General features: G+C 36.3%; 3 protein-coding genes and 1 pseudogene across 9 annotated transcripts; 3 read left to right on the plus strand and 1 right to left on the minus strand.

The window, feature by feature from the left end:
* Positions 1-8,568: 8,568 nt before the first annotated feature.
* THO1 (nuclear matrix protein-like protein) lies at positions 8,569-58,035 on the plus strand. Of its 5 annotated transcripts, XM_090315957.1 has the most exons (22): positions 8,628-8,786; positions 9,483-9,566; positions 10,445-10,519; positions 10,895-11,094; positions 12,232-12,325; positions 13,164-13,309; positions 13,431-13,502; positions 18,467-18,539; positions 18,632-18,697; positions 18,876-18,922; positions 31,563-31,634; positions 31,745-31,870; positions 31,981-32,046; positions 32,149-32,190; positions 42,374-42,490; positions 42,582-42,664; positions 50,016-50,082; positions 50,750-50,821; positions 50,997-51,047; positions 56,874-56,933; positions 57,018-57,167; positions 57,441-58,035. In XM_090315957.1, exons 5-22 carry the CDS (start codon positions 12,262-12,264, stop codon positions 57,699-57,701), a joined length of 1,635 nt encoding a protein of 544 aa, XP_090172083.1. In that variant the 5' UTR covers positions 8,628-8,786; positions 9,483-9,566; positions 10,445-10,519; positions 10,895-11,094; positions 12,232-12,261; the 3' UTR covers positions 57,702-58,035. The 5 variants fall into 5 exon arrangements, with proteins under 5 accessions (XP_038892203.1, XP_090172081.1, XP_038892204.1 ...); XM_039036275.2 differs by lacking the exon at positions 10,895-11,094 and having other exon boundaries at positions 8,569-8,786; XM_090315955.1 differs by lacking the exon at positions 10,895-11,094 and having other exon boundaries at positions 8,569-8,786; positions 50,019-50,082.
* Positions 58,036-59,210: 1,175 nt separating this feature from the next.
* On the minus strand, positions 59,211-78,041 carry BUG22 (cilia/flagella-associated protein). Of its 3 annotated transcripts, none has more exons than XM_090315958.1 (6): positions 77,935-78,041; positions 77,546-77,786; positions 77,398-77,429; positions 60,431-60,672; positions 59,672-59,908; positions 59,211-59,576 (listed from the first exon to the last, which is right to left on the minus strand). In XM_090315958.1, the coding sequence occupies exons 2-6, from the start codon at positions 77,596-77,598 to the stop codon at positions 59,568-59,570; spliced, it is 573 nt and encodes a 190-aa protein (XP_090172084.1). In that variant the 5' UTR covers positions 77,599-77,786; positions 77,935-78,041; the 3' UTR covers positions 59,211-59,567. The 3 variants fall into 3 exon arrangements, with proteins under 3 accessions (XP_090172084.1, XP_038892068.1, XP_038892069.1); XM_039036140.2 differs by having other exon boundaries at positions 77,546-77,629; positions 77,836-78,036; XM_039036141.2 differs by having other exon boundaries at positions 77,546-77,629; positions 77,935-78,013.
* On the plus strand, positions 74,612-76,469 carry LOC150035204 (uncharacterized; annotated as a pseudogene).
* Positions 78,042-142,888: 64,847 nt separating the features above from the next.
* Positions 142,889-143,197, plus strand: LOC150035205 (uncharacterized). Its single transcript, XM_090315266.1, has one exon. The coding sequence runs from the start codon at positions 142,889-142,891 to the stop codon at positions 143,195-143,197; it is 309 nt and encodes a 102-aa protein (XP_090171392.1).
* Positions 143,198-144,179: the final 982 nt, after the last annotated feature.

Here is a 144,179-nt window from a genome sequence, read left to right on the forward strand (position 1 = left end):
AATTCAGCACTTAAGAAAACAACCTTTTTTCTATCCCTAAATTGGGTAGGTGTGAATTTCATCTTGCACCTTTTGTCCCCTATCTACCCAGTCTTATCCCTAAAATGAGAGGCTTATTGAGTCGGCGCTATTGAGCAAACCCTCACCTATGAAAATCTAAGGATAATCCTGAATAAATAGGAGTTCATAGTTAACTTAGGATTAAGATTGAGTTACCTAGGTAATCTAAGCTAAATAGTCAGTTTTAAACAGTAAACAAAATTATAAAGTAAGAGTAACTTATTTCTTGGTCTGATCTTATGCAAACTCATTGCATAAGACGCCCCCACTCCTCATATCAATACATGAATTAATTTGGATCACTTCATTTGTAGCACCTTACAACAAACTATAACAGCTACAGAGTGGGCCGTATCTGATAGCGTTTCCAGAATAAGGCACCCAACCTTATTCATATACTATAGACCATTTTTGTCTATTTACTCAAATTTGATCTATCTTTATGTCTCCACTTAAAGTTCAAGTATTCACGTAATAGCCATGGATCTTAGTTTATTGGATTTAGTCTTTATAAGTGCAATTTAAAAATTCAATAACAACTTTATTGAATAAATGTCGAATAACATCTTTATGGATAATAGAATATGTTTAACTTTACAAACTGTGAGTTTTAGGACATACGACCCAACAATAACTTTGTCAACTATGCTATCAACTATGCTATGACTTTTTGCCTATGCTATGACCTACTTCCTCAACTATACTATGAGTTAAACTTAGTCAAGATTCTTCTCTCCTATACTATGAATCTAACCCTTATTCTCATACATAGTTTAGAAACTTAGCCAAATTTTTTCCTTTAATCTATTATGCCTAAAGACTTAGAAATTTTACTTCCTTCAAGGCATATTTTAGGTTCGTAGTCAAACTTTTTGAAGGAACTCTTATTCAAGAGAACCAATAAGTGGAAGCACGATCTTTCCAAGTCGATTGTGCAAGAATAAATGCATTCACAAGCATACAAGAATAGCTATGTATTATAAAGGAAATTACAACATGTTTTCTTAACTAAATACAAAAGGAATTGAGAGACATACCCTTGAAGAACCCTTTTTCTGGAAATCTCTCGTTCTCGTGAGAATCATCCGGCAATATCTTGCTCTCATGAGCAATGGTCTAGCCAACCTCTCGATATCGTTACAATCATGAACAGTTTGCTTCTCGAACAACAATCCTTCGACACTACCACTCGACGACCTTGGTATTCTCGGAGTGATAATCCAGGAGGTGTGGGCTCTCTGTGAATCTGATAGAGGGAAGGAGGAAGAAAACGATCGAACTACACGATCAATTAAATGGGAAAAAGGTTTTGTCTATCGCATAGACTGAGAGTGCTTAATCGTTTAGTAATATCTCGCTATATCATTTAGACAATCGTTTGAGCTCTTACTAGATCATTTAGTAATATCTCACTAGATCGTTTAGACGATCGTGTAGCAATTCTCGCTTAATCATTTACATGATCGTCTAGAAAATCTCGCTCAATCGTTTACACAATCATCTAACAAATCTCGCTCGATCGTTTAGTCTATCGTGAAGGTTATCGTATAGTCTCTCGTGAGTAAATGATTAGTAATTCACTAAATGGAACAATCGTTCATAAAATGAAAACATTTTTCATTTTATCCTTTAGTTATTCAAAACTAAAATTAACCTCCCATTTGCACAGTTAATGAAGAAAATAACCAACTAAACAATTATCTCATAATTGTTTTTATTATAAATAAATATAATAACTAACTTATCATATTATATTTACGACCTATAGTTTTAATATTACATTATATGCAATATTTAAACCATAGTTCTTTTCTCCTTTATTTAATATAAATTATATTTTTATCAATTCCTTCAATTAATGTATTTAATACATCAAATCAATTATATCACATATAATTAAGCTAATTTAATTATATCATATATAATCAAAATCTCTTTTGTTAATTTGAACACTTCAAACTAACCTAAAAACTAATTCTCAACTTGAATTCATTGAGCTACCAAGGAGACCTTATGGACCTGTAGCTTGAAGCTCCAATGGTACGTGAATAATTGACTAAAATCTTTAGTCATAAGATCCACCATCCGTTAACTGTTGGTCATTCCACTAAAGACCAATAGTTGCACTCTTTGCACTACAGATATATTTCTATGTCCATATGACCAATCAATAGTGCGATGACCCTTCACAAATTGCTCGTAAGTACATTTGGGCCAATTTACCATTTTGCCCCTATAGTTATATCTAACTCCTTAAGTACCACTGATTCCTCTAATGAATAATAAGTCATAATCCCATTATGACTGAGTCCTCTCTTTCAAAGAGAGGGTGTGGCCATTATGTTCAAGACCCAGAATCAGCCCTTAAGGGAGCAATTTATCTACTTACCCCTGCTTTGGAAAAGAAGTTAATTTCGTCTTGTGTAGTTGAGTTCTCAGCTCCCCAATCAGACGAATCCTCAAAAAGGTAGGTTTGTTGAGTTGGCAATCTGGCTACTCTCACCTATACTAATCAAAGAACCGTCCTCATAGGCAGGAGTTCCCAACTCACTTAGGATTAAGGTCATGTCACCTATGGTCATTTTAGTGAAATGTAAGTCTCAATTATCAACGGCTTATATAAAGAGACTAATTATCTCGTGGTCCGATCTTATACAAACTCTTTGTATAGGATACCCCCGCTTACATGTCTCCATATGAATGGTCAGGATCAGACCATTTGTAGCATTTTACAACACTTGTTACATCTACAAAGCGGGCTGTATCCATAGTGTCACCAGGTTAAGGTGTCCCTCCTTTATCCTTATACTACAGACCATTTAGGTTATTACTTAAGACATGATCCACTTGTATGTCTCACATACATGCTTAAATTACATGAAATAACCAAGGATCTTAGTTTATTGGATTGAGTAAATGCTTATAAAATAATACTTATTTTATTAATAACAATATGTATACAAAAAGTTTAACTACAAGACCACCGAGAGAATTAGGACACCAATCCCAACACTTTTCCTTTCCAAGGCTTTAAGTCTGAGTTATTTTCTCAACCTAATGAATCCTGTGAGGATTCGAGTGTTACAATTAGGGTATCAAGTGATCGTGCATCGAGGATCAAGTGATGAGCCATCAAAGATCGAGTTCTTTGGTAGTGCAGAGCACGTAGGGTGCATCTCAGGGGCGAAGCGGTAAAATCACACATGGATGATGTAAGCAGAAGACCACTTTCCATTACTTTTTTAACAGGTGCCCATTTTTCATTTGGGCCTCCTAAATGAGGCCATTCGAACAAAAAAATACCATTCCCCTCTTTCGTTTTCAATCATGTCGGTCATTGACCAATAGCCTCACCACCGTTCGACGATCAGTCGTTCCAACCTGCCTCTGTCCATCGTTCAGTGCTTGAACTGTTGGAATTCAGAAACATACAACGAAAGAAAACATTATCATTAAGCATTCCAATTCCTTAATTTTGACATCAAAATAAGTATGTTCATAGGGTATTAAAACATTTAAAACATATTTTCACATAATAGAGTTTCAAAGAGACAAACCTTTGAAGAACTCTCCAAAATCTAGCTACTCTTCACGTGATTTCAACTCCAAATCTTCACCACCAAGAGAACTTCTCTACTATTCCCAACCTTGAATTTGAGTGGTGGAACTCAAGATTGAAGTGAATTGGGAAGGGAATGGTATGGGTTTTTAGAAATGAAAAAAAAACTACAGAAAAACCAAAATTTTCAGCATTTCCTCTCCCTCAATCAGAGAAATTGGATGTTTTTATTTCAACCCTTCATGCAAGCACTCGAGAACAAATGGGCTAGGTGTTTGTATAATGTGAAAACACATCCAATGTGGAAAATTTTGATTTTTCCACTATCAATATAATTTCCATATTTAATTCTTATTTTAGTTTATTCCAAATGAACAAAAACTTTATTTAATTAATTCAAAATTGATTAAATTCAGAATTTCAAAATTCAATTTCTCAAATTGAATTAAAAATGAAAATTAATATGATTTTTAATCAATTAAACATATTTAATTAATTAAAATAATAATTTAATATCAAATATTAAATTAATCACATACCTAATTTTAAACATGAATCATATTCATGTAATTAATATTTAAATCAATATTCAAGTATTATAAACTCTTCAATTTTGTTTAATTTTGATAAATTAAATGTTAATTAATTATATCGAATATAATTATATAAACCCTCATGTGAATTTGAACTATTCAAATTCAAACCCTAAATTCAATTTGAATATTTCAAATTGAAATTCAATTTGAACACTTTAAATTGATATCATTCCAAATTCATTCAATTTACTAATTCAAGGTGTTCATGTTTTACAAGCTAGTAGAGAGACCTTTTGGACCTACAAATCATGAACTCCAATGATTTGAGATTAATTGGCTAAAACTCTCTAGACCGAATTAATCAACATTCGTTAACTATCGAGTCACACCTCTATAGCTCAATAGTTGCACTCTCCTCACTGTAGATATATTTGTATCTATTTGACTTAACCATAATCAATAAGTTGGCCCTTCATAGGTTGTTCGTAATAACGGCTAGGTTAAATGTTGTTTTTCCCCTAAAATTACGTCTTGCTCCTTAAGTTCCACTGATCCTCTAATGAACAATTAGTTTGTGATTTAATCACTAAATCAGATCCCTCTCAAGCCAATGAGAGGGTGAGACCCTTGTTCAAGACCTGGATTCAGCACTTAAGAGAACAACTTTCCTCTTATCCCTTAAATCAGGTAGGCGTGAATTTCATCTTGCAGAACTATGTCCCCAGCTATCTATCCAATCTTATCCTTAAAATGGGAGGTTTATTGAGCAGAGATGTTGGATTACTCTTACCCATGCAGATCAAAGGATAATCTCGAATAAACAGAAGTTCATAGTTAGCTCAGGATTAAGATCGAGTTACCTAGGTCATCTAAACGAAATAGTCAGTATTAAATAGTAAACGGCGTTATAAAGTAAGAATGACTTATTTCTTGGTCCGATCTTGTGCAAACTCATTGTATAGGACGTCTTCACTCTTCATGTCAATACATGAACAAATCAGGGTCACTTCATTTGTAGCACCTTACAACAGATTGTAACAACTACAGATTAGGCCGCATCCGATAGTGTTACCAGAATAAGGCACCCAACCTTATTCGTATGCTATAGATCATTTTGATTATTTATTCGAACCTGATCCACTTTTATGTCTCCACATAAAGTTCAAGTATTAATATAATAGTCATGGATCTTAGTTTATTGGATTTAGTCTTTACAAGTACAATTTACAAATTCAATAACAACTTTATTGAAGAAATGTTAAATAACATCTTTATTGATAGTGGAAAATGTTTAACTCTACAAACTGCAAGTTTTAGGACATACAACCCAACATGAACGTCGGTCTTCACACGTAAAAGGAGCTTTGTCCAGCCACTTGCACTCGTCCATTTGTCAGATATTGTCGTCATGGTTGGTAGCCGTTGATAGCATAGCCACATTCTCCATCGGTATCTCATGCGTTTGTCCACCTCACTGCCTAACTGTCCTTCGCTTAAAGCTTCGTTAGTTTCATCGTAGCTATCATGCGTTGGGTTGTATGTCATAAAACTCACAGTTTGTAAAATTAAACATATTCTATTTGCATTAAAAATGTTATTGAGATTTATTCAACAAAACTGTTATTGAAGATGTAGATTGCACTTGTAAAAATTAATTCCAATAAACTAACGAACCCCTGACTATAGCATGAATACTTGAACCTTATGTAGAGACATAAAAGAGGATCAGGTTTAGGTATATAGCCAAACAGTCTATACGTATAAGGATAGGATTGGGTACCTTATCCTGGGAACACTATAGATGTGGCCTGCTTTGTATTTGATACAAACGATGTGATCTCGAAATCGTTCATATGTAGGCATGCGAGTTGGGGCATCCTATGCAAAAGATGTTTGCATAAGATTAGACCAAGAAATAGGTCATGTTGTTTACTGTATAAGATTGACTATTTCAAAGTGATGACCTAGATAACTTGATCTTGATCTTGAGCTAACTATGAACTCCTGTTAATTCGAGAATATCCTTAGATTTGCATGGGTGAGGGTTGGCGCAATAGCGCCAGCTCAATAAGTCGCCCATTTTAGAGGTAAGACCGAGTATATAGTTGGGGACACAGGGTGCAAGATAAAATTCACTCCTACCCGCTTTTAAGGATAATAGAGAGATTGTTCCTTTAAGTGCTAACTTGGGGTCTTGAACAAGGGCTCCACCATCTCATTGGCTCCAGAGGGACTCGGTTTGATGATTGGATCACAAACTCATTGTTCATTAAAGGATCAATGAGACTTAAAAAGCAAGATATAATCTCGGGGGTAAAACAACTTTTGACCCAGTTTATTATGAACAACCTGTGAAGGGTTGACTTATTGATTATGGTTATATCGAGTGGACAAAAATATATCTACAGTGAGAATAGTACAGCTACGGGCTTTAGTTGAGTGACTCGATAGTTAACGAATGTCGATTACTTTGGCTTAAAGAGTTTAGCCAATTAATCTCGAATCGTTGGAGCTATGTCTATAGGTCTATTAGGTCTCTCTACTAGCTCACAAACGGATTAAACATTAGAATAATGTGATGAGTAAATTTGAAACGTTCAAATTCAAATTAAGGGAATCAATAATTAAACTTTTAATTATTTAATTAAACGAAATTGGATAATTGGAAAAATATTTAAATATGATTTCAATATTAAATACATGAATAGAGATTCATGTTTATGGAATTGGTGTTTAATTAATATTTGATATTAAATTAGGTGTTTAATTAATATGTGATATTAAATTAACTAGTTAAATTGTTTAATTAATTTTTATTTAAAATTAATTATAAAATTAGTTTATTTAAAACTAGTGGTTTTTATCTAATATAATTATTATTATTATTATTATTATTCCAATTTTAATATTGAAATTTGATTTCAAATTTAAATTGAATTTTGCTTAAAATTTAATTAAAAATCAGAAATTCTCTTTGGTGGGTTTTTTTCTCACTCAAGACACCACCATTTTCCACTCAAATAGTTTGAGATTTGGTGTCGATTTTTCATAAAATTTAGTTGCATGTAGAGTTTGATCAAAATGAATTTCATTTTTTATGGTAGATTCAGACAATTGAGAATTGGTGAGATAATGGTTCTATCTAATCATTGAGACACCAAAATCTGATTTTTCCTCTATTTTTCCTAAATTCAACATCGTTTTAGATTTCACCCTCCAATCTAGTAGTAGAAAAGATCAAATAGTGGTCTACAAGGTGTTGGAGATTCGAGCTGGAATTGAAGTAATTGAAGAATTCTTCAAAGGTAAATTTTAGAAACTCTATTTCTTTATTATAACCATGCTTGCTAGATTGCTAAAATTAATAGAATTAGAGTGCTCAAGATCCAAATTGCTTCCGCTTGTTGATTGTCAACACCAACATCATGAGCGCAGGAAGTCTTGGATTCAGTAACTTTTGTGTTGGGCTGTTTGGTCAACTCGTTTTTGAGTACTCGTTTCCATTCAACTTTGTGACAGTCACTCGTTTCGTTTTGGACTTAGATTGACAAATTTGAAGGGGATTTAACACACTGTTTAGTGAAATTTGGAAGCAATTGGTGGGTTCTTTATAAATCTCGAATACCCATTAGTTTTTTTACTCCAATTTATTGATACCCTTTATGTTTGGGTCTTAGATTCGTGTTTTGGAGGATTCTTTTTAAGCCAAAAAAGTGTTGTCCAACAAATTTCGTGGTTTCAAAAAAATTTTGGTAAATCATAAGGCTTTATAACCCTTTTGGCTTAAGTTTAATTGCTATAAATTTAGTCGTTAATTATTATTTGTGGTTTGTGTATAGGTTGGATTACTCGGTGGCAGTTTTGGAGTAGTTTTAGATGAGTAAATGGTTTTGAGTTTTTGTAAGACAAATTTATGATTTGGAAGTTAACATAAAAGTTAAAATTAATATTTGGTTCATAACCTAGGATTGGATAAAAGTTTGTGAAGTTATATAGAGGACTTGCAAAATTATTATTTCGGCTTTATATCGAGGTAAAAGTATATATATTTTTAAGTTGAAGATAGACATAAAAGTGAAAGTGAGTAGGGTTGGCAAAAATCCTGCGAGGTCGGGTCCTCACTTCGATCAGATGTGAGAAATCCCAGCTTGATTGGAAATGGAAGTCAAACCGAAAATTCTAACCGGGTGTCCGATCGGGGACGGGGAGGGTATCCCCACCCCGTCCCTATTAATTTTTTTTTTATTATATATATATTAATTACAAATATTTATATATAAAATGGAGATGGGTCCCCGTGAGACCCGTTTCTCCAACGAAGAATCCTTGTTCCCGTCTCCGTCTTCAATTAGTGAGAATGGGGAAATACCCCATGGGACGAGATGGAGTCCCGACCCCGTTGCCAACTCTTAGGACCAAATTTAGTAATTTAACCCCCAACAAAAGAAACAGGGGTATAATTCAATAAGAACATTGCGAAAGTACCGTCTCATTGCGTTCTCTTCGCCTATAGGACTTCGAACTCGAAGCTTTGCTGAGACTAGAGTCGACAAATTTTATTGTAGCTCATGCTTCGGTATTCAGAACAATAGGAAATACCCGGCGGTGCTAATTTCTGAACCATTGACATGGTAAACTCACACTCGACGAGTCTGGTCGTGTTATTGTTTGGTTTTGTTCAAGTGTAAACTGTAGCTTGGGTTTCTTCAGAACTGCTGTCTGGATGGCAATAGCTGTTATTCAGAACGCAGCAGTCTCAAATTGTTTTAGTGATTATTGTTTGTTAATGCACGGGAGTGCTTGTTTCAACTGTGAATGGATTTTTTTCCCTCTCGGGAGAATATATGTTAATAGTTGTTAGAATTGTATCCTACGATTTTCGAATGGAGGGACTAGGGAGGAAATATGGTTTTCGCTATTTCTTCTGATTGAAGTTTTGGCTGCAATCAACAAAAATTTCACTTGAAAAAATTGTTCTAAAACAGCTGGAATTCTATATTCTTTTTTCTTTCAATTAGGGTAGAGTTTGAAGGAAATTGAACACATGGGCTGTAAATTGTAATTGATTGTATCAGCTACAAGCAGTAGATTTTGATTATTATTATTTTTTTTTGGGGGGGTAGGAGGAATTGACTCGTGCTTAGTGATCTTGGGAGTTAGACGAGTTTATTGGTTTAGGCATTTTGAACGAGAAACTACTTAAATCAGCTATTGTCATAAATAAATATATATACATATGTATATTCAGTACATTTTTCTCCAAGCATCATGCAGCCGTGTTCTTCTTCTTCTATTTTATTTTATTTTTTTTATTTTTAAAATTCCAGGAAGAATTTCGGAAAGCCATATTGCAAACGGGGTCACCAGAAAATTTTGCTTTGCAGACAGTTCAAGATGTTATCAAACCTCAGGTAACTACACCAAAACATTGGACTACCTGCAATGTCATATATGATGTAAATAAAACATCACAAGTTCGTAGAGTATCGAATGTCAATAACACATCACAAATTGGTAGAGTATCGAATTTCAATAGCACTTCACAAATTCATAGAGTGTTGAAAGTTTCAAATTCAGATGGGAAGTGCAAACTTGACCAATAAATATGGAGTTAAGTGTTTTCTTTGGATGAGGTGGGGGTTATGTTCTGATACAAAGATTTAATTATCAAAAGAGTACTCTCATGCACGCACACACACACACAAAAAGCACAGTGGCTTTCTCCGCCTTGTAGTTTTCCTGCAAGAAATCTCTCTTATTTCTCACCCGAAAGTTCTTGGGTTAGAGTTAATTTACCCCCTGGGAGCATGAAGTTCCCTTCCGCTTGAATAATTATACGAATGAACTAACGACCTTGAGCACCATTATTTTGATTGATCAGTATTCCTAAAAGTGGATACTTCAGAACTTTCAAGCTTGACATTGTATTTCTTGGATATTGAGAACAAAGTATTCGACTTGAGATAGTGTCTTTGGACGAGGTTTGTTTTTTGGTGTCCATTTCCAAGGAGTTATGTTGGTATCTTTTATGACCCATTCTTATCAATTTGGAGCTGTTTTTTGGTTACGAGTTTAAAGTCTTTCATGTAGATTCCCTGATACTGTTCTTTAATCTCTGATACAGTTCATTTATTAAAGCTTGGTTTATTTTAAATTACAAAAAAAACCAAAACTTCAATTCTCAACAATATAGAATATTTTTTTTGTCAGTTCTTAATTTTAATTTTTCTTTTGATAGGACAGTTCTTTAGTTTATTAATATTATTTTTTTTATTTTTTCACACAACAGAAGCACACGAAATTGGCACAAGATGAAAATCAGTTGCTGGAAAATATTCTACGGCGACTGCTTCAAGAATTAGTGGTAAGCTAGACAGTGGAGCTCGTATAATTGAGATTTAGATTTCATTAATCATGCATATGGTAGAGAAACTTATTTTATGATCTTTTTTTGCTGTATTTGTAACTTCTTTTACATTAAAATTTTTGTCATGGAGCTAGGTCTAGTTAGATCTCGACTCTGTTTTTATAGGTAGATGATTTTGTTGAAATTTTCTTCCTTGGATTTATAATCTTGATTTTTGACAAAGCTCAGGTTTCTATTGTGTATTTGGTTCTAAATGGAATTGATTTTACTAATTCCGACATTGATAAATTTTGTGGTCCCTATAGTCTTTGGGTCTTAGATGTCTTCAATTGCAAGTTCCTTCAGTTGCATACTTTCGCTGCAAATCCTCAGGAACCAACCATAACTTCCAGTGTATTTTGTCACCTGGAGAGGTCCAGGGGAAGAAAGGATGTGTTTTGCCTCTGTCATCATTTTTGCTTCTGAAAAATCATATCATAACCTTTTAGTGCAAGAAAACTATTTGTATAATACTTCAGTTACAATTTGGTGCCTCCACAAAGTGTGAAGCCTGTTTCTTCGAGATATTGAAGGTTAGAAGTACATTCTGTTGTCTTGATCTAGCAATTTTTAGGAGGTTGACAGCATAGAAATTGAAGAATATGAAAATTACAAATACATACACAGTCTACATCATACTAAAGACCTCTTTTTTGTTTTTTTTGTTTATGTATATAATTAGTTAATTTTTTTTTAATCCTAAACCGTGGAAGAGTCAACATAGAGAAACTACAAAGAAGATTTCCTAATATTGCTGTTAGCTTAATGTGTTGCATTGTATTATTTGCAATAAGAATGGGAAAGCCAGGACCACTTCTATTCATCCTTTGTCAATATTAAAATTTCAGCTGGATAGCCTTGTTTTGCGATTAAACATGGCTCAGTTTGATCATACTATGCTCAAGATAACTTGAATCAATTGGTTTGTGGCCACAAGTTGAGAAAGCAGGCAAAACCATTTGGACGAATGCAACAAAGCCTTTGGGAGCTGTTGTTGAAATGAAGAAATTGGATATTCTTTTAGAAATCTAGATATTGGAAGGAAACTCTATTTGTTTGTTTTGTGTGTGTGAATGTATAGTTTTATAACGGACATTATTTTGTTCAGAAAAAGAAGGGTTGATTAATCATTCTAGATTTCTCGTAAGATTTGGACATTAACATGAATAAACGACCAATTCCTTTACATGGTACTTCAAGTTCCAACTTAAAAAGGGAAGATAATTTTTGTTCACTATCCCCATGCCTTTCTTGTCTACATTTTCATACTAAATAGAATCTTTAGCTGTTTCTCTTGACATAAAAGTATATTTATTAAATGGGACAAAATGGAAATGATAGGAAGAAAAAATTGAGGAAGATTTTCCATTAGCCCGTGCCAAGCAATTTGTGATAAAAAATTAAACAGGGATTTAGTTACTCTATTTGCTTCTTCATGGTCTTCTACTTCTAAATTCTTTTGTAATTATAGCCTAACTCATATTTACACCAGTTGGGCCTCCCTTTTTTAACTGGTTGGTGTGTAGGGATATCTCATCTCCCCCTTTCTTGTATCTACCTTTTGATAATGAAAGTTAAGTTTCTTATTAAAATAAATAATTTTCAGCCTCACATTTTTTTTTTCTAGTATTTTTGTAAATAAGTTTATCTTCACTTTGATATTGGTACAGTCATCTGGAGTTCAATCAACGGAGCCAATAATGCAGTATGGGATCTCTATTGATGAAAAGGAAACTTCACAGGGTCATATTCCTCGTCTTCTTGGTATTTTATATTATTTTAGAGTTAAACGTGTTGTTGTAACCTAATGGTCATATTCTTTCATTTTTTCTAATGAAAGTTGTTGATTCTATGATGAAAATAAAAGATGAAGGAGAAGGGAAACACAAATAGTTTACGTAGAAAACCCTAGAACCAGGGAGAAAAAACCATGATAGAGACTTATTTTTTATTATTGAAGTGATACAAAATATAGGAAGACTTGCTCAAATAAATAGATGGATGAAAACCGTAGGCCCATAAGAAAATTACAAAAAAGCCCCTAGGGCAAAGCAACTCTTTTTGACCAAATATATACATATATTTTGCATAGGAAACAAAATTCATAGGTGTTCAACTGATTTTTAATTTTTTGTGATATGGTTTACTAATTATTGTGGTATTGCTGTATACTTAAAGAAGTACCAGATTTTAATTATTGATTTATTTCTATTTAAAAAGAGTTGATACCTAAGCATTGTCACGTTAGCTTGACCATTAACCCAACGTGCACCATGATTTTTTCATGCTCTGCAGTTGATAAAAATCTTACATGCTCAGCACCTGTACTCCATTTTTTTTAATTAAAATCTTGGATCCTCTTTCTTCATTTTGTTCCTTAATCTTCAAGATTCATTGCTGGATTGAGAAGAATTTTTTTTAACATCAATGGAAGCTTCTTTGTTTGGTAATTCTCAATAATGATCTAGTTTTGGCCTTGATTTTAGTTTTTGTCTGAAGATTTCGCTGCATTGAAACTGCACTAATGATGAAAATATTTGTATTTAATTCTTCAGCATTTGGGCACTTTTTAATCATTCTAATGTCGTCGTTCTTGCCTTAGACATGGTCCTATATCTTTGTGAGAAAGAGCATGTTGAAGGAGGCATGATATTCCAGCTGTTGGAGGACCTGACTGAAATGTCAACATTGAGGAACTGCAAAGATATTTTTGGTTACATTGAGAGTAAACAAGACATATTGGGAAAGGTTTCCTCTTGTTACTCAAATACACTATTTCCATTTTTCTTTAAATACTTTTTTTTTTCTCTCTCCTATAAGTTTTCTGTAACTTTATTTCCTTCAAAACAAAATGGCTATTTTGTCACAGCAAGAGCTTTTTGCACGTGGAAAACTTGTCATGTTGAGAACTTGCAATCAATTGCTCCGCCGTCTGTCAAAGGTACTATAATGTATTGCAATTGCATTCTTTTAATCTTTAATTCTCATTTTGAAAATAGGAGCCTGGCGTCCTAAACCCATCCCCCAAACAAGGACTGGGCTTAAGGGTCCCCCTCTTAATAGAAACAACTACTTTTATTGAGAAAAAAAATGAAAAAATACAAGGGCAAGGGCATACAAAAAATCAAGCCCACGGGAAAAAACCCCACTGGAGGAAGGGTTTCCAACTAAGTAAGATATTGCCTAGAGAATAATTACAAAAAAAAAAAATCTTTGAAATTGAAGCCCTAAAGAGAAACATGAAATCTCACTGAGGACCAAACACTATTGGGCTTAAGGTAATTATGTTCTCTCCTCTCTCCTCCTCATCCTCCCACTCTCTTCCACTCAGCCTCTTCTTCAATTAGCTTTCCTCGTTGCCTAGCCTTCCTTCTCGCCTAGCTTGCCACTTCTTTTTTTAAAATTATTTTTTAATTATCTTTTTTAAAAAAAGGAAACAAAATTTTTCATTGATATAATGAAAAGAGGCTAATGCTCAAAGTACAAAAAGACATAATAATCTATACAAACTAGAAGACGAGGAAATCAACAGGCGCACCCGGATATCTCAACTAGGTTGACACATCTTTAGCGCCGGCATCATATCCCAATATTGTATTTGGTTTTAGTCAAAGTATTTAGAGTTCTTCTTTTAGAAGATGGAAGTCAAGAGTTGTTGCATTAGGAATTCTTATTTTTGTATTTGGTTAGAGGAAAATGGTTTCTTCTTGGAAGATATGAATTATAAGTGGAAGATTTTCATATATTTATCCTCTTTAGTCTTTACAATGGCTTGAAGCTGATTTAGTGGAGTTCTTGCACTCTCCCATGAAGGATTTCTTTCGAAAGAAAAGGGAAAATAATTGTAAAGTTATTCGGCTTGCAGAAGTTCGGAATTAAGTTGGTTGTTTCTTTTAGATCCCAAACATCACTATGAATTAAATAAAAAGGTTTTGATGCTTTATAAGATTTTGAAAAATATGTGGACCAATGGTTTTTTTTGTTAAAATGCAACTTTCATAATCAAAAGAGGAACAATCAATTCCCTTAAACAAATTTGGAAATAAATATTTGAGATAAGGAAAACTAGGATGCCATAGTATAATTTGTTCTTGATAGAAAGAGAACTGATACTAATGAGATTTTGAGTTATTTTATTGCTAAAAGAACCTTCATCAATGTAGTAAAGGTCATCAAGCATCCTAGCACTCCCAATCATCTTCTCTGATTCTTGATCCTAATAATTATGGTGAGATTCAAAGAATATAACACAACAATTAAAATCTCTAGAGAGTTTTGTTTTTTGGAAAGGAAATTAACTCTTCGTTAAGATAATGTAATGAGACAAAAACTCAATGTACAATATGGAAATGAAGAGAAATAGAACCTAAGGATCAAGAAGTGCACCCGAACATCTCAACTAGGTTGACACCCCCTTTGCACCCTCATCATCTCCAACTATCAAAATAAAACTCGTACTATAAATATGTCTACAAGTCACAAAGACTAATACATCTCAAGTCCACACCTTCGGACAACGTAAAACACAAAACACAAACTTCCTCAATGGAATAACCAGAAACTACACAGAACAGCTAACAAAGGCCTACAAGTACATCCAAGAAATTTCTAAAAATCTGGAAATATGATAGCCCTCCAATTTAAGCTTAGGTCTTGAAGTGAAAAATCTGCAAAATGCTTGGAAAGTGTGCACCAAGCCGAAGCGTTGTGCTGGACGATATCAAAATGCTCCATCCAAGTGGTTCGCATGTCCTGGAATACTTGTTAATTTCTTTCGAACCAAATTTCAGACAATAATGCTTTCACTGCATTATTCCACAGCAACTTGGCATTCTTTTTTAGAGAGGGAGCCATCAAAATCTGCAACATATTAGTAGGAAAGTTATTCCCAAAGACCCAATTTAAATTGCTGGCATTCTGATTCAAGTGATTGAGAAGATATTCCCAAAAACATTGGTAGGCAAGAGAATCAAATTTACTTCCAAAAACAATGCTAAAATTCTGACTCAAGTGATTCAGAAGAAGAATTTCAATATACTCATTTTGCCTATGTCGATTTTCTCAAAGAACCTATCATTATCCTCATGGGAAATTTGATTCTAGTGATTTTTGGTGATTCCAATGATGTTTCTAAGGCAGTTTGGGACAGAATAAGGAGGCAACAATATCGAAAAAATGCCCGATGATCCAATCAAACCCATTTTTCAAGAAAGCAACGTAAAGATTGGGAGTTAGATGAATTAAAGAATCATCAAGAATGGATTTTTACAGCCCAAGAAGAATGTTCAAGACTCAAAATCATTCTTCTGGTTATGAAACACAATCAAGAAAATCAGTGGATGAGTCCTATACCCACTATGAGATTAAAACATATTCAAGAATCCAACAAAATGACTACTTTGATCCCGTAGCATTGGAGGAAATAAAGAAAACAACGAAAGACATCCAACGTTCATTGGGGAAAATGACTCAGCATATTGATCAACTATCAATTCATTCACAAGAGTTCAAGAACGGATTGATTTCATATACCGAAGAAAAAATAAAGAAATCATGGTTGGAAAATTTTCAAATAAAAAACCTTGAAGATAAAATTGAAGAAAAACAAGAATTTGAAGATGTTGCTTGGAAATAGTTTCAAGTGGAGAAGAAATATCCAACGAAGATGTTGGAAAAGAAGCATCGAACACCGAGCAAAAATCGAGCAAGAACAACGACACATTGATTGCGTTGGAAATGGATCACTAAATTGTCGAAGAGCTGATAAAGAAGACGTGATTCTTGAAAGATTCTCTTTGGAAGATGGTTTTTTAGTGATTGGTCATTTGAATACAGTTTTGAATGAGTTTGAAGGAAACATCTTTTTTGGGTTTATGGCTGATGGAGAAGTTCATTTTTTGGTGGCAATATTGAATTTTTTGTCTCAAATTGATCATAATATTTTTGTTCAAAATGTAGGAGGTTGGTTTGGTCATACTCCATTGAACAAGTTTATTTCATTCCTTGTTTGCTTCATAAATTTTTTTTTTTTAAAAACTCGAGGACGAGTTTTCTTTTTGGAGGGGTAGAATAATGTAAGAAGAATATGGGCTAATTGGGTAATTAGGAAATATTCTCGGTTAATTCCCTTCTTACCCCCACTTGTAATAAAACTCTATAAATAGGAACCTTCCCCACTTGTATCAAACACATTATTCATTCTAATAAAAGATTCACAATCTTGGTTCTTGGAGATTTCTCTCCTTTTATCATTTAGGCTACATCACAAACTGACCAAGATGAGGAGGAATTTTTTGTCTCATTTAGGAATTGTTTAGCTATTGATCCTTTTGGGTTGATAGCAATTCTATATAAACCAGGAAAGCGTTCATACAAAGACATTTTGTCAATCCAAGGGTCCAACCAAAAGCCAAGTCTGCATCCATTGCCTAGCTTGAAGACCGCCAAAGCTTCAATTTTCATCCAAGAACTAGAAATGCATGCTAATCCAAGGGCTCCTTATGCTTAGGCTACATTAGCCTGCTGTATGCCATTCGAACAAGCTACTGCCATGGACGCTCTTTACAACTTGAGCCCAAAGGGATTTGTCTTCATTAAAAAATCTCCAATCCCACTTAGCTAACAATGCCAAATTTATGTTTCGGAGGCCTCCAATGTCAATTCCTACATCCTCTTGGGCCCTTATGACCGTCTCCCATTTGATTAAATGATTCATTTTACCCTCATAGTGACCTTCCCAAAAGAAATTTCTCATTGTTCTTTCTATGATAGAGACTTCTTTTTCAGGCATAAGGAAGGTGGACCTATAGTAGGTTGGGAGATTAGACAAAACCGATGTACACAAGGTGGCTCTTCCTCCCCTTGATAAGTTGTACCTCCTCCATTTGTCTAATCTATCTTGAACTTTATCAATGACTGGCTGCCAAAATGAGACCCTTTTTGGATATCCCCCTGAGGGCAATCCAAGATATATAATAGGCAAGTGACTTTGCATTTTAGTAGAGAGGCAGCAGCATGCACCTGATTCTCTTCAATATTGACTCCACAAATGGCAGATTTTTCCCAATTAACTCTTTACCCCGAACACCATTCAAATAAATCAAGCGTCTTTCAAAGATTCTCTAGCATTTCATCATCATATTTACAAAAAATCAGTGTATCATCGGTAAATTGAAGAAGTGATACATGGATTTTTTATTTTCCAACAAGAAACAAGTGAGTCTTTACAGCACCTCTTCTTTGAGTGTCCCTATGTTACATCATGCTGGAATTTTTTATTGGCAACTTTCAACACAAGCTGTTTTTTTGGGAACTCATTCAGAGATAATGTGGAGCAGATTTTGATTGGTCCTACTTTAAAACTAGCACCTAAACTGCTATGGAATAACGCTATCAAAGCCCTATTAACGGATTTGTGGTTTGAGAGAAATCAAAGAGTATTCCATAACAAAGCAACCTGCTGGAAAAATCGCCTTGAGACAGCAAAGCTTAATGCATCATTTTGGTGTCCCTATCTAAGCGTTTTGAAGACTATTCGGTGCAAGATATATGTCTGAATTGGAGTTCTCCTTTCCAAAGAAAACGAGGGAGCATGTTATTTAAATACAAAATTTTCATTTACAAGCAAACATGATCGATTGTCATTAGAACTTTCGTTTTATACTTTCATTTTTTCAATGAAAGCCAATTCCTTACCCAAAAAAAGAGAAGACAAAACAATAGGTGGTCAAACTTATCCTTTTGTTATTTATATGTGAAGAGAATATCTGTTCTCTTTAATTTATGATCCCCGCTTCTTATCAGAAGATTATTTTTCCAGTCAGCAGTATGCCTGAGCCTTGGCTTTCTCTCGCTCTCTCTTATAAAAGAATTAATTCTGGTACTAATTTCTGGATCTGCATTTAGGCAAGTGATGTGGTGTTTTGTGGACGCATTCTGATGTTTCTAGCACATTTTTTCCCTTTATCTGAACGTTCTGGTATGTGTTTCAGATTTCCATCTTCATATTCTAATGCTATTTTTGAATTGTTTCATATGAATTGTTCTTTTTATCATTTGTTGCACTTGCAGCTGTGAATATAAAAGGAGTGTTTAACACCTCCAACGAAACAAAATATGAGAAAGAACCCCCTGATGGTATGCCATTGCAATGTTTAATATTTTCTTTGATGCCAATATTCTTTCCATGGTAGAAAAGTGAAGTACTGGAGTTTCTTTGGATCCTTTCATGCTTTTTTGATATATTATTGATTTAGTATTATTATTCTAAATTTAGATCAACTATCAAGCTTGTGATATTTCACTTTGTTTTCAGGCTTTTCTATTGATTTCAACTTTTACAAGACCTTTTGGAGTTTACAGGTAATGTTGGAACGTAAAATGGTGGGCTGATCAGTGGTTGTTTTTGCCTTTTGGTTTGAAAATTACCTCTCAGTTTCCAGTAGATTCTGGAAGTTCAATCTATACAGAATTTCTTTCAACCTTTTTTTTTTAAAAAGGAAAACAAGACTTTTCATTGAAAAAATGAAAAGAAACTAATGCTCAAAGTACAATAAAACAAAATAAGTAAAATAAAGTAAATACAACCTAATAAAACCCACGACTAGACAACCTTTTGATTAAATGACCTTGGCATTTTGGTTCATTTGTCCTATTAGAAGTTGGTGAAATGTAGATCTATGAAGTTTAAACAACTAACTTTTGAGACGTAGATATACATTTCACCTATCTTCAGCTTGAAATCTGCATTCTTCATGATCACTTTCCTTTGCATTTGATGCACGAAATACATATTTATGCCATTGGTAGGGCACAACCATAATTCCTGCCAAAATTGTAGCCACAAAAAAGCAAAAGGAAAAAATACAGGACTCAAATAAGTATTTTTATAATGTTTATTGATTTATTTATTTATTTTGAAAAAGATATTGAAAAAGTGTGAGGTTGACTCGTCATTCGAATTACAGATGTTAAACGGAAAGCACAAACAACAACTGTAACAATAAGATACCAACAATAAGCAAGGAGATAAAGACTCATAGAAGTTGGTAATCCAGTTTGGTGAAATCCACCTACGTCTGGGAGGCAGTGTGTCGGAGAAAGATAATCCACTAATATAGGGTTGGCAATGAGTCGGGGTGGGGTCGGGGATGCACTCCCCGTCCCCGTAGGGATTTATAATCCCCCTCCCTGCCCCATTCCCCGTTTTGGGGGGTCGGGGTCGGGGAATCTCTGCGGGAAAAAATTCCCCGTTTATATTTATATTTTTTTATTATTTATTTATATAAAATCAATTAAATTTTGGTATTTATATTCAAATTTTAAAATTTTAATATAACAAAGTAGTATTATTATTATTTTATTTATTTAAATTAATAATTAAAAATATTTTAGATTTAATAAAAAGTTTAAGATAATTATATTATGAAATAAATGAAAAAAAAGTAACAAGAAGGTTAAGAGAATAAAACAGTAGCTAAGCTACTATATATGTATGTATATATATATATTTATTTATTTATTGTTATTATTATTATTATTATTAAAAATTATTAAACAAAATATTCGGTGTGTGGGCGGGGACGGGGACCGGGGGGGGATACCATTCCCGGTTGGAGATTCATTTTTTATCCTCGGTTTGACCCTATCCCTGTCAAACCGGGGATTCCACGCCCGGATCCCGACTCTGTGGGGATTTTTGCCAACCCTACTCTAATATTAATGAATTAAGCAGTTTACAACATTGTATTTATCTGTAATACATGACTACTACAGTGACTCACACAGAGCTCTATTCACTAATCACCTAGGCTTCCCCTAGATGTGAGACTCCCTCTCAAATGCACTTAGGCTCCTCCTAAGTTCGAAAATATTAGCATTGAGCACTTCGACTTTCGATAGTGTGTGAGACTCCTCTCAGCGTTGTTATCTTTTCTTCAAGTCAACGAATTCCCTTCACTGATGAAACTTAGAATCCCCCAAAAATGGGGAACTCTTCTCCGTAGCAATGGCTTAGACTCCCCTTAAGATCGTGAGAATCCCTTCTCAATAGTGATGGCTTAGTTTCCCCCTAAGACCGTTATTATCTTCAACGTGATGCACTCACCAGATGAAAACCTTGCACAGCGAAATATAGTGAGCAAAGAGCAAAAACACAATGTTGCACAGTTTGGCCATAGAACAGAAAAAATCGTCTTGCTCAAATAACAAAAGCGGCAACCCCAAATGATCAGCATAATTCTCCTTTAATAATCGAAACCAAGAAAGGAAATAAATCCCCTTTGGAAAAGATAAGTCGCACCTCAATAAAGAAAAATATTGAACGAAATAAATCAGTTGGAATATCAAGGAAAAAATATTGTGCAAAAAAACAAATCTGTTGTCTAAACCATATTTTAAGACTTTATTTGAGACAAATGCAAAAATCAATGCCTTAGAAAAATATAAAGCCAACCAATCAAATCTTCAACAAGCTCCCTCTTCGGCTTATTTTTTTAAAGGCAGAACAAGAGACGAATAACCAATCATTCAACAAAAATAAAGTTGTTTGAAACCAAGTCTTAACAAGTACAATAATATCACCAACAGAAGCCCGAAATAAGGAAAAAAAAAACAAGTATCTTCCAGAACACTTTCCAAACTCTCCCTCTTTCTGACTAAATAAAATCAACTCCTTCTTTTAGAAGAGGTTGCTCCACCAGATCTGGAGTAAACAGACCACATCATCTGAAGTACCTCATCGACGTCAGCTTTTCTTTCTTGAAGCATTTGCACTAAGGACTGAATATCATGAGATTCATTCGATAGCAGTTGAAGAATACGACTACCAAAGGAAGACTCAATCAAATTTTAGCTTGGCCTAAAAAAAGGTCGAGTCGAGGTGGTAGTGTATGTCAGGAACATGGTGTCCTTGCAGGAGCTTGGGGTGAATGACAAACAGGCTTGGAGGAAAGCCAAAAGGTTCAACAAGGGTAATCAAATTTGGTTTCTGAGAAACAAGAACGCCACAAATTAACCCGGGATAGCAAATGGGAAACCGAAGGGCTTTGGACCTAATGTCCTTTATGTGATTTAGAACAAATGCACCATAGTTGAACTGAGATCTAGTTTCAATCTGATAGATTAATGTAGGAAAAGAAATGGAAAGTCCAGACTTATGGGAGGAAGGACTCCAGTTAGATATCCCAATTCTGTGTAAAAGGGCATATTTCACACTGAGCACAGTTGAAGACAGTTGACTCTTCCTAGGCCAAGATGAGTGAGCACCCCCTGTTAATTCAACACAAGATCCCTTAAAGATGGATGCTACTTAGTAACATTTTCTGGCACATTCCTGTGAAGAAACTGATTGATTAGTGCAGGAAATAGAACAAACTAATGTCTTCTGATGTGAACTTTCAAGTAGTCAGGACTAGTTGAATCCGCAAAATCTGATGATAGATTTACTATAAATTCCCAAACAAGTAGGGGATAATAAGACTCCAAATTCAACACATTTTTTTCTAACCTAGCACCAAGTAGCAAATCCATGAGGTCACGACATTCCTGAATTCGATCGGACAATTTCTTTTCATCCTCTTTCCACAAACTTGCACTTTCCTCCAGGGGAACGGAAGAACATTAGCACTACCAGATTACTTTTCCTTGCCTTTTGCAGAAGCACGGGGGACATGGATGTTCGCTGTGTCCTTGTTTTCAGAGCTGTTACGAACCCTTCAGTTGGAGTCATACTTAGAAGAAGACTTGACATAATCATTTTCTGATGTCTCATGCGAAACATTAACATTATTGGCAGCAGTTACACTAGCATCAACAACAATTTTCCTTGATCGAAGCTCTACAATAGGAATATTATCTTCATCGTCTTCGTCGGAAGAATGGGTAGAGCTAAGAGATTTCTCAGGATCCCTTGATTCGGGGTTAACATCAAAACGAAGCAGTATTCTTCAAATTTTCATAATTCACAATAGTCAAAGGATCATCAACCACATTTCCTTGGTCAAGCATAATAGATGTCTCAAGTAGAGTCTTAACACTCTCCTCAACAGTTTGAGCCACTTCACGAGGCTCAGTACTAACAAGAACCGAATTAATAGAAACATTTTACAAAGCAGTAGCACCAGGTATAGAAAAGGTAGACATAATATTCTCAACAACAGTATTTAAAACATTTTCTTCGTTCACATTAATGCTTTCATTTTCGTTAAACTTAGAATCAGACACAACAACATTCTCATTAGTAGCCAACCCAATTCAGACACATTAGAATCAACATCTCCTCTAATAGCAGTAAGTAAATCATCAGCAACGACATTACTAATAGAAGCCTTAATATCCTTTTGAGCAACAGAAGGCGGATCGACACTATCTTCTACTAATCCTTGGAATCTCTAGGGAGAGCAATAAACTCATGCATGTGTTTGAAAGAACCACTTAAAGTTGATTTTTAAGGATTGGGACTAATTTCAAACCCAGGACCAACCAAATTAGACATTGTTAAAGCGGAAGAACTCACCTTGTCTTTTCCTTCCGATTCCACAGAAGGGCTAGCACTGGAGGGATGACATTTTTCCGAGGGAGGAGGAACGCTGATTTCCTTCTTCGAGACAGACAACCCACAAACTCTAACACCATATTTGTTGATGGTAGAAGGAGGAACATCCTCCACGACATGTAATTTCCTCTTCGCCTTTTATTTAATTCTAGCCATCTTATTGTCAGAGGTATGAGCACCTTGACGAATAGTCTTAGCACGACAAGCAAACTAACAAACGTTAAAGAGAGACGGTTGAAGAATGAACAAACCCACGATATAGCAAGAAAACTTGTTATAGTAAAACTGCCAACACAACGAATTCAAAAAGAGATTTGAAAGATGAACACAATTAACCAGCCATGCCTTCTCAACTACCATCATTAAGACAGTTTTAATTTGAATTCAAAATGGGCTTGCACACGAAATGGGCCAAACTCCTCAGACTGACCCAAATGATTAATTGTTGTGCCTTCAAAATACACAGGCCCAAAGCAGCTCTCAGGGCCTCAAACTGGACAACATCTAATGCATTTGTGAAAATATCTACAACTTGATTTTTCATGCCAATGTGCTCTAACATGATCTATTTACTCTCAACAAGGTCAGGGATGAAGTGATGGCATATGTCGGTGTTTAGTTTGACTGTGCTGGACAGGATTTATATAAATATTGATAGCACTCATGTTGTCACAGTAAAGATTCATGACATCTTGTGGGACATCATCCTTTGGTAACATTTGCTTCATCCAAATTAACTAAGTACAACTACTCCCTGTTACAATGTACTCAGCTTCAGCTGTTGACAAAGAAACACAGTTTTCCTTCTTACTAAACCATGAGTCAAGTTGTTCCCAAGAAAGAAACACTCTTCAGAAGTGTTTTTCTGGTCTTCAGAGCTCCCGGCCCAATCAGCAGTAGCCATCAAGAGAGCTACTTGTATCAAAAGTGTATAGCAAACCATAATCACTTGTGCCATTAATGTATTTAATTATTCTTTTAGCACTTAGCAAGTGATTGTTTTTGGGACAAGACTGATATCTGACACAAATCCCAGTAACAAATGCAATGTTCGGTCATGTGGCGGTTAAATAAAGCAAACTTTCTATGATACTCCTGTATAGACTCTCATCAACTTGAGTTCCATCCGCTTTCGACATTTTCACATGAGTAGGAGCATGGATTCTTTTGACACTGGCCTTTTTAAGCCCAAACTTCTTCACAATGTTCTTGGCATGTTTGCTTAGAGAGAGAATTTTCCCTCATTCAGTTGTAATCTGAAACCACAGAAACTAGGACAATTGTCCTACCATGTTCATCTCTAATTCTTTCTGCATTTGTTTCACAAAGCTCTACCATCTCTTGTGACATTCGCCCAAACACAATATCGTCAACATAAATTTGAACAATCACGAATTTCTCTTGAGATTTTTCACAAACACGGTCTTATCAACATTTCCTCTTTTGTAATCATTATTAATTAGAAATTGAGTTAGGCGTTCATACCAGGCTCTAGGGGCCTGTTTAATTCCATAGAGCGTCTGGTTAAGTTTGTACACATAGTCAGGATGCGAAGGATCCACAAATCCTTGGGTTTCTCATTGTAAACTTCCTCATTTAACTATCCATTCAAGAAAGCACTCTTTACATCCATTTGATACAATTTGAATTTCAGAAGGCAAGAAATTTCGACCAAAAGTCTGATAGCCTCTAGTCTTGCAACTGGAGCAAAGGTTTCATCAAAATCTACATCTTCTGTCTGGGTATACCCTTGAGCCACTAATCTGGCTTTATTTCTGGTAATATTGTCGTCTCCATCAGACTTATTCTTGAATATTCACTTTTTGCTGACCATAATAACTGAATCTGGTCGGAACAAGAGTCTAGACATTATTCCTCACAAATTTTCCTAGCTTTTCTTGCATAGCGTTGACCCAATATTCATCCTCAAGAGCTTCCTTGACATTCCTTGGCTCAACGGGGGAGGTGAAACTAATATTACTGATCATCTCCAAGTAATTAACTTTGTCTTTCTTTCTGGTGGTCATCCTTTTGTCAAGATTACCAAGATGTTGCTAGGGGGATGATTCTTGCGAATTCTGTTGGAAGGATGCTTGTTACTTGTTTTAGCCTCTTCAGATGCTGACATATTGTCACCCACAGGAGTTTTAAATTTTTTGTCAGTTGACATGTCAGATGAGTTGTTAGCGACATTTGTATTAACAAGTGGAAGTGCATCGGAATCTTCCTCTTCTATAGGAGTGATGCTAGATGAGTTTGGACCATCATCAATCACAACATTAATAGATTCTATCACAGAGCGAGTTTTTTTATTGTAGACACGGTAGGCTCGACTATTTGTGGAATATCCAAGAAAAATGTCTTCATTCGATTTGGAATCCCATTTACGTCTAGCTTCTTTATCAGCAAGGATGTAATACATGCTTCCAAAAATATGGAAGTGTTTAACATTCGGTTTTCTCCCTCTCCATAGTTCATAAAGCGTGCTCGAGGTACCGGGATGTAAAATAACTCTGTTGTGAATTTGACACGCAATATTTAGAGCTTCTGACCAAAAGTGAAGAGGCATATGTTTTGCATGTAGCATCGCACATGCCATCTCCTGAAGTGTTCGATTTTTCCTTTCCATAACCCCATTTTGTTGGGGGATGATTGGAGCAGAGAATTCATGATGAATCACATTTGTATTACAAAAAAAGCAAATTGAGAGTTCTCAAACTCCTTACTATGATCACTCCTAATACGAATCACATTCAGATCTTTCTCACATTGTACTAGGAGACAGAGCTTCAAAAGCACCAAATGCATCTGACTTTTCACGAAGAAACCGAACCCAAGTGTATCTAGAGAAGTCATCAATGACAACTAAAACATACATTTTACTTCCCAAACTTTCCGATTGCATAAGATCCATAAAATCCAGGCGAAGAAGTTTTAAGATTTGTGTAGAGCCAAGATGTGATGTCTGTTTATGAGGAGTGCGAGTTTGTTTACCTGATTGACAAACTCCACGGATAATTCTAGTCGATGAAGGTAAAGAAGGAAGACTCGATATAGCACTTCTGACTACAACTTTTTGAATCGTTTTCATGCTCACATGACCTAGGCATTTATGCCATAGGCTTGCTTTATCTTGTCGAGAGATATGACAGACCTACGAAGCAACGTTAGGATTCCACAGATAATAGTTATCTGATGACCTTGTACCTATCATGACAAGAGCTTTGACATTGTCTGTGACAACACACTAGTCTTTAGTAAAACTCACGTTCAGACCCTGATCACATAACTGACTGATGCTAACAAGGTTGACAGTAAGCCCTTCAACCAACATTACATCATTTAAGGATGGAAGACCTGAGGAATTAAGTTTGTCTTTCCTAATGATCCTACCAGAAGTACCATCGCCAAATGTGACCTTTCTCGAGTTGACAGGCTTGGGTTCAGACAAATAATTCTTGTCACCAATCATGTAACGGAGATCCCACTATCAAAGTACCAATATTTTTTAGCTGATGATCTAAGGGATGTCAGTACAACATTGCATTTGTTTTGAACATTCTTCATTCTCCAAACTTGTTTCATTTTTTACTTTCTATGAGGACTATTTTGAGAGAAGTGAGTAGCCTTTTTGGAGTAGGTAAATTTGTGAAGAGTTTCCAACAATTGATAGCAAAATGGTCGTTTATGGCCCACTCTTCTACTGTAGTGGCAGATCCATCTTGGTCTGTGAACACGATTGGCTACTTGCGTTGAGTTGCTAAAGGAGGTACCTGTAAAGCCTTCTAACAAACTCAATCTTTTGCTTCCCTTTATACTGAGACTGTTTATTCGGATGATTTTCACCTTTTAAGAAGCCTAACCTAGAATTATCTCCAACTATTTTTCCCTTTGTCAAAATTTTCTCTAGGGACTCGGTATTAGTGTTTAACATTCTAACATTTTTACACAAATTCTTTCTCGGCTCTAACTTGGTTAAGTTCTCGCTTCAACTCTGCAATAGTAGTCATAAATCTGTAATCGTCTGCCAACAAAGTCTTAATTTTTTCCCTTTGCACATCAAAATCTTTCTGATCATCTTGCCATTTATTAAAAAGAACTTGATAAGAAGGATCCGCAGACCCATGGTTAGGGGTGTCGTGAACATGTTCAGCATACACATCATACTCCAAAATCTCACATGACAAGGTGTCAGATGAGATGTTACTGACAAGAGATTTGACATCTTATTCTGAATCTGTGTTGTCTTCTGACTGATCATCGGATAGGGTTAAAACATAACTTTTACCCTGCTTCTTTAAGAAATTAAGATATTCTGCTTGAAAATACAATAACTTTCACACTCTCTACATTTGAATGAACTTTCTTTTTTAAGGTTTAAGGCACCGACTTGTCGACTTTCTTCCTACTACTTTGGGTTTTGACTTGCTTGAGTGGAAGAGACTCACGAGACTTGTTATTTTTAGAATGAAATTGTCAGGCTTCTTTCCAAATCGTTTGAGAACACGATTGAATTGTTTTGGAAGCAGTGAAATAGATTTAGAAAGGGAATCTTCAGACTCTCTGTTAGCGTCAACTTGCTCATCATCAATTGAGGACTGTAAAGCAATTCCCTTATTCTTCTTCTCGAGCTTTCCATCTAGGGACATCTTAAAGGTTAGCGAGCCAAATAGTTCATCGACTTTTAGGGATGTTATGTCTTTTAGCCTCCTCAATTGCAGTGACTTTCGTATCAAATTTCTTAGGTAGAGACCTAAGCACCGTTCGGACAAGTTTTTCTTCTGAAATTTTCTCTCTTAGAGAAAATGACTCATTAGCAATGTCTAGTAACCGTACATTGAATTCAACAATTGATTCATCATCTAGCATTTTCTGATTCTCGAACTTTGAAGTCAACAACTGCAACCTTGACATTTTCACTTTTGAAGTTTCTTCATGAGCAATGGATAGAATATCCCACGCCTCTTTTGCAGAAACGCATATGTTGATCAGTCTAAATATATTGCGATCCACACCATTAAATATTGTATTTAAGGCATGAGAATTGCCTAAGGACGCCTCATCTTCTGCTTCTAATCATTGTAATTCAGGTTTCAAGATTTCCTTCCCATCGTCATTTTTAATGGTTGGATGAGACCTTTTAGTAACCAAAGCCTTCTATGTTTTGCTATCAATCGACTTCAGATAGGCAGTCATTCGAGCTTTCCAGTATGAATAGTTTGTCCCATCTAAGATAGGAGGATGAGTGGTGGAGCCACCTTCCTTGATTTTGTTCATGATCGAAACACCTGCGATAAAGGTGACCCGTTCTGATACCAATTGAAAAAGCGTTAGGTTGACTCGTCACTCGAATTACGGATGTTAAATGGAAAGCAAAGACAACAATTGTAACAACAAGATACCAATAAGAAGTAAGGAGATAATGACATATAGGAGTTGGTAACCAGTTCGGGTGAAATCCACCTACGTTCGGGAGGTAGTGTGCCTGGGAAAGATAATCCACTAATATTAATAAGTTAAATAGTTTACAACATAGTACTTGTTTATAATACACGACTACTACAGTGACTCACGCAGAGCTCAACTCACTAATCACCTAAACTCCCCCTAGATGTGAGACTCCCTTTCAAATGCGCTTAGGCTCCCCTAAGTTTGATAATATTATTGTTGAACACTTCGGCTTTCAACCGTGTGTGAGGCTCCTCTCAACGTTGTTATCTTTCCTTCAAGTCAGCAAACTCCCTTCACTGATGAAACTTAGTATCCCCCTAAGATGGAGAACTCCTTCTCCATAACAATGGCTTAGGCTCCCCCTAAGACTGTGAGAATCCCTTCTCGACAGTTATGGCTCAGGCTCCCTCTAAGACCGTGATTATCTTCAACATGCACTCATCAGATGAAAACCTTTCACAATGGAATATAGTGAGCAAAGAACAAAAATGTAATGTTGCATAGTTCGGCCACATAACAGAAAAAATCGTGTTGCTCAAATAACAAAAGCGACAACCCTAAATGATTAGCATAATTCTCTATTAATAATTGAAACCAAGAAAGGAAACAAATCCGCATTTGGAAAAAATAAGCCGTGCCTCAATAAAGGAAAATATAGAATGGAATAAATCAACCGGAATTTTCCCGATAAGGAAGAAATTTCTACAAGAAAATAATTTGTTGTCTAAACCAGATGTTAAAGACTTTATTTGAGACAATGCAAAAATCAATGCCTTAGAAAAATATAAAGCCAACCAATCAAATCTCCGGCAGATACCACACTTAAGAAAATGAAAGGAGACAATGTCTTAGTTATTTAAGAAGATAGTATTTTAACCACTTTTTAAATTCATTCCAGCATTGCAAATAGATTTATTATGTTAGTAATAGTGTCCTTGGCAAGGTTAAACAGGAATTGTTGCTTTTTTTAACCTAGAAACAAGAGAACCTTCCTATGGTCAACTTTAAGTTGGGACCGCGTCCAAACAATACTTGCCAATTACAAAAGAACTTTTAATAGAAATTACGATCAAAAGTTGCAACCAACTGTGATCACTATGGACAATATACCGTCCTAAGAAGAGCAATGATGGGTTCACATTTCTACAATATTTCAGTGGTTACTTATGAGGATCGAGAATGGGGAAATCCTAAATCTAGACTTAAAAACCAAAGAAAAGAGCAGCCCCCTCCCATCCACACACAAATCTTCCACTGAATGTTTAGTCAAATACCAAAACCAAAGTCATTTCCCGGTTTTTGGAACATAACTCACCTATTGCGGTTTCGTTTCCTCACATGATTCCTTGTATTCTGGCTTCAGCTCATACGTTCCTTGGTGTACCTTTGATGTTGGAGACACAAAGGTCTTTAAGTATTTCCTTTCAAATATGGTTCTGGTTGGTCAGTCTCTTGTATCAACTATTTTGACGTCCAATATGGCTGTCTTTCAGAAAGCCTAAAAATAATCTTCTCCGATTCACCAAATTTCAAATAGAAAAGTGACTGAAAACTTTGATAAAAAGATCTGGGTCACTAGAAGGGAGTGGGATTTTCTCCGTGAAATCTCTCTCAGCACATCTATCTCCATCTTCCCCTTTGGACAAATCGATCTATCAGGCATTGTGGAAGTCAAATTGTCCAAGATGTGTCAACATTCTTGTGTGGATAATGGTCTTTTGTCTACTAAACGTCTTTTCCATTATGCAATACAAGCTGTCTTCAATTTGCTTGTCTCCTTCCATGTGCTTTCTTTGTAAACAAAATGGAGAGGATCCACAACACCTCTTTTTCACTTGCCCATATTTAGCTAAATGTTGGTGGAAACTATTCAATACTTTCAATACCTCATGGGTGCTTAGCAATGGTTTTAGAGAATGTACAACAGATTTTAATCGGTCCTCATTTAAAGAGAGAGCCTCGTTTGATTTGGTTTGATGAAGTCAAGGCTTTATTGGCTGAATTGTGGTTTGAGAGAAACCAAAGAGTGTTTCATGATAAAACCCTTGTCTGGTCAGATCCCCTTTAAAGTCGCCCGTCAGAATGCTTCTTTGTGGTGCATTCAATCCAAGCAATTGAGGCCTATTCCATTCAAGAATTTTGTTTAAGCGGGCAAGCATTTATCTTTATAGCATAGTTTGCTCTTGCTTTTAGGCCGTTTGCTTTTTTATTTGGTGCTTTGTTGTAGTATTTTTGGTTGGAAGTGTTGGAAAATAGAATATTTGCCCTAGGGGCATTTTTGTCTTCTCATGTGTACCCTAGGGTTTCATCTTTTTCTATTTAAAATGTAGCCTCTGGGCATTACTCTGTATCACTTTATTATAATAAAAGTTCTTTGTACCGTGGTTTTTTCTCCCTGTACTAGGATTTTCCACATAACAAGTGTGTGCCCTTTTTCTCTTCTCTTTACTTTTCATTAGGAAGATGTCTTTCTTGTATCTTTATTCGTTTCATTGTAAGGGTTGTGTTTTAGCCTTGAATCCTTTTACATTGAGATTAGTTTGTAGGATATGATGAGGGCGCTAAGAAGACGTCAACCTAGTTGAGATGTTTGGGTGCGCCTCCAGATCCCTAGGTCTTATGCTTTATGCTCTTTGTATAACTCTCTTGTACTTTGAGTGTTATTCTCATTCAATTATATTAATGAAGAGACTTGTTTCCTTTTAAAAAGAAAAATCTTATCCAATTCACCATGCTTCTTTCTCAACCTCTTTGTTTCTGATCCCTTGCTCACTACTTTCTTCTTCTCTGCAGCTCCAAATGACAACACGTCTATGGGCAAATCAACATCCTTTTCTAAAACAAATTAAATAATTATGAATTTTATAATGGTTAATAAAACTCTCTCACGGTCTCATCTTATTATAACATTTCAAGTGCTAATGTAATTAATTTTGTGAATTTAACACGTTTCACTTGGGTAATGACACCAAAAGTTTGATGTGTATTATTGTCCAGGAATACTTTTGTAATCCTGCCTCCCTTGCACTTGCTCCAACGAAGTGGCAAAAGTTCACATCCAGTTTAATGGTATACCTTTTTGTTCTTGTCTATTTATTTTTAGCTCATGTATCTTTTCTTTTAATGGTATATATATACATCTGATAAAGTGCATTTTGTTTGGATTTTGAAATTTAAAGGTCGTATTGAATACCTTTGATGCACAACCTTTGTCTGATGAAGAGGGAGATGCTAACATCTTGGAGGAAGAGTCAGCAACCTTTAGCATTAAATATCTTACTAGTAGTAAACTGATGGGTTTAGAAGTAAGTTTGATCTAGTTTATATGAATACTACTTCTAAAGTTGTAAAATTTCAAGTTCAAACTAGCTCGGTTGTGTCTCGTTTTCTTATTCCCTTCTTCTTTTGGTGGCAGTTGAAGGATCCAAGTTTTCGGCGTCACGTTCTTATGCAGTGCCTTATATTGTTTGATTATCTAAAAGTACAATGTTTGTTTGTTTTAAAATTCTTAGGCAGATTTGGTTTTCTATAAGTTTGAAGTAGTCCTAATTAGTTTTTTTTTTTTTTTTTTTTTTTGTTATAGGCCCCAGGAAAGAATGAGAAAGATATTCCATCTGAAACCATGGTGAGTACCGTATCACATTTTTAAGCTGTTGTAGTGTCCCACTATATTGCAACCCTTACTTGAATCCTAATTCATATTTCCCTTCTGGATTTTAGCCTCGAAACTATTTATGAGGATTTTTTTTTCCCTAAAAAGAGTTAAATTGAAAACAGTTCCAAGTTAAATGCTATTTTGCTTTATTTTCCCACTATTTTGCAGCCAACAAAGCCTCCTACGTTGAAGTGTGTATTTTGCTACAATAACTATTTAATCCTGAAAAGGTAACTTTTCATTGATAAAATGAAAAGAGTCTCAAACCAATGCCCAAAATACAAAGATAATAATGAGAAGATTGAAAGACCAAGAGTCTGTACCGAGTCAATATTACGATTTGGATTATGATTTTTGGATCATTAAATTGTTCGGAGATACTTCAAAGAAAACTCCCCTCCCACGACTTGTCTCCTTCAATCTGCCCCCTTTGTATGGCAGCCAATGAAACCCAGCAGCATTTGTTCTTCGAATGCTCTTACGCTGTTAAATGTTGGCAGAATTTATTTAATATTTTTGGCATAAGGTGGGTATTCGGCAGGTCCTTCCATAAGAATACATGCAGATTCTGATTGGACCTAAGCTGAAAGCGGGCTCAAGGTTGCTATGGATTAATGCAATCAAAGAAATATTATCTGATATGTGGTTCGAGAGAAATCAAAGAGTATTCTATGATAAAGCAACTCATTGGCATGATCATTTCAAAGCTGCAAAGCTTAATGCCTCCTCGTGGTGTTTCCTCTCCAAATACTTTGAAGATTTGCTCATTGTATAATATTCTTGTACTTTGAGCATTAGTCTCATTTCATTACATCAATGAAGAGGCTTGTTTCCATTTAAAAAAAAAAAAGCAATTCAACTCCCAAAATACAAAAGACTATGCAAGAAAAACAGAAGTATCCCAAATTAGACTAATTCCAATTGAACTTGAACCAGACAAATCAAGGAGAAGACTTGTCACGAAGAAAAAAACAATTTTTTTTTTTCTAAAAAGGAAACAACACTTTTCATTGATGTAATGAAAAGAGACTAATGCTCAAGATTACAATGAGACTGAAAAGGAAAAATCAACTTAAAGCAAATACAGCCAAAAGGATCAAAACTGGACAAGTCCGAAAAAACAAATACAAACAAATACAGCCTCAATCTTCGATCGCCGCTGGCCAACTCCGACTGCCACCTCTGGCAACTACTGTCAGCCAACCTCCGATCACCAACTCTGGCGGACTGGCCAACCTCCAGCTGCCACTTCCAGCAACCCCACTGGCGAACAGTTTTTTTCCAAGTCATTTCAAAGAGGCCCTTAGTTTAATTACGATAATTTTTTCATATACCCTTTTTCTTTTGGAATTTTTTAATTATTATTATTATTATTAGATTATCTTTTTTAATTCCCTCTTTTCCCTTCTTTGATTAAAATTAATATTTCCTTCATTTTAAGAGATTTCATTTATTTTCTATTTTTCTTAGCTGAAAATCAATCACCTATCTATTGAGATCTCAAGTATGTGTCAAATATACAAGTAATATAGTAGAAAATGTAAATATACACTGCATGTACCATGGTTTATTTTTTGGCGTGTTTACAAATATACTGAAAAATGTAAATACATCAAATATATTGTTTGGATTTTTGGAGATGTTTTTCTTATTTGTACAGTTCTGAAAAAAAAAATTGGAAAGTTCATAACTACAAGAAACTTCCCCTACATGTTAAGAACTAAAAAAGTTAATCGGGACATATTTTTGTGTAAACTAATGGCTCATTTGACTGCAATTGTATAATTAGGTATATTTATTTAGGCTACATATATAAATAGGCCTAATATAATTTAACATTTTCATTTTTTTTACTGTTGGTCAATTTAACTAGCTCAAAGATTTAGAATCATTTTTCTAAATGTAAAGAGTTAAACTGTTAGAAACACCTTAGTGTCAAATAAAAATTAAAACTCAAATTTTATGATTTTTTTGTTTCCTCAAATTTAATTTGATTAAAAAATATTATAGCTTTTCAATAATTGAATTTAAGTCTAAAAGTACGTACTTTATTTCAATTTGAAATTAGCATATGGTAAAAAATAGATCCTTTTCAAATGAGTTAAAGTGATCCAATTTTTCAATTTTTTTGATTTCTTGAAGTACTCAAAACATAGTAAAATAAAAACAGTAAATTAAATAAAATTATAATTCTAGTCGAACCCCCAGGCTTAATATTCTTAGACTTAAGATTCCACACCTGCATGCCAAACACCCCCCAAGGGAGAGGAAGCCTGATTCAACTTTCACGAGTCTAAAAAAAAAAAATCAAACCAAACCATAGACCAAATCCACGAGACTGAATTCAATGCAAGACCATCGAAGCTTTTTTTTTTTTAAAAGGAAACAAGTCTCTTTATTCATTAAGAAAATGAAGTGAGACTAATGCTCAATTTACAAGGTAGTCATAAGGATCAGCAGGTGCACCCGGACATCTCAACTAGGTTGACACTCCCTTAGCACCCCTCATCACATCCTAACACTAGAAAATGATGAAGAACTCCACCACCTTCAACAAAGACAACTTGGAATCAGTGCCAATCTGATGTGCCATAGTATTCAACAGACTCCCACCCTATTTCATTTGATCTCCAAAAGCTTTGATGTAAACAACAACTAAGTCGTCTCTCTATGAAATTTGAGATAGAACTTTGTCCGGATTACCATTCTTAAGAACTTTTCTCTCTATCAAGAAAAAAACAATGAATCTTACAAACCAAAACTTCACAAGAAAAGCTTTAACATCCTTTGTCCATAGCAACTAAGAGAAATCCCAATGCTTGAAAATAACTCGGCATTAGAATCATCCACTTTTTGGCTGTTAAAAAACTATGAAAGAAGCTGGTGCTCACGGCCCCAACTTGAGTCAAATGTTTGCAATTCTGGATCAAAATTTGCACCACCGATAGATAAAACTCCATGAATTCCCCTTCAAAAGCTGAGGAAATCAAATTTGGGGGGAGAAATAATATTATCTTCAAACCTAGCAACAAGGAATTCAAGTTCAGCTAGGAGACTTTCTTCATAAACTGCAAACAAAGACTTGACTGCCACCTTTATCTTTTTAAGCTTGGAAGCATAAAACCAGCCCAGTCCTGAATTCTAACTTCTGCAACAAAATTGACCAACTAATACAAAATCGAAATAGATAAGGATCCCACCGAACTATTTCAGCTGCTAATAGCAATGGAAAATAATCCGAGAAATCATGATTTTGTCTCAGACTCTTGTATTGATAAACATCTCATCCCACTCCTTGTATATGAAGAATCTGAATACTAAAGGATTTCATGCAAGTCCAACCAATTACCTTAAACCTCCACGTAGATTAATAAGCATTAGCTTCAAGGTCCCATTTAATCCATGGAGTAATCTTCATACTCCTTTTCGGCTGAACATTGAAACAAGTCAACAAGATCTTTTCCAAAGTTCTTCTCTGGAGGGGGTTCCTCGAAGGCTGGTTCCACAGAGTTTAGCTCTGGCTCTTCACTACCAACACTTGTATCTGAATCATCATGTTTATCATTTCCAATTGAGTGACAATGATAGCTAACTTGTTGAGGAACACCCCAAATAAATCGGTTCTTTGAATTCGGAATAGAGAGAGAGGAGAGCATGAAGTCTTGTGAAAGTAGAATAATCTTTGAAGACTTTTGATTGGACTTAGACAAGGGCAAATCAAGGGCTGGCGCTCGAAGACAAGCAAGTTCAATAAGATCATCATTAGCATCAGATAACTTGGGAGCAAGGGAGGGAGCACCTATAATGCAGAGGGAAAGCTTGAATAAGCTTCTTTGGAGTCTTACCAAAAGTGTCATAAACCTGGGGGTTTGTTTGGAAAATTGGAACCGACATTTCCCCTTCCAAGAAATTTGAAGCACCATTTGACTTTCCCCTTCAGTGTGATATAAATCCTTAGTTAAAAGATTTTACTTTCATACTTGTGAAGAAGAACGATCGACTGTGAATGTTTATTTTCCCCATTTCCAGCCCATTCAATTAAAGGAGAGGGGGATTGAAATTCCATTTTAATGCTGGAGAGAGAACCAAAATGATTGGCAACCACAATGTTATCGCCACCAACATAATTAATATTCTCTTCATGCATCTAAGGGACTCTTGGGCTGTCCGAGTGAAACTCGAGGTCTTTAATACCACAGGACCTTAATGATTCTGGCGCCATAACGGTTTCCTCATCCAAGAGACCAGATTTACTACCTTTTCTCATTTAATATTGCAACAGTTGGAGCATTGATCATAATTTCTTGAGAGTAAATCGATCGACTCTGCACTTACATCTTTTTCAAAGATCGCTTCATCTTTCGACACTTGTAAAGCCCGTTCTTGATCAATAGAATTTGAAAAGTCATAATCGAGCAAAAGATCTTCACTCAAATCACAAATGCTTCACGTTTTGAGAATTCCAAGGGTCTATTGCTTCAAAATAGACGGTAAAATCACCAAGATCGAAGTCCTTGATATCCAATGAAGCTAGGATGAAACCACAAACATTTATTTCCACTTCAACAATGGCTGAATAACGATCCAAATAATTGTCTGAGAAGAAATACTTGATGAATCACCTAATTGCTGCCCATGTATTTGTATTTTTCTATGAATATTTGTACTTGTAGTTGTCTTTGTGTAGTGGCTCCATGTTGTATTTGTAGGGATGATTGTTCTTTTGTTTTTGAATAGTTTGTTTCATTTTGTTTGGATATAATGAGAGTGCTAAGGGGTGTCGACCTATTCGAGATGTCCAGGTGCACTCACTGATCCATTTGAATTAATGTTTATTGTTTCTATATCATGTACTTTGATCTATTGTCTCATTTCATTATCTTAATGAAGAGGTACATTTCTTTTTTCACCAAAGAAAAAAACCCACCTAATTTCTGCCCAATTGCATAAAGAACCGAGCTTTGCCAATAAGCTAATGGTGGGTTTTTAACAAAGATCCATCCTCCATAGCACCTAGTAGGAGATTTTGGTTAAGAATGAGCACGATTTGACCAAAAATCCAATTTTACATGCATTCTCGCAAAGTGCTTCCATTTACCAAAATTAAGAAAAGTTGAACCCTTTTCTATTTTCATAATGGCTTTATGTTGGAATTTCTATATTTGTATATGAATATTTTTTCCTAATTATCTTTATTCTATCCATTTCCTTTATTGTCTTTATTCTTTCCATATTTGTAAAAAGTCTTTCTCCTATATAAGAAAACCTAATCTGCAAATATTGAATAAGAAAAATAGGAGATCAATATTTCTATTCCTCTAATTTCTACATGGTATCAGAGCATTAAAGATTTTGAAATCCTAAAACCCAAAAAACACTACCTTTTGTAACCACTACTGCCGCCGATCAGCCTCCGTTTGTTCGCCACCACCATTAGTCACCAGGAGCATCACCGCCGCACGTCGATCTCCACCGGACGGCTACTGAAAGTTGCATCTCCGGTGAATGTGTTTTTGGTCGCGCTTCTTTCAAACATCCAGCTCTTCGTGTTCCAACCTTGTCTGCGTCGCTGACCGTCCTTTTTTCGCTACTCAGTGTCACCGTGAGTTCTTGCCGTCAATCGAGGTAGCATCACCATATCAGTTTTCTGCCAACTACAGTCACACCTTTGTTGCGATCTTTTGATTGCCGCTTACAGTTGCGCCACCATCAACCGTTGTTCGTCCGGTCAGTCATCAACGACGCATCATCCATCCAGCCGCCAGAGTTTGCGAACCACTCAGGTTTTGCTGCACGCACTAGTCGAAATTGCCGTGAAACCTCTGTTTCAGCCCTTTGTGTTCGGCGAATTTCCGTCAGATCTTGTCAAAATTTTGGTTGGATTCAAGTTTTGGTTTGATTTGGTTCAGCATTTAGTCTGGCTTGGTCTACCGAGTTTATTTAAAATCTGGTTCACTCTGGTTTGGTTTGCTTTTATTGGATTTGGTTTAAAAATTGTTTCTTTTTGGTGGATTTCTACTATTTGTTAAATCTTCTACCATGTTACAAGAGCAAATTCATCAAATCCTACAACTGTCAACCACCAATTTTTCATCTAATAATTCATGTGTTTCTAAACTCACACAGGTCCCAAGACATTCTCGTGTAGTAATTCATCTACGTGGATTATTGATTCTGGAGCTTCAAATCACATGACTAGTTTTTCTTCTTCTTTTAATTCGTACTCTCCATTATATCGCAATGAGAAAATTAGAATTTCCGATGGTAGTTTTTCTTCTGTTGCAGGAAAAGGAACTATTAAATTGACTGAAAAAATTTCTCTCCAGTCTGTCTTACATGTTCCAAAATTAGCTTGTAATCTTTTATCCGTTTCTAAGCTTTCCAAAGATTCTAATTGTCGTGTTACATTCTTTGAATCTCATTGTATTCAGGATCAGGATTTGGGGAGGATGATTGGGAGTGCTAGGATGCTTGATGGTCTATACTACTTTGATGAAGGTTCTTTTAGTAATAAAATAACTCAAGGTCTTAGTAGTATCAGTTCTCTTTCTGTTAAAGAAAAAATTATACTATGGCATCATAGCATCCCAGTTTTTCTTATCTCAAATATTTGTTTATGAATTTATTTAAGAGAATTGATTGTTAATCTCTTGTTTGTGAAAGTTGCATTTTCGCAAAGAATCATCGGTCCACATATTTTCCAAAACCTTACAAGGCTTTAAAACCTTTTTATTTAATTCATATTGATATTTGGGGTCCTTCTAAAATTACGACTCATAGTGGAAAGAGATGGTTTGTTACTTTTATTGATGATCATACTCGTTTATCTTTGGTTTATTTAATGCAAAAAAATTTGAGGTGAAAGACATTTTTAAACATTTTTACAATATGATTGAAACTCAATTTCAAACACAATCTGCATTTTACACTCTGATAATGGAACTGAGTGCTTTAATCAGTTTTTTGGTGAATTTTTGAAAAACAAAGGTATCATTTATCAGTCTACATGTCGGGATACTCCCCAACAAAATGGGATTGCTGAAAGAAAAAGTAGGCATTTACATGAAGTGGCACGTGCTATAATGTTTTCTATGCAAGTTCCAAAATATCTATGGGGGAAGCAATTCTTACAGCTATCTACCTAATAAATAGAATGCTTAGTAAGATCTTGAGTTTTAAGACTCCCATCGACCGCCTTAAAAAAGAATTTCTAATATCCCACATATATTCTGAATTACCCTAAGTTTTTGGGTGTATTATGTATGTTCACATACCCAATCAATTTCGGTCCAAACTTGATCATAGGGCTGTTAAATGCATTTTTGTGGGTTATAAATGGTTATAAATGTTTTGATCCTTTGACAAAAAAAAAAAAAAAAAAAAAAACTGTTTGTGAGTATGGATGTCTTTTTTAGAAAATCAATCCTATTTTTCCCAAAATTCTCTTTAGGGGGAGAAGCCAAATTTGGAAAATTTTTTTTGGGATGTTTGTATTCCTTTTTCCAGTCTTAATCGTACAGATGTTACCAGATCTATGATGCCAAGTGTAGAAACTTCTCAATCAGAGGAGAAATACTACAATGATCATATTGATCAGGTGCCTGAGTTTAAATTTTATACTAGAAGAAAATTCAATCAAGGGAACCAAGACAAGATAGTTGGTCCTTCACACGACCAATCTGAGACCCCGACGACTGAAACTGGTAATTTTTCTTCTATTCCTACTCCTTTAACTACTCAAAGTACTTTTCCAGTAGAGTTTGATCTTGATATTCCCTTAGAAAAGGTATTCGCAATTGTACCAAACATCCTATTGCAAACTTTGTCATATAAAAAATTGTCAAATGGTCATAGATCTTTCACATCCAGGATTGATGACTTGTTTGTCCCAAAGAATATACAGAGGCTTTAGATGATCCAAATTGGAAATTAGCAGTTATGGAGGAGATGAATGCTCTAAAACAAAATGGAACTTGGGAAATAGTAGAATTACCTAAAAATAAGAAACCAGTGGGGTGTAAATGGGTGTTTACCATAAAATGTCATGCTGATGGTAGGGTTGAAAGTTACAAGGCCAGACTGGTAGCTAAAGGATTCACTCAGATATATGAAATTGATTATTAGAAACATTTGCCCCTGTTGTAAAAATTAACTCTATTAGAGTTATTTTGTCTCTTGCAGTTCATTTAGATTGGCCACTTTACCAACTTGATGTGAAAAATGCTTTTCTGAATGGTGATCTGAGGTCTTTATGAGCTTACCACCAGGTTTAAGGAGGTTGGCTATAAAATTTGCAAATTAAAAAAAAATCTCTATGGTCTTAAACTGTCCCCAAGAGCTTGGTCTGAGCATTTTGAAAAAGTTGTGTCCAGTTATAGATTTCTTCAAAGTCAAGCAGATCATACATTATTTTATAAACATTTAGAGAATAATAAAATCTCAATTTTGATTGTTTATGTAAATGATATTATTCTCACTGGTGATGATGAAGTAGGCTTAGTTGATCTCAAGAAAAAACTGGCTCCTGAATTTCAAATTAAGGACTTGAGAACGTTGAAATATTTCTTAGGAATGAAATTTGCAAGATCAGAAAAGGGGATCTTTGTTAACCAAAGAAAGTATGTCCATGACTTAAAGAATTAGGCTTGCTTGGTTGCAAGGTTGTAGAAACTCCTATTGAACCTAATATAAAGCTTCTAGCAGCAAAAGCAGAAGAAATAAAGGACAAGGAACGATGTCAGAGGCTTGTTGGTAGATTAATTTACCTGTCTCATACACGTCCTGATATTGCATTTGTTGTGAGCATGGTTAGTTAGTTTATGCATGCTCCTGGACCGACTCATTTTGAAGCGGCCCACAGAATTTTGAGATATTTGAAAGGGTCTCCTAGAAAAGGTATTTTATTCCGAAGGAATAATCACTTCCAAATAGAAATCTATACTGTTACAGATTGGGCTAGAAGTACTATAGATAGAAGATCTACCTTTGGTTATTGTTCCTTCGTTGGAGGAAATTTGGTTACTTGGAGGAGTAAAAAACAAAATGTGGCCAGAAGTAGTGTTGAAGCAGAGTTTAGAGCCTTGGCTCATGGAATTTGTGAGGCTTGAAGAGTTGAAGATTTCTTTGACTACGCCTATACGGATTTATTATGACAATAAAGCTGCAATTTCTATTGCCCATAATCCAATTCTACACGATAGAACAAAACATATTGAGGTTGATAAGCATGTTATTAAAGAAAATACATCAAAATAAATTGCTGATGTGCTAACTAAAGGCCTTCCTAAGAACAATTTGATAGATTGGTTGACAAGTTGGCTATGGAAGACATCTTCAAACCTGCTTGAGGGGGAGTGTTGGAATTTCTATATTTGTATATGGATATTTTTTCCGTTTTCCTTTATTGTCTTTATTCTTTCTATATTTGTAAAAGGTTTCTCTCCTATATAAGAAGACCTAATCTGCATAGATTGAATAAGAAAAAGAGGAGATTCATATTTCTATTCCTCTAATTTCTACACTTTATCATCCATAAAAGGATTGAATGAAAGTTGTGACTGGAAGAAATCTTCCAGAGCCTTCTTGTCCACCCAAGTATATTGATCAAACAGTCTTGAAACCACGACCAAGGAATTCAAGTTTAAGTTCAACACTTCAGATTCCTTCTTGACCCAAAAGGAGTTAAAATTTGAGGAGAGACTTGTCTTTGGTGCGCTGAAGATAGAATATTTGATAGGGCTCAGACTGTCGTCGCGGGAAAGGAGAAGAAAGGCTGGAGGGTTGCCGGAGAGATGAGGGAAGGGAGGAGAGAGGGGAGAGGAGAGCACTTTTTTTCATATTTCTCAACTCCTCAACATCATTGTTTGAGGCATTGAAGAATATCAATTCTATTGATTTATTATTATTATTAACGGGAATGGGATGGTTTAGCTAGTTAGATATGGAATTGGTTAAAGGAAAATACATTTTTTAAAAAATAATTTATGCCTTCTGTTTTATTTTAACTAACATAAAATGGATGGATACTGTTCTTTACCATTGTCGTGAGATGCCCCAGAGTCTATTTTCCGGCAACCTTTTCTTTTTTTAATTCTATGCATTATTATATGCCCTTTCCTTTTTAAAAAAAATATATTTGAAAACCGAAATTCAGAGAGAAGAAATTAAATCTTGTGAAGAGCGTGTGAAGATGTTGCTTGAGGTGACACCGCCCAGAGGGAAAGATTTCCTTCAGAAGATTGAGCATATATTAGAACGAGAAAATAATTGGGTAAGAAATTGTTTTCACTATCTTGCTGATCATATTCTTGTTTTTTGCCATAACCATTTTTTAGCATAAATATCTCCGAATGTGCTTGTAGGTATGGTGGAAACGTGATGGTTGCCCTCCTTTTGAAAAGCAGCCAATTGAAAAGAAAACCACCAATGATGTAACTAAAAAACGGTATGGCTTCTAATCGATGGACTTGAATACACTCGTTAGTTTTGGGAAGTGGATGGATTTCTTCGATAAATGTGCAAAATAGAAAGGAGAAAATGAAGTTCCTTGATAAATGTGCAAACTTCAATAGTAAACTCTATTGAAGTTGAGTTGTTTAAAACCAACTTATGAAGTTGGTGAGTTAAACACCCCCAAGGTTTCAAAACTAGATCAAACATAATTTAGCAATATTTTATGTTGAAATTGTGGAACACTTGAGGAAGCAAAATATGGAAAGCTATTTGTCCAAAATGAGTTATTTATTCTCTGACTGGTCTTTTAAAATAAAATTATTTCTTGAAACTGGGATGCTTTTATTCCGTCTGGAGTCTGGATAAGAAACTTATAAGTAAAGGATAAAAGAAACAATTTGTTGCGTAGATGTAGATGACATGAACGGTGGAAATTTAGTTAATGAAAAAGTAAAGCTTGTTTTTTCTTTATTGAAAATAGATAAAGAACATTTTTTTTTCTTTAAATAAAGTAAGATATTGTAATTTGCAAATAGTTGGGTTTTTATTATTATCATTACTATTTTTGGATGAGAGAGAATCATAGGGATTGCATTTTTGTCAACAAAATTTGTGGGAGTTTAGGTTACTTATTTGTCAGAGTATTGATATAATATTAAATTTACCATAACTCAACGACTTAAATTTTGGGTTGAATGGTGATTTAACATGGTATTAGAGCAGGATGTCATGAGTTTGAACCTAGTAAAGTAATTCTCTCCCCAGTTTATATTGAATTTCACTTGTCGAACCTTCAAATTTTCAAGCCATAAGCGAGGGGAAATGCTAGAGTATTGATATGATATTAAATTTATTATAACCGTTAAGTATTTGGGTTGAGTGGTGATTCAACATTTATAGCTCAAGCAAATTTTGTAAGACAATTTTTATTTATTTTATTATTATTTTGGATTAAAAAAACAATGCAATTGATGAGTGAACTTACAAAAGAAGACAGAAGGATCCCAAGCCATTCGAGTTACAAAAGACCTCTACAATTGGACAAAAGAGAATCAAAGCTATAATGTTGAAAGTGTTCAGATAACCATATAACTTTTGATGTGAGAAACTTGTAAGATATTATTATTGGAAAATACCATTTTGGTCTCTGTACTTTCAGATGTCCAGTTTTACTCTCTGTACTTATTTTAAATCTTAAATTTAGTCTCTATTGCTAGTTTATTGTTGATTTTTCAATTCTTTTTAATATCTATCAGCTTTAACATATAAATTTTGAAAACATGTTCACATAGTATATTTTCTTGCATGATGTATTAGCACTAAGGGCATTTTAGTCTTTTTACTTTGCCCTACTTTTCCCATTTTTGTTTTAGGGTTTTATATAGCCTATTTATATCTTGTTTTTTGTTTCAAAAAAAATATATAGCCTATTTATATCTTGGGTCTGGCATGTATGGTGTAAGTTGAACAATAATAAAAAGAGCTCTTCTGCCGTGGTTTTTCCTCCCTGTTCTAGGGTTTTCCACATAAACTTCGTGTCATCTTCTTCTTTCTTTTGATATATTATCAAAGCATGGTGATGAAACCCTAGCCGTCGTTGACGAAAACACGACCGAAACAGTTGACGCCACCACTGCCATTCCGTCTGTCGTCGTTCAAACCGCTGTCGACAGGTACCTCCAGTGGCTCCATCTTAGCCTGATGTTCAAGCTGCCATCGCATGATGACCAGGGCGTTCGCGCGTCACCATCCGAGCAACTGCTAATGCAGACGATTTCTTTCAAGCAGAGACTGGCGCAGACAAAACCCTTGATGTAGCCGATTCCTTCTGAGCTGCAGCTGGCGCAGACAAGCCAACTCCTTCCATCGACCCAACTTACACTGGCCCAACTCCTTCCGTCAAACCAGCTCCAGCGACTGATGGAGGCAAACCTGATCCCAGTGCCATCTGATGCACCATACTTCGTCGCCGATCTCCCCAGCATCGGTCACCCAAGCGGCACGAGCATTGACAGTTGGAAATTCATGTTTGAAACGGGTGAATCCTTGTCGTTTTCCGGGTGGATAGCAACCGAACACATCAACCACCTATCTTACTCAACATGCGTCGGCTAGTCATGGTACTTCAGGTTCGACAGGTTTGTCTCCGATGGTGGTCCAACAACAGTTAATTAGCCTTCAACAATAGATTGCTGCCCTTAGGGCAACCTCCAGTCAAACCCTATAAATTTAGTTCTATCTTTCGATCTACCGATGTATTCATAAAATCCGGTAACTGCTTTCCCTACTTTACCTATAGCAAATTTTTTATCTAGATTTGTGAGAAATTCTACAGGGTTTATTACAAAGGAGAAGTTGAATGGCCAAAATTATTTCTCTGGATCCCAGTCCATCAAAATGGGTCTCAAGGGGGGTCACAAGTTTGGGTATCTAACTAGTGAGATACTGAGACCTCGACTCAGAGATCCGCATGAATGTGTTTGGAAGGGAGAAGACTCCTTGCTCCGTTCTTTGTTAGCTAAAAGCATGGATCCCCAACAACATGGAACCACAGATAGGGAAATCCTTACTATAGGTTGCAACTGCTTGGGATATTTGGGATGCAGTAAAGAAATTGTACTCTAAGAGGCAAAATGCATCATGATCGTACACCTTGCGCAAATAGGTTCATGAATGTTACTTTTTATTTCAACAAACTGTCTTTAATCTGGCAGGAGATGGATCTATGTCAGGAAATTGTTTGGGATTGTCTGTGTGGTGGAGTTCAACATTTAAAACTTGAGGAAGTTGATCGTGTTTATGACTTTCTTGCCGGTCTAAACTCCAAATTTGATACAGGGAGCAGTCGGATACTGGCACAAAAACCAATACCCTCTCTCATGGAAGTTTGTTTTGAAGTCTGGTTAGAGGAAGATAGATCGAGTGCAATGAACAATCCTATTGTCTATCCTATTGACTTTGCTGCGTTTGGTGCAAAATCGCTCGGGTCTGATGGTGACAAGTAGAATGGTAAGCCTCATCCAGTGTGTGAACATTGCAAGAAACTGTGGCATAATAAGGATTAGTACTGGAAGTTACATGGTCGACCTCCGAATGGTAGACGTCGCCTTCCAAATGATAAGTCAAATCCTAGCAGGGCACTTGTGAGTGATTCAACCAATGGTGTTTCACAGTCTCAATTTTAGGTGACCACACAGAATGACCCTGGTAATGTTGGGGTTGGTGCAGTTGTCCAGTCAGGTACTCCTCAGTTCTTTAGTCTTCTTAGTATTAAGGGTAAGAAACCATGGATACTAGATTCAGGAGCAACAAATCATTTAACTGGCTCGTCTGATCAATTTCTCTCATATTTCCTGAGCGCTGGTAATGAGAGAATTCATATTGCAGATGGGTCCTTTGCTCCTGTTGCAAGAAATGATCATCTTTCTCCGTTCCAGGGTTTGACCTTATAGAATCTGTTACATGTCCCGAAAATATCTTACAATTTATTGTCTATCAGTAAGATAACTATAGATCTGGATTATCAAGTTATTTTTTCATCTGATACTATTTTATTTTAGGACTTGAGCTCGGGGACGATGATTGGCACTATCCGACACGATAAGAGACCCTATTTCCTTTCTGATGATGCTGCCAGTAGAAGTTTTTATAGGACTAGTCCGTTGTCTTCTTGCTTCTCAACTTCTAAAAAATATTATATGTTATGGCATTTTTGTCTTGGTCATCCGAACTTTCAATATTTGAAGTATTTATTTCCCCATTTATTGCATAATGTTGATGTTTCTTCTTTGTCTTGTGAGCACTAGGTCACCTTCCCATCTCAACCTTACAAACCTTCCCAACCATTTCATCTTGTCTATAGTGATGTCTGGGGTCCCTTAAACATCACTACTTCGTTCGGAAAACGTTGGTTTGTAACTTTTATTGATGATCACACCCGTCTTACATGGGTGTTTCTTCTCACTGATAAGTCAGAAGTAACGTCTGTATTCCAACAATTTTATACTACAGTAGAGACTCAGTTTAACACAAAAATTGTCATTCTTCGTAGTGACAATGGTCGTGAATTCGTTAATAACAGCTTTCATGATTTCTTAGTTTTGAAAGATTCTTGTGCTTATACTCCTCAATAAATGGGGTGGCTGAACAAAAAAATCGTCACTGAGGTTGCTCGGTCCCTCAAGCTTTCTACTTCTCTTCCTCTTATTTGTGGGGAGATGTCGTTCTAACTGCAGCCCATCTAATTAATCGGATGCCCTCCCGTGTTCTCAAATTTCGAACACCTCTCAACACGTCTTATTCCTGATGTGCTTCTTCGGGTGTTTGGATGCACTGCTTTTTCCTAGTCATGGCCCTCACCGAACTAAATTTGCCTCTCATGCTCAGAAGTGTGTTTTTGTTGGGTATCCTCTTCACCAACGAGGTTATAAGTGTTTCCATCCATCTTCACGGAAGTACTTTGTCTCAATGGATGTAATGTTCCTTGAAGATAAACCTTTCTTCCTTGTTAGTCCTCTTCAAAGGGAGAATACTAGTGAAGAGACTAACTGGTCCACATATTCAGTTCCTATGGACTTTCTTCCTGAGCCTATCCTAGGTACAAATGACACTGCCCTTCCTAGTAAACAGGTGCCATGGATAACATACTACAAGAAGAATCTTATAAAGGAAATAGTGCCTCCTGTTGCTCCATTGGCTACGGTCCATGAATCGGAATTGGCACCAGCTCAAACTCAAGGTACTTCTCTTCCTAATAATACTGATGTATGTGTTGAGGGTGATGTTTATGATGTGATTGACAATGATGAAACTAATGTGATAGTTCCAGAAAATGACAAAGTTGTAGGTAGTTATGAGTCATCCGGAGAAATACATGAGGGTGAGGGTGCGCCACAGGTTATTAAGTGTGACCACCGTCCTCTTACCAATGAGGGGTTAGGAAAAATAGGAGGTTATGATGCCTATCTTGATATACCTATTGCTTTGCGAAAAGGGACTAGGTCATGTACTAAGTATTCAATGCATAGTTTCCTATCTTACAGTAATTTGTTTTATGAGTTCAGGGCATGCACTACTAACCTGGATACAATAACAATACCAACCAATGTGCATATGGCCATGGAAGGTTACGATCATAGAAGAGATGAAAGCTCTTGAAAAAAATAATGCGTGGGATTGTGTAGCTCTCCCTAAAGGGCATAAAGCATTTGGGTGCAAATGGTTGTTCACTGTAAAGTATAAGTTTGATGGAACTCTTGATAGATACAAGGCCAGGTTGGTTGCTAAAGGGTTTACTCAAACTTATGGAATTGACTACTCAGAAACTTTCGCACCTGTAGCGAAGCTAAACACAGTACGAGTCTTTTCATTAGCAATTAACAAAGACTAGCCTCTCCACCAACTTGATGTGAAAAATGCATTCCTGAATGATGAGTTAGAGGAAGAGGTCTATATGAGTCCTCCTAGTTTTGAAGCTCAATTTGACCATTAGGTTTGTAGACTCAGAAAGTCCCTATATGGTTTGAAACAGTCTCCAAGAGCTTGGTTTGATAGGTTCACCACTTTTGTTAAGTTCCAAGGTTTTACTCAAGGGCACTCTGATCACACCTTGTTCACAAAGAAGTCAATATCGGGGAAAATAGTTGTTCTAATTGTGTACATAGATGATATCGTTTTGTTAGGTGATGATGCTGCTGAGATTACCAGGCTGAAAAAGAAAATGGCTGATGAATTTGAGATTAAGAATCTTGGGAGTTTAAGATATTTCCTTGGAATGGAGGTGGCAAGATGGAGAGAGGGGATTTCTGTTTCTCAACAGAAATACACACTCGATTTGTTGAGGGAGACAGAGATGAATGGATGTAAACCCTTTAATACCCCTGTTGAATTTAATGCTAAGCTGGGAGATTCCATTGACAGAGCTTCTGTTAATAAAGAAAGATACCAACGTCTAGTGAGAAAATTGATCTACTTATCTTATACTAGACTGGATATATCCTATGCTGTCAGTGAGTTAGTCAGTTTATGCAGGTACCTTACGAGAAATATATGGAGGCTGTAAATCGAATTCTGAAATACTTTAAAACTACTCCAAGTAAAGGCCTAATGTTCAGGAAATTCGACAGGAGATACATTGAGGCTTACACTGACTCTAATTAGGCAGGATCTGTTACAGATAGAAAATCGACTTCAGGGTACCCTACTTTTGTGTAGGGTAATCTTGTTATTTGGAGAAGTAAGAAGCAAGGTGTGGTTGCTAGAAGCAGTGTTGAAGCTGAATACAGAGCTATGAGTCTGGGAATATATGAAGAGATATGGTTGAAGAAAGTTTTGTCTGATATTCATCAAGACAGTGATACTCCTATGAAGCTCTGTTGTGATAACAAGGCAGCTATAAGTATACCAACAACCCTGTGCAACATGATAAAACAAAACATGTGGAGATCGATAGACACTTCATCAAAGAAAAACTGGACAGTGGCAGTATTTGTATTTCTTACATCCCTTCTAGTCAACAAGTTGCTGACATTCTCACTAAAGGATTACTCAAACAAAGGTTTGATACTTTTTTAGCAAATTGGGTCTTATTGACATCTATGCCCCAACTAAGGGGGAGGGTTGAAAATAAGGGAATGTTATGTATTAGTTCTAAGGGCATTCTAGTCTTTTTACTTTGGCCTGACACCTACGCCCCAACTTGAAAATAAGGGATTGTTATGTATTGGCCCTAAGGGTATTTTAGTCTTTTTATTTTGGCCTACTTTTCCTGTTTCTGTATTAGAGTTTTATATAGTCTATTTATATCTTGGGTCTGACATGTATGGTGTAAGTTGAATAATAATAATAAAAAAGAGCTCTTCTACCGTGGTTTTTCCTCCCTCTTCCAAGATTTTCTGCGTAAACTTCGTGTCATCTTCTTTCTTTCAATATTATTGTTATTATTTAATCAATTTTGATTAAAATTAACTTCAAATAAAAAATTTAAGATTTAATGAAAGTACAGGAGTTGGACATTTGAAAGTACGTTGGTGGGACAAAAAATGCTATTCTAACCATTATGTACATAAAGTTGGATTTTTTTTTTTTTATGCATTTAAATCTGCAACTCACTGATTTAATCAATAGCTTATATTGTTCGAAATTTACTTGGTTTGATGAAATGCTTTTTTATCGCTCCATATTTCTTGAGTTACAAGATTGAATGGGTTGGACTGAGTATGTTTTTCCCACTTTTGCTTGGCTTTTTTATTTTGTGTGTGTGGGTGGGTTCTTTTAGTATGAAAAAAAATGATTTTCATGCTTGCCACTGTTATTCATTGTTTTGCCTTGAAACTTTTTTCCAGTAGGCCAAGGTGGAGATTGGGGAATAAAGAACTCTCTCAATTGTGGAAATGGGCAGACCAGAATCCGGTGTGCAGTTATCCCTTACCATTGATTATTTTTAATCGGAATTAATCTTTATTAAAATTCTCTTGTCCAAGTCCAAGCTTTTGTTTTTTACTTGTAAATATTTCAAGTTTCTATACGGTTTTTTTTGTTTTTTTTTCTTTGTATTCTCCATAATTTAACAGTTGTAGCTACTTCTTGGGAGTACAGACCTTGAAATTACTGCGTTGTCTGTTTGTCTAAAAATTATCTGGCCATCTGAGCATTTTGCTTTTGCCTTGGATCAACTAAATTGTCGTCTGTAAAATCTCGAGGCAAATGATGTTGATGTTGAACATTTATCAAGTATCTCAACTACTAGACATTGTAGTTTGTATGGTCAGATAATAATCCAATGGTTGAGGGACTTTGAACTATTAAAGGAAAAGGTTCTACTGTCCAAATGTTAAGCCTTAATTTTGAAATCTAAGTCGCACATGGGGAATTACGGAAATTAATCTATAAATGAGCACAAAATTAATTTTCTAAGTTAGTTATAAAGGAACATAAATTAGTCATCATTGCCTGGTGTTGTCCATGATGTGGCACTTAAAAATGAAGGTTAGGTCAAGAGGTTTATACTCTGTTGGTAAATCATTCGCTTCAGGTGTCTATAGACTATAAATACTGACATAATTTTGTATTTCATCAGAATGCCTTGACTGATCCTCAACGTGTTCGTACTCCTGCAATTTCTGAGTATTGGAAACCCTTGGCAGAAGATGTAAGCATATTAAACACATTGTTTTACCCCTAGAGTTGAATAATCGTAATGTTAACCCTTTTTTCATCTGATTTTCAAATAAAATTGTTTCATATTAGCCTATTTATCTTTCCTGTTGTAGAAAACTATACATATTGCACCTATTAGGATGAACTTTGTTCTTTCTGTGTTACAGATGGACGAGTCTGCTGGGATTGAAGCTGAATATCATCATAGAAATAACCGAGTAATTTTTTTTTCATAGTATTGAATTCATTATCATTCCTTGCAGCTGATTAAATTGCTTAGAATTGCTTAGGATAGATGGGTGTTAAGGGGGATAAAAAGACATCAGATTGTATTAATTATTTGAGAAAAGAATATAAAGAATCCTAGGACTGAGGATATTCAAATTTATTTTGAAAGATAGAGAGAAGGATTAAATGAAGAAGAAAGTGAGCTTTGGATGGAGACCATGAAGATGCTAAAACTTTGTAAAGAGATTTGATATTTTTCAAGAGATATTGTATGTTCTATTATTATTCAAAATGGTCCCAATATCGGGTAAATATAATACAATAGAAGTTCTAACCAAGGAAATGACATCTAAAAACAACGAAAAAGATGTGAATGGCTAATTCAAAAGCAACTATATTATATACAAATCTACACTCCCCCTCCTCAAGCTAGGTTGTATATAGGATACAACCCAAGCTTGGAATTGAATTCATCAAAACTTCTCCTTGGTAAAGCTTTGGTGAGAATGTCAGCAATTTGATGGCGATACAGGGCATAATTTAGTTCCACAATGTTCTTGTCGACCTTAACAGATATGAAATGTCGATTTATCTCTGTGTTTCGTTCTATCATGATGTATAGGATTCTTTTCTATGTTGATTGTCGCTTGACTGTCACAAAGTATTGAATGAAATTTGAGTTTCTATCCTTAGTTCTTTCAAAAGCTGCAACTGACTATTTTTTGCTTCTCCAAGTGACTAAGTTGCCCCATACATAAGAGCAATATCCAGATGGATATCTTTGATCGGTTAACTCTCCAGCTCAACTAGCATCAGTATAAAGTTCTTCCATTCTGTTTGTTCATTTTCTAAACAATAACCCATGAATTGGAGTACTTTCAAGTATCATCAAATCCCATTAATTGCCTTAAGATGATGTTCATTTGGAATATTCATGTGCTGACTAACAATGTTTACAGAATATGATATGTTTGGTGTAGTATGTGACAAGTAAATCAACTTTCCCACAAACCTTTGATACATGCCCTTGTCAACTGGATTAATCCCTTTGCTTGGGTCTTGGCCAAGATTTGGATCCATAGGTGTTTCAGTAGGGCTACACCCAAGATTTTTAGTATCCTTTAACAAGTCTAGAATGTATTTTCGTTGAGAGATGACAATGCCATCTATAGATCTCGCTACCTCCATTCCTAAAAAATATCTCTCAAACTTCCCAAGACCTTGATTTCAAACTCTGTTGCAAGCATCTTTTTCAAATTAAGGATCTTCCATAGATCATTTCCTATAGTGATGGTATCGTCTATATATAATCAGCATTGCAGTTTTGTTCATAGATTTCATGAATAGAGTATGATCAGCTTGGTATTGATGATAACCACTTTTAATCATAACTTTGGCAAATCTGTCAAACCAAGCACAAGGAGACTGTTATCATCAGCCTTTTTCCACTTGGGGTTCTTTACAGCATTTTGAATATTATGTGGAATTTGAATATTGTCCAGTTGAGTTACAAAGGCTTTATAAGACGGATGTAATTTTCCATATTCCACATATTTTTCAATTGGATGATGCAGCTTTTAACACCTTTTTGCTAAGCAATTGATAGTGATGTATCATCAATTAAGGGCACCATAGAAGTGATGTTCTCATGACTGGAAGTCAAAGAAGATGTGTCTGGTTCAGGTGGTTGACATTTAGAGCCTTGCAAGGTAACCCACCCCTATCCTTCTCGTGTAACAGTAAGAGTTCGACTTTGTGAGACTAAGGTTCAGGAAATTGCGAGACTTCAGGTTTAGAAACAATAAGTGGATCCGACACGGGAATAAGTGGCTCATTTAGAGGATGAGCTAAGACATCAGGTAGGATGTGTGGGGCAAGTAGACTCAACTTCCCATGGCTCAAATTCTCTTACATTCTCCCCCTGAATTTGGGACATGGTGAAAAAAGGTGGGTTTTCAAAGAAGGTAACATCCATAGTGTACATTTTTCTAGTCATCGAGGAATGACATTTATCCTCCTTTTGATGTGGTGAATAATCTAGAAAAAAGCACTTGATGGATTTTGGATCAAGTTTAAATCGATGAGGAGAATGATTGTGAACAAAGGAGGAATATCCAAAAACTCAAAGAGGTAAATTTGAGGAAAATTTTTGTAGTTAGGAATGAATTTGGAGGACGACATTACGGGGAGACTTGAATCTGAAGACTCGACTAGGCATTCTGTTTATGAGAAAGGTTGCAATAAGAATGACTTCTCCATACATGAACTAGTGTGAACAATACCATGAGATGAAAGAAATGACCCAAGAGTGGAATTGAAATAGTCTCGAGCATTATCTGTTTTGAGAACTTGAATATTACTTTGCAATTGAGTGGAGATCAGAGTGAAAGGATTGAAAAATACTTAGATGTTTCAGATTTGTCCTTTATGATGTATGTCCATGTCAATCTCATATGGTCATCAATAAAAGTTATGAACCAACGTGCTCCATATATATTTTTAACTCTAGAGGGCCCAAAAATATCATTGTGGATCAATGCCAAAGGTTTTGAAGATTTGTAGGGCACACTTGGATAAGGATTTTTGGTATGTTTTGAGAGTTGGAAAATTTCACACTAGAAGTGACTCAATTTTTTCTCGATGAAGAGATGAGGAAGCAACTTTTCAAGATACAAAAAATTTGGATGACCAAGACAAAAGTGCCATAACATGACTTGATTTTCATTAGACAGACCTAGAATGGGAAGAGGACTCGAGGATGAAACTAACAGAATTGGAAGAAGACTCACACTTGGGGTTAGAAAACAAACTTGGAACATGTTTTTCCTGGAAAAGATAGAGGCCAACCTACTGTTGAGCCATGTCAATCACCTTCCCCGAACCCAATTCCTGAAATTCACACAAGTTTGAATGAAATTTAGATATACAATTCAAGTTACTCGTTTTGCTTATCGACATCTAGTTACAACTCAATTTAGGAACATAAAGAATATTGGAGAGTAAGAGATCATTGGATAATTTTATCGACCCTATTCCTGTAAATTCAGAGAGAGATCCATCAGACTGAGGAATGACCACGATCCATACTTTTTCTTTATTGTGTTGTACAGAGAAACGAGGGAACATATCTTGATGAGTAAGATAACAAATAGAAGATGTAACAAACTTCTTTGACATGATGGGAGAGACTGAACAATTGAGATTGACCAAACTAACGAGATCAAACAAAACTTCTATTCTATGCCATCAACCAAATGGAGACAATAATGGATTTGGTTTAATGAAGACCAAATCAACTGACTGGAAACCAAATGATACCCACAAAGGAGAATTGATTTCAACCCAAAACCTTGCACCAAACTTCATGGAAATGACTGGAAAAAGGAAAATATAACTATGTAACCTCGTCGGAGATGGCGTTGGCGGGATCTAAAATGCAAGGCGAGGATGGAGAGAAGAGCCTCGACGCTGGAGAAAGACACCTATGGTGCTGCAGGACAAAAAACCCACGTCAAACGGAAAAAGCCATGCGTACTAAAAACTAAAGGACGGACGAATGTGATCGGAGCAACCGAACGATAGTCGTGAATCAATGGACACATTCAAAGACGTGGTCCCGAAGGATTGGGTGGTGTGCGCGTGGTTGCAAATTAAAGAATCACAAAACTTAGACACAACTAGGTGGTAGGCGTCCGTTGTCTATGATGGATCGCAGCATACAACGGCGGCGTCTGTTGGATCTGAGGCAATGACCGTGGCTGGCATTGTGTAGTGGTACAGCGTCGGAAGATGAAGGCCGCGACAATGGTGGCTAGGGTTAGAGTTTTTTTTTTTTTTTTTTTTTCTATTGACATTTAGGGTTTTAATTGTTCTCCTACGTGGGAGAAGGATGTGAGTTTCCAAGCAAAAGGCAATGGAAACGGGTTCACTTTGATGGTTTGTACAGTTTCCTACAATAATTTTCCTTTCCGATAAGGTTTGTTGTTGGCTGGAAAGAGGAGTCGATCAAGGAGAGTGCATTGGAGAGACCTCCAACCTTGTCAGGGAAGGTATGGCTTAGCCTGTCCTCTATGCAGCAAAGAAAACAGTTGGTATAGAGGAGAGGAAGTACGGGTCTGCAAGTTCTAGTACCTTTTCTCAAAGCAATAGGGATATCAAGATCAGAGGCAACAGGTAAAACATTTTCCATGGTTGGAGAGACATAATCAGACAAGGTATTTTCAACGAGAATAGGAGAAACAAGAGTGGAAGGTTGGTTACCTGGAGTTTCAGAATCATCTCTCGGAGTATGAGATTGGATTTGTGACAAGTCGGCTATTTGGTCCTTGTTCAGTTGATTGAACCTTCTTCTACATAAAACTTAAACTTAGGATTCAGATCATTAGGGTCTTTTTATAATAATTCTTCCCTTGAATTAGAAGGTTCTATACTTGGCATTGAAGAACAAGCAGAATTAGGACAAGTAATATTTGGAAGACAGACAGATAAATCCCAAAAATTATCATTCTTTATATTTAGTGATTTCTCCCCTTGAAGATAATTTTGGGTGGAAAAAGGTTGATTTTCAAAAAAATGACACATCCATACTCGCATAAAGTTTTTTGTTTGAGGATCAAAACATTTATACCCCTTTTGGCTAGAAGCGTAACATAGAAAAATACATTTAATAGCTCGATGATCTAATTTTGATCGAAAATGACTAGGAAGATGCACATAACAAATACACCCAAAAACTTTAATTGGTAAATCAGAGGACAAACGAGTAGTAGGAAAAAAAATCTTTCAAAACAGCAAGTGGAGTTTTAAAATTCAAAACTTCAGAAGGCATACGATTTATTAAATAGGTAGTCATGAGAAATGTTTCCCCCCACAAGTACTTAGAAACATTTGGTGAACAGTGCCTTTATTTTTAAAGAACTTGCTCAGATGTTCATTGAAATATTCAGTTCTATTATCTGAACGTAAAATACCTATTTTTGTTGAAAATTGAGTTTCAATCATATTGTAAAAGCATGTGAAAACATCCTTCTCTTCAGATTTTTTTGTTAATAAAAAAAACCCAAGACAAGCAAGTATGATCATCAATGAACAACCGTTTTCCACTATGAGTTACAATTTAGAGGGGCCTCAAATATCATTATGAATTAAATAAAATGGTTTTGAAGATGAGTAAGGTTTTGGTGAAAGAGAGGAGCGATGATGCAATTTTCACAATTTAAATGATAACAATTAACTCCCCTAAAGAGATTTGGAAATAGAATTTTGAGATAGAAAAAATTGGGATGCCCTAGTCTACAATGTCATAGCATAATTTGATCTTTGACAGAAGTAGAACTGATACTAACTAAAGACCCGAGTTTTTCATTGCCAAGAAAGTGCTTCAACCCAAGTCACGAACACCTCTTTGACAATGAGACCTATCTGTTAATTATAATGCGGAGGATGTTCCATTTTAATTAATGTAAACTCTATGGAGAGAATTCTACAAGAAGGAAAAATGTCATCCTAAATGAGGTCCCAAACTGTCTGCTTTAAAACCGTACTCCCCACACTTAGCCATATGATCTGAGCTGAGCTTTCTTCTTGGTGGGATGGCGTGAACCTCCCGGCCTCAGTTTTTAGCTTTTTCTTTGTGTATACATTTCAAGAAATTGAAGTCCCAAAATTTTGTTTATCCCATCAATTGAAGAACATACTTCAATTAAAGGTTGTGCCATTGATTGTAGATCTTTTCATCTTTGTAATGTTTAATAAACAACCATTAAGAACTTGACAATTACGTTATCAATCATTTAGCATATTTCTTTCTTATTCAGGTTTATTGCTGGAAAGGCCTTCGGTTTTCAGCTCGGCAGGACTTAGAAGGATTCTCTCGAGTATGGTTCAAATTCAATAACAATTGTTAGCATTTTGATCTAATGAAGAAAATCTGATATTTATAATTCAACGTACAATTACAGTTCACCGACCATGGCATTGAAGGTGTTGTGCCATTGGAACTCCTGCCACCTGATGTACGAGCCAAATACCAAGCCAAACCAAATGAGAGATCTAAACGTGCTAAGAAGGAAGAAGCAAAAAGGGCAGTCCAGCAAGTTGAAGAAAATCAGGTGGAGTTCAGTTTAGATGCGTTTTAGTCATACATATCGGGAAAGGTCCATCTGTGGTAGTGTCTATGATTTACTGGGTAAACCTGGTCTCTATGGAGAGAGTGTATATATGAAATATGTTAGAAGTTTTTTCAAATTGAAAGACAATGGTTATGATTATGGGGGTCTTTTGGACTTTAGTTCTCATTTTAATTTTTAGTATTCATGTTTTCTATATAAGTTATTATTTTCTTGATTGTTCTAAAATTTTCTACCAATGGATTTTGGCAAAAGATGGCAACTCCAGCTAGTGAGAATGATGGTGAAGGAACCAGAAGTGACCCTGATGGGCCATCAGCAGGGATGGATGTCGATACAGCTGTTGCTACTGGCAATCTATCTCAGGGTGGTACTTCAACTCCAGAAGAAAATAAACTAAGCTCTGACACAGATATTGGTCAAGAGGCTGGCCAGTTGGAAGCTGATGCTGAGGTTGAAACGGGCATGATTGATGGCGAGACGGATGCAGAGGTTGATTTGGATACTGCAGGTTGATTTGTGCAGAAGCCCATTAATAATATCTTGCAAGGTGCAAATCCGGCAGCCGTTCCATTATATCGTTCTACTTCCTGGTGGTTCTGAGCTATTGAAGTTTGAATTACACTCGTTTGTATAGGATATCAGTGAATTTATTTACTGTTTAGAGGGGAAAAGAAGTAGAAGAATATCGAAGTTTTGATCCAACCTGTGTTGATTCACGTTTTGCTTTCTGTGATATTTACAATACAGGGCAGAATCTGCCCTTGTTGCTTAGACATTATTTGCTACTAAAATTTAATCCGTTTTTGTTTATTGGTGATGTATGAGCAAAGTTTGTAGTTCGATTTCACTATTGACTACATTTTTTACTATGGCTGAGCTTTATATGTTGGAACTGCAGAAAATTCATTCACTTGCATAAAGTAGCTATATTGTTTTTCCTGTTTGGACTGCGACGAAACTGCTTCTACAATATAGTTGAGGTATAATATTGACATTGATATTTGACGTGAATCACATGAAAAGAAATTTATAAAGATATAACTTCTAGCATGCCTTAATGTTGCAGCATTTGTTTGAAATACAAGTTCTGTCTCTTAATGTCTTCAACAATTGCATATTAACAAATTTCAGGATTATTATGACCAAAATCAGTTGTCGGTTTCTTTGTAATTTAGTCAACATGAGGATGCTTCGAGGCTTTTTGTAGACGGCAACATAATGTATTACAGCTTGAATTTTTCATCAAGCGATTCTTACATGTACCACTGTTGTGTCATTTGTTCATACGTTATACTCTATCTATTGCTACTGCAACTAAATCAATCAAGGATTTCTTTTGACAATGATGCAGTCGTTAGATGAATTGAAGGTTAAATGCTATCACAAATGGACAATGGATCTAATTGAAAATATAGGTACTCTGAACCAATGATGGAAACACTTAATTAGGAGCTCAGTCCCTCGTAGTTTGCCATCGTAAATCATTACAAACTAATTATTGATGTCTAAACTATTTATAATCGTTTTATTTAAGTTTTATAGTATTCAGTACTTCTATCCCTAAGCATAAGTCTCCTTGAATATCCTTAATTAATGAAAAGTTTTGTATCCTATTCTAAAAAAATATTGGTAAGATTTCATGATCTTGCAGGAGAGATTTGGGCAGACAAATGTGTTTTAAACATAATTGCATGTTGCACAGGAAGACTGTTTTGGGAGATTCGTTTCTGAGAGACCAATGCTGCAAAAGGGTCAAGCAAAGGTGTAAACCCACTTCTGAGGTGTTTTGAATATTCATATAGAAAAGTTTCAACGGCGTCTCGGAATGCCTTTAATCATTTAAGATAAATTTCATGTTTAAATTTCATGCAATTAAAATTGATTTCAAAATTATTAAATAGGTGTAATAAATATGATTCTATGCCACCTCTCAACAATTGATGCTCCTACTCGAGTTCGTCTGCCAAACATTTTAGGTCGGTATAAGTTTGATTAGACAACCTGGTATGGAACACGTAGATCAAAACCCAACCTAGATTCGTTCATAATTAATTATAATCAGTTGTACAGTGGTATGAACCATCAAGCCACAAACACCACCTAATAGCATGCAATAGTATGATGATTTGCACAGCTGAGAAAAATTCTAAGAACAAGCCTACGAAGATAATTACTAATTAGATCACGGCAACACAGAACAAAACCTCCACAAGCTCACTGAGTTCTATGCGGATTTATTTAGATAGAACACAAAACTTCATGGTGATTTGTTCGTTCGGATTGGAGGATAGAATCTTCTAGTAAGAGGGAGTAGTGTTACAACTTCAGGCTCCCCAAGAAGTAAAAAGCAATGACGTTTGCTACACGGCAAAAACCTTGTCAAGCTCTCTGCAAGAAAATAATCTCAGGAGGGGGAGATTAGATAATACATATTACCTTAAATGGACAAACAGAATGCTGGTTGACATGGACTAAAACTTCACCTGTGTAGGCAGGTACAACTTAAACTCTGGTGGAAGCTCGTCCTCCGAGTACAAGCGGTCAGCAAAATAAATCCTCCTCAACCGGCAGTTTGCATGTACCTGAACTCGCAAAGTCTCAACATAGTTCGTCCCATATGCCCTCCTAGTAAAGTCAGCCAGATTTAGCTGGATATGGTTCCAACCTTCATCCATCCTTAGAGGCATGGTGCAGATATATGGCTTAACTCTAGTGATAGCCTAGATAATGGAAGAGATATTGTCATCATCTAATATCATACTCATAGAATTATCATGTTAATCGCATTAGCAACAGCATTGACTGAGACCAAGGATACGAACTCCTACAATGATGTAAAGCAAATTGTTATAGACATTTATGTTTTTGTTACTTTATTTTTCTAAAACTGCGAATGTTCAAACCAACTTGTGTGTACCTCAATTATTCTCATATGACATCCGCTTGCTTCAAAACTAAAAAAAACTATAGGATATTTAAGTAGGTAGTCACCATGACTTAAACTTATTTCTTCTAAACCTTTGGTTATTTTCATGACCCTTATAACCATATTGATCACTAAGTTAAGGCACAGTTTACGTCACTGTAACAATATCGCCCATAAATAGATACAATAGTAAACTAAGTCCTTCAATAACCGAATAGTTGTTATCTTTCAAGGGGTAGTATTCATGCATGAGTGTTTGTGCAGGAGAGAGAGAGAGCTTCAGTAACAGCAGATAAATAAAGGTAAACTTACACACTTGAAAGTTCGAAGCTCGGAAGCGTCTTCTGACATTCTTATCATCCAGAACTTGAATCTCAAAAGTAAAATATTTCTTGAGATTCTTCACGATTATGACCAAGAATGGCAATTTTATACCCAATGTAGAAGCTGGGTCCGCGGGGCATGTTATATAAGTAGACTGAACTTTCGATCCAACAATTTCAAGAACGTTTGATTGGATGTCTTCATCCTGAGGGCGTTTGATGTGGCCATTAGAAACTGCAAAAAAGAGGGGTAAGTAAGATCATAACTATAACCATTCTTTTATAAGTAGGTAACAGATCATAACCATAACCATTCTTTTATAAGTAGGTAACACTCTATGGTTCCTTCAGCTCCAGAAACTCAAGAGAAATTAGAAAATTTTCAACATTGTTGCTCTTACTCCATTAGTAAAATCTTATTAAAACTTTACAGTCCCACTCCCACAACATCCAGCTACAAAACACTAAACCACGAGAACATGAGTGGCACATGATGCCAAAATTTCTAAATTACGGAATACAAGACTTAAATAGACTACACGCACATGACACGTGTCAGACCAGTAGGACACGCTATGGGGACATGCAGGATTTTTTAATTTTTTAATTATTTTAATATTAATAAAATAAACTTTTAAAAACTAAAACCCTAAAATTTCAGTTCCAGCCCTCAAAAGCCCTCAAAAGTTCCTCCCCTCATCATCAACCATCCATTGCTCCTCTCCTCGGACGACCGCTCATCTCCTTGAACAACTGCTGGACCACCGCTCCTTGCCCGGATGACCGCTGCTAGCAATATTTGGAGGTTGGAGGTTTTTTTTCTTTTTTTTTTTCATTGCACATTTTGGTTCCCTCTTTTGAGTTTTGTTCTTTAGTTTCTTAAATTAGGGGATTTTTTCTCTTTAAAAGGATTGAAAAAACAGTAGGTTATATTTTTTTAACCCATCCATTCATCTTTCTATACTAGATGGCATCATCCTCTTTATCTAAATCTAGCAATAGTAGTCAATCATCCACGATTCCTCCGATAGTAACTACATTCACATCCTCTAGTGTTGAAGATGATTCAAAACCGCTTTGGCAATATGTGACCAAGAATCAAAGATCCAATGAGGGAGTTGGAAACATTTCTTGGCAATGAAACTTTAGTCATTGCTCAAAAAAGAGTTATTATACAAGGGTTAGAGCTCATTTATTAAGCTTAGGTGGTTAAGGAATTGGAGTGTGTAGTAAAGTTACCCCAAGATAAGGTGGACAAAAATGAGGCGAAAGATCGTATGGCTAGAAAGACTCTTGGAGACATTCTGCCACCACCTCCATTTGTAGCTTCTGGTGGAATTAATGTGAGCAAAAATCCCTCTCCCACCTTTGAGCAAAAGAAAAGGAAAAGTGCTCCAAGTGCAGTAGAAAGATCAATATGGCTTCAAGAGACCAATTACATTCACTTATTGCATGGATATTCTATTTTTCAGGATTGCCTTTTCATTTAGCAAGAAATCCACACTAATATAAACTCATACGCTTATGCTGCAAATAATTTTTTTTTGAAAAGGAAACAAACTTTTTATTAATTCATAAAAAGAAAGTACAAGAGATGTGTACTTGAATAGGATCGATACAAGATACGGGATCAGGAGACGCACCCGGGCATCTCAACTTGGTTGACACCCCCTTAGCCTCCTCATCATATCCATAGAACTTAAACAAAGACGGAAAATATAAAGCTTACAGAACAATGAGAAAACAGAGAAGATGCCCTCTTTTTGATGGCCAAAATACAAACTAAGCGGGAAACAAGAGAATCATAAAATAAATCTAGCTACTTGAGTCTTCAAAATTGGGTAGTGCTGATCCTTCTCCTTAAACCATGTTCAAACTGGGAAGATGAATGCTGGCCAATTCAAACATTGTCTTGAAGTGAGTAGGCTTCAAAGTGCTTTGAAAGAGAACACCATTGAGAAGCATTAAGTTTGGCGGCCTCATAGTGGAAGAACCAAGTGTGTTCTTTATCTTGAAAGATTCTTTGATTTCTTTCGAACCAAATTTCAACTAATATTGCTTTTACTGCATTACACCAAATCAGATTTGGGGCTTTTTTGAGGATAGGACCAGTGAGTAACTGCTGAACATTCTGTTTACAAGTAAAGTCGAACACCCAACTGACGTTGAATGATTTAAAAAGGACTAACCAACAATTTCTTGCGAAGGAACAGTCAAAGAACAAGTGTTGTAAGTCTTCCCCAGCTGATTTACATAAAACACATTGATTCGGAGAAATAAAATGGGAGGGCAGCTTGTGTTGCAGAACTGATGCACTGTTTAAGGATCCAAACAGCAAGATCCAAATTGTAATGTTCACTCTTTGAGGGCTATTGGTCTTCCACAAAGCTTTTAAAAGGTGGGTGTCAATAGGTGAGGCCAAGGCAAGAAGGTTAGACAATGATTTTACCGTGAATGAACCACTTGTTTCTAAAGACCAAGATCGAGAGTCAGGTCTGGAAGAAGGCTTTATGCTGGAAATCAAGGAAAGCAATGTCTGAAATTCATGTATTTCTTCTTTCAAAAGTCTTCTGAACAGTAGAGACCAAGAGAGTGATTGTGAATCCCAATGGTCCATAGAACCATTTTGGTTGGAAGCAACTCTAAATAAAGAGGGAAAACTGAGTTTAAGGGGTGAATTACCAGCCCAAGAGTCGTGCCAAGGCTTCTACTTTCAACCAGCTTTTTGATATGTTAATCCAAGGACTTCGGAGGCTACAAAAGGACTTTCCCAGAGTGTGCCAATCACCAAAACTTCTGCCATGAATACTCCTTATTACTTGTGCCCATAGAGAAGAATTTTCATGGAAAAAACACCATCCCCATTTGGCAAGAAGAGCCAAATTTCTGTTTTTTAAACCTCCTAGTGCCAGCCCCCCATCTTCAACTTTTTTTTATACAATCTCCCATTTTACCAAATGATTTAGTTTTCCTCCTTTATGTCCTTCCCAAAAGAAATTTCTCATGATTCTTTCCATTGAAGAAATAACCTTTTCTGGCATTAAGAAAGAAGACATATAATAAGTCGGTAGATTTGAAAGCACTGAGTTGCATAGAGTTGCTCTACCACCTCTTGAGAGGTTGTACCTTCTCCATTTATCGAGTTTACCCTAAAACTTGTCTAACACCGGCTGCCAAAAGTTTAATTTCTTTGGATAACCGCCCAAAGGAAGGCCTAAGTATAAAAAAGGCAGCTGTACAAATTTACAACCTAACCTTGATGCCACAGCTTCTTGCTTGGATTCTTCAATATTAATTCCACATATGGCTGACTTTTCCCGATTTATTTTCTGACCAGAACACCATTCATATAATGTAAGAATTTTCCGGAGAATCTCTAGCATTCCATTGTCGTTTCTACAAAATAAGAGAGTGTCATCTGCAAATTGGAGAATTGAGATATGGATATTATCTTTTCCTACCACAAAACCTTCATACAAATCTTTTTCATGAATTCTTTTGATCAAGGCTGAAAGTACTTCACTAATTAAAAGGAAAAGAAAAGGAGGAAGGGAGTCTCCTTGTCTAATTCCTCTTGATGCCAATATTCTTCCTCTAGGCCTTCCATCGATGAATATGGAGAATTTAGGATTAGACATACAGCCCATAATCCAAGATATCTATTTTGAGTGGAAGCCTTTTTCATGGAGTACTTTTTCAAGAAACTCCCAATCAACTCTATCAAAAGCTTTTTCCAAATCAAGCTTTAGTATCCAACCTTGCTTCTTTTTAGCTCTATACTCCTCAACGGCCTCGTTGGCTATAAGAGAATTGGGTCCAGGATTTGTCTTCCTTCGATAAAGGCACTTTGAGTGGAATTTATTAAACATGGCATGATCACCTTGAGCCTTTCCGCAAGCATCTTAGCTATTATTTTATAAATAATAGTAGAAAGGCTTATAGGTCAAAAGTCTCTTATCCTTACTGCTTCCTCCTTTTGAATTAAGCAAATGAAATTCTCCTTAATACAAGAGTTGAGTTTACCGTTGAGATAAAATTTCTCGAAGACATCTCTAAAACCATCCTTCAACAAATTCCAGAAATGCAGAACAAACTCTACTGTGAAGCCATCTGGTCCAGGAACCTTGTTTTTACCTAAGGCTTGAATAGCACTTTTAATTTCTGCTATGTTGAATCTTGTAATCAAATGAGTGGTATCTTCAGTTGAGACTTTTGACCAAGCCAAATTTAAAGGAACTGAACGAGTACCTGAGTCCTTTGTGTATAAATTGGAGAAGAAATCCAATATAATAGTTTCAATCTCTCTGAAAGATTTGGTTGGAAATCCTTGGTCGTTGAATAGTTCAGTAATAAGATTCTTCCTTTTTTTAGCTGCAAGGAAACGATGAAAAAAGGAATTATTCTCATCACCTAAAAGAAGTCAATTCAGTTTGCTTTTTTGGATTAGGTCTCTTTCTTCTATTTGGTAAAGAGATATTAGGTCAACCTTTAAGGATAATCTCATATCTTCTTCTACTGAAAAGTTCTCAAAGCTGTCGGCTTGGAGGTCTCTTTCACTGATTTCTTTCAGCAAGGTTTCTTCTCTGGTTTTCTGTGATTTTTCATGCTCTGTAAGCCACTTTTTAACACTCTGTTTTACTCTTCTTAGTCTAGAATATAAAGTAAACCTAGCCCAATCTTGCTGCCCTTTTATCAACAAAGAATTTTCAATTATCCGACAGCATTCCTTATTTTTTAGCCAACTATTGCAGAATCTAAAAGGGGAAGGACCCCACTCAAATGCACCAGCTTCAAAAAGAAGGGAAAAATGATCGGAAGTGGTTCAAGCTTGTCTTGATACTCTTGAATTTTCAAAGAATTCATCCCAATTTTGAGAAACAAAAAATCTGTCGATGAGGGATCTTGATGGCATTACTCCTTCTCTTGACCAACAGAATTTTCCGTTAGACATACGGATTTCAATTAAACTTGATTCTCGAATAAACTTATTGAATTTTGTTATTTCTCTTGTAGATCTTCCTATTGGAAGTCTTTCCTGTCTTCTTCGGATGCAATTAAAGTCCCCTCCAACGCACCATGGCTTATCACAAGATTCTAATATGGAAGATAATTCAGCCCAAAGTCTGTCCCTTTCTCTGTAGCAATTCGGGCCATACACGTTTGTTATCCAGCAGCTTTTTCTACAAATTATTTGACATTTTAAAGTCAAAGAGTATGATGCTTTTGAAATTTCTGAAACTGAAATTTTAGCTTCATCCCACATAGATAGAATACTTCCTGCCCTTCCCGAAGCTTCCACAAAAGCCCAGCCTACTTCTTTAGAGCTCCATAAGCTTTTAATAAAAGGTAGATCAAAGCTGTCTTTCTTTGTTTCTTGGAGAAGAACTATATCAGGGTTTATTTTTTTCAAAGGTCTTTTGATTGCCAATCTTTTATTCCTGTCTCCAAGTCCTCTGATGTTCCATGAGATAATCTTCATATTGCTATTGAGGTTTAAAGAGCTCTAGATATTGATTGCCCAAAAGTAAGTTCACATTTTTCAATTAGAGAATTGAGCTCTTGAGGTATGCAGTCTTTGTTAATTACTGTTGAAAACGATGGAATTTTCTTTTCAATCCCCTGAATTTCCTCTGTTTGGAAGAGAATTTTTAAAGTATCCCCACCACCAAAGAGATCTTCTGCTGAGAATTGTTCAACTTCCTGGATATCTTCTTCAATTTGTTCACTGCTTACACTTGTTATTGATGTATTTTCAAAATCATGGGAGAGTCCATGAAGTGGAGAGTCTTGTAAAAGAGAGGAACTTGGGTCTGAAGCAATGGAAGATAGCTGATTTAAAGGAAGCTAATGAAAGAACTACTTTCTGACCTTTTTGATTTGAAGTCTGGGAATTGTAGTCTTATGCAACAGTCTTCAATTAAATCCGAATTAGAAATGGAGGACCATGACTTGATAGCTGACTTATTTCTTCGCACAAAATGATTGGGGTAAGGTTTGAAAAGATGTGACCCCTTTTCTGAGGTTGTTGGAGCCTCAAAGTCAATATCTTCTTTATGGTGTTGAAGGGGTGTAACTTGTGTCGGGCTGACTGAAGAGGGATTGACTGCAGAGATGGCTTCAAAATCGAATTTCTTTGCTGAAATTTCCCCTGTTGTAACTGCTTTTTTGAGGTTTAAATTGTCAAATGAAGGAGAGAGAGTGTAACGGCTCCTATTAAATGAGGGAGAGCCGTTTCTTTTTTTTTTACTTTTCTGCTGAACAAGGAGGGGATTCAATGTGTATTAATTCCATAGGTTCCTTCTCTTTCCTCAATAAATGTGGCTGTTCAGATTCTTTATCTACCATTTCTCCAACCGACTGTTTTAATGATTTTTTTTGCTGTAAAAAGGGAGTGAACTCTTCTACTTCCTCTGACAAATTCGAGATCTTCTGAAAAGGGAGAGGAAAAGACTTCTCACTCTTAAGCCGAGGTGACTTTTGGCCTTCTTCTTGATAATTTCCTTCGCGGGTTTTTGAAATATTTAAAACTTCTTTAGGATTTTGAAGTGTCTCTTCGAATTCTTCTGCTATTTTCTTGCAAAATGAGTGTGGCTGGTGCTTCAAAGTTTGTTGAACGGGGCTACTTAATAAGGCTGCATATGGATTTCTTGCAAAATTCGACTTAGAGTCTGAGGAAAGAAGAAAGGACCAATCTGATCCAAGCTCTGCAAATTCTGCCCCTTCGTCTTTCATGGCTTGCTGAACTCGATAAACATCAATTGGATTGGATAACTGGTTGAGAAGATCTCCTTTGTAATGTTTGACAAGCTCATCACATTGTATATCGCCAAAATTTAGAAAAATGTTTCCACGCTTTTCATCTTTTATTTCTATGGTTGCTGGTATGAAACCACAACTATTCCTTCTTACTTTAATTCTTGCTTCAGCACAATTGATGAAATTAAGAGTATCACTTGCTACACTTTCAAGTCCTCCGAAATATGCTCCTATAGCTTCAAATGTGGCTATGCACCAATAATCTAAAGGTAGGTTGTTTATTAAGATCCAACCCCAAAATCCTATCACTACTGTAGGTCTGCCACATGCTTTTCTTTATTCCATCTTTCAAATAAAAGATGATAAGGCCCTATTGACTGCCATTTTCCAGGTGCTTCAATCAGATCTTCTATTCACTTACCATATCGTTGAAGTCTTGTCATCCAGTTGTACCATCGCCATAAGGGATGTGTATGTTTTTTCTACCTCCTGTACATGGCCAGACCGCGCATTCCACGAACCATCCCCTGTTATCATGAAATTTGGAGAGACGGATGACATTCTGATCCACTCTTTCCTTTAGAAGGAATAATTCAAACGTTGGTCCATTCAGCAGCTGCTTTAGTCCTTCATTTAGCCATTGTAACAATGGAGAAGAGAATAGTATCTTTTGTCTTTTTTCCATATCTTCTATGTATACTCCATTGAGCACTTTCCACATACAGAAAAAGTGTTCTCCTATTTTGCAACTTTTTATTTCCATGAGGTCTGAATCGGGGGTAAGAAACTTTTTGGAGGGCACCGGAAAATAGATAGAGCAAGGGAAAGAAGAGGCAAAGTGACTGATCAGAGAGGCTTAGCATCGGTGAGGGAGGAGGAGGGTGGGGGGATTAGGATCGGTGAGGGAGAAGGCTAGGGAGGGAGGGGCGAGGGAGGAGGAGAGAGGGGAGAGCATTTTTTGCTTTGACTAGAATAAATAAGCTTATAATTATTTTTTTTATGCTGCAAATAATTTATTGTCTAGATATTTGTCTCTTGGATATAATTTGTTGAGAACAATTCTTCTTCAGAGACAAAAGGCAAATGTTGAAAGATTATTTTTTTTTGGCCACTTCATTAAGATAATGAAAGCTGATACAAGTGAAAGAAAGGAAATAAATGCTAAAGCAAAACACTAGAACATAACATAACAAGGAACAACAAGTGCACCAGGACATCTCAACTAGGTTGACACCTCCATAGCACTCTCATCATCTCCTAACTCTTAAAGCAACGAGACTTAAACTTTGAACTAAGCTGAAAGAAATCATGCCTGATATATAGGCTTACATCAGATGCGGAACAGATGCGGAACAGATGCGGAACTGAAAGAAAAACTTAAAGCCAAAAACTAAGCTATTACAAAATCATGAAAGCGGGAAAATGAAGGCATTCCAATTGAGATTGATGTCTTGAATGGAGAAATCTTTAAATTCTTTTGCAAGGGAGCACCAAGAAGAGGCGTTGAGATGAGCGATATCAAATTTGAGGGGGTTAAGAGATACTTTATCATGACACACTCTTTGATTCCTTTCAAACCATAATTCTGATAACAAAGCTTTTACTGCGTTGACCCAAAGTAATCTTGGCTTCTTCTTCAGTTTTGGACCAATCAGGAGTTGAAGCAAATTGTCCTTAAAATTAATGTCGAAAACACAGCTAACCTTGAAGTAGTTTAATAAACTAAACCAGCAATTTTCTGCAAAAATACATTGGAAAAACAGGTGTGAAAGAGATTCTGAACTTACCAAACATAGTGGGCAAACCTGTGGAGAGATGTAATGAGAGGGCAACTTTCTTTGAAGAATATCTGCACTATTAAGCAAGCCATTCAGCATTATCCAAATCAGAATATTGACCCTTCTCTCTTGGATTTCCATAAAGCGGATTCCAATGATGTTCCAATTGGAGAGGAGCAAGATAGGTGTAATACAAGTGATTTGAATGAAAAGAACCCACTTGGTTCTAAAATCCACCTTCTTTTATCAGGAAGCGCATTAAGTTTAGAGTGGGAGAGTTTTTCAATCAAGAGCTGGAAATATTCAGACTCATCTTCCTTTAGTAATCTGCAAAAATGGAAAGACCAAGAGTCTAATGCCTCATCCCAAAAATCATTTAATGAACCATCGGGTTTGGTTGAAATGTGGACAAGACTAGGGAAAGAGGCTTTTAACGGAACAGTGTCCAGCCAAGAATCAAGCCAAAAAGCTATCTTCTTACCATTTCCTACTTTAAAGGCGGCTAAAGATTCTACTTTTTGCCAAGTTTTTAAAATGTTGACCCAAGGAATATTTACCATTTATGTGCCAATCAAACTTGCTACTTCCATGTATGCTTGAAATTACTTTCCTCCAAGGGGAGTTCTCCTCATTGATAAACCTCCAACCCCATTTAGCTAGTAGACTTTGATTTTTGACTTTCAAACCACCAATACCGAGCCCCCATCTTTTTGAGACCGAGATACTAGGTCCCATTTTACTAACGGAATGCCCTTCCCAAAGAAAATTCCTCAAAAGTGTTTCTATAGTATTTACCACCTTTTCTGGCATCAAGAAAAGTGACATATAGTAAGTAGGAATATGTGAAAGAACCAACTTACAAAGGGTGAATTTTATCAATCACTGGTTGCCAGAAAGCCAATTGTTTGGGGTAACCGCCTAGAGGGAGGCCAAGATACATAAAAGGAAGTGTGACAGCCTTACAATTCAGCTTGACGGCTTCTGATTGTAACTTGTTATGATCTATATTGATACCACTTATAGCTGATTTTTCCCAATTAATCTTCAGCCCTGAACACCACTCAAAAAGTTCAATTGTCTTCTTTAGGTTTTTGAGCTTTTCTTTGTCATCTTGGCAGAAAATTAACGTGTCATCAGCAAATTGCAGCAAGGGGACATGAATTCTATCTTTGCCCACTATAAAGCCTTCAAACTTGCCTTTTTCATGAAGTCGGGACAGCAATGCACTAAGGATTTCACTAACCAATAGAAAAAGAAATGGAGAAAGAGGGTCTCCTTGTCTTATTCCTCCAGTAGCTTGGATTCTCCCACGTGGTCTACCATTTATGAAAATTGAGAATTTTGTATTTGATACACAGCCCATCATCCACATGATCCATCTTGAATCAAAGTTCTTTTCAACAAGGATCTCCTCAAGAAACTCCCAATCTACACGATCAAAAGCTTTTTCTAGGTCGAGCTTTAAAATCCATCCTTTTTCTTCTTGGAACGATAATCTTCAACTGCTTCATTGGCTATAAGGATTGGATCTAGGATTTGCCTTCCTTCGATTAAACCACTTTGTGAAGCATCTATTATGCTTGGCATGACTTTTTTCAACCTCTCCGCTGTACTTTAGCTAAAACTTTACAAGTCAAAGTAGTTAGACTTATTGGTCTGAAGTCTCTTACCCGGACAGCATCCTTTTTCTTTTGAATAAGGCTAAGGAAGTTTTCCTTTGTGCATGAATTCAACTTCCCATTGCCATAGAAATCTTCGAATTGGTCTAGGAATTTATCATTGAAAAAATCCCAGAATTTAAGTAGAAATTCAGCTGTAAAACCATCCGGACCAGGGGCCTTATTTTTACCCAACAATGTTAAAGCAGATCTGATTTCTGCAGTGGTGAATCTAGCTGTCAGCTTTGAGTTTTTTGAAATTGAGACTTTAGACCATTGAATGTTGAGAGGTTCTGTTCTTTGACCCGGAGACTTGGTATATAATATGGCATAGAAGTCTAAAATTAGGGCTTCAATATCGTTGAAAGAATTGGTTGCTACCCCTTGGTCGTTAATAAGTTCTGAGATTAGGTTCCTTCTTTTCCTTGCATCCAAGAATCTGTGGAAAAATTTAGTATTTTCATACCCTAAGCTTAGCCAATTGAGCTTACTCTTTTGCCTTAGGTTTATTTCTTCAATTCTATAAAGGGAAAATAACTCGGCTATCAAAGAAGATCTCAAACTCCTTTCTGTTTCCAGTAGACCATGAACTTCAATTTGCTGATCAAGTTTATCTATCTCTCCAAGTAACTTTTCCTCTTTTGATTTCCTTGCTGAATCATAATCTGAATGCCAAGATTTGAGAGCTGATTTCACTTTCCTTAGCTTGCTGGAGATAACAAAACCGGCCCAATCTTGCTGATCTTCCAAAATTATAGAGTCTTTAATGATTTTACAGCTTTCTAGCTATTACAAAATCTAAAAGGGGCTAGACCCCATTCAAATGCTCCTACTTCAAGGATAATTGGGAAGTGGTCTGAACATAACCTTGCCATTCTTAATACTCTAGTATTTGCAAAGAGATCAACCCAATTGTTGGAGGTCAAGAATCTGTCTAGTAGTGAGTAAGAAATTGTGGAGCCTTCTCTTGACCAAGTAAATTGTTCATTACTAAGGGGAATTTCCATAAGCTTTGCTGAATCAATGAAATTGTTGAACTTTTTCATACCTTTTGTTGGTCTCCCTGATGGAAACCTTTCTTGAACCCTTCTTGTAATGTTGAAATCTCCTCCTATACACCATGATTCACGATAATAACCTGAGAGTGAGTATAATTCTGGCCATATGTGCTTTCTTTCTTTGTAATCGGTGGGACCATAAACGTTCAAACCCAACAAATTTTCTTACAAATTGTTGTACATTTTACAGATAAGGAGTATCCTCCTTTGAGAACTTCTATGACTAAGACTTTGCTTTCATCCCACATAGTTAATAAACCCCCTGATCTGCCTTGGGCTTCCACTAACTCCCATCCTATGTCTTTGGAGCTCCAAAGCTCCTTTATGATTCTGATATCAAAAAATTCCTTCTTGGTTTCTTGAATTAGGACCAGATGTAGATTGGCTTTCTTGATATTTCGTTTTACTGCCAGTCTTTTTGAGGCATCACTCAGGCCTCTTATGTTCCATGACAAAATTTTCATGATGGAATCTTGGAATTAACCCAAGATCAAGTCACAATCCTCCACAATTGAGGTCAAGTTGCTAGGATGTATTCTTTGTCGATGACCTTAATGGAAGGAGGGAAGTTGCTGGCCAATTTGTGATCCTCTTCTGATTGAAAAAGGCAAGGCAGATCGTGTTGATGATCCTGACCGAGATAAACCTCTTCTTGGAAGGGATCAAGTGCTAAAATATCTTCCTCATCATTGCTTATACTCAGCAAGGAATCCTCATCAGAAGCATAATTTTTGATAGATGCTTGAAAGGGTTCAGATACACCTCGAGAAAAAGACACATTTGAGTCTCCAACTTTAAAATCATGAAAAGAGAATGGGAATGATTCGAGGGGAATAGCCACTGACTTATTAATTGGACTAGAGGGTATTTGCAACTTAGTACAACAATTCTCCAAAAGATCTATGTTTAACATGAAAGTCCAATCATTTCGAAAAGAAGTTTTCTTCCTTGCGAAATGTTTTCTAAAAGGTTTCAAAAGAACAGCCTATCTTTCCTTTTGCTTGCTTATGTTGCTTGGGAGATGACCAGAAGGTGTAGAAGAAGAGATTTTGGCACTGAGATCTTCTTTTGGTAATAATAGAACTTTATCTTGGAGGAAAGGAGCCGAAAAGGATTCTTGGACTTCCTTGTTTGTTGGTATTGAAAAAAACCACAGAAGGGTCCAAGGTTTCAGGACACGAGGGGGCTGCAACATTCAATAGAACTTTCTGACTGTTTGTTGGAAATAAAACGTCATTATTTAATTTTTCCGACTGTTGGAATTCTTCTGAAAAGGTGCTAATATTCTAGCTATTATTGGAATTAAATTGAGTAATGGTTGGTGGAATAATCGAGAGCACGCCTGTTGAACTTCCCCTGGAGAGTTTTAATGCATTTTTTGATTCTCCATTAATTGATCTTCCTTCTCTCTTCTTAATGACAGCTCTTCCTTCTCTCTTTTTGTTCACATTAAACAGGGTAGAAGAGTCAGAACTATTGGACTCAACTTGAATCTCAACAGCCCTCTCTTCCGGCGGTATTACCACATTTTCTTCCATCTGAAAAGACTCTTGAACAAATTTTTTGGCTGAGAAGACTCCTGAACTTCCTTAACCGAAAGGCGGTTAATATTTTCCTCTGCTAGCGTCATCAAAGCTTTTGAAAATAGGGGATTTCTAGAAAAATTAGAATTGCTAACTGCTGATTTTAAGATGGACCAATCTTCGGACTTATTTGTATTCAAAAGACCTTCATCAAACAAAACTTGATTCATACGAGCTATATCTACCGGATTTGAAAGGTCTTCATTAAAAAACTTCTTAACCTTGTCTGAAGGATCCAAAAATTCAATATCACCAAAGTGTAAGAAAAATACTTCCCCTGTTTTCATCTGAAATTTCGATGGTTGCTGGCAAAAATCCACATAAGTTCTTCTTTACTTGAATTCTAGCTTCAGTCACATTGAGAAAATTTAGTGTTTCTAAAGCAATTGCTTCTAATCCTCCAAAATATGAGTCGATAGCTTCAAAAATTTGCTTGCACCAGAATTCTAATGGCAGATTTTTAATGGATATCCAACCCCCATAACCTTTAATTGAACTTGGACAACTATGTAAGGTAGTATTTCACCTTTCAAATTTCAAATGAAGTTGTCCTATCCTCTGCCACTCTCCATGATTTGCTACTAATTCTTCCAAATTCCCTTTCTCCAACTTTATCAAAGTTGATTTTGCTGAGAGAGGATTGATCAAAACTTTTAAATTGGCCCAAAGCTTTACTTCCTTTGAGACTTCATATCAATTGTTGAATTCAAATAACCGAGTTATTACCCATAATTTGCTTAAATCTTCCTTGAGGACATCATTGTTTTTTTTAATCCAAAACTCTGGTGACCTCTGTTTTTTTTAAGCCTAGGAAGGGGGGGAATTCTGTTTTCCTGTAGAAGCTGGAATTCTGTTTTCCTTTCTTCTCCTTACTACATCTGCATAAGAGACTTGGACCTCCGAACGACTTTTTGGCATGATAATCTCTCTTTTTAGTTTCAATGCTCCTTCTAACATATTATTAAAAGAAAGCCAACCGGAGTTAGAAGTACCTGATGGAATATGGATGTAAAAACATCCTCCAGACGCTGGCCAAAGTACACATCTTAAACCACTTTGAATAGACTCGAATTTGAGAGCTTTACTACACCAAAAGCATCATGACCACTATTGACGATAAAACTGGAGGTTGGGAGCTTCAAAAGTCCAGAAATGTTTTCCCAGAACCAGAGGAGCTGAGGTTCTGCCAAGAAGAGGCGTTTCTTAGCTTTCACATCTTCTATGATGAAGGTTTCTTCTTGAAAATGAGCACAAAAATGGATGTCGTTGATCCTACAGCTTATAACTTCCAGTGCTAAACTGTTCTTGGGAGGTGTGGCTGAAGGAAGGCTTTTATTTGCCATGGGATTCGGGTGTGGAAAGGGAGGGAAAATGGTAAGGAGATTAATCAAAGGCTGATCAGAGGGGAGGGAAGAACGGCGTTAGGCAGGATGGGGTGGGAGGGAAGAGGATAAAGGAGGGAGGGGAGAGGGGAGAGGAGAGAGAATTATTGAAAGATTATTACAACCCACTAAAGATACATGGAGTCGGAAAGACGTAAGTATTGTGAGTGATGGTTGACATGACTCACAGAGAAGACCATTGATAAATTTTATGGCAATCATAGACAGTAAACCAATGTGTTTAAAAGCAGTGGATTGCTTAGGCGAGGTGAAAGATAAATAGTTTATTGCAAACTTCCTGAAGGAGGTGATTAATGAAGTTGATCCTCAAAATGTGATTCAAGTGATTACTGATAATACTCCTAATTGCAAGGGTGTGGGGCAACTTATTGAATCACAGTTTCCGACAATTATATGGACACCATGTGCAGTACAGTACATACGCTTAATCTTGCCTCGAAGAATATATGTGTAGCAAAAAATGTTGAAAACAATTTGCTTCATGAGGAATGTGGTTGGATTTATGATATTGCTAGTGATGTGATGACGGTGAAAAATCGATTATGAATCATTCAATGAGGTTTGTTATTTTTAATGAGTTCGTATTTTTTAGATTATTTTCCGTGGCAGAAACACGATTTGCATCAATCATTATCATGCTTAAAAGAGTCAATCTAATTAAAGGTGGGTTGCAAGCTGTGGTTATTAGTGATAAATGAACATACTATCGAGAGGATGACGTGGCAAAAGCAAGATATGTGAAAGGATTGGTCTTGGATGATGTTTGGTGGGATAAAATCGATTACATTATTTCCTTCACTAAACCTATATACCACATGATTCGGATTTGTGATACGGATGCACCTACCCTTCATTTGGTTTATGACATGTGGGATAGTATGATTGAAAAGGTGAAGACTGCAATATATAGGCATGAAGGAAAACGTGGAGATGAAGACTCTTCCTTTTATAAGGTTGTCCATAATATTCTCATTGATCGTTGGAACAAGAATAATACTCCAATCCATTGTTTGACTCAATTTTTGAACCCAAGGTACTTCATTTTTATTTTCTTTTTTTTTGAAAAGGAAACCCAAGGTACTTTATAATAATTACAGTTTTCTATTATAATCTTATTCTATTTTTCTTTATAATTTTTAAAAGTTCAACATTTGTTAACTTGTATTTAGGTACTATTGTGAGAATGGCTCCAGCAAGATCCTAATCGAGTACCTCAACATAAGGACATTGAAGTAACTCATGAGAGAATGAAATGCCTTGAGAGATATTTTCCTAATACAGAAGATTGGGCCAAAGTGAACTTGAAGTTTGCTAAATTTTCAACAATGGGAAAAGATTTTAATGATATTGATTCTATAACAGCTAGGTACAATGAGGATGCATATGATTGGTGGGCTATCCCTGGTGTCTATGCACCAATGCTTTACTCAATTGCCTTTAAGCTACTAGGCCAACCTTCCTCATCTTCATGTTGTGACAGCAATTGGAGCATGTATTCATTTATTAATTCATTTAGGCGAAACAAGCCGATGCCACAACTTGCAGATGATCTAGTTAATATCCATAGTAATTTGCGTCTTTTGTCAAGAAAAAATTCTGAATATTCACATGAAGAGAAGAAATTATGGGATATTGTTGGAGATTCTTTTGATTCTTTTGAAAATGTCGGGATGTTTGAAGTGGCTAATTTATCATTAGATGGACCAAATTTAGAGGCAGTAGTTTTCGCTGATGATGGTAGTGGAAATGGAGCTAAAAACTGTGAAGTTGAAGATGAAAATGTTGTGGAAGTTTGAGAAAGAATGGTGTTTTAAGCTTCTAGGTTTTGTTTTGCACAATAGATGTGATCTCTATTTAGGATTTTGTATGTGTATTGTAATTTGTAACTTTTTAATTAACTTAGACAACTAATGTACTCTTTATTTATGTTTTAAAGAAGCATTGTTATGTTCAACATATATGATTAATTTATCTAGAAGTATTATCACATATATTATCTTTAAAAAGAATATAACATGTTCCTAACGTGTCGTGTCCTACATTTTCAGAAAGTGACGTGTCACCGTGTCGTGCACTACATTTCCAAAAAGTGGCGTGTCACCGTGTCGTATCGTGTCACGTGCCAATATCCGTACTTCTTAGGTTGAAATAGTAGCAAATGTCCATATCAACTCTATTACAACACTTATATTTCTGAAACATAATCTTGTTCAATTCTATGAAATGACATGTGACAATTGGGAAATTTTTGCTATAATGAATATGGGAAAAATAATTTATTATTATTATTTAAAAATAATAATAATAAAATAAAAGATTCTCATTGATGCAAGCGGTGCACACTTAACTTGTTCAAGCAAACCTCAAAAAGAAAGTTAAGCCTATTCTCATTTAGCATTCCAAATTTGATAAGATAATATTTCAGTAACTCCATCTGAATTGACATAAATAATCTTTCTAAGACAACAAAGTCAGAGGTGGGTATTTGAATCTCCCACCTCGAGAGCAGAAATAAGTGAGTAGATATATTAAACGTGCTCATGTTGGCAGTATTATGATCAACTGGGGATGGGATGGAGAAGTCATTTTTATCCCCACTCCGTGAAATATCCCTACTTCAAACCATTCAATAACACAGTAACCGTGTTCTCAAACACCAAACAGACGAGAATCTTTAATCAAATGCAAAACAAAAATCCCACTCCGAAGATGAAAAAAACTCACCTTCTTTATCCCATATCTGGAGAGGTTTGCTCCTACAAAAAAGAATAAAAAAAATATAAAACAACAGAACAAATCATCAGTCTTAGGAATTGGAGAAACAACACATTTGACAGACCGTAAGCACTGGCTTCTAAGCATCTAAACATACCCAAGGCTGTACAGTATAGAGAGAAATCCGGACTGAAACGTATTTTTGAACATTTTCAGACAGTCAGCAGCTATACTCCGCAGCCTGCAATGCAATCAGAAGCGATTTATCTGATATATATAAAAATAAAAAGCTCTCTTGCCTGTAATAATTCCTTTTTCTTTCCTTTTCGCCAGAAACTAGAAACTTCCAATGATATGAACGAGAGATAGAGAAAGATCATAAAATTCCCAGCAAAACCCTAGATGATAAACCAAGTATTTATGGTATTCAAGTGCCAAAGAACATACATGAAAACATTAACGCCTTAGATTATATGGAATGGAAAAACAGAGCCGATATTGGCATGATCTGTCGATGGATTGAAGATACAGGAAAAAGATGCAGACCTCTGGTTCTCAGGAAATTCAGTCGCGATGATAAGAAATACGGGAATTTGGTACCGATGCTTCCTTTCACGGCGCAAATGAAACAATACGGAATATAAATTTGGGGTAAAATGGGAGGAATTTTGTAACTTTTATAAATAATAATTAGTGAAACGTAGTAGTTTTGAGATTTTTTTTTTTTTAAATAATGTTTTTTTAATATATAATGACAAATATAGGGTTGGAGGAAAAATATTCTCAAAAATAGGTTTTTTAAATCGTGTATTAGGTACACGATTACACCTTAATCATATACCGGGTACACGAGTCCTTGTCCATCTGACATGTGCGGGTTGACTGAGGTAATCGTGTACCTAGTACATGATTACCTTAAGTCGTATATCCTCTCCATTAAATCACTGTCCGCCCCTTCTTCTTCCTCACCAAGAGTTTTCTGCCTTCCGAACGAAACTTTTTCCATCCGAACGATTTTGCTTTTTTGTTGCGTTTCTCTGTTCAAAATTCCAAAATCTTCCTCATTTTCTTCTGTCTTGTGCATCCAAACACCTCCATTTACTCCATTCGTCCATATGACAATTGTGTTTCTCCATTTGCTTCAAACACCTCCGTCCGTACAAAATTGTTTGAAATCGTCCTCCATTTGTTCGTCCGTCCGAAATCGTCCGAACGCTTCTATGGTAAAATTCTTTCTCTAGTTGTTTTTCAATATATAATCGTCCGAACTTAGATCTTATACTTTTTTATTTGTTTTGGTTGATTTAAACTTAGAAATATATGTATGTTAAAATTAGAAATATATGTATTTGTTGGGTTGATCTTATATGTATATGTTTATAAATCTTAAATCTTAAATCTTAGATCTTATATTTTTTTTATTTGTTTGGGCTGGTTTAAACTTAAAAATATATGTATGTTAAACTTAGAAATATATGTATTTGTTGGGTTGATCTTATATGTATATGTTTATAAATCTTAAATCTTAGGTCTTATATTTTTTTTTATTTGTTTGAGTTGATTTAAACTTAGAAATATATGTATGTTAAACTTAAAAATATATGTATTTGTTAGGCTGATCTTATATGTATTTGTTGGGTTGATCTTATATGTATATGTTTATAAATCTTAAATCTTAGGTCTTATATTTTTTTATTTGTTTGGGTTAATTTAAACTTATAAATACATGTATGTTAAACTTAGAAATATATGTATTTGTTGGGTTGATCTTATATGTATATGTTTATAAATCTTAAATCTTATATTTTTTTTATTTGTTTGAGCATATAGTTTATGAATATTAGATTTGGGCTGATTTAAATGTATAATATAATTCAACCATTGTAGGTCATTAATCCAGATTGATGGAACTCATCTCTACGGAAAGTATAAGGGAAAATTATTGACAGACTTATCTATTGATGCAAACGGACATATGTTTCCCCTTGCTTTTGCTATCATTGAAGGTGAAAATTCGTCAGTTGATCATGGTTTTTGTGGGCATTGCGTGAATATGTTACCCAAATAGAGGGTATTTGCTTAATTTCTGATAGACATAAGGGCATTTTTACTACAATTAATAATGAAAAAATTGGTTGGAGTGAACCCAGAGCGTACCATCGATATTGTCTTCGCCATGTTGCTAGTAATTTCAATACGAAATACAAATCAAAGCAACTAAAAAATTTGGCGTTTAAGGCCGAAAATCAACACCAAAGGCATAAGTTCATTCGGTGCATGAAAGAATTGAAACAATTGCACCCTGAATGTCTTGAATTTTTTTCAGACATTGACTTGGAAAAATGGGCACAGTCACACAATAGTGGGTACCGCTATAGGTGGATGACAAGCAATGCAGTTGAATGCATGAATGGTGTTTTCAAAGGTGCTAGAATGTTACCAATTACTTCTTTGGTTAGGCTAACATTTTATCGCATAATACTGGATTTTGAACGTCGGAGACAAGAAATCAGTAAAGTACTCGATCGTGGGGACATGTATACAGAATATGCCCTAAAAAAACTTAAAAGGTGGGAAAAACGAGCATCTGCACATACGGTGACATCCATTGACAGGGAAAGTCAAACTTTCGAAGTACAAACTAACATAAGTATGATTTCTCCCTATAAAGGACAACACACCCAAGTTTTGAGCTTAAAAGAAGGAACATATTCTTGCAATAAGTGACAATCATTCAAGATTTCATGCTCTCATGTAATTGCAGTTTGTAATAACATGTGTATGACATACCTACCACTTATTGATGAATGCTGCAAATTGTCCAATTTCAAGCGTTGTTATGAAGGTCGCTTCCATCTAATTCAACACCTAGATTATTGGCCAGAATTATCATTTACAGAAGTTCGTCTAAATGTGGACTTACTAAGAGAACAAGGTCGGCCAAAAAGTACGCGCATTCATAATGAAATGGATTGGAGAGAAGCAAGCTAAAAAGTGTGATGTACAATTTGCAAGAGAGAAGGACATAACAGACGCACTTGTCCATAACGTATACTGGGTGCTTCATCGTCTTCGGGTCATTAGGTGATTTTTTTTTTTACTTGTATATTTTATGTACTTGTATTCTTTATGTACTTATATTTTTCATGTATTTGTATTCTTTATGTATTTATATTTATCATGTAATTATATATTTTATGTACTTATTTTTTTTTCATGTAATTGTATATTTTATGTACTTGTATTCTTTATGCACTTATAATGAATTTATGTAATTGTATCTTTTTATGTACTTTTTATGTATCTTTTATGTCATGGATTTTATTATGTCATGTAATTTGAACTTCTTAGGTAATGGAGCCTGACCCTTTTAATCCTGTACAATTATACCAACAAAATATGCATTGTTCACAAATAGTATGGGATAGTTCTTCCACTATAGTGTTGAGTTATTGGAGAAGGGAGGCAACTGCACAACATACTATCCCATTTGATCACCACATTATTCCATATGTTCAGTAGGCAGGTTTTTTTGTGTTGCACACATTGGTTTTATCCACCTTGATTGGCACCTTATTATTGCTCTAGTTAACGTTGGAGACCAGAAACCCACACATTCACATGCCTTGTGAGGAATGTACGATTACGCTGCAGGATGTTGCCATACAATTTGGGTTATGAGTGGATGGGCAACCATTGACAGGTTCACTATAGTATGACTGGAAGAACGTTTGTGAAGAGCTCTTAGGCGTTCTACCAGAGGATTTAGAGGGATCAAGATTGAGTATCCCTTGGATGGCGTCCCAGTTTCGAGAATTAGCTCCCAATGTCGACGACATCATCGTACGTAGGTATGCACGAGCATACATCCTACAGCTTATTGGAGGATTTTTATTTGCTGACAAGTTAAATACTCTAGTGCATCTCATGTTCCTCCCACTATTGTCTAATTTCGAGCACACTGGTACGTACTCGTGGGGTAGTGCATGTCTTGCATGGTTGTATAGAGAACTTTATCGGGCTTCCAATGCACAAGCGTTGGAAATAGCAGGGCCACTGATACTATTACAAGTATGGGCTTATGATCGATTTCCAATTATAGCATCATAAGTCCAGCTACAAGCCCCAGATCATCGTCCACTTAGTGCCAGGTATTATTTCATTTATATATTTATTTCGTTACCATTTTATGTAAGAATATAAATTAATTGTATTTTTTATAATTTTAGATGGAGTGGTGTATTAGCTGCCTCTGAACAGTCAGCAAATATGTTACTCGTGTACAGAAAAATATTTGACATACTGATGCACAATCAGATAATAAGTGTATATATAAATGAGTATTTAAAATATTTTATATGTATACTTTTTTTTGTTAGATTATTTGGACGCCATACACACAACAGATTTGGTCATCCTTACCTGATTATTATTATGATGGTGAAGCGGTGAAGATATCTGGTTGACCGTTTGCCCTCTTATATGCTTCCATATAGTAGAGTGACATCATCCATATCGTGTGTTGAAACAATTCGGTCTACGATAAACGATACCTTCGTTGTCCTATATACTTCCAGCACTACACTAGGTTGATTTGAGAGGTAAGCACGACCAAGACTGGCATCGAATCCATGTAGAATATTTATCCTACTGCATGGACAACATGATCGTTGTGCACAGGGAAAATTAACAAATGGGCCAGCTGTATCAGACGACTACTTTCTTTGGTATAATTCGATCGCGGGGTGATTTATCACACCTGACGATGCTTACTATTACTGCATGGTAAGAGATTTAAAATCAGACATTTTTCCATATATATGATATGAGTATTGTTTAATATTTCTTTATTTTTTATTGTACAGAATAACTTTATTGGTGATGTTCAACAATATTCAGTGCATAACAACTTACTAGAATTGGGTTCAATGTGTCAGCAAACATTGGACAAGTAGAAGGTATTATTCAACAAACAAGACGACTCAATGTTGCTGACATTGATCGAAGACGAATTCATTGTAGACAACAGCGATAACAGGGTGAACCTAATTTAGAGGGACACGAAGACAACCCCATGAGGGGTAAGGGCCAAGGGGGGTCGTTTTTAAATTTTATGTAAACTTTCATTTTCAAATTGTAAATTAAAGAACTAATTGTAAATATTCTTTAATATCATGGTATTTTTTTTTAAATATGAGTGCAAGATGTTTTCATTGTAGATTAAATATACAATTAAGTTTAATAATGAAGGAATTTGTGGACCAATACCTAAAGTTTTAATATTGTTGTATATCTACAATTAAAAAAAAATCAACAAACTTTTTTTTAAAGAAAAAGATATAAAAAAAAAAAAAGATAAGCAAATCGTGGACCGGGTCCACGAGTTTGCGTATGACCGGTCAACCTGTCAGCCGACGTGGTGCTGACTGAATTAAACGATACTCGTGTACCGGGTACACGAGTTTGCCACATGAAAATCGTGTACCTGGTACACGATTCCACTACTCCAATTTTATCAATAGTTTTCCAAAACACCTATTCTTAGAAAATGTTTCCCTCCAACCCTATTTTTGTCATTATATTTTAAAAAAACATTATTTTTTTAAAAAAATTATAGTTTTGAAAGTAATTAGAGAAATATTTTCTCTTTTCTTTTAATATTATTTCTTTAACTTCCCTAAACAAATTATCCTATGAAAATTTATCGTTCTATTTCTTAATAAGAATAAAAAATTTATCCTTATATTTCTTAATAGTAAGTAAACTTTACACCGTTTACTCTTAACTTTAAGAGACAACATAGAAAATAATAATTTTTCAATCTTTTTTTCTTCCATATTACAACTATCGTTCATAATTAGGAAATAATAAAATGTAAAATAAATGTTCATATTAATACAATAATTTAATGTTTCTCATTCATTTAAAAATAATAATAATAAAATCAATGTGTCCCACAAGGCAGATGTCATCGATTTCGAGCTGGTTGTTGTCGTCGACTTTGAACTCTGAGTTGCTTTGATTCCTCTTGATGTTGTTCTGATGGCTCTTATACCTCTGCAAGTATTTCATATTATAAATATTCGTTGTACTCTCCACAGTCGCACCCATGTCCATGCATGTTTGAAGACGATGGACCGGCCTCTGAATCATAATATCCTAAACCAAAAGGTGGCATCATCATCATTGGACTAACATAACCAGTTTGGCTCTACGTCTGCATCATAGGAAGCAATTCTTCCACATTGTGGTCGACCTCATCGAACTCATTTTCTTTTACTCGAGCACGCCCTCTACGCCTAGGAACTGGTGGAGGAGCAATAGGTATATTGTACATATAATATATCTCTTCTATATAGCTCTCGTGATTATTGCATATAGTAAGGACCTAATTTAGATCATTTGCAACATCATGAAGGCAATTGTTGTTCGATCTCTGTGAATTATAAAAAAAAAATGGGACAATATTTGAAATAAATTTAAATTAAAAATAATTAGACAATATTTAATTATGTACCAAATGACCCGCAACTGCTCCCAGACGAGTAATGTAGTGCCTTGTATTAATATTGTACCAATTGATATAATTTTGAGTTGCATCCCTATTAAATGGCTCAATTGGACCCCCGCAATAAACCTTGCATGATAATGCCATCGCACTACCATATGTGCAACTTTTTAGACCAATCTCCAGTTTTTAAGTCGATGCATGTAGTAGAGATTCAGTATTGCATTTTGATAGGACATCCTATTGGAAACCAAATTGTCTGATCGCTCTATTAGGAAAATGCCACTCACCAATGTGAAAACAAATGAGATGACTTATCGTTCGTCATATGTATTGATTGTTTGTACAAAAATTGGACAAAGGTCCATGATAGCTTTGTAAGGCTCCCAGATAATCTAAAACATAAAACATTATATTAAAAATATTAAAGACAAGTGCATTAAAAATATGTATAAAAAATTCAATTGGGTTCAGTATTCATATACCTGATCAGGTTGAAGTAGATCGATTGTGTATCTATACCGACTAACTATATATGTAGTTAACCTAACTACACAAAATTTGTCTCTCCACCTATATTATTAAATTAATATTTTAGATTTTAAATTAACTATACCAGCCATATAAAAATATTTGTTAAACTAAATTAAATTTAAATAACATATTGAGAATCGTAGGCTCTTCCAGCTAATTGATCATCGTTGACATGTCAGAGCTGTGGAGCCATTGTTCCCAAGCCCATAATTGCAAAAGTATCAAAGACTCAGCGATTCACGAACGAGGTTTTGTTGCTTTGTATAGTTGTACAGTCGTGCCAAACATGCTCCACCTTAAGAATATCGTCCCGCGTCATAGAAGTTGGCTAACAATTACAGGAACATCAAGTGCACGAAATGACTTGATTTATCAAAAACAAACTTCCACTTATCATCTGTAGTATGTATGCACACATATATCTCATGATATCTTCCTCGTCTGCATCATCGGCCAATCATCATGCATAACTTCGGTAACTAGCTCGCCTTCAACAAGTAATGCAAACAAGACTTCTATGTTCTGTAAGGTGATAATGCATTCACCATTAGACACACAAAATGTATGCGTCTCAGGCCTCCATCTTTTGATTAGTACAGTGATGAGATGCTAATCTAACTGAATGAATCCCAATCTGGTTACTCCGTAAAATCCGAATGTATGAAGTAATGGTAGTATTCTAAGTGGAGTGAGATAGTGCAATGAACAACCGCCTCTCGACGTCTACAGTATATATCGCCTGTGGTACGATCTTCCCATACAACTAATGATTGATGAATAGATTGATCGTACAAAACATCAGAATCAATCGGTCCTAAGTTTAATGTCATGGCCTAAAGGAAAAAAATATTTATTTCTCGAGTAAAACATAAAAATAATGTAAAAATTAATAAATTGTAAAAAAAAAAAATTAATTACACAATAAAAATATTAATTACAAGATAAAAATATTAACAACAAAAATCCCTAGCTGTCTAGAGCCTGTCTTTGCAACGAATGACACTTCCTTTCGATTGGTGACCTAACTGGTTACATAATCCACACCGTACTTAAGCACTTAGTTTTGTCTAATTCATCTCATTATGGTATCGTGAACTCTTTGGTCTACTAGGTTTCCTCAATAACGATGAGTCAGCTTTTGGAAAATGTCCTAAAACTCGCAGTTTGTAAACATTAAACATATTCTATTCATTATAAAATATGTTATTGAAGTTTTTTTCAAAAAAGTTATTATTGAATTTGTAAATTGCATTTATAAATTCCTAAATCCAGTAAACTAATGAACCCTTGGCTATAACATGAATACTTAAACTTTATGTAGAGACATAAAAGTGGGTTAAGTTTTAGTATATAGCCAAAACAGTCTATAAGTATATAGATAGGATTGGGTACCTTATCCTGAGGACACTATGGATGCGTCCCGCTTTGTATATTGATACAAACGATGTGATCCCAAAGTCATTCATGTGGAGACATGCGAGTAGGGCATCCTATGCAAAAGATGGTTGCATAAGATTGGACCATGAAATACTCATTTTGAAAGAGTAAAGATGCATAAAACGGAAGCTAACATAATCATTAAGCACTCTAAATATACTTAATTTGAATCAAAAGCATACTAAAACATAAGTTATTCACAAAGAGGGTTTCAACATATATACCTTTGAAGATTTCCACTTGCTCAAATCCACGAAATTGACCTTCAATTTTTTCAGTAGACCACCAAGAGAATCTCCTCTATTATTCTCAGCCTTGAATTGAGTGTTGGAAACTCAAAATCGAAAGGGATTGGATGGGTTTGAGAGAGCTTGAGAGCAAAACTGTTTTTGCTGGAAAATTTTCAAAATTCAGAATGCATGAACTTCAATCCTCTGACAACTGAAGTATTTATCAAGTTCAAGCATGAAAGCATTAAGCTCTCAACAATTTGACACTTCAAATTGCATTTAGTTAATGGGCTAAGTGTAATTTTGTGGATTAATCCATAACAACATCAAAATGTAATAAAACCCATTGAGACCAATTTCAAATAAAATAATGTTTAATTCAATTTCTAATTTAATTAAATTAAACAAGAATTCAATTTCTTAATTTGAATTGATATAATTAAATAATAATAGTTTAATATCAAATATTAAATGAATAAAACACCTAAACGAAACATGAATCCTATTCATGTAACCAATATTTAAATCAACATTTGAATATATTAAACTCTCCAATTATGTTTAATTTCAACAAAATTAAACATTAATTATATCAAATATAATTATCCAAACCCTAAATTGAAATTTGAACATTTCAAATTCCAAACCCTAATTTCGAATTAGAACGTTTCAAATTCTCTCAATATTCTAATCCAAGGTTTAATCTTTTACGAGCTACTAGATGAACCTTATGGACCTACAAATCATGAGCTCCGACGATTTGAGATTAATCGATTAAACTCTTTAATCTGAAATAATCAATATTTGTTAACTACGAGACATACCACTGTAGCTCGATAGTTGCACTCTCCTCACTGTAGATATATTTCTGTCCACTTGATTTAACCATAATCAGTAACTCAATCCTTCATAGGTCGTTTGTATTTACAAGTAGGTCAAAATTATCGTTTTATCCCTATAAATACATATTGCTCTTTAAGCTCCCACTGATCCTCTATTGAACAATTGGTTTATAGTCCAACTAATAAATCACGCCCCTTTCAACCATGAGAGGGTGGGGCTCCTTTACTCAAGACCACGAATCAATACTTAAGGGAAGAACCTATCTGCTAACCCTAAAATGGGTAGGAGTGAATTCTATCTGGTAGGACTATGTCCCTAGCTATCTGTTCAGTCTTATCCCTAAAATGGAAGGCTTATTGAATAGTGTTGTTGAACTACTCTTACCTTTACGGATTAAAGGATAATCCCAAATAAAAAGAAGTTCATAGTTAGCTCAGGATTAAGATTGAGTTACCCTAGGTCATCGCATTTGAAATAGTCAGTTTTAACATTAACCGGTCGTTATAAAAAAAAAAGTGACTATTTCGTAGTCCGGTCTTATGCAAATGTATTTTGTATATGATGCCCCCACTCACATGTCTCTACATGAACGATTTCAAAATCACATCGTTTGTATCAGTATAAAAACTGGGCCCAGGACGAGGTACCCAATCTCATCCATATACTTATAGACCTTTTAGACTATATACTATAACTTGATCCTCTTTTATGTCTCTACATAAAGTTAAAGTATTCATACTATAGCCCTGGGTTCGTTTATTGAATTTTATAACAGAATGAAATTTCAATAATATTTTTATTGATAAATAGAATATGTTTCCAAAATTATGAACTGCAAGTCTTATGACATTCCCAACACACTTTTCTTTATAACAATCGTTTACTGTTAAAACTGACTATTTCAATTCAATGACCTAAGGTGACTCAATCTCAACCTCGAGCTAGCTATGAACTCCTGTTTATTTGGGATTATCCTTTAATCTGCATAGGTGAAAATGGCTCAACATTGTCGTAGTCCTGCAACACGAAATTCACACCTACCTATTTTTGTTGGGATTTATGCCCTAAAGTCTCGTGTCCAGTAGTTTGTAAACATCTTTGTACGAACACTTGTGATGTATAATATAAATGATATTTACTTTACTACTTGACTTTGCACATTTAGATGTTTTTCATTTTACCACAAACCAATAAACTTAATATCCCTGTTATCTGTATGTAACTTAATCATGTATGTGGTGATATATAAGTAGATCATGTCTTGAGTGATAACCAAAATGGTCTATAGTATATGGATATAGGAGGGAAACCTTATCTTGGTAACGCTACAGATGCGGCTAGCTTTGTAGAATAGTCACAAGTGTTGTGACTTGTCACAGATGATCTGATCCTGATCATTCGTGTAGTGGACATGCGAGCGGGGGCGTCCTATACAAAGAGTTTGTATAAGACTTGACCTCGAAGTGTTAATGTCTTGTCATATAACACCGTTCATGACTGAGACTTCACTTAACTAGGATGATCATAGGTAACATGACCTTAATCTTGAGTGAGTTGGGAACTCCTACCATTGAGGGCGGTCCTTTGATTTGCATGGGTGTGAGTGGCCAAAATGCCGACTCAAACCTGCCATTTTGGGGATTCGTCTGATTTGGGAGTTGGGAACTCAGCTTCACAAGATGGAGTTCACTCATTCCCCAAAGTAGGGGTAAGTAGATAGATTGCTTTCTTAAGGGTTGATCCCGGGGCTTGAATGATGTGGGGCCACACACCTTTTCATGGTCCGAGAGGTGTTCACATATAGTAGGACTATGTTGTATTGTTCATTAGAGGGATCGGTGGTACTTAAGGAGGAAGATGTAATTACAGGGGCAAAACGATAAATCGGCCTGTTGTAATTATGAGCATCTGTGAAGGGTCATCGTACTGATGATTGATTATATCCAACGAACATAGAAATATATCTATGGCAAGAAGAGTTCAACTATCAGTCTTTAATGGAATGCCTGGCAGTTAACGGATGGTGGATATCGTGACTAAAGAGTTTAGTCAACTATTCACGTAACGTTAGAGCTTTGAGCCATAAGTTCATAAAGTCCCCTTGGTAGCTTGGATACAAGATAATAATAAGTTTTTGGGTCAGTTTGAAATGTTCAAATTGACATGAGGGAGTTCGATTATATATGATATAATTGAACGAGTTAATTAAATATGATATAATTGACTTTATGTATGAGACACATTAATTTGGAGGAAATTGGATATAAATATGATTTATATCTAGTAGAGGAAAATATTATAATTAATATATGATATTAATTTATATGTTATGAATGTGATAAGATCACATTCATTGGATGGTTATAAAGGAAATGGGAAGACGCCTCTTCTGTTCTAAATAACGAATGAGTTCATTATAAATAGCAGACGGTGTGTTGATCTTGGGGTGCGCGAACATTGTGAAAAGATAGTGTCATTGTTTAGAAAATTAGTGCCTATACGATAGTGACTGCATGATCGCTTACATATACGATATTGCTAAGCGATCGCATACCGATTACACCATCGCACACTATTATCTACATGATCATTTACCTTTTTCCTAAGCGATCGTTTAGCTTCTGGTATTTACTAAACAATCATATAGACGATCACTTAGTTTTTCCTACGTGATTGTTCGGACGATCGCTCACCCTTTTCCTACATGATCGTTTATATGATTGTTGACCTTTTCCTACACGATCATTTAGGCGATCACTTACTTTTCCTACACGATCGTATGCTTCACCTAAATGATCAAGCATCATGTCTATGCGATAGACGACCTCTTCTCCCACTTGCTTGATCATTGTGTATGGTCTCTCTTCCTCCTTCCCTCTACCAAATCCGAACAAAGCCCACACTTTGAATTCTCACTCCAAGAATACCGAGGGCTTTGAGTGGTGTTGTCTTCTCCATTTCCTTCTGTCCGAGTGGTGATTCTTTGAGGTAAACGGTTGGGCTTCAAACTCACTATGAAGAAGAAATCTTCATTTTGTATGATTTCTTGATCTCTTTAGCATTATGAAAGTATGTTTGAATGTATATGCGGTAATTCTGTCACAATGAATTGGAAAGATCCGCTTCCGCTCGTAGGTACTCTTGAATAAGAGTTCCTTCAATTGGTATCAGAGCACTCAGTTTTCTGATATTCCAATTCATGCTGCATAAGAATTGCAAATACGTTCTTGGTGGGTGCATTTCTACACTGTTTAATCGTTAAATTGCTGTGAATGTGCAAATTTATGGATGTTTGCATGGATGTTAGCCTCAATTTGACTTAATGCTTTTACATTTGTGGTTGTTTGTAAAGTCCCCTGCATTTTTTGGGCATTAATAATCGGTATCGAGTCTGTATTCAAAGTCTTTTTGAGTTTTGAGTCGTTCGTGAAGAAGATCGGAGCAAGCATTGTGGTTCTTCGAGGAAAGAGACGATCAGGGGTTGATCGCATCATGCAGACGATGGGGAACGCAATCGCTATTGATCCCATTGTGTAGACGATCAAGGGTTGATCGCATCATGTTGATGATCGGTTATGCGATCACTGAGTATCAGGTCATGAAGATGATGTGATGCTCGTGTATCACTTAACGCGTATGTGCACTGGAGGATCGTTTAGGTCAGCAAGCTTCATTGCTTAGTAACTGACTAAAAGATTGCTTAGTAACGCAAGGTAAATCGTTTACCTGTCGCCGCATTAAGTGATCACATAGACGATATTTTTGGTCAGCAAGCTTCATCGCTTAGTAACTGACTAAACGATTGTTTAGTAATGTAAAGTAAATCGTTTACTTGTCGCTGCGTTAAGTGATCGATAGACGATCGTTTTGCTCAGCAAGCTTCATCGCTAACTAAACGATCGCTTAGTAATGCAAGGTAAATCGTTTCCCTGTCGCTGTGTTAAGTGATCGCATAGCCGATCATTTTGGTCAGCAAGCTTCATCGCTTAGTAACTGACTAAACGATCGCTTAGTAACACAAAGTAAATCGTTTATCTATCACCGCGTTAAGTGATCGCACTAGACGATCGTTTTGGTTAGCAAGCTTCATCGCTTAGTAATGCAAGGTAAATAGTTTACCTGTCGCCACGTTAAGTGATCGCAATAGACGATCGTTTTGGTTAGCAAGCTTCATCACTTAGTAACTGACTAAACGATCGCTTAGTAATGCAAGGTAAATCGTTTACCTGTCACCGCGTTGAGCGATCGCATAGACAATCAAGCTTCATTGCCTCGTTGTCGTCTACACGATCGTTTAATTTTTCTTCTATCATCTAGTTCGCGTTGGACGATCGTCTACCTATAACATTTACTACATGATGGAGTCCTCCTGGCAGTTTAAGACCCAGTTCACCTGAACTGGTTTGCCCGATGAACAATGTAGTAGATAGGGTTATTTCATTCCAGTTTTTGTAAAGGCTCATCCCAGTCCATTAATTCTTTATTTATTACATGTGATGTATGTTTTTTTTTAATATGTCATATGGTATGCACATATAGTAAATCCCACCTTAGGTTATGAATTGGTCATGCATCATCTCTTTATTGTAATAGTTATAATTTAGAGAAGCATGTTTTAATTTATAGAAGTGCATGCTCATGCATCATATAATATAAGGGTTATATTTATGTATGTTTTATTTTTTTTAACGTTATATTTATAAGCGTTATAAATACTTCGTTATGTGGGATGAGTGTTTTAGTTGTTTATTTTATAAATGGTTATATAATGAAATTAGAACTAAAATAATTAGTAATAGATTAATATGTAGCAAGTCTATCTATAGTAGACCTTTTGTTGAAGGCGGGTTCTGTCTAAGTTGGGGTATTTAAGATGACGGCAACGAAACACCCCTACTTGGAAACCTACCTGAAAAGGTAATTTAGATAGATTTGATGCATGCATGCAAATTAAGGCCAGTCATTAAAGAGTTTAATGTGACTACTTGGATTTTTTTTGTTTTGTTTTTTTTAAATTTCAAAGAAAAAAGTTGTTTTTGAGCAAACTTTATAAATGACTTAGATCATAATCAGTAGCCGGATTGTGTAGGTTAATAAACCCCTAGGTAGAACATTCAGTAGGAGGTTCTTAGGGCATTTGATGCTTCATTTTCACCTCTCGCGTTTCTCCCTCATAGTTCACACCGTGAGATCTACCCTCGTCCTCGAGGCACCTTTGGCGTGTCCCCCTTAACGGATGGTGTTTGGGTAGGTCAATATCAAGGTGGATGGAGAGAGTGTTCATAGTAAATGGGAGTGGGAAGTGTAACAACATATCCCTCGGTCTCCCTCGTTGGATTTAATAAAGTTTCTATGCATCACCTCGTGGCACCTTGGGTGTGTGCCCTTATAGAATGGCTGTTTTTCGCGTTTCTTATATGATCACCTATAAGAGGATAATGTTACTTAGTCTCTTGTCCTAATCTGTCTTTTTCCCTACGGTGAGTGCATTAGGGTGGGACTCTGGGTCCGAAAACAAGGGGTTACACTTACGTAGGATTGTTAAGGGTTAACTATTCTGGACCAAACAAATGGTGGCCATTAGGTTTAGTTCTAAGACTTGGTTTTGCCTAATGGTTGAGAATGTCTCATCCCAGTGAAGGGACATCCGTTCACCCCACCAGTGACGTTTATCCTGCCTCGCTGGGGCATCATTGCAAAATAGAAGTCTTTTCACTTGGGTACTTGGAATCTGTTTTGTTAAAAATTAATTGGTTAATTAAAAAATGTGGTTTTTGAAAAGTCTTATAAAAGGTTATTCGTTTTTTTGTAGCAACGATTTTTAATGGCATCAACCACTATCAATTTGCTTAGCGCTGAAAAACTAAATGGCCATAACTATTCAAGTTGGAAACATATGCTCACGGTGATACTCATCATTGAGGATCTGAAGTTTGTCCTTACAGAGGAATGTCCTCCTATTCCACCTCAGGACGTTACTCGAAATGTTCGGGCAGCATACGAGCATTGGACACGGGCAAATGAGAAGGCCCGAGCCTATATTCTAGCCAGTCTTAGTGACGTGTTGACCAAGAAACACGAGTCTAAGGTCCCAGCTCGTGAGATCATGGAATCCCTACAGGGAATGTTCGGACAGCCTTATGAACAGCTCAAGCATGAGGCTCTGAAACCATCTTTAGCTCCAAAATGGAGGAAGGCACTTCTGTTCGTAAACACATGCTGAATATAATTGTCCACTTTAATGTGGCAGAGATGAATGGGTCTAAAATTGATGAGGATAGTCAGGTTAGCATTATCCTGCATTCATTGTTGGAGAGCTTCCTCCACTTTGTTAGCAATACGATTCTTAACAAAGTGGAATACTCCCTTACCACTCTCCTCAATGAGTTACAGACTTACCAATCCTTGCTGAAAAGTAAGGAGAAAAAGGGAGGTGAGGCAAATGTTGTCTCGTCCTTCAAAAAGTTCTATTGAGGTTCGACCTCAGAAACAAAGTTTGCACCTTCAACTTCTAACTCTGGGAAGGGGAAGAAGAAGAAGGGTGGTATAGGGAAAGGGAATGCGCTTGCTAACCTGTCACCTGTCGCCTAGAAGAAGCGTCCACCGCCGGTTGAAAAAGGAAAATGTTTCCACTGTAACCAGGAAGGACATTGTAAGAGGAATTGTCCTCGTTACTTGAAGGAAAAGAAGGTTGTCAAGGCTAAAGCCAAGGCAGACAAAGGTAATATGATTTGCTTGTATTAGAAATTTTTTTAGTGGAGAATGATGATTCTGCTTAGATATTAGATTTGGGCGCCACTAATCATGTATGTTCTTCTTTTTAGAGGATTAGATCCTGGCGACAGTTGGAGGCTGGTGAGATGACGTTGCGAGTAGGCATCGGGCACGTCGTCTCAGCTGTGGCAGTGGGAGATATCTAGTTTACTTTACAGAATAAGTTTCTTATATTAAAAGATGTCTTTTAGTTCCTGAACTAAAAAGGAACCTTATTTCTGTAAAGTGTCTGTTACATTACAATTACACTATTTCTGTTAAATTGAATAAAGCGTTTATTCATAAGGATGGTGTTGAAATTTGTACAGCTAAACTGGAAAATAACTTGTATGTGCTAAGACCTTTAGCCTTAAGTTCCCTCCATAACATAGAGATGTTTAAATCTATCGTTACTCAATCTAAATGCCAATGAGTTTCTCCAAAAGAAAACACCCGACTTTGGCACCTTTGATTAGGGCACATCAATCTCAGTAGAATTGAGAGATTGATGAAGAATGGCTTTCTAAGCGAGTTAGAGGAAAATTCTTTACCAGTGTGCAAATCTTGCCTTGAAGGTAAGATGACTAAATGACCTTTTACTGGAAATGGTTATCGAGCCAAAGAGCCTTTTGAATTAGTACATTCTGACCTTTGTGGTCTTATGAATGTGCGAGCTCGAGGAGGCTATGAGTACTTTATTAGTTTTACTGATGATTACTCGAGATATGGGTATGTCTATCTTATGTAATGAAAGTCTGAATCTTTTGAAAAGTTCAAATTATTTAAGGCCGAAGTTGAAAATGCTTTGGATAGACGAATAAAAACACTTCCATCAGATCGAGGTGGACAGTTTTTGGATTCTGAGTTCCAGGATTATTTATTTGAATATAGAATCGTTTCCCAACTCTTGGCACCGGGTACACCTCAGCAAAATGGTGTAGCAGAGAGGAGAAACAGAACCTTGTTGGACATGGTTCGTTCGATGATGAGTTACGCTTCCTTACTGGACTCGTTTTGGGGTTTCGCAGTGGAGACTGCGGTATACATTCTCAACTGTGTTCCTTCTAAAAGTGTTACAAGAACACCTCTGGAGTTGTGGAACAGAGGTAAAGCTAGTTTACGTCACTTTCGCATATGGGGTTGCCCAACACATGTGCTTGAGGCAAATCCCAAGAAGTTGGAATCACGATCGAGGTTGTGCCTCTTTGTAGGCTACCTAAAGGTACATGCGGAGGTTACTTTTATGATCCATCCGAAAACAAGGTGTTTGTTTCCATGAACGCTACTTTCCTGAAGGAGAATCATATCAGGGAGCACAGTCCACGTAGTAAAGTCGTGTTAAGTGAGCTTTCCAAAGAAACTACTGAAACTTCAATAAGAGTTGTTGAAGGACCTGATTCATCAACCAGAATTGTTGATGATAGTTCATCTGGTAGGCAGTTCCACCTCAAGAGTTGAGGGAACCTCGATGCAATAGGAGGGTTACGAACCTGCCTGATCGCTATCTGGGTTTCACAGAAATCCTAGCTATGGTGATAGATGGTGACGTTAAGGATCCGTTGTCCTATAAAAAGGCAATGGAGGATGTTGATCGGGATGAATGGGTCAAAGCCATGACTCTCGAGATGGAGTCGATGTACTTCAACTCGGTATGGGATCTTGTAGATCAGGCTGATGGGGTAAGACCTATAGGTATTAAATGGATCTACAAGCTCAAACGGGGTGCTGATAGGAAGATACAAACCTTTAAGGCTCTACTTATGGCAAATGGTTATACCCAGGTGGAGGGAGTCGACTATGAGGAAACCCTCTCACCTGTTGTCATGTTAAAGTCGATCTGCATCCTCCTGTCCATTGTAGCTTATTATAATTATGAGATTTGGCAGAAGGACGTCAAGACGACTTTTCTGAATGGCAATCTTGAGGAGACCATTTACATGGTGTAACCCGAAGGATTCATTGCCCAAGGTCAAGAGCAAAAAGTTTGCAAACTGAATCGGTCCATTTATGGGTTGAAGTAGGCGTCTCGATCTTGGAATATTCGGTTTGATGATGCGATCAAATCATATGGCTTTGACCAAAACGTTGATGAACCTTGTGTTTACAAGAAAATAGTCAACAGTTCCGTAGCTTTCTTAGTATTGTATGTAGACAATATACTACTCATTGGAAATGATTTAGGTCTACTGACTGCATTTAAGACCTGGTTAGCGACCCAATTTCAAATGAAAGATTTGAGAGAGGCTCAGTTTGTTTTGGGTATATCGATCTTTCAGGATTGTAAGAACAAAGTGCTAACACTGTCTCAAGCATCATATATTGACCAAATCTTACTTAAGTACTCGATGCAGAACTCCAAAAAGGGCCTACTACCATTTAGGCATGGAGTCACTTTGTCTAAGGACATGTATCCTAAGACGCCTCAAGAGGCTGAGAACATGAGACGGGTCCTATATGCATTTGTCGTTGGCAGTTTAATGTATGCGATGCTCTGCACTAGGCCAGACATCTGCTATGCTGTGGGAATAGTCAGTAGATATCAGTCTAACCTTGGCCAGGGTCACTGGACCACAGTTAAGAACATCCTTAAGTATATTCAGAGAACGAGGGACTACATTCTCGTGTATGGGTCTCGGTATTTGATCCTTACTGAGTACACAGATTTTGACTTTCACACTGATAAGGACTCTCAAAAGTCCACTTCAGGGTCAGTATTTACTCTTAATGGAGGAGCTGTAGTGTGGTAGAGCACTAAGCAGGGGTGCATCGCCGACTCCACGATGGAGGTCGAGTACGTAGCGACTTGTGAAGCTGCTAAAGAGGTCGTATGGCTCAGAAAGTTCTTGACAAATCTGGAAGTTGTTCCAGATATGTCTAGGCCCATCACCCTCTATTGTGAAAATAGTGGTGCTGTGGTGAACTCTAAGGAGCCCAAGATTCATAGGCACGACAAACACATAGAGCGGAAATATCATCTGATCCGCGAGATAGTACATCGAAGAGACGTGATCGTCACGAAGATCACCTCGGAGCAAAATGTTACTGATCCGTTTACGAAGACTCTCACGGCTACAATGTTTGAGGGTCACCTTCAGAGCATGGGTCTACGGGACCACCCGCGGCTGGACTAGGGTAAGTGGGAGATTTTGTTGCACTGGGTTTTATGCCCTAGTTTATTATTTTGTACCTATTTACTTATACTCCCAACTTCGCTTTAGGACAAGTGGGAGATTGTTGGGGTTTGTGTCCTAAAGTCTTGTGTCCAGTAGTTTGTAAACAACTTTGTACGAACACTTGTGATGTATAATATAAATGATATTTACTTCACTACTTGACTTTGCACATTTAGATGTTTTTCATTTTACCACAAACCAATGACTTAATATCCCTATTATCTGTATGTAACTTAAGCATGTATGTGGTGACATACAAGTAGATCATGTCTTGAGTGATAACCAAAATGGTCTATAGTATATGGATATAGGAGGGAAACCTTATCCTAGTAACGCTACAGATGCGGCTAGCTTTGTAGAATAGTCACAAGTGTTGTGACTTGTCACAGATGGTCTGATCCTGATCATTCGTGTAGTGGACATGTGAGCGAGGGCGTACTATACAAAGAGTTTGTATAAGACTTGACCTCGAAGTGTTAATGTCTTGTCATATAACACCGTTCATGACTAAGACTTCACTTTACTAGAATGACCATAGATAATAAGACCTCAATCCTGAGTGAGTTGGGAACTCCTGCCATTGAGGGCGGTCCTTTGATTTGCATGGGTGTGAGTGGCCAGAACGTCGACTCAAACTTACCATTTTGGGTATTCGTCTGATTTGGGAGTTGGGAACTCAGCTTCACAAGATGGAGTTCACTGCTTCCCCTAAGTAGGGGTAAGTAGAAAGATTGCTCTCTTAAAGGCTGATCCCAAGGCTTGAACGATGTGGCACCACACACATTCTCATGACCCGAGAGGTGTTCACACATAGTAGGACTATGTTGTATTATTTATTAGAGGGATCAATGGTACTTAAGGAGGAAGATGTAATTACAGGGGCAAAACGATAAATTGGCCTGTTGTAATTACGAGCATCTGTGAAGGGTCATCGTACTGATGATTGGTTATATCCAATGGACATAGAAATATATCTATGGCAAGAAGAGTTCAACTGTCGGTCTTTAGTGGAATGCCTGACAGTTAACGGATGGTGGATATCGTGACTAAAGAGTTTAGTCAGCTATTCACGTACTGTTGGAGCTTCAAGCCATAGGTCCATAAGGTCCCTTTAGTAGCTTGGATACAAGTTGAGAATCAGTTTTTGGGTTAGCTTGAAATGTTCAAATTGACAAGTGGGAATTCGATTATATATGATAATTGAATGAGTTAATTAAATATGATATAATTAACTTTATGTATGAGACACATTAATTTGGAGGAAATTGGATATAAATATGATTTATATCTAGTAGAGGAAAATATTATAATTAATATATGATATTAATTTATATGTTATGAATGTGATAAGATCACATTCATTAGACGATTATAAAGGAAATGGGAAGGGCCCTTTTCTATTCTAAATAACGGATGAGTGCATTATAAATAACAGACGATGTGTTGATCTCGGGGTGCGCAGACATTGTGAAAAGATAGTATCATTGTTTAGAAAATTAGTGCCTATACGATAGTGACTGCATGATCGCTTACATATACGATCTTGCTAAGCGATCGCATACCGATTACATCATCGCGTGCTATTATCTAAACGATCGTTTACCTTTTTCCTAAGTGATCGTTTAGCTCCCAGTATTTACTAAATGATCGTATAGACGATCACTTTGTTTTTCCTACGCGATCGTTCGGACGATTGCTCACCCTTTTCCTACACGATCGTTTATACGATCACTGTCCTTTTCCTACACGATCGTTTAGGCGATCATTTACTTCTCCTACACAATCGTATACTTCACCTAAACGATCAAGCATCCTGTCTATGCGATAGACGACATCTTCTTCCACTTGCTTAATCGTTGTGTACAGTCTCTCTTCCTCCTTCCCTCTACCAAATCCGAATAAAGCCCACACTTTGGATTCTCACTCCAAGAATACCGAGGGCTTTGAGTGGTGTTGTCTTTTCCATTTCCTTCTGTTCGAGTGGTGATTGCTCGAGGTAGATGGTTGGGCTTCAGACTCGCTATGAAGAAGAAATCTTCATCTGGTATGATTTCTTGATCTCTTTAGCATTATGAAAGTATGTTTGAATGTATATGCGGTAATTCTGTCACAATGAATTGGAAAGATCCACTTCCGCTCGTAGGTACTTTTGAATAAGAGTTTCTTCAGTTTTAGGGTTAGCAGATAGGTTGTTTCCTTAAGTTATTAACTCCTGGTTTTGAACAAAGAGGCCCTGCCCTCTCATGGCTGAGAGGGACTCGGTTTATTGGTAGGACTATAAACCAATTGTTCATTAGAGGATCAGTGGAGACTTAAAGAACAATATGTATTATAGGGGTAAAACAGTAATTTTGACCTTGTTGTAAATACGAACGATCTGTGAAGGATCGAATTGCTAATTATGGTTAAATCAAGTGGATAGAAATATATCTACAGTGAGGAGAGTGCAGCTACTGAGATATAGTGGAGTGTCTTGGTAGTTAACGAATATTGATTAAGTCAATTTAAAGAGTTTAGCCAATTAATCTCAAATCGTTGGAGCTCATGATTTATAGATCCATTAGGTCCCTCTACTAGTTCGTAAAAGGATCAAATCTTAGAATAACATATTGAGAGGATTTGAAAGGTTCAAATTCAGTTTAGGGTTTGGATGATTATATTCGATATAGTTAACATTTGATTAACGAATTAAACGAATTTGGAGAGTTGAAAATATTTAAATTTGATTTAAATATCAAATACATGAATAGTGATTAATGTTTTTGAATTAGGTGTTTTATTAATTTAATATTTGATATTAAATTTATTTATTAATTAAATTATTTAATTAACTAATAATTTATTTATTTAAAATTTGGAATTTATGAAATTCAAAACATAAAAATTAATTTAATTTGATTAAATTAATTTAATCATAAATAAATTAATTAAATTAAATCAAATTTCATCTATTATTTATGAAAATTTATGAAAATTTCATTTAATATTGATATAAATGAAATTAGGGGACAAAATTGGATTTTTCTTTCCCACTATTTCATTCCACCTATTCCACTAAGTTGGTGCAAATTAAGTGACACTTGCTGGTCATTTTATTTTGCATGATCATGTTGTATAAAAGAGAATATTTAGTTTGATTAGAGCTTGATGCAATCTGGTTTTCAAGAGGAAAAATTCTTAAAATTTTCCTCTCACTCCAACTCTCAAAACCCATACTAAATCTCTCTCAATTTTGGTTCTACCATCCAAACAAAGGCTCGAGATTAGTAGAGAAGACTCTTGTGGTAGTCTACTTCAAAGATTGAACAAGAAACTCAAGGAGATTTGAAGTAATTTAGGGGAATCTTCAAAGGTATACTCTTGAAACCCTAAATGTAACGACCCAAATTTCTATTATATTTCTAGGATGCTACTATATGGCGCATAGGTTTGACGATGAAATCCTTGGGGTAAAATTAAATAAAAGAATTAAAAGTTTTATTTCATTAGATAAACTTAAATAATAGATAAATCTTGAAAACACTGTTCGGGGTACCCCTGACCCAAAATTTAAAATAATATCAATTAAACAAATTAACAAAAGAGATAAAGGAATATCCATGAATTTTAAAATACTAAACTCCTAGCAGACCCTATCAAATGGAATTTAAGTGCGGAAACGACAACATGTCCAAATGGCCGGTTCACGGATCCCTCTTGTCATTTGTTGGTCTATCCTTACCTTTACCTGAAAGAAAAACATGGAAGGAAAAGGATGAGTATATAAATATACCCAGTAAGTGACCCACTATTGGGCCTGCTAGTTGAGCTGTTAGCCTTCCCATCGGGACTTAGTGTACAATAGCATCATAGGCATAGGCATAGGCATAAGCATAGGGGGAAAACCCGAAAGCACGCTTTCATAAGTAGTGACCCCAGAGGGTACAATCATAAACATAAGTGATGATCCTCAGGTAACACCGTATATAGGCATAAGGTGTGGGCTCGAAGGCTCACAACATGCAATGTGCATAGCTCGATAGAAGAGCTAACAGTCACTAACAGTGTCACATAGGCATAAGCATACAATCAAAGTCTTAAATCATGCTTAGGTTTCATAAAAATTTCACAATTTATCCAACAATCGAACATTGCAGCAACACATAATATCGAAATTCCATGACATAAATGTAAGCTTCCAAAAATAATTTCAACGTTGCCATAAGCATGTCAAAATACTCTAAGCAACGTAGGAACCAATACTTAACACGTACTAGGGTTCGAGGGCGAACCGATAGTAAATCACTTACCGCAAATAAACTAGCGTAAGCAATTTAATTTCTCCTTTAATCTTTTGGAGACCCTTAATCAACCACTACTACCTGAACCAAAAATCAATTGTACCTATTAGGCTTAAATCTATACTTAAAATTATCTAAAACTTCCTCAAATCATCTACCCCAAAACGAAATATGACCCCCAAAACCATCAAATGTCAATAATAGACCTATCCTTATGTGACAATTAATTCCAAGGATTAAAGACCCCGATTCCAGCAACCAACATCGTTACCAGGAGACTTTCAAGGACTACTACTGACAGAGTCGATAGCCTACGTCATTAATAATCCTTGAGTTTGGTCAAAAGAAAATTTATAATACACTGAACTACTTCTATCACTACTAAAACGTAGCAACAGTGGTAAGTGCGGGGTTGAACTACAGAGAAACGAAGAATTAATTTCTTTTTGTGTTAGAATTGACTGCGGAAAAATCATGGTTTTGATTTCGATTTAGGAATATGGAAGAAAAGTAAATTTCAAGGGATATATGGAATGGTAAAAGATTCGTTTGGTTCGCAGATCAAGTGGCCATTTGATGTAGATTAAGTCATTGTTATATGCCAAATAACAAATATCCGAATTATGCATGCATAGCTACTTAATTTGATAAGAACTAATCAATCTCTACAAAGGCCGAAAAATCAATTAATCCAAACCAAATCGAGCGCCTAATCCGTAGTTAAGGCTGGAAAGATAGTGCCCTAACTAGCCTACATGCTTCTAGATGCAATTAGGTCCTTAGTGGCCATAAAGAACTAGAAACACATGCATGAAAATCAAGGATTCACCTATGTTGATTAAGTGTCAGGAAAGCCATGTTCAAATGATCAAAGTATTCTTTAAATCTAGATTAAATGTACGATGCAAAGATTCAAGGTCAGCCTATACACCTATGCTTATCTAATCTGTGCTACAGGGGTAAATTCAAAACATGAACGATTACAAGGATACGTGCGAGCCTGAATTTAACTAGCAAAGATATGCAATCGTGATAAGGTCGTCAATCCAACATACAAAAGAAAATCTAAATCATGCGAGATTAAAGAAAAACATAATTCTTAATAGAAGCACAAAATTGAACATATAACTCACTAGATTACAAAGAACAACACTTAGACCAAGAACTAATAGAAAATTACCTCATTGATTCATAGACAAACCAATGAGATACAATCCAATACAAATCTATAATCCAAAAAAGTAAATCTAACCTATGATACTTAAAACATAGAGGAAAAATTGAAATCAAGGCCTCTCCTCGGCCTCCATGAAAAGTTTTTACCTAGCAAAAAGAGAAATCAAGACCTCTCATCGGCCTCCAATTTTAGGGCCTTTCTCAATACAATTCAACATATTTTTTACCTAGCAAAAGGAGACATTTATAGAAAATTTCAGGGTAACGTTGCAACGCTATGATTGAGCGTTGCAATGCTCACTTGCGCGCGTGCTTCTCCTTCGTCCATCAAATGTCGTAGCATCATGATGCTCTAAAGGAGCATTGCAACACTATACTACTGTCTTACAACGTTTGGCTTGAGCGTTGCGCGGCGTTGTGACGCTGATGCTGGGGGTATTTTGGTCATTTCACATCTCTTAAAGCTTGAATACTTCAAATCTACCCCAAATCACTTCAAATCCCTGATTCTACCTCGTGGTTGCTCATTATCTATTAAATAGAGAAATAAACACATAAAATTATAAAGTAAGAGTGACTTATTTCTTGGTCTGATCTTATGCAAACTCATTGCATAGGATGCCCCTACTCCTTATGTTAATACATGAATGAATCAGGATCACTTCGTTTGCAGCATCATACAACAAATTGTAACAACTACAAAGTGGGCTGCATCCAATAGTGTCACCAGAATAAGACACCCAACCTTATTCATATACTATAGACCGTTTTGGCTATTTACTCGAACTTGATCCATTTTTATGTCTTCACATAAAGTTGAAGTATTCATATAATAGTCATGGATCTTAGTTTATTGGATTTAATCTTTACAAGTGCAATTTACAAATTTAATAACAACTTTATTGAAGAAATGTTGAATAACATCTTTATTGATAATAGAATATGTTTAACTTTACAAACTACGAGTTTTAGGACATACAACCCAACAGTGGTAACTTGACCGTAGGCCAATCTTGGAGAATACAGTAACTCCCTGTAACTGATCAAACAGATCATCGATCTTGGGGAACAAATATTTATTCTTGAGGATTACTTTATTTAAGTCCTTGTATTCTATGTTGGGGTTGATGCCCTATATCTCGTAGGATCCTATAGTTTGTAAACATTATATGAAAAAACTCTTTATGTGATTAATAAAATATATGATATTTTATTCACATTTGTCTATAAAATATGTGATATTTTAGTTGCATTAACCACAAACCAATAAACTAACATCCAAGGTTATCTTTGTAACTTAAACATGTATGTGGAGACATACTGGTGGATTATGTTTAAGTGATAACCTAAATGGTCTGTAGTAGATGGATAAGGCTTGGTGACATTACGAGTATGGCTCGCTTTGTAGGTGTTACAATTATTGTAAAGTGCCACAAATGATTTGATCCTGATCATTCATGTATTAGACATGCGAGCAGGGATATTCTATACAAAGAAGTTTGTATAAGACCGGACCACGAAATGTTTAGTCTCATTATATAACGCCGTTAATAATAGAGACTTACATTTCACCAGGATGACCATAGGTAACACGACCTCAATCCTGAGTGAGTTGTGAACTCATGTCTATGAGGGCGGTTCTTTGATTGAACAAGCCTACCATTTTGGGATTCGTCTGATTGGGAGCTGGGAACACGACTACACAAGAAGGAATTCACTCCTTCCTCGAAGTTTGAGGTAAGTAGATAAATTGCTCCATTAAGGGCAAATTTCGGGTCTTGAACAATATGGTGCAACACCCTCTCCTAGCCCGAGAGGGGTTTAGTCATAGTGGGACTATGATCTATTGTTCAATAGAGGAATCAATGGTACTTTAGGAGTTAAATGTAACTAGAGGGCCAAAATGCAATTTGGCCCAACTGTACTTACGAGCAATTTGTGAAGAGTCATCGTACTATTGATTGGTTATATCCAATGGACATATAAATATATTTGTAGTGCAAAGAATGCAGCTGTCGGTCTTTAGTGGAGTGCCCTACAGTTAACAGATGGTGAATAATGTAATTAAAGAGTTTAATTAATTGTTCACATACCGTTGGAACTTCAAGCTATAGGTCCATGGGGTCCCTTTGGTAGCTCAAAAGGATTTAGTTGAGAATAAGTTTTTGGGTTAATTTGAATTGTTCAAATTAATAGAGGGATTTAATTATATATGATATAATTAAATTGTTTCAATTATATATGATATAATTGTCATAATGTATTTGATACATTATAGCTTAATGGAAGTAAATAAATATTTGAATGAGATTCAAATATATTTTCTATGAATTGGATTCATAGTTGTTAAATTTAATATAAATGAGATTTATATTAAATGCCATAAAATAGAGAAAAGAAACTATAGTTAATAGGATAATTACAATTGGTAGCAATTTTAGGAATAATAACCAAATGTATAATATCATTTAAAAAAATTGCAAATATAGACAAGTCTATCAGCGCTAGACTTCTATCATTGATAGACTTCCGAGCCTATTAACGATAGACTTCTATCGTTTATAGACTTTTACCAGTGATATGGTCTATCATTGATAGACTCCTACCACTAATATGGTTTATCACTGATAGATTATTTAAATTTGGCCATATTTGCATTTTTTTTTTACATTATGTTATATCTGCTAATACTTTGGGTCTAATGTCTACATTTGCTACTGTCCCTAGTTTATATTGTATGTGATACAATATTAAAACTATATGTTGTATGTTATATCAAGTTATATTTGATATAACATATAATTTAATATAAATATAATATGATAAGTAAGTTATTATATTTATTTATATGATGTTATTATTATTTGAATAATATGGAAGGGAGTTACAACTCCCTTCCCCATGTTTTCTCTCCACCCACATTAGTGGGTGGTGGTTATTTTTGGGTAAAGTAGAAAAAGAAAAAGGTTTTCTTATTCTTGTTGTACTTAGTTGGACGATAGAGAAAGTAGAAGAGTTTTGTATCTTTGAGTTATGTGTGAAAAGCTCTCAATCTACTTCTTCCATCTTAAGCCTTTTCCCCTCTAAACCAAAATAGTCAGAGCCCACCGCTCTTGGGTTCTCACCTTGAGAATACCGAGGACTCCATTGTGGTTGTGTCTGGGTTTTTGTTCGAGGTTATCTTGAAGAAGGTCTTCAAGAAGTTGCTAATTTCGTTCGAGGAAGGATTCATGAAGGAAAAGGTCTTAAAAGGTGAAATTCTTGAAACCTTTTTTTCTTGATTAACATGTTGTAATTTAACTTTAAATGCATATCTGTTGGATGTTTACTATAAACTTTACATTCAATAATGTATGGAATTTGGTCAATTTGCTTCCGCTCAAGGTTCTCCTCACACGAGTTCCTTCAGTCTATGCATAAGCGTAACGATCCATCCTTTTTCTTTACGAACAACACTGGTGCACCCCAGGGGGATACACTGGGTCGTATGAAGCCTTTATCTTGTAGTTCTTGCAACTAGACCTTAAGTTCTTTCAATTTAGTTGGAGTCATTCTATATAGGGCTTTGGATATGGGAATAGTACCTGACTCCAACTCAATCGCAAAGTCAATCTCCTTGGGTGGAGGCAAACCTGGAAGTTCCTCTGGAAACACATCCGAGTATTCTCTCACAACTGGTTCTTAGGTTAAGGCAACCTCAGTTTCTCTGGTGTCAACTACACTAACCAAGATACTCCAGGTACCTTGGTTAAGAAACCTCTTGGCCTTCACAGCTGAAATAACCTTGGGCAAGACCACAGTCTCGACCCCTTTGAACTTAAAACTAGCTTCCCTAGAAGGGTTAAAAATCACCTCCTTACGAGAACAGTCTATGCTCTCAGATTGGCAGCCAACTAATTCATGCCCAGAATCACATTAAACACTAGAAGAAATTTGGGCTTTAATGTCGGTTTTAAACCGACATTAAAGGGCTTCAATAACACAGCCTTCAATGTCGGTTGCAACCGACATTAAAGACCTTTAGTGAAATTTCCAACCGACATTAAAGACCATCAGTGAAATTAACAACTGACATTAAAGGTCTTTAATGTCGGTTGCAACCGACATTAAAGCTTGTGTTTTTTTTTTAAAAAAATTCTTAATTGACATTGAAGCTCGAATCTGTCCGTTTTTTTTTTAAAATTTCATTGTCGAATCCATTTTTTTGGTAAAAAAGTATAACATGACATATCAACATCGAACGTTGTGGCTATGACATATTATTCATGTATGGATTGTAAATCTATTACTTTAATCCACAAATTCTGCTATAAAATTATAATTTAAAAGGCCATACAATAATCCAGGCCTTGAAAACACAAATTACAAGTAATACAAACATTATGATTTTACAAACACTATGAGTTTACTGTCCCTCTCCACTTGGTAAGTATGGATCCCTTCATAATTCTTCTTGAACAGACCCCTCCAGCTTCGGTAGTGTCTAGTTGTAGGCATCTTTGTCTGACTACTGTTGTTCAAAGGATCACAAACAAAAAAGGTTTAAGACAAAGGATTGAAAGTGAAAATATGATCAGAATTCATATTCAACAAACCATGTTTATTGGGAATGTTCATAAATGGTACATTCAAGGCAAAATTCTTGTAGTGAATGTGTTGGATCTAGAGTTCCCCAAGAAAAAGCATAAAGAGGTTGCGATACCAAATCTTTACTCCTTTGTTGCAACTGCAAAACAAGAAAACTCAATAGTTGAATAAATGAGAAAATCTTCTTTTTCAAAATCTTTACTCCTTTTTCAAGAATCTTCTTTTTCAAAATTTTCGACAGCATAACGATGCTACCACAACAAAACCAAAAATTTACTTTGAACCTATTCAAAGAAACACACTCCCAAAAATATTTCACAACCACTTGTTCTCAACAGAACTATTAGAATTCCCAAAAAATGAATATTCAAGAACACGTACATCAATAAGCAAATTTAGCTCACAATGTACTTCAAATCTCAAAAGTTGTAACAAAAACTACCATAGTTTTTATTACTGTGCTTAAAATGAAACTGTGCTTAAAATTGCAAGCATTCAAAAATGCACTTACCAGGAACAATTTTTACGTGAATTCCTTGCTGTTGCAAGAAATCCATCTCCTCCCTACCCCTTCCAAACACCTAAAAAACACACAAACAACACCATTAAAAGTATATGGTAGAGGAAGAGATTGAGAGAATACAAATGTGAGGCAACTTCAATCAACATGAAGGCTTGAATTGTTATTGCATGTTATCCATTAGAATCTTTTATTAAAGTTGGCCCCCCTTCCATAAACCGAAATGTAACCATGAGAAAAAAAAACACCACCACCAATGAAGAAAATGATATTGCTTCTTCAAATGCCACAAAAAAAGGTTAAAACAACAAACAGAATAAGCAAATGGACAGGAAAAGACATAAGATCAAAGTCTACACAACAAGACATTTGGATAAACACCTATTTCCCCTTTTATGTTTACATATATCCAAAGAGCTAACTAAGAATGGTTCTAATATAAAAACATATAAGCCAGCAAAATGAGAGTCAGATAAGAGTAAGTTTGAATTGAAAAACTGGTAGAGAAATTTAGTAAACAACAGAAGAAATAACAGAAGATACAAACTGAGTGACAGTTGAAAAACAAAGACGTAAAGTCCGAAATTCTTGTAGTGTTTGATCCTGTAAGCATATCATTTTGTTTCAACTAAGTATAATAGATATTCTATCGCTGAAATTCTCGGCACTTACATATTATACAATGCATATATAAGAACCATTCAATGGAGAGATTAGCCAAAAATAAAAGCCAAAAACTAGTATTGATAGCATCAGAAACAAGTGATATGTGCCCTAAATATTTTAAAACCCCAATCTCAGCACCTTCGAATTGATTCAATGGCATAGGGGTTGTGATTGTGATTGTGAATCATATTCTATGGATGAATTTGTTATGCTCTCTATCCAGAACCTCCCTGTACTCGTGCGAGCGATATCATATGAGAGTGTATGAACAAACAAATATAAGTTGTGTTAATATAAGCAATTTATAAATAATGAAAGAAATGAACTCAACCCATAAATAACTACCATAGTTGGACAATCGTCATTGTAATGATCCCAAATTTCAATGTTAAACTAAGGAACATTACCATATTTTAACCTACAACTAACTTTATAACTCTTATGTTTTAAAAAATTTTTGGCAACAAAGGATGCCTAAGAAATTCCACTACCATAAACCACTCAATGGAAGTCATAAATAACTAATCTTGAAGAGGACAAAAAGAGCTTGCAAGAGAATGGTTTTGTATTACTAAGAGCACAAATAGAGCTAAGTGTAGAGTGCAAAATTTAACACCGCTAACTAAGAATTGCTAATCCAAACCAAACTTCACAGGCTAAAACACATTATCAGCATGTGATCTTAAGAAAATTAATAGTTACCTTCCCATTGTTCCTCCAAAACTACTTCATGCTTATAAACTGGTTGCCATGTAACTACTTCATGCTTAAGAAAATTCTTGTAGTGTCTCATCCATATAAGTTGCTTGCCATGTTTGACATTAGATACAACTAAAAATGTATGAAGATGAAATTGGAAGTAAACATGAATTTTAAGTTGTTAGAGCAAAAGCCACTCCAAGAACAACTAACATCTTAAAATCCAAACAATCTGTTTTCAATCCCTTGTCTAAATTATACATTCACACCCACAACAAGAGTAACTCAAATTATATACAAAAACCTTCTTTTTACTGACTGAACTTGAGGATATTGAAAAACAAATATAGCTTAAACTTATAGTTTACTCACCTTTGTGGCAATGAAAACCTTTAGTTTAATCCATCCCATATTGTCTTCAATGCACAACCTTTTTGCTCCAGCAATCAAGGCATTTGAACACCAAGATTGAAATTGGTCCAGTTCCTTGATGACAAGTTGACAAATTAGTTTATTTGTGAAGAAAAAACATCGTAACAAAAGATAACATAATACTCCTCCCTAGAGAAAAAGAATATAACTTAATATCCAATTATTTAGCAAGGCTCACAAACAATACGAATGGAAAAAGTCTATAAATTTTTATGCATGTCCAATAAGAATTTATATGAGCAAATAGAGAAGAGTGTGATGTTAGAGAATAAGCTTTTAGAAATGAACACATACTTCTACCATATCTTGTATGGTTTCTATAAAAATTAAGAAAGATACTCACAAATACTCTTTGCTTCAACTCACTCTCCACCATTTAGTTTTGGAGCTTTAACATCAACCATCTTGTATTTACATATTCAGTTTTGAAAACTGCTCATCTGTAACCTAGAGACAAAAAGAAGAAAAATTAAACAACCAAATTTACTGATTTCCATTTTCGTTTCTTGAATTTGATTTGTTTGGTCTTTAATCTCCACTTCATGGACATAAGAAAAAGAGAGGGCAAACGAAAATAAGAACAAATAGATTCAAAAAAAGAAAAAAAAGGACCTTTCTTCACCCATGACAACTAGAAAATGGAAATCAATTGAAATCAAAATGAAAGATTGCACTTACTGTAGATAGTCAGATTTGGGGAAGAATAATACGAGCAAAGAGATGAAAGAATCCCCTCCCCCTCTCAGAAATATAAAATAAAATAAACTTAATCTGAAAAATGAGAGTTGAAATCAAATAAAAAGGGGAATGAACAGACCAAAAATGGAAGCTCCCCTAGATTGAACATAATAAATCAGAGAGCTCACCTGAAATCGGACACACAACCCACGCGACCAGCTCCGGACAATTGCTCGTTCATCATTAATAGTCTTTCAATTGCTCGTTCGTTATGTTCTCTCCACCATTCACCACAAATTTGATTCAAATCGAAAGCATGACTTCCTGCAAGCAGAAAAAAATAGGCAAACAACATATAATAAGAATTCAATTACCCCACACAAAAAATTTATGAAATTCAAACTAGGGAGCTATGGAAAGACAACATAGTGAAGCTTTGTTTCTATCCAATTAGCTTTTGAAAAGTTGATTCTCCAAGATTCCTCTGAGCATATACCCATATACAAGCATCTGATGTTCGTCTTTGCAACAATATCCAATCAGCTTCACAAGATGGTCGTGCTTAAGATGCCTTAGAAAAGCGACAAGCCAAGGGAGAAAGCATGGCTTGAGGTTGTCATCGAGGAAGCCTTTGTAGATGGGGCCAAAACCACCCTCTCCAAGGAAGTTCAAGGAAGAAAAAGTCTGAGAGATAAGCTTCAACTCAGCGAGAGTGAAGGCGTGGATGTCATATATGGCGAGAGAGATGGGGAGGTCCTCAGAGATGGTGGAGTTAGGGTTACTAAAATCACATTCGAAATCCTTTGGAACGAACTGGGCTTATTATTCATCGTCGCCACTACCTTCATCACCTCCGATGATTGCGCCTCCAACTCGCAGTAACTCGAGAAAATGGGTCTCCACTTCATTTTCTTCACAGTCATTTCTATTTCCAAATCGACACACTATTAAAAAGAAAGAAGACAATGAAGAAAACCCACGACAAGACGAGGTTACCAGATCTGCGATCAGAAAACCCACAACCAGATAAGGCTATCAGATCTGCGACCAGACGAAAACTCAAGACCAGACGACGGACGAAAACCCACTACCGACGATGTGACCAGATGAAGGATCAACTAGAGGATCGAGTATCGAGGAAGCTCACTACCGACGACTAGACGACCAGATGAACGATCAGTGACAAGATGAGCGATCGACCAGAGCTTTTTCGAGGAAGGAGAGATGGAGGGTTTTGGGGATGGAGAAGTTTTGTGTGAAAGAAGAGAGAAGGAAGTTTGAGGGTTTGATGGAGAGAGAATTAATTTTACTAAAATGAAAAAATAAATGGATCTTTAATGTCAGTTTTAAACCAACATTGTAGCCGATCTTTAATGTCGGTTAAACTGACATTAAAGATCCATTTTTTTAAAACCGACATTATACATCTAGTTTCACTTTTTTCAACCGACATTAAAGCCCAAAATTCTTGTACTGAAAGTCACGAATTTCCAACACTATTAGAGTCATATCAAGAGTGTCGTTCGCTATTTCTAACTGACACATTTTTATCTTTTCGCTGGCTATCATAATTTCTCCTGATGGAGTAGACACTGACAAAAAATAATCCAAAGGCTCTAAAGCTAGCATGGCATGCTTTACAAACAACGACGAAATGAAGGAATGGGATGATCCAGAGTCAAATAACACCAAAGCATAGTGCCCCAAGATTGGGAGCATACCTGTCACTATTGTTCCCGAGTGCTTAGCTTCTCGACGCACTCTTAGAACCACTACTAGGGCATTAGTCAGTCGTATGCCCTGCCTGCTTACATCTGAACCCAGGAGTTGTGAACTCTGACTATTTGCGTAAGGAAGGAATTTTAGTTTAGAAGAGGAAGAAGATTGAGGAAGACACTATTTTATAGGAAGCTTCTCAATCGTGTAGTGATAGAGCCTATCATATAGTCTCTATATATTTCGTGTAACCCTATTTTAGAAAAAAAAAAATCTTATTTTATTTATCTCATTTGCCATAAAAAATGCTAAACCACCCACTAAGGTGGTTGGAGAGAAAAAAAAGGGATTATTATTCAAAATAATAAATAATATAAATAAATATGATAACCAACTTATCATATTATATTTATAACCTATAGTTTTAATATTGCATCATATACAATATAAACTATAGCTCTTCTTCTCTATTTTATGGCATTTAATATAAATCATATTTATATTAAATTCAACAACTATGAATCTCATTCATAGAAAATATATTTGAATCACATTTATTCCTCTCATTAAACTATAATATATCAAATACATTATGTCAATTATATAATATATAATTGAATCATATATAATTAAATATTCCCTCTTATTAATTTGAACAATTCAAATTAACCCAAAAACTGGTTCTCAACTAAATCCTTTTAAGCTACCAAGGGGACCTTATGGGTCTGTAGCTTGAAGCTCCAACGGTATGTGAATAATTAATTAAACTCTTTAATTACATTATCCACCATCTGTTAACTGTTAGGCACTCCACTAAAGACCGACAACTGCACTTTTCGCACTATAGATATATTTCTGTGTCCATTGGATATAACCAATAAATAGTACGATGACCCTTCACAAATTACTCGTAAGTACAACTGGGCCAAATTATCGTTTTGTCTCTATAGTTACATCTAACTCCTTAAGTACCAGTGATCCCTCTAATGAACAATAGATCATAGTCCTACTATGACTAAACCCCTCCTGGGCTAGGAGAGGGTTTGGCACCACATTATTCAAGACCTAGAATCAGCCCTTAAGGTAGCAATTTATCTATTTATCCTTACTTCGAAGAAGGAATGAATTCCATCTTGTGTAGCTGAGTTCCCAATTCCCCAATCAGATAAATCCCAAAATGGTAGGCTTGTTGAGTTGGCGATCTGGCCGCCTTCACTCATAGAAATCAAAGGACCGCTCTCATAGGCAAGAGTTCACACCTCACTCAAGATTAAGGTCATGTCACCTATGGTCATCCTAGTGAAATGAAAGTCTCTATTATGAATGGTGTTATATAATGAAACTAAACATTTCGTGTTCCGATCTTATACAAACTCCTTTGTATAGAATATCCCTTCTCGCATGTCTAATACATGAATGATCAGGATCAGATCATTTGCAGTGCTTTACAACATTTGTAACATCTACAAAGTGGGCCATACTCGTAGTGTTACCAGGATAAGGTACCCAACCTTATCCATCTATTATAGACCATTTAGGTTATGACTTAAACATGACCTACCTATATATCTCCACATACATGTTTAAGTTACAACGATAACCTTGGATGTTAGTTTATTGGTTTATGGTTAATGCAACTAAAATATCACATATTTCATAGACAAAGTGAATAAAATATCAAATATTATTAATCACATACAAGTTTATTCATACAAGGTTTACAAACTATAAGACCCTACGAGATTTAAGGCATTAACCCCAACACCTATCCCTTTAGACCCTTTCTGAAACAGTAACTTGCTGCTTGATGTGCCCTAACGATCTATTTGTGCTTTGAACCTTTTGCGGAGGCTCTAGTGTTTTCTGCTTAGCTTTTTGCTTCTAACCTGGGGTAGGTTTTTCCGTCAAGGACTTCAGAAACTCTATCCCCGAGGGACAGCCTACTCGTGCTACCACTCGAAATGCTACTACATAGATGGGAGGATCAAGAGCTTACACAATACCTCGCACACTGTCTCGAAGTCCTTGCACAAAATTTTCAGCCTTCTTTGCTTCAATAAACACTAGATCAGGGGCAAAGCAAGACAGTTTGTCAAACTCCTCCTCGTACTCCTCTACTGTCATGGTCCTCTACTTCAGATTCATAAACTCAGCCTACTTGTTGTACCTCACGTGAGCAAAGAAGTACTTCCTATAGAACCACTATTTGAATTTTTCCCACGTTGCTTGGCCTCCATTAGCTTCTATCACTCTTTCGGCTGAGTGCCACCAACGCTTGGCATTATCGACGAGAACAAAGCAACACACTTCAACTTCTACTCTTCTGGGCACTTCATGTACTAAAATTTTTTCCATAGTGGACAACCATAACTCTGCTTTAGTGGGGTCTTTTAGGTACCCGTTAAACGTCGGAGGGTCATACTTCTTGAAGTCCCGTAGATATCTGGCCTTCAAGGAAAGGCTCGCCACAGTTTTATTCGATACCCTATTTTGATTCTAAACTTGTGGTGTCAAGCCGGTGGGGGTGGCACCTGCTGCGACTGTGCGTGCTGAACTATCTGCTTGGCCATAATATCCTTTAGCTACCTTACCACAACCTGCGTGATGATGTTCCCAGTTTCTGCAGCCATGGCAGTGTACTTTGTCGGAATCTCTGAGGGTGACGATCCTGGAAGAGGCACGGTCGAATTTTGAGGCCCGCTTCTTGGTCTAACCCTTTGCCAAGTTAGACCCATAAGGGTCAAGAGGTGGCCGGTGAAGAAAATTATGGAACGCATATTATGTATGATGCATGTCTTAGGTTATGTGTTTGTTCTTATACATCAGTGTTCATGCATTGGAATGGAAAGTATGCATTAATCTCTTATGCAATGACAATTCATTCCTATCACAAGTTTTCTTGTGCTCTCGCCAAGTATAACGAGATCGCAAGTTTCTCGGATGATCTAAGGTCGAACGTAGGGACTTGTAGCTAAATGTTATGCGATAATGTGTTTACGACGAAGAATAAAAGAATGTTGAGGGTTATAAGCTATGCACTACTTCTATTCCTAACTACTGGGTTAAGCGGTTGAAGTATGACCGAGAAGTAGAGACACGAAAACTGTTAACACGTAGTAAAATGCATGGCAAAATAGATAAAATGGCGAGGATGTCTTCACTACAACACTAAGCTTGACCGCAAGGGCAACCCCAACCAACGCAAGCTATGCGATCATGCTATACATACTTGACGAAGACGCATGCGATGTATATGCAATAGTGTCGTGAGGATTTATTTCTAGGTCTCTATTCTTGCTCACGTGCTCTCACACATAAATAAGATGACCGCATACCACCATGTCCTACTTAAAGGGTGCATACGCTATGTAGTAGCAAACGGAGCTTATTCCTAAGTTCCCCATTCTTGCTTATACGATCCAATCCGCTCTCTCGAGTCTAGATTTGGTCTTTAGACTACTCTCCCAGGTATGCCTAAATGATTAATGATGCGCTCATAAGAAAAGGTAATCACATAAACATGGTTGATGTTAAATTATTCCTATCTCTAGTGAACACTTATTTACATTGCTTTTTGCGATCAACTACTTACCCTCCCGGGCAGTTGGTTGCTGCTGATTCTACTCATAGACAAGCATTGCGTCCGCTTATAGACAAGCGTTGCTACAGCTTTACATTAAACAAATAAGGTTTTTTCACAGCACTCGTGCAACGCACACCTCCCGGTGGTTTGCTACATGTTTCATATTCCTATGCCGCATGATTAGGTATGCGATACTCTAGCAGTCTTACTTAGTGATGCAATGAAAGTAAAGGATGCTAAGTAACTGAAGATGGAGATGGAATCGAAGGAAAATATAGAAATACATCGATCACAAAATGTATTAATCTCTTAAGCCACAATGTAATATAATACAAAGATGGAAGAGAAACGAAGGGCCAGATGGAAGCAATGTCTTGCTTCCATCAGATGTCTGTCAAGGCTGCTGGTGGTGCCATGGATGGGTGGTGGAGTAGAATCTCATGAGCTCTAGCTCCGGTCGTCACTCTGAATGATTGAAGGGATGAAGAACTCTCAAGACTATCTTCTCACACTTTGGTTTGGATCACAAGGATTCGCCCTAAGGCAGGAAACCTCGGGTAGAAAACCTTGGATGATTTGAAGTTCTACTCAACGGCTTCTATTTATAGAGCTTGGTCACCGACAATATTAATGGTCATTCTCTGAAATTTTGCAGCTAACAGCGTGATGGACATGATGGATCTACTCTGAATCTTTAATGCTAACGGTGTGGTAGATGAAATGTCAACATCACCTTTTGATACTCCCAAGGTATGCGTTCATGCTTGGTTTCTGAAGTATCAACACATTCCACCACCCTTGCGGTCATCCCTCTATTATGGTTATTATTTTGTAGCCGCAATCTCTCTGCGATGACCGTATTCTCTTGACAGCCGCAACTTCTATGCGATGGATGCATGCGGTTGATGCTCGCAACATCCATGTGTTGAACGTATGCATTTGCCTCTACGATGGAGAGATTCCCCGCATGCAGTCATTTTTGCGATAGCCTGGCTTCCACGTATGCGAATGCTTCCTTCATTAGCTACAAAGATAGATAATTGAACGCATAAAAATGCATAAAAGTGGGTTAGCTGAGATTCTTAATGCCAATTGACGCAAGCTCATTTTCTCATGAATTCTTAATATAATCGCTGCATCTTCTACTTAACAGCCCTTATAATTGTAAATAAAAGGCCTATAATGACGTGCATTTCTGTCCGTCATCAGCGGCAGGTCCCACATCTCTTAGCTTTGCAGCTCAGGGTCTTGTACATCAGGGTTCTGCTCCTCAATAACATTCTTACCTCGACTGCCCTTCCTCTAGTTTGTGGTGCCATACCCGATAACCACACGGAATGCTTTAACAAAATGCTTGCAGGGAAACCTGTCAAATACGACAATACAATAGGTAAAGTTTCATGCGTAATTCCCTAAAGGACTTAAGGGACATACTTGGCAATGACGAGGGATTTTTCTGGAGCCATAAGGAACATTTTGAACTCAAGATGTAAGTCAGTCTACAGAATCTAAAACTTAGGCTCTGATACCAATTGTAACGACTCAAATTTCTATTATGTTTCTAGGACGCAAATGTAAAATAAAACATTTTATATTTACATTCCTATCTTAGCATTGCGTTGAGCCTAATTGCGGTGAATTATTTAGTAGAAAGAAAATAAACACTGCAACATCGTGTCAGGTCTTTGGGGATAAATGTTGCGTTGTTGACGAAAATATAAAAAATATAAAATAAAAAAAACAAATAAAAACAAAAATAAAATAAACTTTAATAAAATTATCCGGTATGCATTGCGATGACGGGTGTATCTTGCGCTGATAGATACACTTTGCGCCCGTCTTCCACAAATGCATTGCGTTGATGGATGAGTTGCGCACGTGTGTACACTGCGCCCATCCTCAGTAAAAGTGCACTATGTCGAGGTAGTGTTGCGCTGGTAGAAATATCGTGTGCCCGTCCTCCAGAAATGCATTTGCGTTGAGGGGTGTGTTGCGCTAATGCATACGTTGTCCCCGTCCTTCGCAAATATGCATTTGTGGTAACGGATGCATTGCGTTAATCTTTAACATTGTGCCTGTCCGAATAAAATAAAATGATAAAATATTTTTCGAGAGAGTAGTCGAATCTTTTAAGCTTTTGGGAATTATGACTTAGCAGACGATAGGACGTCCTTTCTACTAATTCATAAATGGGAGGAGCGCAACGGCAGGCTTTTTGAGAATCTTGAAGCCTGTCATGTAGAGTTTGCGTTGGGCCCATCAAGGCCCAACCTATAAATCTCACCCTCATTCAACCAAGGAACTTATTTAAATCCCTCGCAAAAGAAACCCTAAGAATTTCCTCTACATACTAGACCTTCCAAATCTCTTCCTCAGACCAAAATTTTCTAACTCTTCCACTCGATTGAAACCATGGCCGGCTAATCTTCACACTCATCTTCCCTACCTCATCACTTTCCCAAGCCCCTGTCACCGCATGGGAGGCGGCATTCTTCACTGCTAGCCGCCGCCTCATTGCCAGCCCAAGCCTGCCTAAAGAATCGTTGGAAAACCTTGACGAAAACCCTCTGTAGCCAACCACCCATCCAAGAGGGGCCGAGCACGGAGAGTGCCCCTGCTACAAGACCTGAAGTGGCACTCCCAGTACTTTCATCAGAAAGTGAACTAAAGAGAAGAGATGACAAAGAGGTATTTGGGAGTATTTTAAGTAACATGGAGAGAGAGGGGGGGCTACCTGAAGTCGGAGTTTTAAATCAGCCCCTACCTTCGGAGGAAGAGATGGCAGAAGCTTCGTGGAGAAGGGCCCTGGCCGTTGCGGATCCTAAGGAGACTATTTCAACAGACTCCAATGAGGGATCCATTAGGGCTGTTTTGGAGGAGGTAGAAGCGAAGAAGCAGCCGGAGATGGCTGAAGGGAAGAAGAAAAGAAAAGTAAAGAAAAACAGGTAGAAGGAGATGAAGCTGCCCGGCCGAAGAAGGAAAAGAAAGAGAAGAAGACGAGTGAGAAGAGACAGCGTAGGCGAGAAGAGAAACGTCTGAAGAAGGAAGAGAAGAGGAAGAGGGCGGAAAGCCCAGATTTGGATGGAGAATCCACCACCACAAGGGTGGAAGAGGGGGTGTCATCGCAAGCCCACACATCAATGTAACCTCAAGTGTCATCAACGCATATAAGAATGGTTGCGACTGAAGATAGAGAAGATCCAGACACTACCCCTCTAATGCGGTGTCGCAAGGAGAATGCGCCGCAAGGGTCAACAAGTAACCCATTATTTTTACAACGCATAGCAGAAGAGAAGGAGAGAAGGAAAAGAGAAGAAGAGGAGAAACAAGAAAAGATGTCACGAGTGTGCCAAATCATCGCATTAGGCGATTTGGCCAGAAAACTGCATGATGAGGACGTGCACCATGACAACGCAAGGGTAGAAGAAAAAGAAAGAAGAAGGCTCGAGGATGAGCAACGCATATTGCTTGCCTCGGAGCAGTTTGAGAAAGAGTTGAGAGAAGAAGAAGAAGAAGAAAATAAGAAGAAGGAGGAGAAGGAAAAACGGCGCAAGGCCAATATGCAACACATTAGAGAAAACAAAAGAAAAGAAGTTGCGAAATGGAAACGGGAACAAGAAGAGCAACACAAGGTAAGGGAACGCAAACAAAGACAATAATCCCAACTTGCGTCCGCTCAAGATAATGGCAAAGCGAAAGTTGAGAGTAGCGAGCTTGCGCCGACCAGGAGGGGCCCATCAACAAAGAAAGAAAATAATGATATGATGATGGAGATGGGTTTCTTCCCTGGGTCGACGCCACTACCAGATCTGATTACAAGTGTTGTGTTGGAGTATGGGTGGGAGACTTTCTGCCAATGCCCATCCATCATTATTCCTATGGTAGTGAGGGCCTTTTATCATGGCCGACTCCATGACACCGAAGATGCGGTGATCATAGAAGGAGGGGTACTGCCATTTAGCGCAAGGGACATCAATGAACTGTATAAGATGAAGAACATCCTGGAAGCACCGGGTAAGAAGATCATTGATGACCCTGAAGATGTATACATGGAGGATGCGCTGAAAGTATTAAGGCAACCGGGCACCCAATGGTTGGTATCTTTAATAGGCATTAAAACCCTTGCCTCCAACAAGCTGCTCCCAAAGGCACGACTTTGGGTATACTTGGTGAAACGGTGACTCATCCCAACAACGCATGATAAAACATTTCAAGGGATCGAGTGATGATCACATATTGCATCACGCGAGGCATTCCAATTGATGTAAGCCAGTTGATTGCGAAGAAAATTCGAGGCTTTGTTGGCCGCGTGAGAGGACAATACTTCTTTTCATGGACGATTTTGAGCTTGTGCCTCTTTGTGGGTGTAGGCATTGACGCAAAACCCATGCCTAAAGTCCATGGCCTCATCCATACGAAGATCCTGAGAATGCTTCTCAAAGATTCCTCACACTACCCCCAGCTTCCACCCAAACGGCCCCTCATAGGTCTGAATGCGCCGCAACAACCCAAGCCAAAGAAGCAGCGCAAAAATGATAAAGGGAAGGAAAAAGTCCAAGAACAATAACCGCAAGGGAAAAACTAAATACCCTTGGACCCCTTACCTTTAATCATTCGCCCTCCGAGCCCTCCAATGGAACCCCTTTCCCCTTTTCCTGAACACTTCATCAATCTTCTTCTTGCTCCAGATTCAGATACCGCATCCCTAGCAGCATCTCCCCACCATCCATCTCCACCTCACTTTTCACCTCCATCGCCGCATGTTGACAACCCACACGGTTTGGGAGCAGGCCCTTCCGCTCAACCTCAAACCGTTGCTGGTGAGACATCGCGGCGCAACCCACCATCGCAATCCTCGCTGCTGACTTAGCAGAAATGTAGTCTCTCTTCTCTCAACAACAAAAATTCTTCTGCCAGGCAATAACGGAGTCGCAAGAGAGCAACATGAAGTTGCAACACAGTAACACAATGGTGTGGTAGGCGATGATTAATATTCAACGCAATATTTTTACAATCCGCCTGAACCAGAGACAGATGGCAGAGCGCAACCATGAATACTTCAACTTCTTAACAGCTTATTTACATGGACCTATGGTGCCTCCCCATCTACAGCAACCTCTACAGTTTGAAGATGCGCCTCAACGAGCTCCTCCGTAACATCCTCCTCAAGATCCCCCGGTGTAACTTTAAATTTGGGGGTATGCCACCTTTTCCGTAATTCTGCAATTTTTCTTTGTGGCCATTCTTTCATTCATTAATTTTTTTGTATATAGAAGCTATAACTTGAATTCCTTGTACATGCTAAAATTTTGTGTTGCGATGTTTGTAATTCTTTGTATACTTAGTTAAATTTTATACAACTGAGTAATTATTCTTTCCATATGCGTTAGCCTCTTTACTTTTCATCCTTTGTCAATTATTGCGGTAATTCTTGTCTTTTATTTTGCGTTGTCAATTGCGCTGCCATGATGAGTAGTATGCATACCCTTAGCAATATTTCTTATACATTGCACTTTCTGACTAACACTTGGACAATTCATCGCAATAGCTCTGCTTTACCTTTTCTATTTCAAGACTCTACTTAAACCTTATTTTCAAAATTTTGTCTAAGTGTTTTGTCTTTTCTGTCCAAAACAACGCAATTAGGACCTTGCACATCTCTAAATTTGAGGGTGGGAAAGGTCTGAGTAGATGTGGTCATATTCAGGCAAATGCGTTCATCATTATTATCAATTTTTTTTTTTAAAACTCCAATGTCAGTGCAAGGGAAAATCCTAACCTGATAAGAGTTAAGTCGTGAAAGGAACATGCTTGTAGTTGGATGTTCGCATGTCACCCATGGGAGCAAGTCAAAACGAAGGTAGGTTTCCAAGATCGACGCAATATAAAAAAAAAGAGAGAGTGAAAATAAGGATAAAAGAGACAACTCCTTTGACCAACAAAAGTAAAACTTGCCTAAAAATCAAGAGTTGAAGTTGAGATTGGTATACAATCGAAGTTGGATGCTCGCATGACACCCGTGGGAGCAAGCCAAAATGAAGGGTGTAACCATGATCAACATTCTTTAAAAAGATGATGCAAACCAGGCCACCGCATAAAGACGCACTTGGTTGTTTTTGCAAGAAGAGGTAAACATTCTTCTCCAAACTAGAAGGGAACTTTGGGTAAAGGTTTTTTGTAGATAAGAATAAAGTAGAGCATGTTGATGAATTGTTAAAGGATAGAAGGTACTTGCATTGTTGAGTAATTTTGTAGAGGTGGAGCATTCAGAGTAGCCGATCGACGCAAAGTTAGGATGAGAGTTGAGTGGAATTGCCTTAGTTGAAGAAATGCTTGAGGACAAGCATATATCTAAATTTGGGGGTGTGATAACTTGTAGAAATACAAGTTATTTATGCTGTTTTATTTAGATTATGCGGGCAAAAAGAAGTAAAAGTTGCGTCGATAGTATAAGAATTGGCTGAGAAATACGAAAATTATAAAGTGTCGTGAACACACCCACTAACCCCATTGCGATGGCGAAATGGAATGTCCAAGTCTTTATTTTGCAGGAAATAGGTCACCGCATGCGTTAAATGCTCAAGGACAAAATGTACAAAGCATATACATCGCATGTGCTAATCGATCAAAAACAAAGAAAGATCAACGCAATGGCAGCACATGCGACGATCGATCATGGATTCTAGCGATCAACGCATTTCCACCGTAATGCGGTAATCAAAACAACAACACCGCATGTGGCGATCGATCGAAGATGTGAAGAGCAACCATTCGCGGGCAATTCTGACAAGTGTACAACTTTTCGGTTGTACGATTCTAACAAATTAATCATGGAGCAGAGAGGACTTTTCCATTACGCCATGGCAGGAATTATCAAAATTACACAGTGGGACCACTAATACAAAGAGCCAAGGTCTTGTCTATAAATAGCTTCCTTGAATTCATTGCAAGGAAGGTTGGTCTGAAGATACTTTACAGAGACAATCCGAGAGAACGACGAGACAAGGCTGAAAGGTGAGTCTCTGAGCAAGAAATTCTTCCAATTCCCGAAGTTGAAGCTCTATGCAAGAGGTCACTTCTACTGGGAAAGCAACCCTGAGAGGGAAGCTTTCCATTCTATCTCATCCACATGCCGGCAAGCACAACATCTTCGATTGGGATCCGTGTCAAGACATTGACACTCTTTCCATATTTGTTTCTATTCTTTCATTCCTCTACTGTGTTCATCTTCTTTAATCTTTCATTCACAAATCATGTATCAAACGCTGATCTTTAGATTTAAATGTTATTATCGTCATCATTATCATCTCTCTGTTCCTTTCCATACATTTATCATCCATTTTCTCCATCATGTGTTCTTAATCCCCTGGGTAAAGAGGAAGAATCAAGCGAATGAGTTAATCTTGTTAAGGTAATCAGCTAAGTTTAACTAAAGCATGCTCGACGACATCTTCACGTATGATAGCAGAAGTGAAGATGTTATTCCGCCTATCGAGAGAAGGTTGGAAGAATGCGTTAACTAAAGCGAGAAGTATTTCCAGAGATGGAAACAACCTTGCGTTCATTACGTGCTTCTTTGTTTCACTATAGACGTATGAGAACACGGTCGATCACTGAAAGGTGTAAGCCAAGGGAAAGCGGAACCTTAGTTGCATCCTTAACGAGATTGACGAACTTGCGATGTTCTTTCCCTCTACTCATTCTTTTTCTAATTCATTCACAAGACTTGCCATCGTATACATTAGATTCTTTTGTACAACTTCACAGCCAGTCCTCACACTGTATCATAGTAGTTTAGACATTTATTTTATCAACGCAATTTTACTTTCATCGTAATTTACATTTTCTGCACAAACCAAATTTTTTATTCTTTATGATAACCGGTCGCATTTACCACATTAATATTGCATCTAAACAACAACAATCCCCATGTTTGACCACTGTTCATTCTGAGAAACTTGCATTGGAATTATACTTGATTCCAGTGCAAGGAAACTTGGGACATGCACTACAACATCACATACTACGAAGCACATTATCCTCAATGCATACATCTAGAACGTAGCATCGCATAATATCTTTATCGCAAAGCACTTGAGCGCATAGAGCACCATCACATTCATTCATAAGCAGCGCAATAGATAAAGATAGATATACAAATTTTAAGATTACAAGTTTATGGCATCGTTGCTGGGGACGTGAACTTGTATCATTCATCTATCATCATAGTGCATGCATATAAAGAACATTCTAAATTTTAGTCATCAAGTTTATGGCGCCGTTGCCGGGGACGTGAACTTGTATCATTCATCTATCATCATAGTGCATGCATATAAAGAACATTCTAAATTTTAGTCATCAGTATGTCTCACATACATGCTTAAGTTACATGAAACAACCATAGATCTTAGTTTAGTGGATGTGAGTAAATACAAATAAAATAACATTTATTTTATTAATAACAATGTGTACAAAATGTTTACAAACTACGAGACCACCGGGAGAATTAGAACACCAATCCCAACATAGGTTTCATAATAGTTTCACAATTTATCCAACAATCGAACTTTGCAGCAACACATAATATCGAAATTCCATGACATAAATGTAGGCTTCCAAAAAAAATTTCAATGTTACCACAAGCATGTCAAAATACTCCAAGCCAACGTAGGAACCAATACTTAACACGTACTAGGGTTTGAGGGCGAACCGGTAGTAAATCACTTATCTCAAATTAAACCACCATAAGCAATTTCATTTCTCAGTGGTAATTTATTAGAATGCTTCAGTAAGAGATTAATAACATATACGATATGTTAGTTTTAGCTCTCACGTCCCTAAGAGTTCACCATTGAGATTCATGTTTTGCTTTATGTCACTCTGGGACTGGCCTCCATTTGGAAAGTATTTACATGAATTGAGATCATGGTGAATAGGGGAAGTTGTTCACAGTAAAATCAAAAGTGATGTTTTGATTTTCATTCTCACGTCCTAAGAGTTTCACACCGTGAGATTCATGTGACACTTCATGTCACCCCGAGAGTGAGCTCCATTTGGAAAGTGCTTGCATGAGTCAAGATCAAGGTGAATGAGGGGAAGTTGTTCCATGTAAAATCAAATATACGATATATTGATTTCAACTCTCACGTCCCTAGAAAGTTCACATCGTGAGGTCTATACAACGCTTCATGTTGATTATACCTTGACTGCTCCATTCGAAAAGTGTTTGTATGGGCCAAGATCAAGGCGAATGGGGGAAATAGTTCATAGTAAGTGGGTGAAGGATATGTGTCAACGTGTCCTGCGGTCTCTTCCATTTTGTTTGGACCGTGAGATTTCTGTGTTGCACCTACTTGTCATCTTTAAGTCGACCTTGCTAGTTGTTAACGATGATTATCCCCTCGGAAGGTTGTAATATAAGATTCGAAACAACTCAAACTCCAGAAATAGATAGGATTTCTTAGGTCATTTTCCAACCTTGAATTTCCAATTCAGTAGCATCGTTGGGGTCGACCTCTGAGGTCTGAAAATGGAGGGTTACACTTACAGAATTACTAAAGTGTTAGTAAATTCGGACAAAAAATGGTAGCTAAATGACTATCAAAATATGAGTTATTCTGGAGATAGCATTTAGTCAAGAATGTCTTGTTTTAGTGAAGGAGTATTTGATTGCCCCTCGGTAGTACTTATTCTAACTCGCTATAGTATCGTTGCAAAAATAATGAATTTTGGGTACATTATTACTTTGCTAAAACATAATTTGGTTTAAATGCAATTCACTAATAAAATTTGTTTATATTTTTAGAATTACAAGTTCTTTAGTACAACTATTGACTTTTGATAAACTTACCGGGGATAACTATGCTACATGGAAATCAAACTTAAATACAATATTGGTGATAGATGACCTGAGGTGCGTTTTAACAGAGGAATGTCCTCTCGTTCCTAGCTCAAATGCAAACCGAATTTTCAGAATGCATACAACAGATGGATCAGGGCTAACAAGAAAGCTCGTGCCTATATTCTTGCTAGCATATCTGATGTATTGGCTAAGAAACATGAGAGCATGAATACTACTAAAGAGATTATGGAATCTCTTTGTGGGATGTTTAGACAATCGTCCTTCTACTTGAGGCATGATGTAATCAAATATGTTTACAACTGCCGTATGAAAGAATGGGCCTCTGTTAGAGAACATGTCCTGGACATGATGGTCCATTTCAACGTGGCAAAAGTAAACCGTATTGTCGTTGATGAGAAGAGTCAAGGTGGTTTTATTCTCGAATCTCTTCTGAAGATTTTCTTGCAGTTCTGTACGAACGCACTAATGATAAAATAGAGTACAACTTGACTATGCTTCTCAATGAGCTACAGGCTTACCAAACCATGATGAGAGCAAAAGGACTGGAACTAGAATTAAATGTTACTACTATAGAAAAAAGAGGATCGTCCTCTAAAAGTCTTGATATTCCTTCTTCTTCAAAGAATAAAAATATTCTAGTAAATGAGAACAAAGGGAAAGGGAAAAAGAAACTTATTGGCAGATAGGGCAAGGAAAATACTACAGATAAAGGAAAATGTTTTTACTACAGTGAAGAAAGGCACTAGAAGAGAAACTGCCCACAATACCTTGTAGAGAAAAAAACAGAGAAAGCAAAACTAGAAAACTAGTTCCTTGTAAACTCCAAGTTTTGAATAGGGGAGAATTTCTCATAACAACTAGTGGGAGATGCAGTTGCTGTTGAAAGATAAACTTGTTTACTTTTTGTGAAACCCAGATTTCAATTTCCCTACTTAAGCAAGAGATAAAAGGAATTAACTAAGTGAAAGCTAAATCCTATGTTAAAGAGAAGGAAATTCTAAGTGTTAAAATAGATTTATTTAGTAGCTTTGAGATAAGCCTTAACTAGTGAAATTTTGGTTAAGTATGAAGCCAAAAAGAAGCATGCGTTGGAGGTTAGAAAATGGCTAAGTGTTGTGCCATGCATTGGCCGTGCTCATTTGAGAGGTTATTTGGGTGTTGAAGGAAGCCAAAGTGTGGTCGAAAGAAAAGCTATGTATAGGAAGGGATGCGACAACCAATGTCTTGAGAGGTTAGCAAATCATGCGGCAGCCTCAAGTGTGCGCGAGCATGGGCACTGGGTGTTGGAGGTGCGTGCGCTGGACGATCATGTAGTAATGAGTAGGCACTGGATGATCGTGTAGCAAATGAGAGACACTACACGATGAGGTAGATGATCGTTTAGCAAAAGAGTGGCGCTACACGATGCGGTAGGCAATCGTCTAGTAAATACGTGGAGCTAAGCAATGTGATAAGTGATTGTGTAGCACGGTGTGTCGTTAGACGATGCGAAGAGTCGCGCTAAATGATAGCGCTATGCGATGGGCGATAGTGTTAAACGATGGGGTGTTGGCATTGCATGATCAGCATCAACGCTAGACGATGACGCTGGGCGATGGCGTTACGCGATGGGCGTGGACGCTAGACGATAGCTACAATACGCTAGACGATAGTCGTGATGCACTACACAATAGGCGTCATTGCTACACGATGGGCATCAGTGTGCTATGCGTTGGATGATGAATGACAACATTACTAGATGATGAACTAACGAAAAAGCTAGACGATGAGCTAGGCGATAGGACAAGCCATGGTGGACGCATGGTGAAATGTCTTTATGTTGCTGAGGCGGCAGTACATAAGGCTTATGAGGTTAGTGTGTGTTAGCCTTGAGCAAGAGACTAAGAATGTTGGCAAGTAATAAGGACATGCTAGCGTTAGTCACAAGGGATGCATTAGCAAAAGGCTAGGCGATTGTAAGCTATACCATGAGGCATTGAGTTAAGATCTAACTTGACTCAAGGGTTGTTATGCGTTGGTGATGTGCTATGTGCCAAGAACATCCGAGGGCATGTGGGTGCATAGGTCAAGGCTAATAGTATGCGTTGGAAGAGTGTTGGTCATAATCCTAGTTGAGCGCATAGGCCAAAGGTAAGCCATGCAAAAGAGAAGGATATGCAATCAAGGATGCGATATCTTGAGTTTAGTATGGCTCAAGTGATGCGTTGATGAGAAAGCCATGGGTTGATAATGGTTAATGATGCGTGGTTAATGCAATGAAATAATGGTGTAAACTGTAGTGGTGGTGTATGCATTGTGCATACAAGTTTTCTTAGCAAGATTGAAATTAAATCCTACTAAGTTGCCTGGTAAGCCCAAGGTCGAACACAGGGACTATAGAAACAGTATGCGATGGTAATTTCAGATCTCTTTGCGCTGACAAATAAAACAATGCATTGGTTGGTATGTTGTTTAAGGTATAAAGTCTATGTGGCGGAATTGAGAAAAGAGTTAATAACATGAAAGTACAATGAGTATGCAAGAGAACGGGTTGAGAAGGGATTTAGCTAACACTTCCTAAGATTGCGTTCACGTTATGTAATTATGCTACACATATACGACAGCAGGTCATCTCTTAATGCAATTGCTATATCTTCTAGTTTTAGAACACATGCGATGTATGCGATGATGTCTATAGGACTTATGTCTAAGCCTCTATTCTTGTCTATGCGATGATGAATGACATACATATACACAAGGCAACTGCATACTACCATAACCTATTTCTAGGGTGCATGTGATGCATGTTAGCAAACAGAACTTATCTCTAAGTCTCTATCTCTTGCTTATGCAGATCTAATCTTGCTTTCTCAATTCTAGATTCTAACCTAGCTCTCTCAAGTCTTGGTTCTTTCTTTAGACTCTCTCTCGAGGAGCTCTAAAGGGGTGATGGATGCAACATAAGACAAGATGATCGCATGCAATGAAGATCTTAGATCATGCTAGCTAAGTACTTCTCAACCCATTCGAAAGTTTAGTTACTCATGCATAATGTAAAGAGAGTGAACAGATGTAGAAATGTAGGTTCCATTCTATAAATGAAATCGAAATACAGAATGACAATGGGAAATAAAGATAAGAAGCCTGGTAGCAATTTCTTGCTTCCCAAGGCTTTTACACTGTTTTTCTCTACTCTACTCAAAGAATATTCTTACTTTCGCAAGAGTCTGCCCTCTCTCTATTTTCCACGCTCCATGGCACTCTCTCGAGCTGACTAGGAAAATCTTCTGGCATCTTCTCTCTTCTCTCACCTCCGCCTTCTAAGTATAAGAAAACTATGAACAAAGGCTAACTATGTTCTATATGGTGAACTCTCTATATGGCTCAGCTGGAATAGAACCGAACTCCTTTAACGAAGGTGGCCTTTGGTATTTATAGAGCTTCAGGGTGAAAAGTTTTTTCTCTCAAATGATTGCACTGATGGGATGTCATTAATTCTCTGTTTGATGCGTCGATTAATTGTCACCAAAAAGTTGAGTGTACTTGTTACAGTGTGTCGTTAACGACTTGTCAACTAAATTCGGATTCGACCGTCATCAGCTTTCTATCCCATAATGATTTATTAAGCTTTCATCTTGATGTGTCGGCTTTATGCGGCCATCTTTTTGAGCGGATATTTGCGAATGCATATAATCATAGCTTTGCGGTTGCAATCTGTTAATGCGCTCGGGCGCTGAATTCTTTGAATCGCTACTCTGCCTTGTGCCAACACATTTTTCTACACAAAATACATAAATTAGCTGCTTTAATGCGATGGACGCATGCAATCGCAATGTTCTAAACTTAATGCTTTTGAACACGGTTTTATATATTTTTACCATCGCAATCCTGCATTTTTTTATATCTTTGCATTGTAATAACGTGCATTTCTTCCCGTTATCAGTTAACCAAGAACGGGTTAAGTTTAAGTTAGTAGGAGGTGGACTTCATGCAAAGGAAGTGTGCATGAGGAGGATAACTCAAAGTAGGAGGTGGATGCACCAAGGAGCTTGCAAATCGATTAGGTTGAGCTAGATGAAGGAGAAGCTAACACTTCAAGCTGGAGGTGGCAAGGATCTGCGTTGGAAAAAGGAAGAAAGGACGCCTGGACATGCAGCCAAGTAGGAGGTGTCGACCTTGGAGAGATTTTGGATGCCTATAAATAGGGCCAAGGATTTCTCTTCAGATCATAACTCAAATTCTTTTCAAAGGACATTAAGAAGAGTGTAGTGAGGGCCAATTGTGAGGGAACTATGCATTGATGAAAGAATGCATGCGTTGGTAGCAAAATCATGTGTCAGTCATGAAGTTCCAAGAGGAAGAGATGCTGTCGGACAGTAAAGTCTGGAAGTAGCATCAACTTGGGATGAGGATATCTATCACACCCCTTCCCTAGCCTTAACCCCCAAGACTGGGAAGGGAGCGTGAGGGTAAACCAGTAGTATTCCAAGACAACATTTAAATTTAAAATTCCCCCTATATCTATTAAGGATTTCAACATGTTTACAACACTCTATCTATCTTTCATACACATAGTTTAATTTCCTATATTCTTTATTACATGATCCGAGCCATGCCCTGAGAATTTACCAAGTCCTGGTGTGATGGTGGTTAGCAAACTCCTCCCTGAATGCTCCGCTTTGCTACCTGGGGGGAGGGATATAAGAAAACATTTGGAAGAGTGTGAGCTACTAAGCCCAGTGAGTAGTTCTTTTAAAATAATAATCACTTTGCAAATCATATTTTTGGGAAATCAATCACATAATCATAATTCCAGTATAATTTATGCATGATCATGTATATGTTCATTCAATCAACATCCTCCAGTCCCATGCTATACGTGGCATGCTCATATCATGGACACATTATCAATCATCATAACTTTTTATGGAAACTTTCCTATAACCCACTTTTCCCGCCAATGTGCACACCGACAATTCTTTATCCCGTTAGTCATGCTTAGGTACTTGACTATATTTCTCGCCAGTCGTCACCGACTATTATATTTTGCCGACCGAGGCCGACTATATTTTCCCGCCAAACACCTTTTGTTAAGCATGCTAACTATGTAATCTAGGTATAATCTCAGTTTTCATAGCAATTTCACAAACAATATCATGGCAATCATCATAACATAATAAGCATGTATTTTGCACTTACATATGCATTTATTCACATATCAAAGCATAAAGCTAAGTAAACACTCACCATCAGCAAGTTTTTCCACTGAAATCACCTTCAGACTACCTTCTTGAGAATTCCTCCTTATCAATGGAAATTCTTCAATTAATACTTGTTATATAAATAAACAGTGTCAAATTTAGCCAAAATATCATTATATATTGAAAACACTAGCTTACCCTACTCAAAATTAGCCAAAATACCAAAGTTAGCCTCTTTAAAGGTTATTTGGATCGAGATAGGCAGTTGGGCGTTGAACAGTAGGCAGAGTGGGCGTGCTGCGCCGCACAGAGGGCTGGCACATTTGGGCGTGTGCTGTGCTGGGCGAGCACTGGGCGTGATCCGTCGCACGGGGGAGGCTGCTGCGTTGGGCTAGCGCACGGAATGTGTCGAGCAATGCGCCCATGGACGGACGAATGGATGCAGTGCTGCGTGCGTGCAATGCGTGGGCTGGCTATGCGTCCGGCTGCCTCAATGCCTTACCAACGCAACCTTGTTTCTTTTGTTCTCCAATCAACTTGGCAGCCTAATAACTCAAATATCACTCTCTAAATATGTTCTCAACACACGATTTAGGTGCTGGTATGAATGACTTCCCCTTGCCCAACTCCCCTATTTATAGCCATTTCAAACTCACCCCATGTTGACAACACAACTCCCATTTGTCTCACTTTGGAGCTACCAACATTCAGTCTACCCAGCCTATCCTTAACTAGCCTTGAGTTGTTCTCCTTCAGCTTGCCAGCCAAAATCCCTTTTGTTGCATGAAATCTCCTTCACCCACCTCATGCTTGGGTGATAAGACTTCAATTTGCATGAAATCTCCTTTAGCCACCTCCTACTTGAATTTTATGTGATCTTCCTTTTGCCACCTAAATCCCTTAAATACCTCACATATTTCTCTACTTAAATTGTTTAAGTCTTATATTCGTATACCCTTGGCATTCTCCCTTGAAGTTTTCCATCAATTAGCCTCATTTTTTATCCTTAATGCATAGCAACTCACCTTTCCCTTATCAAAGTTCAACTTAGCCAATGCATGAGTTGATCATCACCAATGCATAGGGTGGCCACTCACCCTCGATGCATGGCTTGCTAAGTGTGCTTGCTCGGCCTACTAGGCATGGACGCATGGTTGCTCGGTAGCGCATAGGATGGCTCGCCCGCTTGCCCGTTCGATGCATAGGCAGGGCACTCATCGATGCATGGGCTGCGTGCTCGGCATACACCATCGATGCATGGGCTGCGCGCTTGGAAAATGGCCTGTGCACTTGACCTCAATGCATGGCTGATGCACCTAGCATGCTCACTTTGACGCATGCTTGCTGCCCGTGTCCTCATGTATGCCTTTGCGTTGGGTATGTGCAACCCTTAGCCATTTTTCAAGTCTTCTAGCTTCCATCCTCCATGCCTTCTTGCATCCAACATGTTTTAAGCCCTTCATAGGCGTTTGGATTTTGGTCACCTTTTTGGATAATTTTGATGTTTTCCTCTCTTTGTTCCAATATCCTTACTTAGGATTTTTCTTATCTATTTAACTTCCCACTTTAGATTTAATGTTATGGTCTTACATATCTCCCAGAATACTCGTGCGTTTGGAGTGATTCCAAAGCCACCTGAAATCCCTGGAGTCTAGTTTTCATGGTAGGGTGTCAGAGAAGAAGCTCCAAGGAATCAAGCTAGAGAGTGAGAAAAATACAGAAGGGACGAGTTGCTGGGTAAGCTTGGGATAGTCTTGAGGATTTGAAGATTTTGGCCAAACCATGAGGAGTTCTAAGCTAAGATTTTAAGGTAAGCTTTCTGAGACATTTTATAGCATGTTCGTAGAAGGAAGTACCTCGAGATAAGGCTTAGAATTATGAGTAATATGAGCTTTAAATTGAATCTGGATTTTAGGGTTCAAAAGGGAGCCCGAGGTGATCAAGGAACTTCTAGAGAGAAAGGTTCCTAAACGGCCAAGGTAAGTGACTAAATATTTACAATGTTTTTAAAGAAATCATGTTCTAAAGAAAGATCTTTCAAATAAAGATATGTTTTCTATGATCTTTAAAGAAAGTCATTGTATGACTAGTTTTACTTGAAGTTTGATACCGAAGGACATTTGAGAAGGTATCCGAGCAGCTTGATACTGAAGGACGAGTTTTGAGAAGGTATCTGAGCAAAAGTACCTAAGGCATGACGGTACTTCTTTTGCATAAGAATCAATCTCTTGTTTTTAAGTCACTCACTGGGCTAGCAAGCTCACCCCATTTTCAAATATTTTTCTCCCCCCCAGGTAGTGAAAGGTGAGGAGTTCCAGGGTGCTGCTAAGGTCAAGGTTTGCCACAAGCCATAGTCACACTTTCGGAGGGTTTTAAGAGTGGTTGTTGTAAACTTTGTAGTTAAGTCTTGGAGTTGTATAAACATTACATTGCTGTAATAAAATGGGCCTACTTAATGAGTTGTTGTTTATCTTCTTGACTTAAAGTTTATTAAAAGTAAAGAGGTTCAGATGGGCATGAGGTATCACAAAAGAGTGGTATCTGCGGTCCCTCACGCCTCTCCTCGGGCTTAGGAGGCGGGCTTGGGGTGGGGTGTGACACTTTTGTTATTGTAATAAAAGTTATTTTATCTTTTGTAAAAAACATATTGTATAAACCTCTTATTATAATGAAATGTTTATTAGCAAAAGTTGTATCTGTTCTACCCTATAGCAACTTTTGTTAGAACCAATCAAGTTAAAAGCCATTTACAAATATTTAGATATTTAAAAATGGCTATAAATCAATAAAGGCAAATAGTTAGTTAACCTAAGTGATAAGTTTAGAACACTTGAAGAGTTTAAGGTGTATAAAACTTGTTAGGTAAAATAAATCTGAAATACTTCGATTGGATCAAAGTAAAGAATATAGAGAGTTTGAGATTTCTAGGGTTATTTTGATAGAACATAAAATCCAGTAAAAACTCTTTGCACCTAGTTACCTTAATTGTTTTGAACATCATTCCAATTTTAAGGTATTTTTTGAAACTCTATATGAGATGCAGAGAACTCATAAAAGCTATTTATGATATGTAAAAGATGTTTACATAATTCAAAAATCTAGAGAATAGATTGGCACATATGTTAGTGTCGAAACCTTAAGTGTTGGATACCATTCAAATAACAGGCCTATAGTAGGCAATCCAAAAGTAGTATAATTTTTCAAGAAGATGAAAATCAAGTGTTTATGTTGACAAATACCAATTTTTTTGGAAAAATATACGAGATCACCATGTATTATTTGTATTCCATAAAAGCAAGTGTATATCAATAAGAATTATTGATCAAAGCTGATACTGTAACAAAAGTTGTTTAGACATATCAGATGCATCTCACTCAAAGAGTTGCGGGAACCTTGATTTAGAAGGAGGAATGTATGACATTCTAGCCACAATTTGAGTGGAAACTCAAGTCACCAAATCTCGGTGACGGTATCGAGAAACAAAGAGTTGTGAAAATAAGATGCATTCCCTATATAGTTTAATGAGAAATCCATAGTATACTAAAGTGTTTACAACAATCCTCATGGCTAAAGTGTTTGAGGATCACCTAGTGCAACTAGGATTACAAGTTGAATAATCTAGGACAAGTGGGAGAAAAACCCATGGGTATGTGATACCTAAGGATGGATATGTGGTACCTACAAGAAAAGTCATAGGTATGTGATACCCTAGTTTATTGTATTTCTCTGTAAAACTAAAAAACTCAGCATTATATATTCATATGTGTTACCACTAGAGTTTTAGTCCAAGTGGGAGTTTATTGGATTTTATGTCCTAAAACTCGTGGTTTGTAAACAATAAACTCATTCTGTAAATCAATAAAGTTGTTATTAAAGTTTGATTCAATAAAGTTGTATTGAATATATGAATTGCTTATTTCATTTTAGAAATAAATCCAATAAACTAAAAGATCCATGACTATTACATGAGTACTTGAACTTTATGTGGAGACATAAGAGTGGATCAGGTTCGAGTAAATAGTCTAAATGATCTATAGTATATGAATAAGATTGGGTGCCTTATTCTGGTAACACTATCGGATGCGACCCACTCTGTAGTTGTTACAAGGAGATGTAAAGTGCTACAAACGAAGTGATCCTGATTTGTACATGTAGTGACATGAGGAGTGGGGGCATCCTGTGCAATGAGTTTGCGCAAGATTAGACAAAGAAATAAGTCACTCTTACTTTATAATGTTCTTTACTGTTTAAGACTGACTATTTCAAAATGATGACCTAAGTAACTTGACCTTAATCCTGAGCTAACTATGAACTCCTGTTTATTCAGGATTATCCTTAGATTTTCATATATGAGGGTTGGCTCAACAGCACCAGCTCAATAAGCCTCCCATTTCAGGGGTAAAATTGGGTAGATAGCTGGGACATATAGTGCAAGATGGAATTCACTTTGACCCGCTTTCAGGGATAGTAGAGAGGTTGTTCCCTTAAGTGTTGACTCTGGGTCTTGAACAAGGGGCCCCACCCTCTCATTGGTTTTGGAAGGACTTGGTTTGATGATCGGATTACAAACCAATTGTTCATTAGAGGATCAGTGGGACTTAAGAAACAAAAGTCGGGGGTGAAACAACCTTTGACCCAACCATTATTACGAACAACCTGTGAAGAGTTAACTTACTAATCATGGTTATATCAAGTGGACACAATATATCTACAGTGAGGGGCGTGCAACTACAGCTTTAGTGGAGTAACCCGGTAGTTAACAAATGGAGGTTAATTCGGTGTAAAGAGTTTAGCCAATTAATCTTGGATCGTTGGAGCCCATGATCTGTAGGTCCATTAGGTCCCCCTACTAGCTCACGAACGGATTAGCCTTAGAATAGTGTGATAAGTTGATTTGAAATGTTCAAATTAGAATTAAGGGAATTAGTAATTATATGTGATATAATTACACGTTTAATTTTAGAATTAAACAAAATTGGAGAATCGATTAATATTTAAATATGATTTAAATATTAAATTCATGAATAGAGATTCATGATAGTGGAATTGTTGATTAATTAATTTGATTTTGATATTAAATTAATTAGAATTAATTAATTTTTTAAAAATTTTTTAATTATTAATTTTATTAGAAAAATTAATTATTGAATTAATTTTTATAAAATTAATAAAAAATCAATTTTAATTAAAGAATTAAAATTGAAAAGTTAATTTTTTAATCTTAATTTTGGAAAAGTTTCAAAATTGAAATAAAAATTGGAAAATTAGAAAAGTGAAAATTTCCTACTTCTTCACCTAATAGCTCATTCATGGTTCCACTATTTTTACAGCTCAAATTCTTAAGCTTGAGTTGAAATTCGTGCAGAAGGTTTGTTGTTTGAATGTCATGCAATATAAACTTCAGTTTTGAAGTGGAAATGGATGATGCATTGAAGAGATTTTTGTTGAAAAATCTGTTTAAAGAAAGTCTTCATTTTGCTGAAAACCAGAAAACTTTTCTCCTCCATTTCCCTAATTCAAGCTTATTTTAAGTTCCACAACTCAATCTAAAACACCAAGAAAATAGTAGGGAAGACCTTGTGGTGGTTCACGTCCAAAAGAAATGAAAGATTGCAGTTGGAATTCGTGATTTAGAGGTACTTCAAAGGTTAGTGTTGAAACTATCTTTTTTGTTCACGAGCATGCTAAATTTGAAGCGAAAATTAATGAATTAGAATGCTTAGTGATCCTGTTTTTCTTCCGCTGCTTACTTCTATATACCAACATGGGCTAGGCCAACAGTGCAGCGAAATGCAGGGATGAGGGGAGTGACGCAGCGAAAAGCAATGTCAGGCGAACACGGTAAGGAAACGGGCAGCGCAACACAGATGACTGATTAGGATGCGACGAGGAAGCAGTGGCGAATGCAGTCAGTGGCTTCACCTCTGGTGTGGGGTTTATGGCATAACATAGAAGATGAGGGAGGGGGAGGCGGTTGTGCACTGCTCTGTTCTCTTTCCCTTTTCTCTCTCTTTTTTTAATGCACACAAACCGAGGTCCCCCATTAATACCTATATAAATATTTTCTTAAAAACCAAAACCCTAAATTCTTATATATATATATATCCCCTATTTTCCTCTTCCAAAACACAACTAAAACTACCAAGTCTCATTTTAACTAATCTTCTCCAAACTACAACCAAATTAAAATTAAACCAAACAAATCATTCAAATGCCTAAGCTTTGGCCTTGAACAAAAAAAAGGAAAATCCAATAATTTCAGAAAACTAATTTAAATTTACCTAGATCCCGAGATGTTACACTAAATTCTGGAAAAACCCATGAATATGCATGCTAATCCACTAAAATTGATGTAGTTAGAGTGCTTAGGATCCTAATAACTTTCGTGTGTTGACAGTCAACTCCATCATCAACATGTATGATAGGCATATTAGGATGTGTTATCCAGTAATCTTCATGCGGTACATGTTTAAATTGAAGAGAGTAACATGCAACATACATTGACAGTTTGTAGTAGTCCTCAATAAAATCTTCATAGTTCATGTTAAATTGTGAGCAAACCGCCATAAAATGCGAGCATGGAATACCAAATGCTTTCCACTTGTTACATGAACAGTACCACTCGGACCCATTTAGCCTCAGTATTTGAATATTTTCTCCTTTAGCATTGAGGCTATGATATCCGATTTTCACATGAAATACACCTTTATATCGATCATATGACTGTACTTCACGTCTACTACATCTTGCATCAATTTCAAAATTTTTCGTGTGTGTACTTGAATATTTACTTACTTAGTATTACAAATATATTTAAAAAAATTTTTGATTACTAAAAATAAAAAATTATTATCGAGTGTATTTATCTCGACGCTCCAAAGTAGCTCTTATTTCTTCTCTTCTTTTTTCAAAATAGTTTATGCATTTGAAAAATGTTATTTGAGCAAGAGCATTTAATCGACAACATTCAAGCTCCTTTGAGGACTTCGTTGATGCACTTTGATAGATTTGTCGTCATCCACCCATACCTGAACCTTTTATTGTATGCTTGAGTCTATTGCTCAATACCAATATTGTAAGAAAAAAACTCATACAACTTTGATTTATTCCTTTGATGTCCTCAATGGTTTTGTTAAATTTTTGAATTTGGAATTGACATCCAACATGATAAACATAATTCTTTAATATATTGAATTTGTATTTTTTGTTGAAGTTGCTAACATTATCGTAAGTAGAATTGATGGTGACATTTTGGTTCTGTCCAACTATTTTTTGGATTGTTCACTATTGAGATAATGTCAGCATGTCGATCTGAAATTAAACACACCTCTTCGTGTGTAACAATTTCTCTGAAATGTTTCAAAAACTATCCCCATGAGTCCACAGACTTCTCATCTAAAACCGCGAATACAAGAGGAAGAATATGCCCATTTGAATCAAGTAATGTAGCAATAATTAACTTTCCTCGATATTTTCCATACAAATGGGTATCGACTATTTGAATAATCGGCCGACATCTATTAAAAGCTTCTATATAAGGACCAAATGCCCAAAATACATCTAAGGATGGCATGTCCTTCAATTGACATTTCCTTTACTTTCCACTCCACATACGTTTCGGGATTGGTATGCTTAACCATATATAACCACCTGGACAACAATTTGTATGGCTTGTCCCTGTCATCGAACACTTATGCCAAGACCTTTCTTTTGCCCTCCCACACCCTATGGTAAGTAACATGATATCCAAATTTTATTTTCATGTCGGACTGTAGTTGTGCCATGCTGATGGACGATTTTCTCTTACAGCCTCATAAAACTCTAGTGTAATCATCGAAGAATCTAACCACACATAACTTTTACTAAGTTCTAAGTAAAAACATGTATGTTGCTCAACATACTTAGTGATCTCAAATAAACCATGCGATTTTTTCTTTATTGCACAAAGTCTTAATTTGCAACATTCTTCCCACTTCTTACACCAAATTGTCTAAATTGTCGGTGTCGATTTCATGACCTCATATGGTGCGTGACACTTAATTAGCAAAACACTTGACCGCATGTTGTAGCATTTCTTTGTCTTAACAAATCATCCCCTTATACAATTGGGTATTGTCAACATCCACAGGGGTTACGACTGGGTCATGTTCACGAATGCTATCTATTATATTCATATCCAAATCATTGGATGTATCTGAAAACAACTCATGTTCATGACCATCAAAGTCTAACTCCTTAAATTCATCGTCTGTTTCTGTCTTAAAATCCTTGTATTAATTGTTAGTTACCATATCTTCGTAATCACATACTAGTGTAACTTATTCAAGATCAGGGTCAATACATTGAGTCAGATCTTCAAACTGACTAAAGGTTTGTGCATTCAAGTTTATATCCAACTTTACCCTACTCACATTAACATATAAATGTACTAAATTTGAGAGTGGCATCGCAACTGAGAATATTAGGTTCATTGCTTGTTCATTAGGAATAGGGAATGACATAAACCTTACCAATCCTAATGATATTAGATTAGAATGTCTATATACTATTTCTAACTAGTTTACTCTTATATCTACACCAAGCCACATCCTTACCATTTCAATGAATTGTTTAAAAACAAGTCTGCTATTCACATTTATGTTAAAACCCCCTGCATGGTGGTTGGCCATAATCAACTCCATCAACACCATCAATTACATTACCATTTGTAAACAACATAAATCTCAAACATTTGTCTGCCATTTTCTAAAAAAAAAAAAAAGACAAACAATACATTACTAATTATTTTACTAATTATCAAACTTAAATACAAACAAATATTATAAGAAATATATAAAAAAAATTAACTCAAATTAATAATTTTATATTAAATAAAAAAAATACCAAACTTTTCATACTACAAACATCAAATTTAAATTAACAAAATCAAATAGTATAAAAATTTCATTCAATTAGGATTTTTTTATTAAAAACAAACAAAAACACATTTTTAACTAAACAAAACAATATTAAAAAATATAAAATTATTAAAAAACAAATAAGGATACTTCTTTCTTATTAAAGTTATAAACAAAAAAATGTAAAAGAAAACTCAAACTACAAATATATTGTACTAAAAAACAAATTATCGTACTAAACTTTTTATAATAAAAAACTTTGAACATCAAATTTAAATACTAAACAAATAGAATATTATAAAAAATATGTATATATAAAAATTCACTCAAATTAATAGTTTTGAAAAAAAATACTAAACCTTTTAAACTATAAACATCAAACTTAAAAATAAAAAAAAATCATTCAATTAGGAATTTTTTTAATTAAAAAGAAACAAAAGCACTAAAATTTTTAACTAAAAAAACAATATTAAAAAAATATAATATTATAAAAGAAAACAAACAAGGATACTAAATTTTAGGATAGTTTTTGTATTAAAAAACTATAAACAAAAAATATTGAGAAAAATAAAATTTAAAAAATATTATACTAACAAAATCTAATGCCTAAAACTCTAATACTAAATTTTCTTCAAAAGAACATTAGACCCTAGAAACCCTAACACTAACAAAATAACTAACTCAAATAACTATTGTTGTACTAAAAATATAACATCAATACTAACCTTTTGTTTTTTTTGTTTTTTTTTTTAAACAAAAGGCTAATGTTAAAAATTCTAGTATCAACCAAATATAATATTAATTAAAATACAAAAAAAAAAATTAACATGGTAGATGTAGCATAATAAATAAGAATATTAAACTATAGAGAAAAAGCAACTAACATCAATATATAAATATTCTTGAATTCAACGACTATTAAACTGTTAACATGATAGATCTACTAACATCCATATATAACTAATACTAAAAAGGTACTAACATCAATATAAAGAAATTAAAATGGTATATCTAGTATAATATAGATATAAAAAAATATTAAAAATAAAAAACTAGTAATAAATAAAAAGTAAACTAAAAAATTCAACAACGATCTTACTTTTTTTTTCCCCTCAAATTGAAAATGGTCCCTCCTTTTTGTTTTTTTTGTTATTTATTATCCAGCAACAAAAACTACGAAAAATAGAATAATATGAAAATATGGATCTATAACTTATTTTTTAATTAAAAAAATAAGAATTTAGTTGAGTGAAAATACATCTCTTTTTGGTTTTTTGTTTCCCAAACAACAATAAAAACTATATAAAAATAATATTATAGGAATAGGAACAAAATTTATAATTATTTTAAAAAAATAAGAATTTAGTAGAGTAAATATACAAACCTCACAATTTGATGGACGAATGTGGGAAACAGGAGGATTTAGTAATAATTTTGGGAAGAAGAAAAGGGGAAAACTTGTGGGGAGAGAATAATTTGTGAGTTTGTGAGAAGTAAAAATCGAAAGAGAGGAAGAGAGTAATATGTGAGATTGAGAAGTTAAGAGTGATCTGTGAGATGTAGAATTTGGGAGTTAAAGGACATATGTGAGATTAGAAGTGAGAAGTGAGATGGTTATTTGAGGAGAGAAGTTTAAAAGGGGGATAGGTTGAGTGTTCAAAACTCGATGCACCATCATGTCGTGGCTGGTTAAAGGTGCAGTTTGATTGTTCGATGCAGAGATGGGTAGCGATGGATCGTCTGATGGAAAGATGGGCGGTGGAATTTGACAAACCATACAGGTCGAGACTTCAAGTCTCGAGATGGGCAGTTGGTGACTTGACAATTTGAGGTGGTAGGTTTCTCGGTAGGCGGTGCAGGTTGATACTTTGAGTCTCGAGATCGGAACAGGCTGAGACTTCAAGTATCGACTTGGGCAGGCGGATGGGTATGTCGAAAGTTGAACACTCGACGTATATTGGTCGAGTTTCCAACCCACGACCTAGTTTTTTAATATTTTTATTCTCGACCTTCTAAACTAATTTGAATTGTTCAAATTAATTGAGAAAATTAATTATATGTGATATAATTATTTTATTTTAATTATATATGATATAACTACTATAATGTATTTGATACATTATAATATAAAGTTTATTTGAGGAAATAAATATTGAAATATGATTGAAATATTAATTATATGAATTGGATTCATATAATTAAATCTAATATAAATAGAATTTATATTAAATGTCATTAATGAGAGAACTAAGACTATAGTTTATATTGTATTTGATACAATATAAAACTATAGGCTATGTGCTATATTTGATACAACATATAGTTCAATGTAAATAATATATGATAAAGTAGTTATCATATATTTTCTGAATAATTAAATTGGTTTTAATTTTTGAATTTTAAATTGGGAGGGAGTTCCCTCCCCCTGAATTCTCTCAAGATCATGAGGTAAGGTGAAAGAGTCTTCATCTTCTTCTTAGGAAACTGTGAGTTCTCTCTCTATGTGTAATTGTTTATTCCTAAAGAAAAATCACTTCCTCTCATCTCATCTTTCCCTCTCCCAAAATTTCAAAAGCCCACAAATTCCTTGAATTCTCATCCTAGAGAATACAAAGGAAACCAATTGACAGTGGTCATCTTGATTGTTCGTGATTTTCTAGAGAAGGAATTTGAAGAAGGGTTCTTCAAAGATAAGGGTAGTCTTATCTCTTTTCTCTTTTATTCATAATTAGCATGCTATAATTTTTATTTTGTTGCATAATGATTCTGTAAAATTGGGCATTTTGTAAAACTGTGATTTGGGTCCGGTTCCCGCTTTCGCTCAAGGACCTTCATCGATTCCTTCAATGTAAAGCATAAAGATTTGAAACCTTACTTCACTTATGCCAGGCAGTTAATGGAGAAGTTCGATAGCGTGATGTTAGAGCATGTTCCAAGGTCAGAAAATAAGAAAGTGAACACCTTGGCAAACTGCCTTCATGGTTCTAGATGATGCAACTCTAAATATATTGCTTTGTCAAAGGTGGGTTATACCACCGGTCGAGGCTGAATGTGAAGAAATGAACGTGATATCAGTCTGATCAACCGATGAGAAGGACTGGTGACAATCCATTATAGACTATCTTGAGCATGGAAAGCTTCCAGAAGACCTCCGTCATAAAACTGAAGTGCGAAGAAGAGTTGGTCACTTCATTTATTACAAAGGGGTTTTATATCGTTGCTCCTTGAAGGGCTCTTTCTTCGATACCTTGGAAAAGATGAATCCATGAAGGCTTTAGAAGAAGCGCATTCAAGTGTTTATGGCGCGAATCAATCTGGACCAAAGCTTCAGTTTTATTACTAGCCAAGGATGATTCAAGATTTGATGGAGTACACAAATAAGTGTGAGGCTTGTCAATACCATGCAAACTTCATTCATCAGCCGCCTAAGCCTCTACATCCGACTGTAGCTTAATGGCTTTTCAAAGCGTGGGGACTTAATCTTGTTGGTCCTATAACACCTAAGTCGTCAGTTGGATATTCTTACATCCTCGCAACCACTGATTACTTTTCAAGGTGGGATGAGGCCATCGCCCTGAGAGAAGCTAAGAAGGAAAATGTAGTGGACTTTACTCGTATGGTATTCCCCACATCATTTATCGATATGGTATTCCCCATCGAATTGTGACAGATAATGGGAGGCAGTTTTTCAATGGCTTGATGGATAGAATATGTGAGAAATTCAAGTTCAAACAATATAGTCATCCATGTACAATGCAGCTACAAATGGGTTGGCAGAGACATTCAATAAGACATTGTGCAATCTATTGAAGAAGATTGTCTCTAAGTCCAAAAAATATTGGCAAGAGAAGATTAGAGAAGCGTTATGGGCTTATAGAACTACTCATCATACCCCTACAGGGGTTACACCATGTTCACTTATTTATGGAGTGGAAGCCATTCTCCCTTTAGAAAGAGAGATCTTGTCACTAAGAATGGCAATACAAGAAGGGTTGACCATAGAAGACAATGCCAAATTACGTCTTCAAGGGTTAAAAGCACTTGAGGAAAGGTGACTGGAAGCTTAATAGGCATTGGAATATTACCAAGCATGAATGTCCAAAGCCTTTGATAAGCACGTGAAGCCTCGATCTTTTCAAGTTGGTGATCTTGTACTTTCCATAAGAAGGCCCATTATCACGACGAGGCATATAGGAAAATAAGTTCACGCCTAAATGGATGGACCCTATATTGTTATAAAAAAATAATAATTAGAAAAAAAACCTAATTCCTTATCGCAAGAGTATAAACTGGATGGTACTCTTGGCCCACATGAGCTTAAAAGGTGAATGGCCCAAAAAAAGAACCTTTTGAACTACATTATGACTTGATCCTTGGTTCATTATGAAGGTTACATAGGCAACTTAAAGAAATTTAAGTTCAATTGCATTATCAAATATATATATATATGTGTGTGTGTGTGTGTGTGTGGAACTGCATTATGACTTGATCCTTGTTCATTAAAAAGGGTACATAGGAAACTTAAAAGAAATTTTAAGCTCGGTCAATCTATCACAAAGAGAAAATATGTTTCATGTAAGAGAGTTTCCTAACACTACATTACAATAAACAAATTCAGCAATTACAAGAGCTCAGCGTTGCAAAATTCTTGAAGACACTGACGACCAACGCATGTGTAGCTAAGCAAGGTGTAAGGTTGAATCATGGTACCCAATTGTAGTTCTCCAGCTCCTGCTGCATAACTTCTAACATTTGGCATAGTACTTCTAGAGCTTTGACAACTTTATCAGAAAGAACAGAAGTAGTCTCGATGTTGTTTATGGCCCCTCGCATTTTAGAGGCGTCAAGCTATGTTGATTCAAAATATTTTCATTATTAAATATCAGCTTGTATATTTTAGCTCGTTCGATTTTGATAGCTGCCAGCTTCGCTAATAATTCTTCTTCTTCTTGCAAGGCTCGAGAATCACGCTCCAACAGTACTTTTCTTTCAGCAAGGGTACTACTTTCGTTATACAATATCTTCTCCAGATTAAAT

Source organism: Benincasa hispida, chromosome 7, assembly GCF_027475165.1.
Source record: "Benincasa hispida cultivar pf3 chromosome 7, pf3_genome.v1.1, whole genome shotgun sequence".
In the NCBI taxonomy this organism is placed as follows: Eukaryota; Viridiplantae; Streptophyta; class Magnoliopsida; order Cucurbitales; family Cucurbitaceae; genus Benincasa; species Benincasa hispida.

Bases quoted from the DNA above. Each gene is read 5' to 3' on its own strand.
- THO1 (XM_039036275.2), top strand. The intron at 12,326-13,163 runs GTATTTTATATT...TTCTTGCCTTAG, and splicing joins TCATATTCCTCGTCTTCTTG to ACATGGTCCTATATCTTTGT. The intron at 18,698-18,875 runs GTATGCCATTGC...CTTTGTTTTCAG, and splicing joins TGAGAAAGAACCCCCTGATG to GCTTTTCTATTGATTTCAAC.
- BUG22 (XM_039036140.2), bottom strand. The intron at 77,430-77,545 runs GTATGTTTAGAT...TCTTTTTTGTAG, and splicing joins TCTATACTGTACAGCCTTGG to GAGCAAACCTCTCCAGATAT. The intron at 59,909-60,430 runs GTGTGTAAGTTT...TCCATTATCTAG, and splicing joins TCCGAGCTTCGAACTTTCAA to GCTATCACTAGAGTTAAGCC.
- LOC150035205 (XM_090315266.1), top strand. From the start codon at position 142,889: ATGTACAATGCAGCTACAAATGGGTTGGCAGAGACATTCAATAAGACA.